Consider the following 144,179-nt stretch of genomic DNA (forward strand, 5'->3'; position numbering starts at 1 on the left):
ATCAAGTAAACTATGCCATTGCCTATGGTACTGCTGCTGGAGGAAAACCCAATGCAAACAAACATGGATGCTAAGAATGAGAAGACTCAACATCCCTACTAAGTTCTTATGTGTAAAAAAAAGCAGTGGTTTGAGGAAAACTCAGGGCTTAAAAAGACTTTTTCTTTATGTTAACAAAGATTTTAAAAAATGCCATGAAATCAAACATCTAACTCAGGAAAAAAAATTTTAAACTGAAAGAAAGAAGGAAAGAGATGTTGAAGAAAAATGCTAACGTGATTATTTAGAAAATAAGAAATGAGAAGGAAATAATTGTCATCAGTTATTTTCAGGAATGAAAATGGTATTGTGGTCACATGTTTAAAAAGTCTCCTGGAACTTTCTTACATGATGGATGGGAGGCTAACCTGGCCCAGCATTTTGGAAAAAAGTCAGGTAATCAGTTTCTTAGAAAGTTCAACATACCCTTATCCTAGGACCCATCAGTCCTACCCTCTGACATTTACCCAAGTGAAACACAGGAACCTGAATACAAATGTTTATAGTGGTTTCATTTGTAATGATCACAAACTGGAAACAACCTAGTCTTTTAGCTGGGGAGTGAAGAAACTGTGATAATATCCATCACAGTATTATACGTGCAGCAAAATACTGCACAACAAAAAGAAGGAGCAAACTATTATTGGGAAAATCACTTACTCCCCCTGGACCTCAGCTTCCTTGTCTATAAAATGGGACGTCACCTCCCCCCATCACCCCCTATAAGATTATCATGATGACTAAAGATAATGCATATAAAATGTATGGAGTAAAAAATGGCTGGTCACAATGATTAACATTATTATTTAACCTTTAATTTTTGTATACTCTATTGAAAGAATGTACCATCAGCCTCCAGAGCATGCACACTTTTTGATCAGTCTTTTATGTCTTGCTTGGGGAACTTGCGGTCGGCCATTTAATCAAAATTCTTATCTGTCTTGTCTTTTCTATGAGCCTTTAATTGTATGGAAGAAATCTTGTAATTGCAGGCTCTGCAATTTTGGAAGCTGCTTTCTGCAGAATTATTTCTTCTTCGCTCATTAAGAAGGGAGACAGGTTCCCCCCTCTCCCCCCTGAACATTTAAAGCATATTAGATAAGCTTGAGTAGTTTTGCAGCACGACTAATAGTAATTTGCTAACATATGTTCCGAGCACCAAATGGCTCCCCTCATGGGCAGTTGTCCTAAAATCTTCACCATTTGATACACTCATATGTCAGATGAAAAAATTAAGGGCATTTTTTCTCTCTCCAGGAAATCCTGAAACCTTAGCTCTCCAACCCCCTCCTTCTGAAGCCTCAGAGTGCATCTGTTTATTAATTGGCTGACATCTTGAGCTAGATATAGGCCAGCGGGTTTGCAATGGCAGGTGGTAAAATGATAATTTAAAGTTCTGCATGCATGTGAGGCTGCCCCGGGTTCTGAGAGCAGGCTTGTGGACTCCAGGGAGGGCAGGCTCAGAAGCAACAGGGGACCACTTTTAAGGGGACACACCAATGTCACACCTTCTCTACTTCTGGACCTAGTTTTGTTAAATATTTCAAACAGCATAAAAATATGCAGTGAAAATATGTTCACCTGCTGTCCCTTATCCATTTCTCTCTTTTCTTCCCCAGGGGTAAACACTGATATCAGCTCCTTGATTATTCTTACAGAGCTCTTCTTTGCACAGAAGCAGAAATGTGTACATGAATATACTACTCCTACTTAGTGCTTTACTAATGTTAACTAAATGAATCTTTGTAGGTGACTATGAGAGATTCTATTATTACCATCTCATTTTAAAATTAAAGATAATTAAAGATGAAGAATACAGAGATTTAGAAAGTTGCCCAAAGATAAACAGCTCATAAATAGTGGATCCAGGGGAGATATTATATATAATAATATGTAATATTATGTATTATTAGGTACTATATGCACACCCTATAATGTATTTTATTAATTATGAGTCATTTGAAGGGCATTTACATTTTTTGTAGTATTTTTATATTTCAAACATTATTGGAATGCATACCTTAAACACAAGGTCATCTGTGTAGGTTGGGTACTGCTCAATGCAAAAAGGTGCTATTCACATAGATTATCTTGAGGCATAATTCACATAGATTATAATGGCATCTTTGGAATTGCTCAACATGTCAGCATTGCTATTTCATATCGACCTAATCTTATATTGAATGTCTCATCCTCTGATCAGCTAGTATTTTCATTGGGTTATTTGTCATGTAGGATAAAAAAAGGTGCCCTTTACACAACGGTGCTAGAATGTTCAAATTTAAGACTTGAGAAATTGCCTTGGTTTTTAAGATTAGTAAGAAAAAACACGATGGACTATTTTTCTTCCCTCTTGCTTCCACCTTAATTAATTTTTCATAAAGGATTGAACGCACCTTTTCAACAATGGATTTTTACATTCTTTAAAGATAAGAATGACTATGAGCCCAGTCTAAAAGGATTAATTGGTAAAATGTATACTCGTGTCAACTGTTCTTGACTCCCAGATGTTTACAAGAGGTCATGCTGCCCAAATCTGTGTGCAGAGCACTAGCAGAGCTCTGGAAGCAGGAGTTGTTGTAGTTCTGCTCTTTCACGCTCTGGAAAGGTCTCAGGTGCACATGATCTGCAGCCAATGACACCTGGATGCCACTGGGCAGATTTTTCTAGAATGCCATAGCTTTGACTCTCAACCAAATAGACATCATATTTTCACCCAGAACGCGCCTGGAGTATAAATCACTGAGATGGCTGAAACTTCTTTCTTGATGGCATGATAGATCACTGGGCATTAGATCTTTGAAGAGATCCTATTTTCAGGAGTTGCCTTTAAAACATCACTCACTCTGTCACACAAATCCAAATTTTATAGCCCTGGAGCTAGAATAAATTGTTGAAGTCAACACTAAGTAAGATATCCACCATAAATGACTGAAATTGGCTTTCTTTAAAACAATGTGTTTGAAATTATTTCTGTAAATTACATTAAACTCATTTGAATTTATCACACAAGTGTTCACGTATAGTATTGTCTACCCTGTGCCCCAGAGTTTTTCTAATGATTCTTTAAGAAATACACTGAGTGGCCAGATTATTATGATCTCTGAACACAATAATCTGGCCACTCAGTGTATGTGTGTGTGTGTGTGTGTGTGTGTGTGTGTGTATATATATAATCTACACTAATAAAAAGGATGCAAATTGACTGTATCTTTGCAACGCCCACCAGCCAATCAGGAGTAAGCAAATTAACCTAACAAAGATGGTGGGTTAATTTGCATACACTGGTGCCCAGCAGTCGGGGGCAGGACACCATGGCGATGATGCAGGTGTCACTGCCCCAGCCTCTCCAGGCCATGGGTGGGGTCCGGCCAGCCTGGCCAGGGTGAGGGGACATGGGTGGTTGGCCGGCCTGCTTGCTGGTCAAACTCCTGGTAGAAGGGACAATTTGCATATTAGCCTTTTATTATATAGGATATTCAGTGTATTTTGTTTTGTTTTAGCCATGTAAACCCAGAACACATTTGTCCCTTCACATTTATATGTGACAGTGTTTATGTTGTTCCTCTTGGAACTGAGATAATCCTAGAAAAGAGATGGCATTTATCTTTGTGCATAACGTCAATCCTGTTCCTCAACATCATCAATCGATTTCTATGTTTGTCAGTTTGATTCTTTTCCAGCCACCACAATGGTCAATTACTAAGAATTGATCACCAAGTGGCCTGATGCTGTTACCTTAGCAACCCTGCACACATTATAGTTATTTTAATCATTTAAATGCTTAGATCAGATTATCCATTTGCCATTTGATCAGTAACACAGTGACCAACGTAAGACTGACTAATCTTTTTGTGCAGTTAGGCAAAGCCTTAGGGGGAAAATGGTTGTTTAACTAAAATAGAAAAATATTTCTCTGGGCAAAACAAAATATTTGCAGATCTAGTATCTAACACTGTAGTTATTTTATTATTTTATGAAGTGAGAAAAATGCTAGCATAGATAATTTATTTACTCAACGATCATTATTAAGAACCAAGTTGTTAGGTATTGGATGTTGTGAATATAGTGATGAGTAATTTATTGTCCCTACAGGCAATAAATCATAGGCTCCTAACAGAGATATACTGGTAAGGAAATAATTTCAGTACAACATGATAAGTGCAAACAGGATATGATAAGTGGGGGAAAACAGGAAGCTATCTGGAGAATTCAAGGAATATACATACAGAGGAGTAAAGCTTGAGTAGGTTCTTGAAAGTTCAGAAGGCATTCTCAAGGCACACCAAGAAGAGCATCATAGTACAGAGAAAGCTAGGAAGTTACAAATTTGAGAAGAGGATTTTTTTTTTTGAAAATTGTAGTAGGCAGAATCATGACTGCCCAAAGATAACTACATCGTAATTCCCGAAACCTGAGACTATGTTGTGTTAAGGGGAATTAAGGTTGCAGATCGGATTAAGGTTGTTAATAAACTAAACTTAATTAAGGATATTATCCTGGATCATCCAGGAAGGCCCAATGTAATCACACCCATCTCTTCAAAGAGCTAATGCTCAGTAATCTATCATATGCCATCAAGAAAAAAATTTCAGCCATCTCAATGATTTATATTCCAGGAGAGGTCTCTGTGAAAATCTTTATCTAAACAACAGAGAGGCAGAAGTATAAGAACTGGAGTGAGAAAGACTTAACCAGACATTGCTGGTTTTGGAGATATGAATGGGCCCACAAGACAAGGAACATGGGTATTGTTTAGAAGCTGGGAAATGCAAGAAAACTATTTTCCCCTAGAGCCTCCAGGAAAGAATGAAACTTGGATGACAGCTTGATTTTAGCCCAGTTACACTTATTTTGAACTTCTGACTTTAGAAATGTAAGATAAATGTGTGTGTTAAACCACTGAGTTTGTGGTAATTTGTAACAGTAACAATAGGAAACTAATGTAGACGTGTACTTGAAATTCAGTTAACTTGAAATTTAATTGAATTAAGATCTGGGGAACCAAGCACCAAACTGGAACCAGATTCTCCATCACTATCATTGTTTTTCTTCCTCTTTCTCCTTCTCCTCCTCTAATTCACTCTCTCTTCCTCTCTCAGCTCCATTCTTTCTTTGACAGCAGTTGTCACCAGCTACTCTGAGCTCATAAATTATGGAATTTCAAACAGAGAGAAAAATATTTCTATCTTGGTTCCATAGGGAAGAAAACATCTGATTGGCCTATTTTGAGTCAAATGTCCAACATTTGAACTAAGCTCTTTACATGCACAATATTAATCATCCCATCTTAGTTCATGTGCCCATCAATTTGGCAAATAGGGAGATATTTGTTACCAAAATAAAAGGGACAAGAAGGTAGGGCAAAATTGAATAGTAGCTTTACTACAGCATGTGCAAATGTACTAAAAGGGGCTTAGTATAGTGGGAGCTTAAAATCAGTTCAACTCAAATTCACATGAATAGCTAGATCACATAATTAAGTTCTAATTGTGGACTTTCAATTATTCACAGAACTCCAGCATTCCCAAATATATATTCAGAGGCTTGTATCAAAAAGGTGGAGTTCATGACAGATGGTGGACCAATGTAAGTTGAACTCATCTTGCTTTCAGCAGAGGAAATTCAGGAATTGGTCAATTATGAGGAAGGTCAGTGCCTATGCCTGGAAATAGATTCTTACCAAGAAATGCTATTGTTTGGGTCAAACTCAGCTGTAAGCAACCAAAGAGTTTATTTAGGAATCTCCAGTCTATTGGAAAGTGCCTTGAATTTTGGTCAGAAGGTCTGGCTACAAGCCTAAACCATCCTCTTTCTTAATTTTACTTATTTATTAGGCTGGCTCACTTAGCACTGTAAGTCTCATTTTCATCATCTGCAATATATATTTTGGTCATAAAATCTACTCCCTGTAAAAGCTGCCATTTACTGAGAGCTTATGTGTACCAGACACTCTATGAGGTTCCAGGAAACTTCAGTCATGACAGAGAAGTCACTGGCTTTGGAACACAGCAAAGGCATAAGCTAAGGGAAGAAGCAAGAGCTATGATGTAGTAATATAGTCATAAGTCAGACAGCACCAAGGGAGGTTAACTAGATACCATTTGAATTGAGGTTGTGGATGCAGACATGATGAGTTGCTGAGCCTGGGGGGAGCATGGAGGCACAAAGGTTATACTTGCAGTTCTGCCTCTACTGTTTCCTCTAGGTTTTCCAAGTATGCAAACCACTCTTAAACCTTAGGCAATTCCTTAAAGAAAATGATTCGAAATGATTCGAATTAACCTAAGAAAGGAAACTCCAACCAAGACTGTCTTTACAATAGCCCCAAATGGCAGCTGTTCACCGAATCTTGGAATTAGATCATTGCTGATTCTGACTGTTTAGGCCAGCTAGAGCCACACTCACTTAGTAGAGTGTCTCATCCAATAAAGGGCCATATTACTGTCAAGAGCTATTCTGGCCCATCTATGCTCATTTCCTGGGCTGCTGTAACAAAGTACCACACAATGGGTGGCTTAAAACAATGGAAATGTATCACAGTTCTGGAGACTAGAAGTTCCAAGTCAAGGTGTCAGCAGGGCACCTTCTGAAAATGTGGAAGATTCCTTCCTTGTCTCTCCCTAGTTCAGGGGTCGGCAACCTTTAAGACATAAAGAGCCACTTGGACCTGTTTTCGAAGGAAAAAAAAAACCTGGGAGCCGCAAAACCATTGCGACATTTAAAACAAATATAACACTGCATATATTGTTTCTTACCTTAATGCTATATACCGGATCGTGCAGTTAGCTGTCAATCTGAAGGATTTTTTCACTTAACAAAAAGAGCCGCATGCGGTTCCGGAGCTGCAGGTTGCCGACACCTGCCCTAGTTTCTGATGGTTTGGTGGCAATCTGTGGGGTTCTTTGGCTTACAGCTGCATGCCTCCAGTATCTGCCTTTAAGATCACAAGGTGTTCTTCCTGGGCGTCTCTGTCTTCACATGTCTGTCTTCCTGAAAGCCCATTAGTCTGATTGAATTAGGGTGCTCACCCTACCCCAGGAGGACCTCGTTTTAACTTCACTGATTATATCTGCAATGACTATCTCTAAATGAGGTCACAGTTTGAGATTCTGAAGGTTAGACTTCAGCATATGTTTTTGGGGTGATATTTTTGAGCAACTTCTGTTAAGATTCTATAGCCATCTGATTATTGGTTCCTGATTTCTGATCTTCTCTCCTATATCTGACCCAACTCTTATACTTTGGGTTAAGTGTTGGCCTACTACTGATACTGATACAAACATGAGAAAGAGACACGCAGCCTGATATCTGGGAGCTGACTGAATATTGTCACCCAGGCTGCATATTCTCTTGTTGAACATAAATAGGTCCACAGAACATCAACATCAGATAAAACTACTGGGAACATAATAATGAACACAAGAACAGGACCTCTCTGTAAGCATGTTCAAACACAGAGCAAAATACAAACATTGTCCAAATCACAAAATGACCAAATGTCCCTCTATCTTGGTTAATATGAGTAACTGCTGCTTCTTTCACAATCCAGCTTTGCCTTGGTCTAGTCTTCCTTCCTTCTAGATAAGATTAATTAAAGTAAATAATCAAAATTACCCTTACTTCTTGAGAGCATCTAATCCAGGACAAAGCATCAGTTCCTTAAAGGGTAAAGGAGTCAAAATATAACTCAAGTCTTAGTGTTGCTTCGGTCTCTCCCCAAACCTTGAGTTTGTCTGTAATAGCTCTTAATATCTTTTATAACGATGAATTGAATGAATTATAATTAAATTATAATTAAATCACATAATATCACCCCAAATCTTATATTAAAGACTAGAGGCCCAGTGTATGACATTTGTGTACTGGAGGGTGGGAGTCCCTCAGCCCGGCCTATGCCCTCTCACAGTCCAGGACCCCTGAGGTGTCCTTAGTGCTGCTGCAGAGGCAGCGCACCAACCATGAGCCGGCTGGTGAGCCCAGCTTCTGGCTGAGTGGAGCTCCCCCTGTGGGAGCACACTGACCACCAGGGGGCAGCTCCTGCACTGAGCGCCTGCCCCCTGGTGGTCAGTGCAAATGATAGCGACCGGTCATTCTGCTGTTCGATCGATTTGCATATTAGCCTTTTATTACATAGACTGTCCTTTCTGACACCCTCTTCCTGAGTCTCCCTGGTTCAATGATGCACAATCTCCCTCACTGTAAGAAACAATAAAATTGACTTGTTCAACTATGAATGTGTTCCTGATAGTATTTGCCCAGAGGGCACTGACAGACATTTTAATAATGCATATTAGCAGTAATGTAATCATTGAATTAGGAAATATGTTTTCATGTGGAATGTATCAATCTTTTGAGTGATTACTAAGGGGCTTATGCATCAGATAGAAAAATATAGGTATAAAAATGGGTGTACTTACAAAAGTATTCATTGCTGTACAAATCTGGCGCTCAAATATATTCATGTCACGCAACAACATAAAGCTGCTTTGTATTTGAATTTGAGTGGCTGCCCATTTAGAATTGTTTAATTTACATTGGACATTGGGTTCTGTGATGCCGTTTATTTTGATAATTTATAAAACCAGTACATTTTGCCAATCTATACCCTATCCCAGACTTTTAAAAAATGTTAATTAGGTTTGGTCTAGTCAAATTTCATCAACACATTATTTTTAGCTCGAAATAAGAACATGTCCTTATATTCTTAAAAACATCATTTAAAAAATCCCTCTAGGAAAGATCACATTATTATTGAAAGGTAAAATTTCCTTAGCTCCTAGCCCCCTTTCCCTAATGAGACAATTATTTTACAGTGAAAATTTTAATAATGTGATGCTATCTAGATTATATCTATCAATGACTATTATGTTATAGCAGAACAGACAACATTTTAGATCCTAATCAGGGCTAATTGACTATCTGGCTACCTCCTTCTTCTCTTTCCCTTATTACTCACCCAGTGGGGTACTTTATTCTCAGACACGGATTTTAGTATGAAACCATTGACCTGTGCACAATTCCTTTAAGGGAAATATTTTGAATAGGTCACCCATATACAAGTCATCATCACTTTCATCAGTTACAAAATAACTGAGATCTATTCTATAAGTTTTGCTGGTACTCTAAGAAAAAGAATATTATGCTATTATTACCTATGACATTCTTTGCGTAAAAGTGCTTCTTTTTTTAAAGTTTATTTTTTTATTATTGTGTCCTATCAGAGAGTGAATCTGAGAGGATGGGACTCAGAATAGGTAATTTATTTTGCTGGAAGCAGAAAGAAGTTGGCAACATAACACAATCCTCTGAAACATTGGCTTCTAGGGTGGCAGAGGGAAAGGGCAGAGTCAGTGTGATGGGGATATGGGTGAAGGGAAAAGGAGTCAAAATATAAGTCACGTCCTAGTGTTGTTTTGGTCTCTCCCCAAACCTTGAGTTTGTCTATAATAGCACTTAGTATCTTTTATAACAATGAATTAAATTAACTACAATAAGAAAGTGAATTGTGTCAGGTTTGCTTCTTTTTCTTTCAATGAACTTAGGTTGAATAGTATTCACTTTCCTCTCAACTCCTGTCACATTCTCCCGATTATTCCAGAGGTTTTGAGCTAAGTTAGATTTGTAGCATATATCTGCTACCTAGGAAGCCAGAACCATGTCTCTGTCATCACTGATACCGTCATTGTGGAATGTGATTTCAGACCTGGTGAAATCTAATTACAGTGTTTGGAAAACACATTTCCCTGGTGCTTTCAACTCACTCTCTCTTTGTGGACAGTATTTCTTTGTTTCTGTTCTCTTCCATCAGACCTTAAGTCAGAAGCTCCAGTGAAGCTGAGCCCAGACTCCTGACCTCACAGAATCTATGAAATGTTTAATGTTTATTCTTTAAGCTGCTACATTTTGAGGTAATTTGTGAGTGACAATAAATAACAAATACACCATCACAGGCATCATTAGCCAGACTTCAGGAAAAAACATTTTATTATTTTTAATAAAAATTATTTGGTATCCTATATAATAAGAGACTAATATGCAAATCGACCAAACGGTAGAATGGCTGGTTCCTATGATACGCACTGACCACCAAGGGGCAGACACTCAATGCAAGAGCTTCCCCCTGGTGGTCAGTGCGCTCCCACAGGGGAGCGCTGCTCAGCCAGAAGCTGGGCTCGGGCTCACGGGTGGCAAATGCAGCTGCGGTGGTGGGAGCCTCTCCTGCCTCTGCAGGAAGCACTAAGGACCCCTAAGGGGCAGGGGGAGAGCAATGTCCACCTGCTGGCTTAGGCCCACACCCTGCGGAGAGGGCCTAAGCCAGCAGGGGGACACCCCTTGTGGGGTGCTGGACTGCAAGAGGGCACATGCTGGGCTGAGGGACCCCCTCTTCCCAGTGCATGATTGTATTTATATAATTCACCTTAAAACTATATTTGGTGTGCACTTAGCTATGAGGTGGTAGAGGAGACAGTCTGAAGCAGTTTTAGGAGGTTCTGCCTATTTATCTGACTACACCTCAAAATGGAACCAAGGAACCCTAGGCATCTTTTTAAAGTGCTCCAACAGACGTGAGCTTTGTGTCTCTGGATCAGGTAAACACTAATACCTTCATTTACTCCTGGAGATTCACAATGAACATAGTCTGCTATAGGCTCTAGAAGTCAGCGAGATAGTACTAAGATTTCCAGTAGGTTGATGGTTCTAATAGATCAACACCCCACAAGTATACTTTCGGGAATCATGGTTACTTTGACCAATGCAATGCCGAAACTCTGCTCCTGACACTTTCCTTATGAACAGCTACCTTCTGTCTGCTTGAACTTGCCTCGGCCCCAGGCCTTAAGGGTTCAACCTTTCCCCAGAGCAAATGCTTTGTCATAAAATAACAAGAACTCAGTGTTATGATCGCCAGATGGTAATAGCTGAGCAAGTTCTAATCTGATGACATGAAGAAATTGTTCCCAGGCTCATTCTGTCAATTATCACTTGATAATTTTCCTCCTAAATGTTGAGTCAATTATTGCCTGATCCCAATAATTCACTCATTTTGCAGAAGAACTTGTTAACAAGGCCTTTCCCCTACTCCCGAAAATTTATGTGAAAATCCTTCCCATTTAAAATTTCTGCCTGTGTAGAGTTTTAGTTCTCCATGGAAAAACTCCTCTTCATTATGACTTGCAGCATTTCTGCTAAATATTGTGTGATGTTTTTGCAACATATTGAAAAATTCTTTGGGAATGTTTGCATATCTCTCTAGTACCATTTGCAGCAGTGTGTGGCAGTTGCTATGACAACTATCTTAAAAATTAAAAAGAAAAATTAAAAGTTTTGCATAATTGAAAGGACCTTCTGACACTAAGTCTAAAATGTTAGGATTTTAAGATAAGCTATATATTAGTGTGTAGGGTTGTTCTTATTAGGACAGGATTTTAGAGATCATTATAGGAAATTTATTCCACCAAATTTTCTTTCCATATCAGCTATCCTAATACCATTGTCAGAAAATGTTTACAAAAAACGTCTCTAGGTTTTAAATTTTATGGAATGTGCTTGATTAGCAAATTCTCCTCTGAATACTATTGTAGTAACAACCACAAAACCAAAGCAGTACTGATAATCACTGAGTTGCTGTGTGCTATGAATTATGTCAGGTTTTTTATATATGTATATTATATACAAGAGAATTTTGTAGGATTATCGTGAGAAGGAAATATAATTGTGCAATTTTATATACACTCAGTGGCCAGATTATTATCTCTGAATGCATAATAATTTGGCCTCTCAGTGTGTGTGTGTGAGGCCTGGTGCATGAATTTGTGCATGGGTGGGATCTGGTCAGCCTGGGGAGGGGAAGGGGACATGGGCAGTTGGCCGGTCTGCCTGCTATTCAAACTTCTGGTTGAGGGGACAATTTGCATATATTAGCCTTTTATTATATAGGGTATACACTTAATGGCCAGATTATGTGTCCAGAGATCATAATAATCTGGCCACTCAGTGCACAAAATTACGTACACAAATCTCTCACAAAAATTTTACAAAGTATCTATTATAATTCCCATTTTACCCATAAAGAAACTGTGGCTCAGAGAGACTAAAGAATTTGTTCAAGATCATAAAGCTAGTGGGTGGCAGAACCAGCATTCAAGTTCAGATTTGTTTACTCCAAAAGCTATGTTCTTAGTCCTTTCCTTGCTTTTCCAACATTTTTATATACCTTACTTTTTGTTGTTGTTGTTGTTATGGCAGCTTTGTTGTTGGGTGGAAAGTATTACATATGACCCCTTTGGCCTTCCATTGACCTCTTCTAGCCCACCCATCCCTGCCCCCAAGCCCTAGGCCTTCACCACCCTATTGTCAGTGTCCATGGGTTATGTTTAATTTGCTACTTCTTACAATTTACACACAAGGAGTTCTGACATAACAATAGAGTAGAAGTGATTAGGGAGTGGCTCTCTAAGGCAATGGGAAGACTCTTTTTCACTTCTGGCCTGACACAGGCCATCAGGAAAATGCCAATCAAAACCATAATAAAATACCACTTAACTTCACACTAGGCTCTCCATGACAAACAAGAGTAGAAAGTAGTAAGTACTGGTGAAGATGTGGAAGAATCAGAACCCATGTGCACTGCTGGTGGGAATGTAAATGGTGCAGATTCTGTGAAAACAGTTTGCTGGTTCTTCAGAAGCTCAATATAGAACTGCCATATGACCGAGTGGTTCCACCCCTAGGTATATATACAAAAGAATTTAAATCAGAACCTCAAACACATACCTGTACACAAATTTTCATTGCAGCACAATACAGTAACCCAAAGGTGGAAACAACGGAAATGTCAAACACCACATAAATGGATGAAAGAAAGTATGGAATATACATGCAATAGAATATTATTTAGCCATCGAAAGGAATGAAGTTCTTATCCTGGCCAGGTGGCTCAGGTGGTTGGAGTGTTACACCATACACCAAATGGGTGCAGATTCAATCCACAGTCAGGGCATGTACAGGAGGAAACTACTTGATGTCTCTTTCCCTCTCTCTACCTTCCTCTCTAAAAATCAATTAAAACATATCCTTAGGTGAGATTAAAAAAAAAAAAAAGCCATGAAGTTCTGACACATGCTTCAATATGGAAAATCCTAGAAAGTATTATGCTAAGTGAAAAAAAAGCCAGACACAAGATAAATATTTTATGATTCCACTCATATGAGATATCAAAAAGAGGCAAATCATAGAGACAGAAAGTAGATTAGCGGTTACCTGGAGCTGGTGATGGGATTGATGAGGAGGAGAAATGTGATTTACCACTTACTGGTCACAGACTTTCTGTTTAGGGTAATAAAATTTAATGATAGATAAGTGGTAATAGTTGCCCAGCATTGTGAGCGTAATTAATGCCATTGAATTGAACACCTAAAAATGGTTAAAATGGCAAATTTTATGACATAAATATAGCCATAATAAAAAGTGTCCCAGTGATCTGTGGATGACCTAAGGAACAAAGTCTCGGGTGGGAGACAGATACAGAGGAATGTGGAGTATTTGGCAGAGTGAAGTCAGGGTAACATAGCTGGTTAGAGGGAGAACCAGTTATGGTCTCTTGATGCCTATACCAACTCTATTTCTGTGCCACTTGGTAGAAAATATTGAATAATGCCCTAACTGGTTTGGCTCAGTGCATAGAGCATCAGCCTGTGTACCGAAAGGTCCCAGGTTCGATTTTGGTCAAAGGCATGTACCTTGGTTGCAGCCACATCCCAGTAGGGAGTGTGCAGGAGGCAGCTGATCGATGTTTTTCTCTCTCTATCCCTCTCCCTTCCTCTCTGTAAAAAAAAAAAAAAAAAAAAAAAAAAAAAAAAAAAAATCAATAAAACATATTAAGAAAAAAAGAATATTGAATAATATAAGCCCTCCTGTACCAATAACCTCTATTAATGGCTGGAAGTAGGCCCAAAAGGGCCACTGTGGTCACTAACATTACAGAGATTTTTGAAATTGCATGAATTAAAACTGCTTCAGAGCTTAGGTGGCTTACCTTGAACCTGGCTACGGTAGGACATGGGAAGTCTTTGGGAGGTTAGGTCAGGACCCAGGGTGCTCAGCACATGTAATGAACTCAGTGTTTGTCTTCCCGCAATTCATAGTGGAAGCCCTCACTCCCAGTGTGACAATATTTGGAGGTGGGATCTTTGGGAGGTTATTAGGTTTAGATGAGGTTATGATAATGGGGGCCCCAGGATGATATTAGAGACACTATAGGAAAAAGAAAATAGACCATGCTTTTTCTCTGTCACATGTGTCAGACACCATAAAAAGCAAACTTAGAAAAGGGACCTCACTATGAACTGAAACAATCCTTGACCTTGGACTTCCCAGCCTCAGAATTGTAAAAAACAAAACAAAAAAACAACAACTTGATGTGTAATAAGTCATCCAGGCCATGGTAGTTGCCATAGCAGACTGAGGTAAGAGCATACACATTAAATGGCAGGCAGACGAAGGTTTCTGGAGAGGTGGTGGGTCTGAGTTGTCTGTTCCGGGTTGATGTGGAGTGGGGGAGACTTACTAGAGTGACTCTCACCTTAAATGTCAGTGCATGAGGTCACAAGGCCAGATTCATGCCCTGTGGTGGGAAGGGCCAGAGCAAGATTGGGCCAGAGTATATATGCAGTGTAGATATTTAAGATAGACTGTGGTTTATAAGACAGAAATCAGGAATTTTAAGGTCCAAAGTAAAATAATAATAAAATAATAATAATAAATAAAAAAGGGAGAGAAAAGGAGGATAAAAACAAAACAAGATATACTAGTCATCAAAACAAGAAGCAAGAGACAAATTTTAGAGGTTGAACTTTTGCTGACACCTCCATAGGCTCAGCAGGGACCATTAAGGGGATTAAGATGTTAGATACACTGTTAGATAGCCATCTTCTCACCTTGATTTTACTCTCTCGGCTTTGCCTATAAACTTGTCTCCCTTTATCAGGGCCTTGCCACTCTGGGTTTTTTGTTTTTGTTTATTTTTTCAGACTGCTACAGTGGCCGCCAGTCTGCTTCCTCAGGAATCTCAGAGGAAGGTGGGGAACATCACAGGGACACTTAGCCATAACCCAGATTCTGAAGAAGGAAGAAACCAAAGATACACCCATGAGTCATCCTTACCATCTGCAAGCGGAATATGATTAGAATTACTTTGTTCTTCTTCCCTCAATGGTCTATCTAGCTTGGTAAAGGCCAGACGCCCGAGAAATATACACAAAGTTCCTCTAATTCATCCAACTGTATAATTGGAAACATTTGTATTATTCTGGAAACCTGTAGCCAGATCAAAGCTGCTTATCGTTTATTCATGAGCACCAACAGTCCTTTGAATGTCATTGAAATTGCTGAGTTTTAAAATTGACAAATGCTTGCAAGTTAAAATTGCAACCATACACACACACGGCTTGCAATTTCATGTTCTTTGCAAATTGTCATCCTGTGTATTTCTGGAAATCTGAAGGACCCCAGTTTAGCAGCTCATCTTTCTTTCTTTTACCCTCCTTAGTATTCCAACCTTGTTTCAAATCAGGCTCTATCTTCTAAAGAAAAGCTGCGGCAAAGTGATCACTCTGATTCAATTTCCTTCCCCCCCCCCCCCCCCCCCCCCGCCCTCCTCCATTTGGCTAATCCAGAGTATCAGAACTGTTTATATCGCATTGCAGGTAAGATATCGCTCTTTCCAGATTCTATAGTTTTGGTTGTAAAGAAATAAATAAAATGTCCCAATTGAGGAATTAAAGATAATGCATTGGAGCATTGCTCTCTGCCCGGCTGTGATGGGCCAGGTTTCCTTGAGTGAGGTGTGGTCAGCTGCTGCTGCTACTGCTGAGTCAGCTCTGACATCTGCCTTGAAACACAAACAGTGCCTCTCCCGTGGCTCCTTGGCAGTCAGCTCCCCATTTTCTCCTGGGACCTCCCCTCCCCCAACCTCACCTTCTTCCTCTCTTGTATGGTGAAATAAGGGAAATGGTCACTGTTCTCGAATTGAAACGTTCTCTCAGAATCAGCTGGATGAATTTGCGTTTCTAGAAACCAAAGCCTGGAAGCATCTCTCTCTCTTTTTTTAAAAAAAATATATTTTATTGATTTTTTTGTACAGAGAGGAAGGGAGAGGGATAGAGAGTTAGAAACATCGATGAGAGAGAGTCATCGATCAGCTGCCTCTTGCACACCCCCTTCTGGGGATATGCCTGCAACCAAGGTATTATACATGCCCTTGACCAGAATCGAACCCAGGACCCTTCAGTTCTCAAGCCGATGCTCTATCCATTGAGCCAAACCGGTCTCGGCTGGAAGCATCTCTTTCTTTCTGCTTCCTGATCAGTTTTATCTGTCACCAGATACACTGGTTATGAAGCTGACCATCTGTTTGCATGGGAGCGGGGCACAGAGAGAGAAAAGGAAGATGCTTAGAAATAGAAGGTTCAGGAAATCAAGAAACGCTTCTTGGCAGAAAGGTGTCAGGAGCTCAAGATAGAGTATCTAGATATTTACACCAAAAAAGTAACCAGTAGAGGGGATCGAAGTCAGAAGGTAACTTGATATTTATTTTGTTTTTGAGTCACCTGTTTTGTGCTTCCTGCTCAGGGAAAGAACTGATCCGAGTATGAGGCCCGAGTTAAAAAATGGACAAACATGACTGTAGTGGCAGAGAAGAGGAACAAGGAACAAAGGAGTTCTTGACAGTTTATGACATTTCTGTACACCCCAGCTGGTTGAGTATTCGAGTCATGCAATCTTAAAGCTCAAAGTCATCCTTAGAATCAAGAAATACTAGTGATGATTGAGCATGAAGGGTTAAGGCTGTGTGTTAAGTGCTTTTATAGACACATAATCCTAAAAACCAATCCATGAAATTGGCATTATGATGCCCATCTAATATCTCAAGAGAATTTACGTGTCCTGCCCAAAGCCATTCAGCTCAAAGGTATGCAGTAAATGCTTGAGGCAGAAATCAAAATTATATATGAAAGATGATAAAATCCCCAAAGCATGCACTCTTAATTTCTATCATATTGCTCCCTGATAGTCTCAGCATGAATTTTTTTGTCACAACCTAGAACCCACACTGCAAAAAACATTCTAGTGCGGTCTTACTGCTAAGATTATATGAAAAGTCACGTATAATCACACAGTTTTAATTTAACATTCAACACATTTCCGGATGACATGAATTGTTATTTCCTCTTAGAACTATGGGCAAATCTTTCGACACCAGTAAAATGTGTCTGTAATCTCCCCGGATTCTGCATATTTCTGGCCAGCAAGGCGCAGCCCAAATCACACTGCTTTGGTTTCTAATTTAATGGAACATTAAGCATCCATTTCTCGTATCTAAATTATACAGTCTCTGTTATTTATAGAGTTTACATGCAAAATGGAAATAAAAATAGGAAATGGATGGGTGCCTGCTATCGAGTCTCCTAAGTGATCCCATAATATTATTATGTCCACTAAGTAATGAGTGTTAAACAATTTACATTTTCAAATTTTTAAAATAAAGACTTAATTACTTCCTTCCGCTAACGAGCTTCCATTTTTTCCTTCTGTATTCCAAACATGAGCTTCTGGAAATAGTCAGATCAGCTGTACTCTATATAATAGCCATCTCTTGTTCGCAATGGTGGTGGAATAGCAACTCTTTCATCCCTCCCTCCCTCCAGCCCTCTTTCTCCCCCCTCCCTTCCTCTTTGCCTTTCTTCTTTCCTTCCAATAAATCAGTGCTGTGACTGAAAGACTGGACGCTGCTAACAGTGCACATGCTCAGCAGGGCAGCACTTTGAAAGCCTGTCAAATGCAGTTTCAGGATCCCACGGACAAAAATAAATATACACAGTCTGAATGCGGCCTTTTGCTAGGGACCTTCAAAATGGACAGTTGCTTATTTTTTATCGATTTATAATCATATGGAAAACAAAATCCCTCTTGACACATTCAGAAATGCAAGCAGATACTTGCTAAGGGTTTGAGTACCTAGGGCATGGATCTCCACATAGACAAAACAGTCTGACATCTGACCTCACTGATTGTTTATTCAAAAGCAATTGGGAGTCACAGACTCTTTCTCCCCTTCCATAACTCCTATCAGGTCAGACAAATTTCCATAAGGTCCCCATCCCCTCTTGCCATGTAGCTGCAGCCCTGTATCCCATGTAGGCATGTTCCTTTCTGTACCAGGTTATCGCACAGGTTACCACTCACATTCCTTTCAATTCCCAAAGTACAGCATGGCTTTTCCTGAGGTTTTGGGGCATCGGTTGATTTACATCAAAAAAGCCCAAGCCATTGGAAGATGATTAAACACTTAGAGTCCCTTCTCTGTCCCTTTCACTAAAGACCCTGTCCAGGCTGCCACTCCAAAGAAACCTTGGCTCATTGATACATTATTCTGCTTCTTCTCCCTGTACCTACACTTATCTCCCCATGTTATCGCCTCACACACGCAGGTTTTCTAAGGAAGCTTAGCATTCTTCCTACTATATTCTACAGAGCAATCTAATTCTCTCTGCCTCACTCTCTACCCAACTTGACCAGGTCAGGAGGGCTTTTGTCTTAGAACCGAAGGCTGTTATGCTAAACAAAAACATTTTTTGAATTTAGGAATTCTGCAGCTAGAATTAACTGTGTGTTACATTAGTCATTTTCCTCCTCCGGGTCTCACCTTCCTAACCCCATTAACATCACTATAAGTTATCCTTATGCTTTATCCCCATTGTATGGGCAAAAGACCTGAATCCCAGAGTTTCAGTGACTTGAAGTTGGAAAATTACAGGTCCAAACTAGAATGCAGACCCTCTGGTCCCAAGTCTTCTGCTTGGATCTTACACATGGTGGTCTACAGATGGTCACAGTTTTAGCAAATGCATGCAAGGAGTGTGACCAGTTGGATGCTATGAACAGTTGGGTGGTTAATTTTACATGCCAAGTTGACCAGGATACGGGAGCACCAGATGGCCAATAAAAAATTGTTTGGAAGGGTATCTGTGGTGGTGTCTCCCAAAGGGATGAACATTTGAATCAGACTGAATAAAGAAAATCAGTTTCACCAATGGGGTGGGTATTACCCAATCCATTGAGGACTAGAACAAAAATGTGGAAGAAAGTCAAATTCTGCCTCTTTGCTTGAGCTGAGACATCCATCTCCTTCCTGTCCTCAGTCATCAGTGTTACTGATTCTCAGGCCTTTGAACTTGAATTGAATGACACCATCAGCTTTCCTGGTTCTCTAGCTTGCAGATGGCAGATGGTAAGACTTCTAGCTCTCCATAACCATGTGAGCCAATTTCTATAATATCTATCTATCTATCTATCTATCTATAACCTATCTACCTGGTCTCCTATTGATTCTGATTCTATGGAGAACCCTGACTAATACAGATTTATTGGATCAAAGCATTGGGTTGAACATAAGATCTTAGATATGATGGGCTCATATCTAAGAAATGCAATGTATTGTCTAATAAAGGGTGGCATTAAACTCTTTTCAGAATTAGGAAAAATGTGTCTCCTAGGTAAGGAGAGGAGAAAGAAAGTTTCACCTCATTAATAAACTTATAGGTTTGGAATCAGAAGTCTAAACATCAGCTTAGCTCTACCACTAACCACTTAGCATCCAGACCTTGGAATAGTCTATCAGTCATGCCCTAGCAGGAGGCAGATGGTCAAAGGGATTGAGAGAATTTCAGAAAGAAATGTAATATAAATACCCTGAAATTAGCAATGGAGGGAAATTGCTGCAACTCCTAGAGCAATGGGTGGGGACCATTTACAAGAATTCCATGAGACCTGCCAAGAAAGTATCAGAAGAATAAAAGCTCTAAACCTCTCTTTCTTCCCACCCTCTGTCCTCCTGCCAGCGCCTCAGTCTGGCTGGCGCCAGAAGGAAGTCAGAAGACATAGGGGCCCATGGAGGTTGTCCACAGACATCAGCCTCCCAAGACACACAGCAGGATGAAGAAGGGTAGAGAGTAGATCTGGAAGGACAAACAACAAAATTCTACATAATCATTATTAATAACTATCTCCTTGTATGAAATACAGAACCAAAGTGCCTTTCTGGGAGTTTTCTGTTTTGTTTTGCTTTTGATAATTGAATGAGAGAAAATGACTGCATAGGGCCTAGGAAACCTCTCAATACACATTATGTGCAAAGTAGCTCTGCCAAGGGAGGAAACTGGCACCAATATGAAAATGTCTCGTATCCATCTGGTCCCATCACTCCTATAGTCCTTTCAGTCAGTTTGTCCATATTGCACAGTCTCTGTGGGCGAGGTTAGGGACTGGGGAGCCAGGCCACTGACAAGCCTGCAGAATGGTAGCAAGGCAGAGCCATCCTTTATTGCACTGATAGTTCTTAGTTCCTAGAAAATGATGAAATGCTGCTTTGGGAGCAATGACTACAGCGTACAGACGCACGTGTGAGGTTTGATGCCTTTGTCAGAGCTTCTAACATGACAAAGTAATTTTTTAATCACATCAAGAAAAAATGAGGCACTTGAGTCATATAGTATGTGGAAAGGCATATTCTTGTCCTATCCTTACCAGGCCGTGAGGACCAATAGCAAAAGGATTAATCAATATTTTGACAGCTGGAGGCACTGATTGCTTTTGGTTTCACCCATATGGGAACATATTTTCAGCTTGGAAGGGAGGAATTCTCCGAGGTTTTCAATTTCTTTCTCTCGGATTTGTTATGACAAAGCATTTGTGACATAATGTTATAACTGTAAGGTCTGTGGAACATTCAGCATAACTCATATAACTCCATCAGTTACATACCAGAGCCCTAAGATTACAAGATTGATGTGATCACTGTGCGCATTTAATAATAAAGGGGGAATTTAACAGAGGAGCGAAGAGAGAGTGTTGGGGAGTGCAGAAATGACACTAATACTTTAAATAAAAATTTAGGATTGATGCTTCCAAATGTAAAGGCTCCTGTTTAAAAAAAAAAAAAAAAAAAAAAGCATAAGGATTGAGGCCTGTCCAAGAAGTCGTCCAGCAAAATAATTCCTAGTCACTTACGCACTCAACAGATATTTATTGAGCAACTACTATCTGTCAGGAACTGTTTTAGGTGCCGAGGGTAAAGAATAAGACGGACAAGATAAATGCTCTCATGGAGTACAGGGAGCAGGTGACATTTGGCATTGGAAGAGGTAGGCAGGAGCCATGCTACAGAGGCCTTATAGATTTGGGTAAAAGTCTGTATTTTACCCTGTGTCTAGTAATGTAGCATCAAGAATGCATTCATGTACAAATGATAAGAGTAACTTAACTGACATTTAAAAAGGGGAAAGATTTATTATCTCAGGTAAATGCCACAAGTGGTTTACTTCGCGCTTCACTAATGTCCTCAGGTCTGTTTTGTCATCCCCTAGTTCACTGGTCAGCAAACTGCGGCTCATGAGCTGTGGTTTGCTGTTCTGTTGACTAATGAGTTTGTTGACCACTGCCCTATTGTGTTGCTTGTGCCTTTATGGTTACAAGATGGCTCCCTGCTTTGTGTTCTGCAATTTGCAGATAGGAAGAAGTCTATTGAAACAAGAATTTATTCATGAGGAGATTTTTATAGCAGTAACTGAAATAAGTCAAATAATAATGAATTAAAAAGACAGAAACTTATTTTGTGTAAGGCAATCTGGAGTTCAGGTTGATATGCTATCTCCATGGGATTGTCAGACTCAGGTTTCTTTCGGCTCTCTGCTGTCATCACCCTTAGGGTGAGATCCTGTCCTCAGAGATGAATATGGTTGCTGGGGCCTCAACTATTTTATCTAAATTCTCAGCAGTAAATGCAATGAGGGGGGAAGAAAATAGGTATACCCTCATCTTTATATATATATTATTGATTTTTTACAGAGAGGAAGGGAGAGGGATAGACAGAAACATCGATGAGAGAGAAACATCTATCAGTTGCCTCCTGCACACCCCCTACTGGGGATGTGCCTGCAACCAAAGTACATGCCCCCGACCGGAATAGAACCTGGGACCCCTGAGTCTGTAGTCCGAAGCTCCATCCACTGAGCCAAACTGGTTCTGGCTACCTTCATCTTTTAAGCAGAGTTTCTAGAGGGTACTCCAAACTTCTACTCACATCTCACTGGGTAGAACCCAATCATAATGCCACACTTAACAGCAAAGATATCTGTGAAATGTGATAATCTAGCAATCTGATAGCATGACAGAAATACTAAAAACGCTACATATTTCTTTATGAAAAATAAGAGGAAGGCCTGGAGAGGGGACAGGAGCAGGGCGGAGGGATCAATGGGGTAAAAAGGGAGACATCTGTAATACTTTAAACAATAAAGATAAATTTAAAAAATGAATGAGGGGAAATAAATATTAGGGAGAAACAGGAAGTCTCTGGCACAAAGAAGCATGTCTTTTCCATATGACTTGAGAGTAAGGAAGGCATCTTTATAGATAGTTTGGTTAGATAAGTTTTGAAGTTAGAGAACATTTTGGAATCAGAAAGTTGGTTTTTCATCCCAGGTTTGCTGTGTGTACACTTTGTAAATTTATGCAAGATGTCTTACTTCTCTGAGGTTCAATTTGCTAATATATAAAATGGAGATTCTAGGTTCATAAGGTTGTTGGGAGTATTAAATAAAATCAAGTATTATAATGAACGGTAATAATAATAATAATTACAAATGACTTCAAAGTGGGAGTGCATTTCACTGTGGGGATTATCCTAGTGGCTAACGGAGTCTGGCACTGATCTGACCTTTATTTGAAGAATCCATGGAAGGATTCTGTTACCAGGTGGTGGAGGGGGTCTTGCACTACCAGCTCCCTTGCAGGCCACATGCTTGAGCCTCAGAACCTGGGCCGTGCATAGAGCACAGGTCCTTTCCCCTGTCACAGTGACCAGTTTTATCAACTGCTACTTTCCATCAGGGAGGATTCAAGGACATTTAAAAATGGTCTTTGGTAGGGACTAAGCTGCAAAATAGAAATTTTCATAACATATGGTTTAGAGTACAATAATGGTCAAGTTCCCAAAAGGAAGATTAAAATCTTAAAGGACTACAAATGCTTTCTTTAAACAACCTTTTCCCAATACAGCTGTTTCTTTGTTAAACCAGCTGCTGGTAGCCAACACCCAAGGGTACTTCTGGCAAGGATGTGTTTTCTTTTCTATTTTTTATTTCATTTTTTTGGTTTAATGCTTATAGCTCAAACTGCATTGTGTTTGTAATGGTTTTCCATTTCTGCCTCTGAAAGACAAAGGAAGAAAAGAGGGCCAATGAAAGAAATAGGAGGTTGGTGGGAGATTTATAAAGAGTTGTGTGTGTCCTATTCAAAGTATGGTGGGAGGGATGGGGAGCTTGCAATATAACAAAGAAAATTAGGATGTGAAAAAAAATAGGTATTTCCTGATAAAGAATAGCTTCAGCTCTAGCAAATTGGAGCATGCTTAGCCTTCAGAATATTAAATAATGTATACACTATATTGGCCAAAATACAGGAAAGCAGTTGTGTGTGGTATTTAAGGTAGTATACAAAGTACAATGAATGGTGGGAACCTCATCTGGCTCCCCTCTTATCAGCAGTGGGACCTTAGTCTCAGGAAAGTTACTTAATGTCTTTGAACCTTGGTACCTTCATTACTAGAAGAGAAATAACAATAGAAATGGTTACCCCATGAGATGACTGTCAGGGTTAATAGCAGTGCGTATAACACATTTAAGACACTGCCAGGCACAAACAAGAGCACATGATACATTTCATGACTATTTAAACAATTTGCAATTTCTAAAAAAATTCATACTTGTCAAGAAAAAAAGCAATAGATATGAAATAGATAAAAAAAATAAAAATATTTTCTTTGAGATAGGCTCTGTGAGAGGAAAAAAAAAAAGTCTTGTAATTTTCCTCCTATCCTCAAATGGGTCAACCTTTCTGATAATCAGTACACATTGCCCAATATTATTCAGCTTTACAAAAGGACATTCCATCATACGCTGCAACATGGGTGAACTTTCAGGACATTATATCAAGTATACTAAGCCGATCACAAAAAGACAAAAGCTACATGGTTCTACTTATATAATCAAACTCAAGGAAACATAAAATAGAAGGATGTTTTCTAAGGGTCAGGGGGAGGGGGAAGAAGGAAATGAAGACTTGTTCTATGAGTGTAGACTTGCAAGATGAAAAGGTTCCAGGAATCTATTCAACACAGTGTGCATATAATTAAGGACACTATAATGTACATTAAAATTGTTAAGAAGACAATGTATGCTATATGCTTTTCACTGCAATTTTATAAAAAAGGAAATTCTAAACATATACTATTACAATTTTTATTAAAAAAAAGAAGAAAATGCTAAACATATCATACAATATGTGCCCCTTTGTAACACTCATTTCACTTAGCAAAGGACATTATGCTAAGTGAAATGAGTGTTACAAAGGGGCACATATTATATGATTCCATTTAGATGAGGTACCTAGAGTAGTTAAATTCATAAAGACAGAAAGAATGGCAGTTGCCAGCAGGTGGAGGGTAGGAGGAATGGAGAATTATTTTTTATCAAGTATGGAGCTTTAGTTTGGGGAGATGAAGAAGTTCTGGAGATAATAGTGGTGAAGGTTGTACAATGTGAATAAACTTAATGCCACTGAATTATGTACTTTAAAAAGGGTTAAAATGGTAAATTTCATATTACGTATTCTTTATCACAATAAACACGCACACACACACACACACGTACCACATGCAGAGTGCCTTTTCTAGAATGAGTTTATGAGCACACCTTCACAATTGAATTGATATGGCCAACTGAGTGCTCACAGATGCTGTATTCAAGGGCTCCAGAGAATGGGGCCTCCCTTGCCAATGCAATGCATGGCACTCTGTGCTGTGAGAAAAATGGGGTTTGGTTAGAGAAAACCTGCTAAGGAGAGCTCCTTGCCTGATCTGTCTTTTATAAGAACAAGAATCAGATAATTTTTCTTCTAAAAAAATACCTAATGTGAATTCTTAAACTCTGGACTTCAAGAAGATGGCAAAAAAAAGGAAAAAAAAAAGAAAGATCTTATCTAGACTTTATTCTTCTTTTTCCAGCCTGTGCCATATTGTTTTGTTCCGTGAAATCTGAATAGAGGGCAATTATTTATGAATTTTTGAACTTATGTAGGCATTTGATTAAAGTCAAGTCATTTTGTTCTGAGCCTTTATGAATTAATTAGAGGCCCAATGCATGAAATTCATGCAAGGGGCTTGGCCCTCGCACTTTGGCCCTCACAGCCACAGCTTCGTAAGGAATCTAGAAGGTCGTTCGGCTGTCTGGTCTAATTAGCATATTATGCTTTTATTATTATAGATTTCTAGAAAAGGCTTTGCTTTCTTCGAGATAAGCAATACTGTGCTGACTATCCAAATTCTTTGCACTCTTACTTTTCTTTTGTGATCACCAAATTCTTCACTATAAATGGAAGGTGAATTTTAAACTGATATTAGTGGAAAAGATCACTTGTTGCTTAGATCAGAAGCTAGAAATAAATACTCAGCATTGTAGAGACACTCCCTCTGCAAGACCTTCATGCATATCTTGACTCCCCCATAATCAATAGTTATAATTAGAACATTATACTTCAATCTCTCTATGTATAATATTTTGATTTCTATAAGGTGAAAATCTTTTGAAATAGAAGTTCATGAAAGGTAAAGAAGCTCTTCAAATGTTTGTTTATAAGAAAAGTTTTTTTTTTAAAAGTTTAAAAAACTACAAAGTACTCAGAATAATAAGTACAAAAGAGTATCTTTTAAAATCATAAGTAAGCTCACAAGAAAGTAAGGAAGATCCTCCAAGGGCCACAAAGTAAGAGAAAGAAGAGTGTTGGCATTTGCACCCTCCATAACAAGTGTCTGCGTTTCAGCAACCACACAAGTATATAAAATAAAGTATTGGGCTTGTGGAAAATAGGAAAATTGTTACTGAGACTCTTGAATAAAGCTGAGACTCTTGAAGGACTAAGCCCTTAGTGAAAAGGAGAATTTTAAAAAAAGAAAAAAAGAAAAAAGAAGAAAAAAAAAGAAATGACTTCCCTATGCATTGCAAGGGAGATAACAAAACTCTTCTATTTCACCACTGGATTTGATAGGAATTTTTTTCCTTATAACCATAGCTTATTCTTGTGTGGATCTATCTGATATTTTAGTACATACACACAAGTGCAAAATAGACACATTCTTTCCATGCATATGGTAATTTCAACAAGACTGGATGGGTCATTAAAAACCTCAATAATTTGTATTAAATGAGACCAATAATAATAAGATATCTAGAAACTTCAATAATTTTCTTGGCTTACTTCTGGTTACTAATTGGAATAATATGGAGATTATTAGTTATCTATTGCTGTATAACAAGTAACTACCATTAAAAAGTTAGTACCATTAAAAAGCAAACATTTGTTTTCTCATGTAATTTCTAAGGGGCTATGAGCAGTTTGGCTAGGTGATCCTGGTTCAGGGTCTCTCATGATGTTACAATCAAGATGTAGACCAGGAACGTAGTCCAAAGGATTGATTGGCCTGAAGAACTGGCTTGCAAAACCTCACATGGCCTCAGTTCCTTGCCGAATGGGCCTTTCCACTGGGCTGCTATTGGCATGTCAGTTGGTTTCACCAGAGTAAAAGATCTGAGAGATAGGACAGTTGAGTAGGAAACTATAGTGTCTTAGTAATGTAATCATATAATCACTTCTGCACTATCTTATTGGTCACATACAACAGTCCTGACACAATGTGAGAGTGGCGGTGCCATGTAAAGATACAAGGACCAGCCGAGACCGGTTTGGCTCAATGGATAGAGCGTCAGCTTGGGGACTGAAGGGTCCGGGTTTGATTCCGGTCAAGGGCATGTACCTTGGTTGCGGGCATATCCCCAGTAGGGGGTGTGCAAGAGGCAGCTGATCGATGACTCTCTCTCATCGATGTTTCTAACTCTCTATCTCTCTCCCTTCCTCTCTGTACAAAATCAATAAAATATATTTTTTTAAAAAAAAGATACAAGGACCAGTACATGGAGTTCATTGGGAGTTATCTTGGAGGCTGGCTACTATGGAGAGTTTGAAAAAAATACTCAAGCCACACCCTGACCTGGTGGCTCAGTTGGTTGAGAGCATCATCCCATTCACCAAAAAGTTGCAGGTTTGAGTCCTGATCGAGGTGGGTTTAATCCCCAGTCGGGGCATGTACTGGAGCAACCAATCGATGTTTCTCTCTCTCATAGCTCATTCTCTGTCCCCCTTCCTCTCTTTAAAATCAATAAAAACATATCTTCAGGTAATAATTTAAAAATACTCTAGTTCTGGTTCAACTTCAGAGAAATTAACTTAGAATCTCTGGAGATTAGGCACCAGATTTTTGTTTGTTTGTTTTAAACCCTCAAGCTCCCCAAATGATCCTCAGCGTTCAAGGTTGAAAATTTGTATAGTGGGGGAAATCCACTCTAAATCACCAAGAAACACATGAGTGTCAAGATCTGGGTAAAATAAATGAAACTCCAATCCAAAAAGGCAGAAAATGAGTCTTAAAAGGGACATTCTATCTAATAAAAAAATGGGATATGCAAATTGACCATAATGCCCAACAAAGATAGTGAAGCCCATAGCCAATAAGAAGGGAATATGCTAATTGACACAACAAGGTGAGAGGCAGAAGACAGCTCTGGCCAGAGCAAAGGTGGAAAAGCATCCAGGGGAAGGAAGGCCTATTCTTGCACAAATCTCTAGTATATTTATAAATTAATTAAACTTGAATTCAATCAACAGGTCAAGATTTTCAAAAACATATCCATAGAAATTTTCTTAACAGCACTGAATATGTGCAGCTTTTGTGGGCAGCCAGTACTTTTAAAGCTCCCCAGATTATTCTAATGAGCAGCCAAATTTGAGAACCAAATCTTTACATGATACTTGCCACTGGGGTCCCACTTTCTTTTCACCTAATGTGTTATTGAGGGAGTTGTCAGGCACACCCAGTCTTCCTGAAAAGATGGTTTCACTTAACTGGCCATTTGAAAAATATTAGCACTGTTGTTGGAAGAAGACTCCTTCAGCACTAGTGAGAAGAGGCTGTGATTCGCATGTCCCAGGGCAGCTTTTCAAAGCTGCATGCAAGGTTTCCATGACTCTCACACTCAAGGTAGATAAGAGGAGGCCTGTACTACTTCCTCTCAGTGTCTTGCTTGTCTTGGAAAATACTTCCATTAGGCCCAGTTCTCAAAAGCAGTAAGCAGATGGTTGGAGAGTATTCTCAATTGCAAGACCTTCCTTATATGGAAGAGTTCAGCCAGCCCCCATTTTAGGTGTCTCTGTATTTGGAAGGTACGTAGAATGTGAACATCATTTTCAGCAATAAATTATCAATTTTGTGAACAGGAAGATGTTTTAAGAAATGTCCCTTTGTTTTTCTTTCAGATGAACTAGAGAACACACACACACAAAAAAAAACCAAAACAAAACAAAACAAAAAAAAAAACAAACCCACAAAAAAAACAAACAAACAACACATTGGTGTGTGTCACCTTTCCTCTAATATTTGTGACTTACATTTGTAGTCATAGAAATAGACATAGATTACAGAGAATTATGTATTACAGAGGGGGGCAGAATTTTATATTAGGGAAAGCACAGGAAACCAAGGTTTGACCATGGCTTTTTGATAATTCCGTGTAAACACAAATGACACTTTATCTTCATCTCTCTGGAACTCCAATTTCCAGTGGCTAGGAAGAGTTGAACTTTCTCATTTTGAAAATCTTTTTTATCTCTAATATGTATAGCCTGTGATTGAAATGTGCTGCTCCTTGAAGCCTGGGGGCAATTTTACAGTGTGAGGTTCAGCGTAAGGAGAGAAACCTTCACCAATAAAACCAGAGACATAGGAAGCTCTTTTCTGGATGGAGCTTTGACCCAGCGCGCCTTTGTGGGCTGCAGATGGTGGAGTGGGTTTTCTGCAGTTTGAAAAGCACAGTTTTCTGTAAGATTTACTGGAACACAACTGCCTCCTAGAAGCTGGCTGAAATGTGACTGATAAGAAATTCAAGTGTTCTCTAAACAAACCCAGCGTATAAAATTTGAATTTATTTTTAAAGGATAAAGAAAAGAACAGGAGTGATGATTTGCATTCCAAAAGGATTGGATGTTCAAGTGAAAGAATTCTTTTTAGCAATGTTAATAACATTAAGTCACTTGCTTTTTAAAAATCTTATATATGGTTTTAAATAATTCTTAAATTATTACTTTTTTATGAGAAATGAGGTGTGTCTTTATTTCTAAGGTATTTATGAGTCTAACTGTGGATTTGTACCTTCTTTGAGGGTTTCAGAGTTCCTGGGAAGCCAGTACATTGTTATTTGGATATGGCTCTTTCTGCTCAGAAGACTAGGTTTGTCAAAGGGTTGGCTGACCTGACCTTCTAAAGAAAATTTCAGTTCCAGCCTACAGTTTAGATGCATCCCATACCTTTGTATGCTAATACAGTTAACCCTTTAACAACATAGGGGTTGGGGTGCTGACCCCTTACGCAGTTAAAAATCTGCAGATAACTTTTGACTCATCCAAAATCTAATTACTAACAGCCCTCTATTGACCAGAAACTTTACCAAAAATGAAAATAGTTGATGAATACATATTTTGGAAGTCATATGTATTATATACAGTATTCTTGAAGCATCCATCTTGTATGAAAACTGCTGTTTGAAATTTTAACCCTGCTAATTAATTGGCTTCTGTAAATTCTTGCTTGCTAAGTCTACTCCCACTTCAGCTAGGCTATTGAACTTCCTCAGACAAGGTCATCAGTGCTGGCTCGCCAGGCCAGGCCTCTATTTGAGGTCTCAAGGCCCCAGTACACACTGGCTCTTTAAGAACTTGCAAAACGGGGCTGGAAACACTCCATATTTGGGAGACAAAGAGGGTAGGATCATATAAATAGGGAGAATTCCTGCATGTTGGGGCCCAGAATTTGAGATACATTTTCCTCTGGACCCATGCGTAATAAATGTAACTCCATCTCTCTAAGTATTGCTTTGTTCTTCTTCAGTTTTCTGTAACATTCTCACCATTAAGTAAGCTAGAAAAGCTAAAATGCTATTAAGAAAATTATAAGAAAGAGGAAATACATTGACAGTACTCTATATATTTTCCAGGGGTGGGGGGTTGGGGGGGAAATCTATGTCTGAGCAGATCTCCATAGTTCAACCCATGTTGTTCAAGGGTCAGCTGTATTTACATATATTAACACTTTGATTCTCCAAACCGAGATGTCAGAGATCTGTTACTGAAAGGAAAATAAAATCGGGACCCAAGCTATTGGATGCACATTTTTACCAGTTTACAGGAGGCTCACAATAGATTTTATTTCTTCCCAGCTCCATGAATTAGAAAGAGATGGTTTAGCTGTCTGCCTGAATCACTTTGAAATGTCCAGAGACCGGTTAAAGCACAAATCCACACCCTGACTTCTTCCTTCATCGATGGAAGAAGTTTCATGATGTTTTCCTAAAGCTATTATCTTGTAATTTATAGCCTAAGCCCTGACGGAGTATGGACTATAGACATGTGACATGGGATTTTTAAGGTGACAAGAGATAATAAGCCCTTCTCCAAAATAAAAAGCCTGTATAAGGCCAATGGGAAAGTTGTCACTTTTGCTGGGAAATGAAAGAGACCAGGAGAAAGAATGTTCCAGATTACCTGAAGCTAACACCTTAAAGTGATAATTTCCCCTCTAAACCTTAACTCTCCCTTATAAGTTTCTTAAAATTATACATTTTTCTAACCTTTAAAAAAGAGAACAATTTAAACTTTTCTTATACCTCCAGGACTTCGATACATATGAAAATGAATTTTCTCTTCAATGATCACATTTCCCCGTTTCTCACTTTTCCCCATTCTCTTTATCCTTTAATTTCATGCTGGTATTTATGCTTCTCTCAGTTTATCCATCTCTAATTGTGTTCTCCACTATTTTTCTTTGTTTACTTTTTCTAGTATGATACTGAAAAATCAAACCAATTCAGGAAATATAACTTGGTGGGGAAAAGAGTAGGGCTATACTTTTATAAAAAAAATAAATAACCTACTGATGTGTATATTTCTATAGGGAAGAAAATACAGCTTACTGTTAGCAGTAGTCTTCTCTGGATTTTTAGAGTAATTTTATTTTCTTCCTTGTAATATTTTTCTCTCATTTCTGCAATGACCATGTGTTTATTTTATAATAAACACAGATACTTTTATTTATACATATTTGATAGGTTTTGAATCTACTGGTAAACTCTGCCAATCCAAAGTAGAAATCATCTTGGTTACTTCACCCACTAAGTGACCTGGGTTAAAATACTTCTCTGAGTATCAATTTCTTCATTTGTAAAATGCCTCCTTCATAAAACTGGGAGAATTAAATGAAAGCAACGAAGTGGAGTGCCTGGCACAAAGTGAGTAATTACAAAAATATCAGTCCTATTTTTAAGAGTTTTATGGTAATTGAGGTAAAAGATTTAAGAGACCAAAATACCCAGGTTTAAAATAAAAGACTGTGAAAATGACAATTATTTTGGTACTTGGACTTGATTTCTCCCAATGTTTGTGTTTTATACTGTGTCCCAGAAAGCTCAATTTATTGCTGCCAGAAGAATACATAGTGGGAATCCTCCATTGTTCATTCAAGTGGGGTGCCTGGGGTGCCACCGAAATAAGAATTTTCAGAAGCCCCCCTGAGAATGATGGGTAGCAGGAGATCTTATTGGTGTAGAGTTACATTCCTCAGTTTCCAATTCCCATTTCCCCCAAAGCCTGTCCTGAAAGAGGGGGCTCTGGGACTTCAGCAGAGCCAAAAACAAGGCCAGTGTCCAGAGCTTCTGTTTCATGTTGCAGCCAGGTGTGGTTCAGTATTTGGGCCAGATCTAAGTCCATTAGTCTATTGTGTAGAGTCCAATATGACCATACGTCACATGGGCACAGGGCTAACACAACCCCCTGCCTCAGGAGAGCCAGCAACCCAGAAGGAGAGAGAGAAGAGAGGAGAGGAGGCTTCGTTTGGAAGTTTAGATATTCAGGTTTCTGGAGCTTGCAGTGGCCATGCCCATCCTGGCCACTAATTTGTTCCCAGATATGACTGGCAGACCGGTAGGCACCTCTCCATGTCACTCAGACCTTACTAGCCGTACATCTAAACTGCCTTTGTCTCTAGACCCTTCCCTCAATGATCAGTGGGCAACAGACTTGGAGAATGTTAAATACAGCTTTTGGGCAAAGCTGTATAAATGGCATGCCTATATTTAATCTTCTCTTTCTTCCTTTCCTGTTAAAAAAATAACCGGATTATTAAAACGGCAGCCGAAGCCGGTTTGGCTCAGTGGTGGAGCATCAGTCTGCGGACTGAAAGGTCCCAGGTTCGATTCCGGTCAGGGGCATGTACCTTGGTTGCGGGCACATCCCCGGTAGGGGGTGTGCAGGAGGCAGCTGGTCGATGTTTCTCTCTCATCGACATTTCTAGCTCTCTATCCCTCTCCCTTTCTCTCTGTTAAAAATCAATAAAATATATTTTAAAAAAATAAAAATAAAACGGCATCATTATGAATAAGTGGGTATACTGTACCCCACTGAGTTGTAATATTTTAGAGTTGGGAGGGGACTTCAGAAACCACTGAGCCTAAGACTTTTGTTTCAAAGTTGAAAAGACTGGGGAGAGGATTTATGGAAGTCTTCATGTAACTGTCTCTGTAAGTGCTCTCCAAGAGGGGGTCATCTCTTAGCTGTGAGCAGTGGGCGTGGGGTTACTCACCTTACTAGGATTTCTGGGCCCCTGGGTCTCAGGCTAGTGGTTGGAATGGAGACAGTTGGGGAGAGAGAGGCCGGAAGAAAGGAGAGCAGTGCTCCGGAAAGGATTATGTGGAGGCATCCACCCAGCAGCAAGTCCACGGTGATAACGTTTATCTTTAACCCTGGCTAAAAGACACCCTTGCAGAGGTGAAAGCTCTTCCATGCAATTTTATAAACTGTGGGACTAGGCAGAGCAGTTATTTCCTCACTGGCTCCTTATTTCGGAATTCCACAGGCTGCATTTGGAAAAGGGGCAGGACGGTGGGAAGAGGGCGATTTAACAGGAACCTTTGCATTGTGTGCTTTTAAGGTCATGGGAAAAGCTGAGAGAGATATGCTGGTTAGAAGAATTTTTTTCTTTAACAAAAAAAAAAATCCTCTTGTTCTTAATTTGAGTAATAAAGCTCAAGGAAATACTTATATTTCTTAGGCTAATATTAGACTCCCCCACCCCCTGGCTAACCATTCTCATAAATATGCTAATTTGGTGGTAGGGGCCTGGGGAGTGAGAGAGTTAGGCTTAGGAAGAAGTGTTAATTATTCCTTCCACAAGACTCTAACTCTTGGGAAACAGCTCTCCCTTCGATCGAACTGTTTCTGGCTGCTGCTGTTATCTGAAAGCAGCCACCTGGTTTCAGGTCAGAGGAGGGGAAAGAGTTTAATTAAGTTTTCCTAATATTGATTTAATTTTGAAAGACTTAAAATACAAACACAGAGTTGTGTCTATGATCTACCAGTCTCACTCTCTCACATCCCACACCACCCACCCTCACTCTCCCCCATCCAGATATTTTTGCTAGGTTTTCACTTCCTGAATTTCAGGTTGACATTTTTCTCCACCTAAAATGGTCCTGCAGCAGGTGTATAAAAATGACGAAGGAAGATGCTGTTCCAGAGGCCTTGATCCAGAGGCTCAATGGGCACACATAAACCAGTGTGGAGAACACAGTATAACACTGACGTGGCTAATTAATTTAAAGACAAACCGTTACTGTGGTTCTGTTAGCTCAGGCAGCTAGTCAGTTACTAACAAAGGAAGGGAGCAAATGAAAGCAGACATTAAGCCTGACTGACTAGGAAGCTGCTTCACAGGCCCCCCAGGGGACACCCATGGCCTCCACACCAAAGGGACTTAGCCCCAGAATGCTGGCAGGAAGAACTGGTTTTTCACTCTCTTCTGAGACAGGGAGGCTACTGTCTGTTAGCCAGGATTACCGGGAGGAGGGAGGAACAGTAGGGAGGGAAATTTCTTTGCTGGACGCATGTGCACTAGGAGAAAAATGGCGACATAAAGGGGAGGGAATCTGAGGAAAGGATTGGAGAGAATGAGGGCCTGAAACCCTGGAGCATCCAGGAAAGAGATCGGATGGTAGGAAAGCCCAGCACAAATCCACAAAGAACAAGGAAGATTGGTTAGTTTGGGGGAAATCTTACTCCTTCCCAAACCCATGTTTAGCGACTCTACTCAATGTAGAAAGCACACCAGAGCCAATGATTCAGTGCAAACCACGCACTCTAGGGCCAAGGCTGGTCAGTTCATTAGGCCTCTTCACTGGAACTTGGAGCAGGGCTGCTCAGAGTAACAGAGCACATACATGTAAGGACCACGTGGCCTCAGCAGCACAAGTTGGCAGACTTGCACTCAGTTAACTGCCCTTCCGGTTGAGGTCACTGGCCACTCCTCTCAAAGGCTAGAATTTACTACTTTATTGCTTTCCTGCAGGGCCCTCTGCAGTGGAGAGTCCTATCCCATCGTCCCTCTTGCCTGTGTGTGACACTGAATTGGGAAATAAAATGAGATTCTGCTTTTGCTGCTAGACTCCAAGAACAGTTATCTGGGTAATACAGGAGTTGCAACTAATCATATCTTGACATTTTCCTCTCTACAAGTAAGTAGCAAAATAACATATTTTAATGCTACCTCATAATGGAAATAGGACTCGGAGAGATTTTCATAGAAGCAGTGACTTTATCCACAAGCAAAGCATCCCAAGTAGATGTGTCTGCCACACCAGCAGCACATGCACCCCGAAAGGGCTTTAGTGAGGTTCCACGTGTCGCTTTTCAGAATGGAAAGGCACTCATCTCTGGAAAGCCTTCTTGGGTAAATACAAAACTATATATGTTTTGAGTCTTTCTATTACATGGCTATGCACTTATTTATTATGCCCCTTCTCGTAAGTTATTATATTGTTTTCGTTTCATTTCCACTAGATTATCAGCTCATGGAGGCCTAGAGGTCTTAATCATCTTTGTTTAAGAAGATTGTCCAGAAGAAAACAGATGCTCAAATATGTGTGTTCAATAGTAAAGTAATACCCTGTTTCCCAGAAAATAAGACAGTGTCTTATATTATTTTTTCTCCCAAAGTTGCGCTAGATGTGCTAGGTCTTATTTTCGAAGGATATCTTATTTTCGGAGAAACATGGTATCAGCCAACATTTATTAAAATCTGATGGGGCCGATTAGTATGTCACATGAGAATAGTCTTCTAGTCACTACAAGGTAGGCGGTATTGCTGCATAAGTTGTACTGATGGAGGGAGACACTGGGGTTTGATGTGGTTACTGTGCCAGGTCACATGTTGGCATAAAGCAGGACAGGTAGCCCCCACCCAGGTGGGCTGACATGGGGACCTGCTTTTCTTGCTATGCTACGATGTCTTGTACTTACATAAGAGACAAAAGAAAACCCCCACTTTGTTCACGCCCTACTTTTTTTTTTTTTTTTTTAGGGTAACTTATTGCAATAGGAAGACTTCAGGCCTCAGAAGCCCCTAGGGAAGAGATTCTAGTTGAAGAGGCACCAGGAGCACGGAGTCAAACAATCCTGAGGTTGAACTCTAGCTCAGTCACTCACATGCTATAACATTTAGCTTCTCTGAACCTCCATTTGTTTATCTTTAAAGAGTATGATAATAAATATTTGGCAAGATTAAGAGGATTAAATGTCATTAATGTATGAAATTTTTGGCACAAAATAGGTGTTCAACCAATGTAGCAATCTTTTTCTTTTTAAATCATATATATATGTATATAATATTATACACACACACACACACACACACACACACACACACACACACACAAACACCCCGTATTTTCCGGCGTATAAGACGACCTTTGAAACGAAAAAAAGTCAACCGAAAATCGGGGGCAAAAGACCAAAATTGCACAAAAATTACCTGCAGATCTTGACAGCAAAGTAAGTCTTTTTTTAAAAGTGGGGGGTAGTCTTATACAGTGAATATAGGCCTAAACCTATGTTTTAACTGTAAAAATTAGGGGGTTGTCTTATATGCCGGAAAATACGGGATATATATATATATATATATACATATATATACGTATATATATGTATATATATGTATATATATATGATTGATTATAGAAAGGTAAAGAGAGGAAGAGAGAGGGAGAAAGGGAGGAAGGGAGAAAGAGAGAGAGAGAGAAACACCAATGATGAGAGAGAATCATTGATTGACTGCCTCCTGCATGCCCCACACTTTGGATCAAGCCCTAGGTTCTGTAATGGCAACACTCATGTTTTAGTTATTCTGGAAGTGGAAACATTTCTAAAATGAGGCTCCATGAGCAGGGAGTCAAATGAACTCCACACACTTTTGTCTTTTTAAATAGGCTATGGTCTAGACAATTTATTTTTTTCTCGAAGGAATCAGGATCAATATTTCTGGCAGCTTCAATGCAATGATGCCTTAGGTCCTAATTAAGTTTTTGAGTCTTTTGTCGCTCTACTCAATAACTCGAAATTGCTCTATTCTGAGGTTCTTGTGTTTGCTTTTTTTCTACCATTTTTAATGTAACTCTTATTCTCAGTTTATTACTTCTCTCTTTTTGTAGGCTATCTGCTGCGGGAAGTCCATGCACACTATTCAAATTTGTCATATGCTTTTATGTAGAATAACAAACTTTTAGAATTGTGTGTAATGCTGAGATGATAGACTTAAAGCTTTCTAAAAACTAAATAAATGTTTTAATATGTGAATTTTTAAAGCATCTATTTGGACTTCTATGAGGCTTTCCTCCTCCACCACTCTTCCCCCGAGTTCTTGCTGCATTCTCAAATACTTGCCTTTGTCGGATATGAGACAGGCCGTCTCCTTCTTTTCAAAGTTGATTCACAGTCTTCCGCCATTTGGATGCCCTGTGTATTCCTTCCATCTTGCATAGTTGACATTTTCAAACTGTTACTCACCCCGCCCCCCCCCGCCCCATTTCTATATTTTAAAAATCTAAATTCAGGAACCCTAATTATCATTCAACCAAACATTTCCTTACTATCGATACTTTCTTATCAGGAGTCAAAACAGCCGAATGCTAAACAATTGATCAGTTGCCCAAAACAGCATTAGAAATGGGGTAGGAGAAGTGATTAGACCAGCTCTGTGAATTATTCACTCTGAGAAATGATCTTGGAACCAGAAAATGATTGCATTCAAAGCAGTATATCACTGATGAGAGAGAATCATTGACTGGCTGCCTCCTGCACACCCCACACTGGGGATCAAGCCCACAACCTTGGCACATGCCCTGACCTGGAATTGAACTGTCACTTCCTGGTTCATAGGTTGATGCCCAATCACTGAGGCACCTGGCCAGGCTAGAGTAAGTGTTTTAGTGAGCCTTTGCCTCTGGGCTCTTCTCAGCAGACCTACCCCCTTAGGTTGGACTGAAGTTGGGCATTTCTCATTCATCCTGTTTCCATTTTATATGCATTTCAAATATATCATAAGTTGTCCTATTGTCCTGATACTGTCATTATCATTCCTGAGTTGTCTATTTATGCCTTCTCTCTTTGTTCTTTGTCAGCCTTTTTGTCAATTTTTGTTTCATAGATAATGAAACTATGTCATTACATGCAAAAATTTTGTTAACTGTTTTATCTTCCTGTTATATTGACATTTTTATTTATAATATTATTTATTGTTTTAAAATCTATATGTTATATCACTATAACAACAGTTACTTTTTATTTGTTATTTTTTCTAAGTGTTTCCATTATGTTGAATCCTTATGTAATCTTATATTTATATTATGTTTTTTTTTAAGTTAACTTGATAATTGTTATTTTTAAAATGGAGTATTTATCTAATATCTGTTGCGCTTGAGTTTAAATTTATCATCTTAATACTTATTTTCTACTTATGTCTATCTTATTATTTCTTTTCTTCTTCCTTATAGTGTTATTTTTGTACGTGTGTTTCTATTATGTTTCCTTTCTTAGTTTACTAGTTATGCATTCTGTTACTATATGTTTAGTGGCTACCATGGAGATTATGACATACAACCTCGATTTATTAAAATTTTATAAAAATAGCAATTTACCATCTTCCATAAAATACAAAGATAAAGAAAATAATTTCTTTCACCTAGCCATCCACCAGGTTTTGTGCTATTGTTGCATGAAATTTAATTTATATGTTAAATCCCACAAGATATTTTATTATTATAGCATTATGTAGTCAATATTCATTTTGTTTTGAATACACATCTACCCCTTTCTGTGTTCTCTATTCCTCCTTGCTGAACATTTTCTCATTGGGGATACTTTTTCTTATGTTTGAAGAATACACTTTAATATTTCATTTAATAGGAGTTTGATTATAAAAACTGAATTACTGCTTGTCTGAACATTTCTTTTTACTTTTATAGGTTATATTTGCTGATATGGAATTCTATGTTAGCAGGACTCATCGTTCTCTATGTTGAAGATATTATTCCATTGTCTTCTGGTGTCAATTATTTATGCTAAGAAATAACTATTAACTTTATTATTCCACCTCTTCAGGTAGTACTAGTATGTTCTTGTTTCCTGGCTGCTTTTGAAATATTTTATGTCTTTAATATTCAGCACTTTTCCTATGATGCACTTACATATGGTTTTTTTGTTGTTGTTGTTATTTTCCTGCTTGGACACCTACTTGGGGTTCATATCACTTATTAAATCTATAGATTGATATTTTTGTCAGTTTTGAAAAGTAATTTGTCAGTATTCCTTCAAAATATTTATTCTGTCTTATTCTGTCTCTATTATCTTTCCAGAGCACCACGACTCATTGTGGCAACTTTCCTCTGTGTATCATATAGTTATTAGACTGAAGTATTTTCCAGATTTGTCTCTTTATACTACAGGCTAGATTTCTGTCAGCCCTTTCTTCCAATTTATTAATTCTTTGTTTTTCTGAGTGTAATATGCTATAAACTCATTCTGTTATTTCTTGATTTCAGTTATTATATTTTTCTTAGTTATATGCTGTTTATTTATTATTTTAGTTTCCAGTTTTCTTTTTAAATTCTCCACTTGTAATTTAATTCCTTTAACATACTAAGCATTTCTAAAATAAGTATGTGTCTTGTAATTTCAATATCTCTATTTCTTCTCTTGAATTTACCTATTGATATACAAATAAAATGTGAACTCAAAAACTATACTTTTAACAAAATTAGTTTAATTCTCTTCAAGTTTAATGTACAGTTCATAAATACTTAAGCCAGGTATTCTGTGTTGGCATACTTTTCTTGGTGGGCTATTTGATGGAAAATATGGGGTGGGCCATAGAATGACATATGCAAAGAACAGGAATAACAGCATTTCTGACAGAGGGAACAGACAGTGCAAAATCCCTGAGTAACAGGTAGGTGAGAAACTTAAAAGACTTAACATTGAGGGGGAGTTCTGTATGAAGTAAAGTGGAAGAAGTAGCCATGGCCAGGTTATATAGGCCTTTCCAGGATAAAGAATTTGGGGTCTCTTAAAATTGTAATGGGGAGACATTGGAGGGTATTGACAGATGGGCGTGATATAATTTGAGTTTTGCAAAGATCACACTGATGGGAGTGAAGTGAATATATTATAGTAAAATTGTAATGGGGTAATTTGAAGACTATTTCATGGACTCAACTATCAAAGATATGCACATTCATAATGTTAATAAAAGCAAAATGGAACAATATATTTTTTAAATCCTCATTGTTTTAATTTTTCAAATGAAAATTATTTACATAATAATTTTGTAAATATTTAAATTTTTTAAAAAATCTAAAAGTAGGGCATGAACAAAGTGGGGGCTTTCTTTTGTCTTTTACGTAAATAATTTTATTCTGAAAATTAATAAATAAAAATCAAAGATCTAATATTCATCCAAGCTTCCCTGTATAAAGTAGCTTTCAGGATAACACAATAGATGTGAAGGGAAAGTACTTTATAGAGGAGTTTCAGTCAATATATGTAGGTGGAAAAACAGAATATTTAAAATCATGCTTTGAGAGTCATAGTTACATTGCCATAACAATTTAAAAATTAAATTGAGGAAGTAGGTGAATGTGTACCATCATCTATGGCAGGAAATAAATATATAAAGAATAAGACAACATCAAAAACATTTTTTCTTATGATAGATACTTAACTTCACTGAGTTTGTTGTAATACTTTTAGAATGAAAATAAAAAGTCCAACTTTAGGGATTTTCCTCAAGAAAATGATATCTATGATATGATTAATTTATTATCTGAAGTATTATAAAAATTCAAACTCATGGGCAAGAAGTTTTAACATACATTATGTGTAATGAGTCACGGAAACTTTGTTAGACAATTTTATTGAGCTGCATACAATAGAAATATACATTTAATGGCAATAGGAAACCACTTTCCTTGAGCTTATGGTTTCTGTCAAATGGGCTAAATGATGCTAGAAGATAATCAAATTTAATGTAGAAAGCTTCTCTTGCCTGGATTTTGCTTAACTGAGATATGGCTTGCAAATGGCACACTAAATGCTTACTGTAAGTTTTGTTTAATGCAAGTAGGATAGGTGGTCATGTTGATTTCCTATGTAACTCAACTCAAGGCATAGGAAAAATAATCTTTTTTTTCTTCCTTTTAACAAAATTCGATGTGTTCATCATTCCAACATGTTGAAGTATAAATGAACAACAACAACAAAAAGATAGAAAATTCATCTAGAAACAAAAGAGTGAAAGATTCTTTGAGGACCAGACTTCAGTCACAGTTTTGGATAATGAGGAATAGAAGCTGTCACATCTCTAATCAGAGCTTTTACCCCCAAAGAAATGAATTTTAGAAAGCACAGAAACAGATGGAGGTGAAGATTGGAGTTCAAGATCAGAGAGTCTGAAGGTTCTGTACCCAGAGGCTGCTCCTTCCCTCTATTTCCTTATCACATGCCCTGCTCCCAGGACACCCACTATCTCAATTGTGTGGGGAGTGAGGTTCAAAATAGCTATTTGCTGTTCTTGAAAATTACTGGTTTAACTCTACTGCCAAGCTGCTTTAGACCAATTCCCTGATCATCTTATTTTGCAGGCATAGCCAGCTTATGTGACTTGCAGAGCTCAATTTTGGGAACACCTAGATCACCTTCTCAGAACATAATTGTAGTTGTTATGTTCTGTCTTGAACCATGACCAGAAACATACCACAGAAATGCATGCCTTTTATAAATATTTTTGTTATGAACACTGATAAAATAATCCCCTAGACATTTTTTCTTTTAGCCAAAATAAAAGGTTATATATTCAACCGGGGGGGAAAAAATCAGCTTTCAAGGTCTTATTAGAGTGTAGAAAACATAAATCTGTGTCCTGAGGCATACAAGCTAACCACCCCTTTAAAGAAATCAATATTTGGGAAATGAGTGAAGCAAATGTCTTAGCACATCTGCTCAAACAGTTAAAATAAAAACTTTAAAAGATATACAATGAATTTTCTAGTGATTATAGTTCTTTCAAAGAGTGCCACTAGAGACCATTTATTGGGGGGAAAAAAGATCACATGTCATTCTTGAAATGTACTAAAACCTATTAAGGCTAGCTTTGTTCATTTTTCCTAAAATGGAATAATCAGCAACATAACATCTCAGTTCCCATAAGTGTAGATTATAATTGGAACATAAACTCTCCCAGTGTGATTTTTCTACAAATAAAAAGAGAATTTTTATTAGACTAAAGAGATGGTGGGGGAAAAAAAAGAAAAGAAAGAAAACAACTCAAACAGAATATTATTTAAAGCGTTTTGTGCTACTCTTAAGCCTTCACAGTAAATTTAAAAAGTGGCTCTTTGCAGCAATCCTCATCAAGAAATGGGGCTATTTCCCCACCCCTAGATTCTGGTTGGGCTCTGTTACTGCTCTGGTCAATAGAATGTGATGGAAATGATATCATGTGTATTCTGAGCCTTGGCTACAGGTAGCTTTGAAGCTTTCATTCTTGCCCTTTGGGAATGATGCTGTCATATGAGTGAGTCTGAGCCACCCTAATGAAGAGGTCACATGGAGGAGAACTGAGATGTCAGTCAAAAAAGCCCACAAACTGCAACCTTTCAGCTAAGACCATCCCAATTGCTGACCCACAGAATCATGAAAAAGTAAATTATTATTGCTTTACGCCACTATATTTTGGAGTGGTTTATTGTTCAGTACAATCACCCCAATGTTGCCTTGTGCTGTCAACCTCTTACTGATAGATGCCATCCTTAGCCAAATCAGAAGAAAATCTCTATTTCACATTTAAATTCTTTATGTAAATGCTAAAATTATATGATTTTTAACCACCATCAAGCATTAATAGTGGGCAGGCCTCAGTCTATAAGTAATCCATTACTCTTGTCCCTCTCATCAAACTTGATTCCTTTACACACATACACACACATGTGCATGTGTCTGCATTTTCACCCTCATTTTCATTGCTGCATGAGAATCATTGTTATTAACCTTGATGTGTTGAAGAATTCTGTGAGGCCAGAGTAAAAGCAGATTTGGGAATCTGATGGCCAGATAAAATCAAGCTTAATTTCTTCTATTCTTCCCTAAATCTCTGTCAAATCCTGATTTTATTTTTCTTTTTCTCTTTGAGTTAGTTTTCTCCCTAATCTTGGCTCCAGAGGTCTAGCTAAGATTCTACAAAAAAGACCAAGAACAAAAGACCATATATCAGACATTTTTCTAAAGAAGATGTACAAATAAATGGCCAACAGATGCATGAAAAGATGCTCAACTTCACTAATCACCAGGGAAATGCAAATCAAAACCACAATGAGATATCCTCCCATACCTATTAGACTATCACTAAAAAGACAAGAGATAACAAGTGATGGTGAGGATGTGGAGGAAAGGGAATCTTTGTGCACTGTTTGGAATGTAAATGTAAATTGGTTCGGCCACTAAGGAAAGGAAAATAAAGGTTCCTCAAACTATGAAAAATAGAATTACCATTTGATTCAGCAATTCCAGTTCTGGGTATATATCCAAAAGAAACAGAATATCAGCTACACCACCATGTTCATTGCAGCCTTATTCACAGTTACCAAGATGTGGAAACAATCTAGCTGATGAATGGATAAAGAAAATGTGACACACACACACACACACACACACACACAAACACACAAACACACCTAAAATAATAAAAGACTAGACGAGACCAGTTTGGCTCAGTGGATAGAGTGTTGGTCTGTGGACTAAAAGGTCCCAGGTTCTATTCCGGTCAAGGGCATGTACCTTGGTTGCGGGCACATCCCCAGTGAGGGGTGTGCAAGAGGCAGCTGATCGATGATTCTCTCTCATCGATGTTTCTAACTCTCTATCCTTCTCTCTTCCTCTCTGTAAAAAAATCAATAAAAATATATTTAAAATAAAATAAAATAAAAAGACTAATATGCTAATTAGACCAGACATCCTTTCAGATGTCCTCCCGGGTGACCTTCCAGATGAAGCAAGGCTGCAAGGGAGGACCCAGGTGCCAGAGGGAAGCTGGTGCCAGCAGCCGAGGGAAGGAAAGCCTACTCTTGCATGAATTTCATGCATCGGGCCTTTAATATATAATATATGCATAATATTTATTTTAACCAAAAAAAGAAGGAAATCCTGCCATTTGAGACAATATGGATGAACCTGGAGGACATTAACTAACTGATGTAAGCCAGACAGAGACACAAATATGGTATGATGTCATTTGTATATGGAATCTATAAAAAAACAAACTCACAGAATCAGAGAGTAGAGCAACAGTTATCGAGGTTTGGAGGGTGGGAATCTTGGGAAGGTGTTGATCAAAGGGTACAAATATATAGTTAGAAGATGCCTATGTTCTGGAGATCTAATGCACAGCAGAGAGATTATTGCTTAGAGAGTAGATTTTAAATATTCTCACCACAAAAGAGAAATGATAATTATGTGACACTATGGTGATAATCATATTGCAATATATTAATGTTTCAAATCAACACATTGTAGATGTTAAATTTACACACTATTCTATGTCAGTTATAGCTCAATAAATAATAAAATAAAAATTTAAGATGCTAAATTTTGTATATGTTAACAATATATCAGCTTCAGGTATTTTTTCAACAGACAACTCTTGCAATCAATTTAAAATATTCTGCAGAAACATATATATGCTAGTATTCATAAACAAGAAATGCCTTGTAACAGTCTCTCTGCCTTATAAAAAGAGAGTGACATAAAACATCTGGCCACGCATTAGGGACATAACTCAACCTCCACTGAGACCAAATCTGTGATAAGAACATGTGTTTTACTACTCATGCTTTTAAAACAACAAACAATCTTATGACAAGCATCTTTCAGAATTTCCACTTAGCAGAATGGTCACCATGGTAACAATGTGAACATGCTGATTTGTATGTGCTTTTTCATCTAAGGCTGAATGACCAAAGTAGGCCACTTGGCAGCTGTTTTCAGTTATAGCAACATATGTTCCCCCACAGAGTTCATAAAATTGCTCCTCAGCCCATTTGAATCAGTTGAGATGCTAGTCAAAATGTCTGGTTGACCTTTTCGAGGTCTGAGATGCTTCAGGCAGCTTATAGACCAGAATGGACCAATTTTACCACATGGTTTTCAAAGTGGCAGCACACTGTGTGTGCCCAGGGACCTTACATGGTAATTGGCAGTAAAATAGATAATTTCATAAAGTCATATAGATGATTAAACAGGCATCTGGGTAAAAACTAAAAACATTAAAATGTGGATAATGAATTAATGTTTTATTCATATATTAAATCTTATCTAGATACACAATCAATTTTTCTTTTTGATTTGGCAGTAGAATGATCATTGTTACTTTTCCTCTCTTCATATATCTTGGCTCTAAACTATGATCTCAGGAAGAGAGTAGAGACTTTATGAGTGAAATTGGCATATGGCTGATCAATAAATACTAGTTTAACAAAGGAATAAAAATTTAATGCTGGTCATTATTTCTAACAGGGAGTCCCTGTTTAAAAAATTGATTAAGAATATTAATGAAAATATGTTTATCACTACAACTTATAAAGTATAATCACAAGAATTCAATGTTTAATCTACTGAGAAAGTTTATAGCTATCCCAGTTTTATAGATGAATAATATGAAGTTAAAAATAATGCAACTAAATAAAAAAATATATAGCAGGTAAATGGCAGATTATAATTAAGTCTAAGGTTTTTCTAATGACATATATCATGTCCTTTAAAATTCAATATGGTGCCCACTATAGTAGATGAGTTCTAAATGGTGCTAAGGAAATCAATGTGGTAAGGTTTCATCCATTTTTTTCATTGCTGCTTCTGCAGAGTTTAAAAGAGTTTGTTGGATAAAAAAATGTTTAAAGTCCCAAATGTCAATTGAAATTGAGACTCAAAAGAACAGTTGGCCCAGAAACAAACTCACTACAGACTGATTCATTTGCCTCTCAGCATAACCATTATTGCTTGTCTCATTTTCGGTTCTTATAAGTATATTTCTAGTATCACATGATCTCACTCATCTAGGGGAAAAAATGAACAACAAAAACTGATGAACAAAAACAGACCAGGAGACAGGGAAGCATCGATCGGACTGTCAAACCTCAGAGGGAAGGTAGGGGAGGGTGGGGGCAAAGGGGAGAGATCAACCAAAGGACTTGTGTGCATGCATATAAGCCTAACCAGTGGTCATGGACAACAGGAGGGGTGGGGGCATACATGGGGGGGGGGGTTGGTATAAGAATGAGGGTTGAGGACAAATATGTGATACCTTAATCAATAAAAAAAAATTAAAAAAAAATAAAGTCCCAAATGTCAAAAACAAATTTTAACAATTTAAGAGAAAAATATAGGAAACAATTTTACACACAAATAGGAAAGAAGCCTCTAAATAAAACTCAAAAAAGGACAAATCATAAGGAATAGATCGGTAACTTTATTGCATTAAAATTAAAATTTCACTATTACCAAAAAGACTAAAAGAAATAATTTGCAATGTGTGCAACAACAAAAATTTGCTATTCTGAATTTTTTTAAAATATATTTTATTGATTTTTTACAGAGAGGAAGGGAGAGAGAGAGCGAGCTAGAAACGTCGATGAGAGAGAAACATCGACCAGCTGCCTCTTGCCTAACGGGGATGTGCCCGCAACCAATGTACATGCCCCCGACCGGAATCGAACCTGGGACTTTTCAGTCCGCAGACCGACGCTCTACTGCTGAGCCAAACCGGTTTCGGCTGTTATTCTGAATTTTTAGGGCAACTCTACAATTGACTAACCCAGGAGAAAGAAATGAAACAAAGGAACAAGAATGTGAAACTACGGTCAAATTTGCTGGGAATACAAATTAAACAACACTAGGAAATTCAATAAAATGCAATTTCACATAAGCTATTTTGGTAGAGTCAGCACCCTTGAGAGGAGCATTGATGAAGGCAGCCAGCTCAAGACATTTGAGAGACAGCCTAGGCTCTCTTTCATGCACTTCATTCTGATCTCCTGCTAGGGCTTGCTATTGGCTGAATCTAACTACAAACTAGAGGAATATGAATCTATTGCTATAGTCCAAACTAGAGACCTAGCACATGAAATTTGTGCACGGGGGAAGGGGAAGACCCTCAGCTCGATCTGCATCCTCTTACAATCCAGGACCCTTTGGGGGATGTAGGGCCTAAACCGGCAGTCAGACATCCCTCTTGTAATCCAGGACACTGCATGCATCAGTGACCATATTTTTCATACATGTGAAAGGCATCTTGCTATTGAATGGGCAGCTACATTTTTTTGCCCCGATTATAAAAAAATTAGTACATAACATGATCCTTCTGAGGTAGTAGTACCATTTCCCCCATCTCTAGGTGGAAAAACTGAAGTAGAGAAAAGTTAATTGGCTTTTTCACACAGTTATAAGTGTCAGAATCAGGACTGATCACAAAAATGTGCAAGCCAGAGTCCATGCTTGTCATCGCTGCATCATCCTGTTTTTTTTTTTTTTCAGTGTTAGTGTAGCCTTGCAAGGTTTTAATTTTTAAATCTAAGAGACTGTTCCCAATATACAGGGTAGGGTCCCTAGGCCTGGCCAGTTACCAGGGCCATCTGTGGGGCAATCAGGGGAGCCACCGCTGGCACCTGCCTTGGCCGGAGGCCTGACACCGTCTGTGGCTGGCCCCGCCCTCCTATTGCTGCTGCTTGTGACCTCCCTCTTGGTGGGCAGATCCCCACGCAGGAACTCAACCTCCTGCATTGAGTGTCTACCCATTGGTGGTCAGTGCCATCATAGCGGCCAGTCGTTCTGCCTCCACCATTTGGTCGATTTGCATATGAGGGTTTTATTATATAGGATGGCCAGACTGCCAGCACAGATAGCAGGTGAGGAGAGTAGAGCTTATATCTGAAGGGATGAACCAAAGATATTTGGTGCAGAGGTTCTGATGCTCAGTGGCCATAAAATTGACAAATGTCTACAATTAGTAAATCTTCATTAAATATTTCCAATACGCATACATGGGAAAACACACTATTGAAAATGGGAAATGGAAAACTTACTTTACACCGTTATAAAAAGTCCAATTTTAAACACTGTATAATCTCTCTTTTGATTCAAGTGCATAAATTATCTTTCTACTGGGAACATGCTTTACAAAACAACGTATTCTCAAAACTAGATTACAAAAATAGAACATTTTAGCAATACCAATTTCAAATAGCATTTCTGTTGCCTTAAAAAAGAGTCCTTAGGGAATCAGTATTTTAAAAATAATTTCATAGAAACAGTACAGAGTGGGAAGGTATATTTATTCTCACTATTCTGTTAAGATTCTTTTATAATTTGTTTTTATTTTACTGTTTGCTCTTGGCCTTTGCAAGTAATAATCTAAAATGTAAGAGCTTATTTTATTCACTTGACTGCTCTTTTAATTATACACTTATGATACTAAAGGAGCATCTACACATTCTAGTTATCTTTGTTTAGATGGAAATGCATAAATTGAAATTGGTAAAAATATTTCCAAAAGCTTTCAAATGAATTTGGAAATGGCTTTCTTTATTATACTAGTATGAATCAGGTAGTACCCATATTAGTTGAGATAACTTATGCTACTTAAACAAATAAATTGTTAGTTCTTAGTGGTTTAATGAAATTGAACAACTCACCCAACAACTATTTTCAGTGCCGTCTAACTATTCTAGATATTTGGGCTACATCAGTAAATTATAGAGAGATTCCTGTACTCCTGAAGCTCACATTTCAGCAGTGAAGACAAGCAATAAATAATAAATATAATATCTACATAAATTACATAGTACGTTAGAAATGGATATATGCCACAGATGAAGGAAAAAGTACAGCAGGAGATGAGAGATTGGGATGTGGGGCATGGAATAGGGTTAGAGGTAGCCCACTGAGACAGTAATATATGTACGAAGATTTGAATTAAGTGTGGGAAGTAGCCATGCCTATTGCTGGAGGAAGAGCCTTCCTTTGAGAAAAGCTTTCTCTCTGTAGAGAGGGCACTGAGTTTTAAATAGAAATAAGTGTGGACTCAATAATTACATCATCTTTCTTATTTAACCTTTTCTATATTACATTTAAAATACCACACTACTCACCAAGAATTCTAGTATTCAAGTATAGGAGAGATGATAGGATAAGAATAGTCTCATAATTATTTATTTATTTATTTTACCTCATATTACACATATAATAGCAGTAATAATACCACCAATTATGACTGCTGCAAAAAACTTTTTTTGTTCTTTCCATTTCCTCTAAATTTTTTTGTGGTTACATCATACCAGAGTCCCAGTGCACAAATTTGTGCACCAGTGGAGTCTCTCAGCCTGACCTGCAGGATTGGTCCAAAACCGGCTCTCCGACATCCCCGAAGGGGTCCTGGATTGCAAGAGAGCCAGGCTAATGGACCCAACCAGTGCATGATCAGGGCTGAGGAGGGACTTTGGAGGGCTGCCAAGAGCATCTCCTCCTGATGAAAAAGGCATTTACCCCCATTTAAGCAATCCTATCCTATATAATCTATCTATACTACTAAAATGGTAATATGCTAATTAGACTGGGTCTACTGGCCATATTTCAGATGTCTGACTTTCTTCTAAACAAAGCTATGGTGGTGGGGGCTGAGGCAGAGGCCATTGGGGGTAATTAGGTGGGCAGAGGCAGTTAGGGGCGAGATCAGGCTGGCAGGGGAGAGCAGTTAGGGGGATCAGGCAAGCAGGCAGGTGAGCAGTTAGGAGCCAGTGGTCCCAGATTGTGGGAGGGATGTCCAACTGGAGAGGGTGTAGGCTGGGCTAAGGGAACCCCTCCCCCGTGCATGAATTTTGTGCACCAGGCCACTAGTATCAAGATTAAAAACAGAGGAAAATAGAGCTAGAAAGAAACTTCAGAAAACAAATCACCATAACCTTGTACACTATGTGAAAATAACAAAGGGGATTCTGTTAAATTAGAAAAGCTGTCCTGCATTATATCTTCTAAAAGTCCAAGAAAATTAATTCTCACATAAAATGAGAGAGAGAGAGAGATAGAGAGAGAGAGAGAGAGAGAGAGAGAGAGAGAGAGAGAAGCCAAATATAATTCCTATAGGCAATAAAGCATACCAAATGGGCATACCCATAAAACTGTTTAAAACAATAATTTTCTATAGACAAACCTCACAAATATTACAGGTTTGGTTTCATACTATTGCAATAAATTAGTATCACAATAAAGCAAGCTGTAATCTTATTGGAATCAGAAAGTTACTTAAACAATACTTCCTCTACTGTCCCCATTTTCCTAGAATCTTCTTCATCTTGCCTTTTAAGATTGGAATACATCTGTTTAAATTTTCATTTTATGGAAGATTTGAAACCATTATTTTATTATCTCCAAGGACTCTTTGAGTCCATAAACTGCCATAACAATCCTCATGACAAATATCCAAAAACAGTCTATAATAAGATGATGAGCTGTCCTATTTAGAGAATCATTTTCAGTAAGTTTTCTTAGCTGAATTCTTGGTAAGACTCAGAACTTCTGCAAACTGTTTGAAATCTGAGAGATCAATGCAAACTATTCCTTTGGTAGGCAGTGACTTTTCCATCTTTCAATATAAAAACATGATCATTTTTTTTTTAATGATCTTTCTTTCAGTAGTTATTACTGATCCAATCTGGATCTGAATAAGCTAAAGATATTTTAGGAGTTGGCACTTTTCCATGTTTTCTAATGGGCCGTATACCAGGATTTTATTTTCAAGTTTCTCACAATCATATGAGAGATGAAAACATGTTATTATTAATATAGCTTCTTAAAGATAATTAACGAATCAGCATATTTAGTCAATTATTCATTTTTATATTACCCCTACAGGTTTTACTCATGAAGTTTTTATTTGGGGCCAGTCAGTCCCAATGATTGACAATCTTATTAAGAATATCTTGAAACAATAGATATCTAAATTTCCAATTCCAGAAGAAAAAAAAGATTAAGGGACATTCTAAAAATAGATATACTTTGCATTACAGCATCTAATCAAACAGATTTCTGTTAAGGGGGTAAAAATGTCAATAAATTGGATAAGGTGCTGCTGTGATTAGTCATCCAAGTAAACTGCCAAAGCTGAATGAAAGTCCATCAGCTTTCTAATGATGCAGCTACTCTAGATATTCCATGGCATGTTTGGCTAGTTAGAATTTGTCAGAGATTATCATCAGTGGTCCTCACAAGTGACGTGATGCAAATGAGGAGAAGCATGGCACTGTCACATGTTTGTTCATGTGGTATAAGTTATCACTCGTGTTCTGGAGGGTAGTTTGGAACTAAGTATCAAAAAAGTCTAAAAAGTATATTCTTTTTAATTCAGCAATCCCACTTTCAGGGATTACTGTATTCTAAAGAAATCATGAGAACTGTACACAAAGTTTTACATGAAAAGAATATTCATTGCTGCACTTTTATAATAGGGGGAGATTAGAAACAACCCTGTTCTATAAAGAAAATGTCAATCATTAGGAGAATTGGTGATAAAGTATGCCATTGCACATAGATGGTGATAAACAACATAGCCTGAATATCATGTTTCGGAATACTTGGAACTGGGAAATTATTGTATGTGAATTTCTATAAATCAAGTTTAAAATTGGTATGCAAATTATGAGTTTAAATCTATTTTATGCATATGGACACTATATTCATGGTTTTGTGTGTGTGTGTGTGTGTGTGTGTGTGTGTGTGTGTATAGAAAGAAAAAAAAACTGATAAAGACAGAGGGACAGAGAAACAGAGTGAATTTTAGATACCAATATATTCAGTCAGTAACATGCCTCACCATTTCTTTACTACCTATTCACATGGCCACATCCTAGATTTTTGTCATTACAAAAAGTGGCATCACCCTAAAAGGGCCATCTGTCACCTCATTGTTCAGCAGGATTGAGTCTGTTTCTCTGGCTGGAAAGATGTGTTTCCCTCCATCCTTCCTCACTCCAAGTGTGTTCCCCCAAATGTATAAAATGTATAGGGGATGACTTTCCTAGATGAAGGAAGGCTATTATCCCATCATTAATCTTGCTTCAGCAGGGTGCCATAGTAGGAAAAAAATATGTCAGATCAAGAAGTCAGTTCCTCTCACTACTATTTTTTTTTCTGTTTTGATTCTTTTAAAATGATCTCATAATAAGAAAATGCAGACTTTTGACTCTTACTTTCCACGACTCAACTTTTCCTTGGGGTTTATAACCAGCTCTTATGATTTGGACTATAAATTCAAAGAAAAGGTTTCAAGAACACAATAAGCTCTCTGATCACTGGTGTTTATAAGCAGTTCCCCAGAGATGTGGGTTGCATCTTTGTCAGATAAGTAGATCAAAAGCCTCTTATTTTAATCATAGTAGATCAAAGAAATACTTTCCTTTCTGAAGATGTGCTGATTGAGTTCTGTTCACTCAGAATAAGGCTTAATGACATGAGTCTTCCCATTTAAGTTTAATAGTCTATATTTCTCTATTCTTAATATGTTTCCTTTTATCAATTAAAATTTAAAATACATTAAAGAAATACCATGAGTCAAATCCAAATTTCTCTTTAGCCTAACACCAAGAATCAATAACATCTGTTGACAGGGACTTGTAAGGAATATGAAATATTTAAAAATTCCTTAGTTAAAAATGGCAATTGCAATCTTTTTTTGAGAATTATTTATTAATCACTTTATTAATATGTAAGGTTAAAATAAATATATTTTAAATTAGAATGAATTTTCTATGGGAAATTATCGCTATTCCTGGAGAATAAGAGAATAATCTTCAAAATGGTTAAGCCAATCCTTTGTCTAAGACCATAAAAGGGTTGAATGACAAATTTTAGGATAAAAAAAAAGCAATGCGCAATTCCAGGGCCGGTCCAGGATGCCACTCCAATTTACCTTTTCGTTTGCATCTAGGACAAACCATCTAACTTTTCCAATCTCTATAGAACGTTTTAGTGTCTGATCTACACAACCTATAAATCACTTCATTGTTTTATTTTGTTAAGTATCTTTTAATATGTATGTTTCATTTTCCCCTATATGAGAAGTATAGGGGAAAATTCTTGAGTACAAACACGATTTCTCTTTGTTTTTACATTTTTCTTTATCACTTAGCACTAGCCCTGGAATATGGTAACTGCTGAATTAATATAATAGCCAATGTTTCTAATGCAGATTTCAGTGCATTAGGTTAGTCATTCACAGACCTATATATGGTAGAATCACTTGGGTAATTTAAAAGAAGATCAGGCTTCTGATCTTGAAGTAACAGAACTAAGGAATCAGACACAGAAATAGCCTACACACTGCATTGAGCACAGCTCAGTGCTCTATTAGTCACTTTACTTATTTATTTATTTTTAATTTTAAAAAATTGATTTCAGAGAGGAAAGGAAAGTGATAGAGAGATAGAAAAATCAATGATGAGAGAGAACCATCGAATGACTGTCTCTTGCCCATCCCAGGCATGTACCCTGATCAGGAGTGGAACTGTGACCTCTGGTTCATAGATCAACACTCAACCACTGAGCCACACCAGCTGAGCAGTTATTTTACTTAAAAGGCCTTTAATACTCTCAACAACCCTATAAAGTAGATGTTAATAATTATATTATTCAAATAATAATGATAATATAATAAGTAGCATTTGCTATGTGCTTATTGTATACCAAAGTTCTAAGTACCTTTCACACATTAACTAATAAAGAGGATAAAAGGAATTACATGATTCTGAGATCTGGAAGTTAGCACACGGGAGAGGCTGGCTTTGAACTCATCTTTTCAGCTCTAAAGCTTTTTTTTTCACTGCATCATGTTATCTTCCAGCCAAAAAAAAAAAAAAAAAGTTATGTCCTGACTTACAGCAAAATTTAGTATTTTCATATTAGTTAAAAGCATTGAAATCAAACTCTTTCCTTCTGTCTAAAGCTTTTGTCTTTTGGGATTTCTATTTGGGGGATGCTGGTCTGCCCAAAGCCTCCTCAGCCAATCTTCAAGTTAACTTCAAAGCTAATATACAAAGCAGGAGAAGTTGCCGACTTTTCTTTTTACCATAACCATTGAGACTTATCACCTGGATTACTGGTACACACAAGCCACATGATGAGAAGATGCGAATAATCTCCCATGGAGACCAATAAATATTGATAAAGAACCAAGTCAGAAAATAATAACAATGTCATCTTCCCTTATGGAAACCACTGATCCTATTCTTACTACCTGCACTATTTTCTGTATTCTCCAGGATTAACCTTTGAGAAGTTCAGTACCTCATGATCTTTTCTACTTTCACATCAGTCCCATTTCAGTTGTGCCATGTAAACAAATTTAGGCTCTTTCTCATATCTGATGAAACTTCCATTTCACATTTTAAAACCATTAACTGGAATCATAATGACCATCCAACCTTCTCTGCCTGCTCCTCAAATCCCCTGCCACAAAACAAAATCCAGCAGTTCTCACTAAAGCTGGGTTCCTTTACATGCTAAAACTAATGTGTTTAAGCACTGTGGCCAAAATTAACACTTCGGTTAGTACCTCCCAGGATACCAACACACACACTGACGGGTCCAGATAAAGCATGTACTGAAAAAGACTGAGGAATCCGGAGTGGAAAGCTTTGGGTTGTGGAATACTTTTGACTTGCACCAATTTGTAAAGACACATCACCACGCTGAGCCTGTTGTCCCATTTGCAAAATGGAACTAGCAGCATGAACATGATAAGGTTGTTGTGAAGATGAATGAGGTAAGACATAACTCTCTCTCACAACAGCCCGCTGGCCTCAGGGGGCTACATTTCCTCGCTCTGTACCTTTCCTCTGTTGGGATGTGGGGGCAAACTCTGAAGCTGCACTTAACCTTGTGCCCTGCCTACCTCAGCATCGGACAGCCTCTGCCACTCACGCCCACTGACACGTGCTCCTTCGGGATCCCTATCAAGTTAACTCAGAGTTCTAAGACTTCAGACACAAACTGGAAACCCTGTAAAAACAATGTTGTAATGCAATGGTGGGGGAAAGAGAAAACATATGTGAGATTTATATAATAAATGTGTGTGGGTAGAGAGGGGAGGCAGGCGTCATCTTAAAGGAATACAGTCTTTAGAAGATGCCTTTTATGTCACTCTATATCCTTCAGTGATTGTCTATTTTTAAAAATAAATAAGAATGGCTGAAGCTGGTTTGGCTCAGTGGATAGAGGGTCGGCCTGCAGCCTGAAAGGTCCCAGGTTCGATTCCGGTGAAGGGCATGTGCATTGGTTGCGGGCACATCCCTGGTGGGGGGTGTGCAGGAGGCAGCTGGTTGATGTTTCTTACTCATCTATGTTTCTGGCTCTCTATCCCTCTCCTTTCCTCTCTGTAAAAAAATCATTAAAATATATTTTATTAAAAAATAATAAATAAATAAGAATGAGGAAAGTCCAATGTGTCCATGCAAACTATTTCAAGTATCCTATTTCCATTGAAATATTAGTTTTAGGACCCAGGCTGAAGAAGCAGCCCTGTCTCATTTGCATGGCTAAGATAAAGGGGCCATGGTAGAGCCACATATAGCTCTGAAAGCTTTAGTGGGACTTAGCATACAACTCTTGGCTCATATTTAATTGGCCAAACCAAGCGACACTCTCAAGCCTGTTTTTAGAAGTAAAGGGCATATAATCCTCTTAAAAGAAATAGGAAAAAAAACTGGGACCAAGAATATGTGCAGAGAGAAAGTATTAGAATGGGAATTAAAACTGAGTTTTTGTGATCCTTAAATGCAGTACTATTAGACCTAGCACACTCTAAGAGTGAATGAACACAGTAGGCCCTAAAAACTAATATAATGAGCAAGTGAGTAAATGAAAAAAAAAGGGGGGGGGGTGGGAGGAGAATGAATGAATGTTATCCATTCATTTCCTCCTTCCTTGAGATTCCTCCCAGACAATTATTGGGAGTTATGATTGCTAGACATCAACCATCCAGTATCTTAGTTGTCTACACATAGTTGATACTTTGCAGGACTGAGCCAAGGAGATTGGGACCAACATCAGAAATATACCAACACAATCTAAACAAAAAGCCATTAGCAGGAGACTATGTCTACAGGATAATGAAAACTGCTACTTTTCCAAGAACAGTCTTCAAATGAAGGCTAAAGATGCACACTTCTTACCAAAGGACATTGAGAATGATGGATATGAGGTTCATCTTATCTAAAGCTTCTGATTCTTTCAGGTGAATAAAGAGAAAGACTTAGTTTGTAAAATGGATTGTCAAGGAGGTGCACTCTGCAAACTGTGTAATGCATAGCTCATTATTTCAATTCATTTCTCCCAAGTAGACTGCCAACCACTTTGCTGGTAACTCAACAGTATTTATTGTGTACCCATTATATGCCAAGAACTATTTAAAGTGCAAGGGATATACATTTTAAAAGAAATGAAAGCTTCATGTTAACGCAGATCTTCTTTTCTAGTGCAATAAACATAATTATTTTTTCCATCGGCATATATAAGAAAAAATAGATGGAGAGTCAGATGCTACTACATTCTATAGAAAAAAAAATAAAGGGAATGAGAAATCCAAGGGGAAGAGGGTGGTAGTGGGAATTGCAATTTAATAGAATGGTCAGGGAAGAAGATGACTCTTGAACAATGACCAGATTATAGCGAGGAAGCAAACCATGAATTCTGGGTAAGAGTGCTCCAAGCAGAGGAAACAATACTAGTAAGTGCAGAGTCTTGAAGTGGGAGAGTACCAGCAAAATCTGAGAAAAGGTAAGCAGCCAGTGTGGCTGAAGCTAAATTAATAAGTAGGATAAAAGAAAGAAATTAGATCAGAATGATAAACAGAGGGAGGATAATTTAGAAATTAAATTGTATCATAAGTATATATTTACAATACATTGTAAATATTTTGACTTTTTCTTTAAGATAGGAGGTCACTGGCGGTTTCTGGCATAGGAATGACATCATCTAATGTTAAAGTTTAGAAGATCACTCTGGTTTTGTTTACAAAGGGAGAAACAGAAAGATCAATTGGAAAGATATTACAATAATTTATTAAGAGAAAATAATAGCTTGCAACAAGGTGGGAGTGGTGAAGACAGTGAAAAGTGGATCTTTCTCAGTGTATTTTGAAGGTAGACATAATTTGCTGAAGGATTGGACATTGGGTATAAGAGAAAGGGAGACATTAAGAAAGGCTCAAGTTTCAACTAGAACAACCAGAGAGATAGTGTTGTACTAGTATTTACAAAGATAAGAAAGACTATCAGAGGGAAAGATGGGAGAGAAAAATGAGGATTTATTTTAAGGAAAATTGATATTAAAATGAGTATCAGACATTAAAATGATAATTTCAAGTAGGAAATAAGATATAAGTTTTTAGTTCAGAGAGGAGGTGTAGCTGAAGATAAAAATCTGAGAGTCATTAGAATATAAATGCTTTAAAGCCATGAGACTAGATACAATCATCAGATGAGTAACAACAGAGGCAAAGAACAATGTTTACAGGCCAGGGAGATGAGAAGAAACCAGAAAAGGAGACTGGTAAAGACCAGTCATCAGAGCAAATGAAAAACCAAGAGTGTGGAAAGTCAAGGAGAAAAAAATATTGTAAGGAAGAGGGATAAACCAACTAATAAAATTAGATTAGAAATTAGATTTAGCTTAGCCATATGAGATCATTGTTGATCTAAAATCTAGACAAAAGCAATTTTGATTGAATGGTAGGATTATAATATTGATTAGAGTGAGATCAAGAGGAAATGGGATAAAACCCATTTCCAAGTGAACTAGTAGCCTGACAGGAGCATGGGTAGTTCAGTTACAAAAGGGAATGTGGGATTACAAGAGGCAGCACTGGTTTAGGCAGGATGACAAATATGATGGTGTAATCTTATACAAATAATCTGCAAGATACTCTTATTTTTTAAGCAAAATTGGAACCAATGCCAACAGCCAAAATCAAAGTTTAGGAATAGAGGTGAACATATTGTTAAAAACAAAACAGCAGACCCAAGATGGAGTCACTTATACTAAGACCCACATCTCCAAACTAAAATATAATTTAGCTATAATTTCAGCTCTTCCAGAAGCCAGTCAGTTAGGAGTCACCTGATCAGCAAAATTTAGGTAATCTGATAGTCCCCTGCCATCCCCTAAAGGAAAATCCCTTGCAATAACCAACTCACTTTTTCCCCCAGTATAACTTCTTGGTTTCCACTCCCTTCTGCCTATAAAAGTCTTTCAGCTTTTGTACAGTTTTACACAACTCCTTGGAGCTACTTTCTATCTGCCAGATTGGCTGCTGCCCTATTTAAATCAATTTTTGCTCAAACTCTTAAATTTTTAAATATGCCTCAGTTTATATTTTAACAGTTCAAAAATAGTTGCCTAGAATAGACTGGGAAAATAAATGAGTTTCTATGTGTACTGTAGCTGGGTACATATTGCTAAGTTGTGCTAAGGTACAGACATGAATATGGTTTTTATGAAATTAAGGTGACACAAGTCAGCAAGAATATGCACTTTTCCCCAGTCCATTCTAATGTGTGGGAGCAGAAAAGAGTAGATAGAAAATTAGATTTAACTAGAATTGGGAGTTTGCCAGATGCATGCGATAAAGGGAGATGGTGGCAAGGGAGTTAGAGGACAATACAGTAAGAGACTATGACACACTAGAAATTTTAATCTACATGAGAAGGGACATAGGAATGCAGAGGTAGCACTGGAAAGTGAAAATGTTTCAGAGAAACATCCAAAAAATGTTTCAGAGAAACATCCAAAAAAATGTGGACGTTTCAGTAGATCATAGACAAGGGGATGCTTGGAACTGAGATTATGTGGATGCACTGTAGCTTATGGTAGTAAATAAGTCAGAAGTATGACTTTGAGGTTCAATGGGTATATGAGAGTTGAGAAATAGATCATTGAAGCAGAATAGTGTCAAGGAAAAAAGAGACTAAGTTATTGAAAGGATCATCATGGATCTTAAAATCACCGAAAATGGTAGTAAGAATAGAATTAAAAAGAGTTAACTGAGCCAGGAGTTGAAAGTTTAAGGCAGTGAGGAGTGATCTGGGGTTTGTAGATGACCACAGCAAGGAGAGTGGATGGTAGAATCTGGTAACATCTGTTGTAATGCTGTGTGTGTATGGCAGGGAAGGGAGACTAGGGAAAAGATAAAGGAAAAGGTCTGAAGTGTCAACGAGGAGCAAGAAATACATCAACCTTTCCCAGAACCAATGGTAGAAGGCTTGGGAGAAAAAATATCCAGCACTTAGAGGTTCTGTAGGGGAAGCAGAGCATTTGGAGAGACCCACTTTTTAGTTAGAGAAAGACAGCAAAAAGAGCCTTTAGCGATGATATTGAAGATTCTGCATAGTTTGCTCATGACTGACCTTGAGTTTTAGAATGCACAATGGAAGAGTTTAAGGACCTGAGGTAGGGTGAGTGATGGGTTAGGAGGGGTCTGTATGGAGTGATATGGGGTTGAGACAGGATGGCTTTGGAGTCACAGACTGCTTTGGGTGATTGGAAGCAGAAATAAGTGGCATGATGAGCTAAGTCCTGATGGTGTTGAGGCAGGTAGTAGCCATGACTTTGTATCCATGAGGGGGGAAGGACAGGTGACTGGTGTGTTGATGTGGAGCGGAAAAGAAGGTGAGATCTTATCTGGACTTGCCAGGGCTCCCAGGTATCCTTCCTCACTCCTGTAGAAGTCACTGGGTATCATATTTGCATTATATCCCCAGTGGCCTCCCCTGCACAGAGATGGCACTAACTAAGGGTTTGTTGACTGAGATGAATTCCCGTATGATAAACCATCAATAAACTTTAGTTAGCTTTGAATACCAGAGTTACTATAGATGAAGCAATTTTGAACACCTTGGCATGTCTTGAGTTTTGAGGTGTTAGGATTCCATCCTGTGATACCAAATACTGCTGAGCTTCCCATGGCAGAATGATCTGAGGATGAATCATCACTGACTCATGGATCCAACCTGCTTCACCTGCAGTGCTCACTTTAAGTCACAATGACTTTCTTCTGACTACTTGTAATGACAGCACAGTGGGGACTACAGTTCCTGGATAGTGCATCATTAATAGTGGTTAGCTAGTATTGTTTCTTGTCCCATGGAGTGAAAGGGAAAGTAAAGCCACAGAACAGGCATTAAATACCACATTTTCTTCACCCAGTTGAGAAATAGATCTAAAAAACATTAGAAAATGTCCTATCTTTAAAAATAGTCTTTGCAAGGTGATTTTAGTCTTTTTCTTCAGGTAGTGAAGGACTTTTTAAGGACATTAAAGTATTTGCTACTTTTACTTGTGTAGAATAAAAGATAATAGAGAAACACAGGGATCAAGAGCATTCTTTAGAAACATTCAGGGAATGAGTTTTCATTTTTTAAGAGGGTGATCTTCCTTCCTGTTTAGTACAAAGTTTGTGTTAATCTATTGTAAGATTTGAAAGATTTAAACACTTTTTTCTTTATTGATTTCAGATAGGAAGGGAGAGAGAGATGGAGATAGAAACATCAATGTTGAGAGAGAATCATCAATCGGCTGCCTCCTGCATGCCCCACACTGGGGATCGAGCCCGCAACCCAGGCACGTGCCCTGACTGGTAATCGAACCGTGACCTCTGGTTCATAGGTCTACACTCAACCACTGAGCCTTGCTGGCCAAGCAACACAGACTGTCTTTGTTTATTGAAGTAGAAAATTGACCAAATGCTTTTATAGTGTTCCCAACTGCCATAAATTGAATCGGGTCCCCCAAATTCGTATATTGCTGCTCTAATCTTCAATGTGACTAGCTCTGGAGATAGGGTCTTTTGGGAGTAATTCGGTTAAATAAAGTCATGATGGTAGAGCTATAATCACATAGGACAATAAAGAGAAAGATCTCTCTCTCCCCCCCTCTGTCTCTCTCTCTCTCTCCCCCCCCCCCCCCCACACACACACACACCCACCCATGTGAGGACATAGAAGGTAACCATCTGTAAGCCAGGAGGAAATCACAGTACATTTCCTGACATCTAAATTGAGATATAAAAGATGAATAACTGCCAACCATCCAACTTTGCTGTCTTAGACCTCCAGTCTCCAGAACTGTGAGAAAGTAAATTTCTGCTGTTTAACCCACCAAGTCCATGGTCTTTGGTTACGGAAATCTGAGCAGATTAAGACACCAACCTGCCCACCTCTCTAGATGTGTTTGTTCCTAAAGAAACAATAGATTCATATATCATTTTCAGGCAAAAGATGAATTCTGAAAATGTATGCGACAGTAATATAGTTTTTATGAAAATGTTTACTTATTTTTAAAAATATTATGATATTTTAAGATCTCCCCTCAGGCTGTTAGAGTCTCATTGCAATGGTGCACACCAGCATGCTGCATGAATGAACAAATGCATGCAAAGAATCTGCTGAATGGCGAGAAACTGAAAAAAATAGTGAATAATATGTTGCCTTTCAGAACTCATATGAAATGAAAGCCTTAACTGTCTTTAGCACCCACCCAGGTGTGCTCATCTGTATCGGGATATCAAAAACTAGAGAACTCATTTGTGCTTTTTATTTTTTTGATTTAAAATTACTGGCTTGACACTGGCCAAGTCAGTCTCAAGTCTCTTTGTCTGAATCAATAAAAGCAATCACATTTTAATGCTACTGTAGACTTCTGTACCTGAGATTTAGCATTGCCCTCAAATGTCAACATATAAAAAAAGAGAAAAGAGTTTATTGCAAGAAAATTTAGGAACATAAAAAAATACCAATCCTTGCTTCTAGATATTTTTCAAGACACATCTATGTTACTTTCATATTCTTATTAATACAGGTCAGATTACCCAAGCTTTCATTTTCCTCTCAGTTAGTTGATCTTGCAAGAAAAGCCAGAAAGCATTACAACTCTTATTAACACACAGAGAAAAAAAATAATTGAAAATAACTTAGTTCTGTTCTCCAAGCAGTTGGCGAGACACCTGGCATGGAGGATGCGAAGGTCAGCTCTCAGGAAGAGCAGTCCATTGCCTGGGGTTCATCATTTGGGCAGCCATGGGAGTATGTATTTTTTTTCTTCTTTCTTTCTGTAAATCCAGCTGGTATGTTTTGCACTGTGCTGATCTAGAAAAGGAGACCTGGACTAATTGGTTCCCACAAATGTGTGAACTTTGCATTTAAAAAAACATTAGCATTGCCGAAACTGGTTTGGCTCAGTGGATAGAGCGTCGGTCTGCTAACTGAAAATGTCCCAGGTTCGATTCTGGTCAAGGACATGTACATTGGTTGCAGGCACATCCCCAATCGGGAGTGTTCAGGAGGCAGCTGGTCGATGTTTCTCTCATCGATGCTTCTAGCTCTATCCCTCTCCCTTCCTCTCTGTGAAAAATAAAATATATTTAAAAAAACAAACACATTAGCATTGAAAATATCAATTTGTGTGTCCTGGGTCATTCAACTAGAAATAATCTGTGACATTTGTATGAGGAGCGGCTGGCATCTGCCAACCACCCTTCTCTATTCCTTTCTTCTCTGACTCCTTACTACTGGATGCTCTTCAATCTATCACCTACTCAATACTGTTTCCTTGTCCCCTGGGAAGGCAAAGATGGAAAAACAGCAAAGTACTGTTTATCAAGTTTTAGAGTCAGAACTAGTTTAAGTCCCAGCTGATCCACTCAATACCTACATGATCTTGAACAAGTTATTTCATCTCCCTATGACTCAATGTCTAAGAAAGGAGCAGTGGCAGAACCTAATTATGGGTTGCTAGACAAAATTAAGTGAAACAAAATGGGTTATACTTGTTGCCTACAGTAAGAGGTCAAAATGTTAGCCATTATTACCTCATTATGGCTTGAGATCCTTGTAAAGTGAAGTTCTTCACTTACTATTTTTCTTGGTATTTTATCTTTTTCCTTTCTACTTCTAAGGATACCAGTGTGAGAAAAATTGGCCTGCTTCGCCTCTAGAAATTTGATGACATTGACAGCTGTCCTCTTGAGATAACTCTTTAAGCTATCGGTGCATCTCCTTATTCTTTGTTCCTCGTTTCCAATTCTCATTTTGCTGTTCTCCATCATTTCTTCCCAAAGCCAAGGGGCTTTTCATCTCTATTTCTATGGAAAGCCCCAACCTCCTCTATTCTGTTTTATTTCCATCTGAGCATCTTCTCTATGCTCATCTGGGCAGATGCTCTTAGCCTGGGCTGCTCTCTCTGCCTGTCTTCCTTGACCACGTGATGGGGCTGAGTGTGACTCCTTTGTTTTAGAATAAAGGATGTAGGGAAATATTCTTAACTTTGCCCCCTTTCCCCCACAATGTTACAAAGTTCATATTTATTGTTTGCTCTCTCTGTGGATACAAATACCCAGAGCCCTCCAGGAAGTTTAACCACTATGGTCTCACTCCTTCATACTTCCCATTATTATTATTTTTTAAATTATTCACCTGCTTGCTCATTCTCCTCTAACTCTGCTCTCAGGGTTATCTTTCAGTTTCCCTTAAACACTAGTTTATTTCTGGGCTCTGAGTCTTCCTGCATGCTCATCCTTTAGGCTGAAATTTCTTCCCCTTTCCTGTTTGCTTGATCAATTTTTATTCATCTTTTATATCTCAATTTAGATGTCAGGAAATGTACTGTGATTTCCCAGTTTATCACTGTATGTATTCAGTGTATTCTATGCTTTTTTTGAGACACATTTATTCAAATTAAATTACTTATATATATTTTTGTCAAGTGGCTGTCTCCTGCACCAGACCATGGGTTGGTGTTTTGTTCACTGATACAACTCCAGCACCTAACACAATGGCTGACAGATAGTGAATTCTCAGTAAATGCTTGTTGTGTGGAGAGAGGGAGGGAAGGAGGGAAGGAGAGAGGGAGGAAGGGACTTTACACCCTTTTTCCTTTACTTCTCATGGTACAATACAACTTCTCTCTGACTAGTTCCTCTACCAATGCTAACCATTCTATACTGTCATGAAATATTCCAGGCAGAGGGTTTTTGTTTTTTTCCCCCCTACATTCCAGAATTTTGTAGTTATACTTCTCAGTCCAAACTCCAACGAGCATATTTGCCGAGCCCTCTGAGACTCAAAGCATCGCTTTAATCAGTTTCCAGTATGTAGTTACGGTTCCTTCCACCTTAATTTGCTCAGCAGAACTATGTGGTCTCTATCCATAGGAGTCTCCCCAGCAACCTCTGTGGCTGAAGAGCTGCTCTCAGAGCCTGTGAAGCAGATGCTCAGGGCCCATCTCCACTTGAGGATGTTCTGTAAATAGCCTCTTCTCACTCTCACAGACTTTCTTCTTTTTCTTTCTTGCACTTTTTGTTGTTTTGACCCTTTCTGGAAATGGAGAGTCAGGTACAGGTCTCTTTCAGAACTACTATTGCTGCCTTTGTCCTGTCTCTTGCTAGCAGATATTTTGTGTTCGAAGCCCAGTATGTTGGCACTTCTGCCTGCCTGCTTCACATCCTTGGCATCAGTTTGTCCAATTGTAGCTCTTCACTCTCTCTCTTACTAATATCTTCTATGCTTTTTAAATTATTCTTATGGACAATGAAAAAAACACTTTGACTCTCATGATAAACTATAAAATTCTCCAAATGTTATTCTTTTTTTTTTAGTATATATTTTATTGATTTTTTTACAGAGAGGAAGGGAGAGAGATAGAGAGCTAGAAACGTATTTGAGAGAGAAACATCGACCAGCTGCCTCCTGCACCCCCCCCCGCCCCCCCACTGGGGATGTGCCCACAACCAATGTACATGCTCTTGACCAGAATTGAACCTGGGACCTTTCAGTCTGCAGACCGATGCTCTACCACTGAGCCAAACCGGTTTCTGCAAATGTTATTCTTTATAAAATAAAATTTGGAAATTTTATTCTCCAAAAATGATCCATATGAATTGCTCAGTTAGAGAGAGTAAAGGTTAAACTTCCTATGTTTAACTATAGTATGAACTATGGGTATTTGCATCCACAGTGAGAGAAAACTTGGTACCTGAAGTCACAGAGTCCTTCAGTTATCCATCTGTGTGGCCTGGTGTGACTATAGCAGGACCCAGAAGTCCTGGAGACCTGTTGCTGGGACCAACTGCTGGTACAATGGTATGAGTAAAGGGGAAGATGGACAGAAGGTGGAAGACAGGCTGAGGCAGTATGGACTAAGGTGAGAATAAAAGTAGCGGTATTTAGCAAAACGGAGTGAGAGCAGCTCTGTAGTGCCAAAGCTGGGGGAATTGGGGAAAGAGAAAAAGGAAAGCATTGCTGTAGATTACAAATTGTATTTTTAAGATATTTAACCAACATTGACTTCCTCTTTAATTACATTTGGTTGTTTGTTTGGTTGTTTATAAAGAATAACATTTGGAGAATTTTATAGCTTATCATGAGAGTCAAAGTGTTTCTTTCATTGTTGTTTGGACTGCAATGCTGTATAGAAACTGAGCCACGTGACTTAAATTTTTTTTTTATTGTTGTTTATTTTTGTTTTAGGATTGCATTTCTTATCCATGATTTTATACTTAGTTATCATTTGCAGCTACACTTCTGATGAAAAAAATCAAACAGATCTATGCTAAGGGTGCATTTAAACCATGACTGCCTGATCCCTGGATGCAGAGTGTAAGGGAGGAGGGCTTCATTAGATGTGAGTTGTTATAGTCTTGGAAAGTACAAAGTCATTGGGGAGAATGTACAGTTGAAGACAGGATGCGGCAGGCAGACAGATGCACACAGCATTATATGAAATTGCAAACTTGGGAGGATTGTAGTTTTGTGTTGTGTTTTTTTTTAAAGATATTTTTATTAATTTCAGAGAGGAAAGGCGAGGGATAAAGAGATAAAAACATCAATGATGAGAGATAATCAGCTGCCTCCTGCATACCCCATACTGGGATTGAGCCCACAACCAGGCCTGTGCCCTTGACTGGATTCAAACCCGGAATCCTTCAGTCCCCAGGCCAACGCTCTATTCATTGAGCCAAACCAGCCAGGGCAGAAGTCTAGTTTTTAAACTCTATGGATCCTCGGTTTCATAAGCTACCAGAGTCTATTGAGGGCAGCAAGAAGGTATCAACATGGGACCCCCTTGGAATGGCCACCAGTTACTGCAACGCTGCCCCAGTGGAGACAAGGTTCTCTATGGACTGACTGGGCTGTTCCTATGCAACTTCAGTGAAACAGGTTTTCAATCTATGGGTATGAACTTTATTCCTCCAGAAACAATACATTTTCAGGAAGAACAACACCAGAGAACAGAGAAAAGATCAGAGTCATGGTTTTTTTACACTAATAATATGTTGCCAGGATTCAAATCCTCAGAAGCTGAGAAATGTTCATGCCAAAGTGAGAGCCCACACACCTGCAAGGCAGTTCCCAGCCACAGAGTCAGCTGTCCCCACAGAAGACTGTGGCACATCATAGAACAAGGGTGCAGAAGGTAGACAGTGGCTGGGACTGATACGACTAACTTATGACCATGTCAGTGGCCAGGGGAAAACTGCTACAGTTGGTGGTGTTAAGAGCAGAGAACTCCTACAGTGATTCTCTATCAGAGCTATGAAATGAGGCTCTGAGTGTCCAAATCCAAATCCAAAATCCCCCAAAATGCTGGATCAAGTAGAGGGAGCACATTAGAGTCCAGATTCCAGCAATTTTGTAATTTATGGTAACCCAAAGGGGTTCCTGGAATTATCTGTAAGTGAAGCTACTCGGGGCTTAGGGATGGAAGGTGAGTTTCCTGTCAGTACTTTCAGAATGAGTCAGAATACTGGAGCTGTGCTCAGTGATGGCCAAGAGGACTCAGGCAGCCAGGATGCTGCAGGAAACCAGGTCTCTTGAAGTAATATCTTCCCTTCTCAAGCAAGGCCTAGGTAATTGTAGTAATAAAGCTGCTTTATCCCAATTCCCTGAGCTTCAGTTGGAGACTGAATTTCATGACTTGCTTTTAATATGGTTGTGTTGCTATAATCATTCACTTGTATCTCCTTTTTCATTGTGTGGTGGAACAGGGTAAGTAACCAGGCCTAGATTGTCTGCAATTTTAATGATTGGTGAGAGAGAGAGAGAGAGCTCTGCCTTCAGTTAGAACAGTGATAAACAACTCATATCCCTCTGTTCATGACAGGTAGAGGAAGTAGGAAATACATCCTATTTCTCCCCAGCTCAAGGTCACAGACCTTTGAGAGGGAAAAACTGAAACCTTTACTGCAGGAAACTCTCCACTCCCTAAATACAAAGATTGCAGGAAGGGGCCTAATGGAACATCAGAAAGTTGTTTTTCATGGGTTTCCATTCTCTTAGTCCTAGGAGTGGTGGTGGAAGATCTGGAAAGACAGAGTGACTATGTTCCCCTTGCCATACTCCCATGATAAACTTCAGCCCTCCAATGGCAGCAAAATCATGAAGGCCTGGCAGGGATGAGAACGTAAATATAAAAGTGTTTGTGGGAAGTTGGGGAGAGAAAAGGCACATGGGAGGGAATTTCAAACCACTGTAGGCTTCATGTAACATAAGCCTAGGACAAGGCTGAAACTTTCTCAAGTCTAAGGGTTGCACTCAAGATATCTAGGGCCAGCTTATGGAATTCCATGATCAGGAGCTTAAATTTTCCCTTATGTTGGTGCTTCCAAGATGTCATATTGTTTTGCAATGTATGTCATTAGGTAAATTGGGGGAAAAAGATATGGTCAAGTGAGTAGAAAACACTGGATTTCTGATAGCCTTTAATATATTAATATGAATTTTGAATTATCTATGAAGAGAAAGACTGCACTCTCTTGTAATTTTATCTTTAAAAATAACCGATGAAACCCTTAATCTGTTATAAAGTATATTCCTTAGTTACTTTTCTATAGAACACAGTTTGGAAAAAGCTACAAAAGATAGGAGAGCCATTGAGAGAAATTCATGCAAAACAGGTTCCTGATTTAGAGGAAAAACAAAACAAAACAAAACAAAAAAACACCTCGTGGTGTCAGGAAAGTGGATGGTTAGAGGAGAGAGAAGAGAAAGAGCAAAAGTGAGAGTAGAGGTTAGGCAGTAATTGTAAGAATTAGTCAAGTGATGCTGAGGTCTGAGCTGAACTAGTATTAGCAGTTTGGTGCAGGCACAAAAATAAGCACATGTTTCTTAGATAAACTATATGCACTTGGCTAAAAATAACAAAGTGAGGAAAAGGGCCATTTAGTTATTTCAGGCTATTGCGTCTGCCAGGGCATTCAATGATAGCAAACTCCAGACTGTGCATGAGACTGTTTCCTTGGAGTCTTAGTCATCAAGTACATCTTATTCATGACCAACTATCCCCACTGAGTATGCTTCTCATATTTAAGGGGATGTATTTTCCATAAAACATTTCCTTTAAACAAAAGTTAGCCACTTCATCTGGGACTCAATCTGTTCCATCGCTGCAGGGGAAACTAACCATGTTGGACATAACTGAGACATTATGCCAGGCTCTGGTGAGAATCCTAAGGTATTCTCAAGAATAATTTTGACTGTATGTGATCATTCTCCTTTGAAAATTATTTTAGTATTCAAGCCCAGTGTAGGCTACAACTGTATTCACAGGTAGCACTGAAGAGCGAATGTCAACTCATTCTCTCTAAATCTGGTCATGTGATCTACAGCCCCAACTACAACTAAGTAAGTAAATTTGTATCCTTTAAAGGGAGTGATCTCACTCATTTAGGGGAAATGATGAACAACAGATACTGATGAACAAGAACAGACCCAGGGACAAGGAGGCATGGATCAGACTGTCCAACTGCAGAGGGAGGGGAAGAGAGGGTGGGGATAAAGGGGAGAGATCAACCAAAGGACTTGTGGACTTGTGTGCATACATATGAGCCTAATCAGTGGTCAAGGACATGGTGGGGGGGGGCATGAGTGGGGAAGGGTGTGATATGGGAATGGGGGGATGAGGACAAATATGTGATACCTAGAAATTTAAACAAAAAAATAAAATTAAAATTAAATAAAAAGAAGATATATGAGAAATGTCTGCACATTGCTCTCGATTTTACTGTAAATCTAAATAAATAAATAAATAAATAAATAAATAAATAAATAAATAGAGTGAGAGTTTGAGTAATCCCTAGACAAAACTAGAAGCACTGAATATATTAAAAAGATTAAAAACATGAACACAGTGTTATTGAGGGTGCAGGAAAATTAACAGGCTCTGTGTTTTTTTTCTTTTACTGTTGGAAATGTAAATTAGGCAGCATAAATTGTAAAATCGACTGTATTTTTTGTTTTGTTTTGTTTTGATTGACTAATAAGAAACTTAGGAGCACGGACACAAGTTATCTCTAGTGGGATAATCACATGAGATTCTGTATTTTTTTAATTGGTTGATTTTTAAAAAAATAAAAAACATTTTTTTAAGAATAAAAGCCAAAAAGAAAAAAAGAAAGAAAGAAAGAAAGAAAGAAAGGAAGGAAGGAAGAAAGAAAGAAAGAAAGAAAGACACTGAAGGGGCTGAAATTAATTAAGTTTCCTCAAAAAAAATCTAAACTACTTGATTTTTAGAAAATGAAACTGAATTTAGAGTGATAAATTTACCAAGCTTTACCTAATACAGCAGAACCGAGAGGTAAACCCAAATATTTTTATCTTTTTAGACATTTTAATCTCTAGAGACTATGTATCTCTTAAAATATTCCATTAATTAAAAGTTTTATAAAAGAGCATACAAATATTGTTATTTTCTCTTAATTTAAAAAGTCATGCCAACTTTAGTCATGTGGTACAAAGGCATATCACTTTCATGTGTATTCCCTACACTTCTAAATACTTTATTTCTGTTTTCTACATAACAGAAAATATCTGTATTTTAAGAAGTTTTTTAATGACTTTATTTTTCTAGAAATTTATCAGAAGTATCAATTCTACCTCTAAATGGAAATAAGGGTGTTTCTGACTCCATAAACATATATACTTCCCACTTCATCACACTACACCAGAAGCCAAATCCTTAGCACAACAGTGCCTTTTTAGCCAACATCCAATCAGGACATTGAATTGTAGCTAAAGGTACTTGGTCTTTGTTTCGCTGGCTAGAATCATGGATATTTTTGAGTGTTAGCTAACAATATTAATCATCCACAGTGGGACTTCTTGGCTAAGCCTCAGAAGAAATACAGGATAGCATGAGCAGGCCATCAGCTGAAGAGGATGAGACCAGCTGAGTCCCGCATTGACAGTAGATCGGCTAGCAGTGGTCGGCAAACTCATCAGTCAATAGGGCCAAATATCAACAGCACAACGAATGAAATTTTTCTTGAGAGCCACATTTTTTAAACGTAAACTTCTTCTAACACCAGTTCTTCAAAATAGACTCGCCCAAGCCGTGTTATTTTGTGGAAGAGCCACACTCAAGGGGCCAAAGAGCCGTGTGTGTCTTGCGAGCCATAGTTTGCGGACCACGGGGCTAGACAGTCTAACATGTAGACTTTTTCTAGTACACCCCTTCTGAAAACAGGTGTCCATCAGAAGCAGAAGGTATTCTGGGAAGCTGAGGAACAACAGAGCATCAGCTGCTATGGTTAGTTTGGGAAAGACACAGTGTCCTTCAGAGAGTTTTGTGATGTTGGATGTGACTGATGGAGCGGGGTAGGATCAAATGGACTACAGCAGAGGACCCAAAAGGGGCAGAAAGCCAAACACTGCTGTTTATAAGGGGGTGATGGCACTGTGGTAGCACCAGGAATGCCCAGCATTTCACCTGTAGCAATGGTGAGGCCCACAATGGTGATCTGCAGAAAAAACAAGATTCCAAAGCCACAGTGTGGTAAGAATATGAAGAGAACAAAGTTAAGCAACCAAATTTCCTCATTATTAGAAGCTTCAGAGTACAGTGAAATCATACAAGGGTGGGGGGAGCAAAAAAGAGGTTATAGAACAACAGCGCATAATCCCATCTGGGTTTTAAAAACATGTATGCATGTGTTTATGTTTGCATGTATATGTATGAGAGAATCCATGTATGCACACAGGCACATTTAGATAGATATGTCTGTATGGGCATAGAGAAATGTCTGAAAGCAAACCAAATTGCCCAAATTGTCTCCTATACTTATCTCTGGTTATCAAATAAGACAGATGGAGGAGGACACTCTCTTTTCTTAATTATAAATTTTAAGTTTTGAAATTTTTGTTAATGGTGGCAGACTTTACTTTCTTTGAGTGTTTTTCTAAGTTTCCTTAACAATAGATATTTTTAAAAGTCAGACTTTATATTTTGAAGCCCCCATTTAGTTGTTGAAATTTGGAAGAGATCTTCCCATTTTCTTTATTTTCCAACTCTGTAAAATGGACATGCCCCTGTGACCAGACAGAGATGTGAAGCTGGAATAAACTGAGGGTTCCAACAGTGTCCTGTAAGTGAGAAAGTAATACAACGTACATATGACCTTGACCTTTTTCTATTAGGTCTGTTGAGAAACCAAGAGAGTATTTGAAATATCCTTATAGAATGTGGGGGAAAATTTTATTTTTTTTTTCCATCAATCTATGCTTTTTTTTTTTTTTTTTTTTTTTTTTTAACACTAGGTAATGAGGATACTAACGTGGTGCAGCTTCTGTCCTAAAGGAATTTATGCTATATCTTTTAGGAGCTGAGTTTAATTTTTTTTAAAAAAAACTTTTTACTGTGTTTTCATTTTATTCCAGACATCTGAGTTTTTGTGGTCCTTTCTCCATGTAGTTGTGACCAATCAATATTACTTTTAGTATCATCTGAGAACATAAGCCAAAAGGCTCAAACATTTTCATGTTTGGGGCTGAAACATGTCTAAATGGCATTGGAGAAGCCACAAAGTCTGCAGGTACCTTATGGTGCAGGATTTTTTTACTTGATGGGAAATAAGAGGATGGTAAGGAATATCTATACAATAGCAACACACCCTTTCGAGTTGGCAAAATATGTAAGTCCTCAATATGTCATTATTTTAAAACAGAATTTAAAAATTGTGTTTTGTTTTTTAATATATTTTTATTTATTTCAGAGAAGGAAGGAATAGGGAAAGGGAGGGAGGGAAGGATGGAGGGAGGGAGGGAGATTTTTTTTTTACTGATTTTTAGAGAAAGTGAAAGGGAGGGAAGGGGAGAGAAAGAGAGTAACATTGATGTGAGAGAGACACATCAACCTGAACACACCTGAACAAGGGTTTGGAAAGAACCTGCAACCCAGGTACATGCCCTTGATTGGGAACCAAACCCAAGACCCTTTGGCGAACGGGGCAATGCTCTACCACTGAGGCACACCAGCCAGGCTGGGCTATATTTTTATATTTATCATTTCTCTAGCTAATATTTTAATTGCCCCTTTGCCTATGGTTACACAAATGTGCTAACATTAACATTTTAAACTGTTTTCTAATAAAACAAAAAACATTTCAAAGGGATATTTTCAAAATCTTGGAGACAAGCATGTAATATATTAAAATACCTGTAAAATGGCCACTCTTTCTTTATTCATTTCATTGTTTACTAGAAATGATCTTGTCTGTAACTTAGCAATTTAGTTTTCTTTCTTGAATGTTGTAGTTACTTAACTCATCTTTTCAAAGATTATTTTTTGAATGCCAGATGAGTCTGCATTACAATCAGATTTCTTACCTGTCTGCTCAGATGCAATGTTTTCCTTTGCATTTGGAGAAAATGTTAATTAACACATTAGGAATGTATTTGGTACATTTAGTTGCAAATGCAAACAGTCTAATCTTCTATTCATTAGAGCCTTTTGTCTGAATCATTCAAGTGAGTAACAGGTTGCACTGAGACATCACTAAAAGGATTCAGTTATCCTAAAAGTACTTCTTTTGTTTTTTTCTGGGAGGAGTTATATATTATGAATTACTCAAATTGTATTTTCATTTCATCACCATGGCAACTACCGTTGCAACACTTGAAAGGATGGCCATGTTAATTACTTCACTGAACAAGAGATTCTGGTCACATTTTCTGTGCTGAACCTAGCCAAGAATGTTAACAGCATCCATAGAACATCAAAGATTTTGTAGTTAGGGCTTTATATTGATGTTGGAGGAATGCTGGTGTGAAGAAGTGAAGTACATTGAGATGGCTGGACTCAGTTTTCCCCTTGGGTTCTATTCCCTTTCTCCTCATCATTTATGTTTTTCCTTTCCTTTGAGCGAGCATAACTGGAGAACAGAAAGGGGAAGCCATTTATCAAGTACCTACTGTGTGCTAAGTGCTATAGCTCTGTGATCAATTTAATCTTCCCAACAGTTCTATTATTATTTTTTCTCTCTTGACAGACAAGAAAACTGAGGCTCAGACAAATGAGTTCATCCAGTCGTTAAAATAATAGTTATAGACTGATTTCTTTCAGTAGCATGGACTAAACCAATAGAATTAGTAAAGCTGAGATTGTAGACCAAGTCCATCTGACTCTAGAACCCATGCTTTTTATACTTTATGATTTTTCCCCCTAGGCAGCATTGAGTTGTAGTGTATCTTTCCCACTGATAGAGTTAGTTCTGGTTTGAGGAAAGCGGGCATATTTTTCCATATCCACAATCAAGAAGGGGTGTAGAACCTACTCTAGAACAAAGCAGAATACATGGTGGAATATTATCTACCATGGCAAAACCCTCTTCCAAAATAATATCTTTTCCTCCACCATTCATGAGGGAGAAAACCTTCTCAAATGCAATCAGATCCAAGGGTTAAACTACACATTTTAAACAAACAAAAATGCAACTTATCTTCTTTCTTCTTTTTTGCTTGCTCTGTATCCTCTGGTCATCTTTAATTTCTTTCCTGGAATACATCCTGTTTTCTCTTTCTTCCATCCTATCCCTATATCTGAAACACTCTTCTTCCTTCCTTCTCCCTGTTCTTTCTGTACCTGGATATCTTCTACTAATGCTCTGAGTCTCAGCTTTCTAACATCATCTTCTCTGTGTAAACCTGAGGTCCAAACACTAGGTCAGGGGTCACAGAATACCTATCACAGTAGGTCATAATTGCCAGTTCCACTTGCCTGAATCCCTCAGTGATTGTCATTTGCCTGAGGGCAGGAGCCATATCCTTCCTTATTTATCTTTGTAGCCCCAACCTTCGAGGAGTGCCAGGCTCATTGTGGTTACTCATGAAATGTTTGTTGAAAGAAAGGAAGAAAGGGAGGAAAGGATAAAGGGATGGAGAGAGGAAGGAAGAAAGGGAGGGAGGAAGAATAAAATCCTTAGGATGGCTCATTGTTCTTTTCATGTTTAAATGGCTTTGAAATGCTATGAGGGAATTTGTAATTCTGCCCAGAGCAAGGTGGTAGAGTTTAATGTCTGCAGCAAGAGTCATCTTCTATATGTGCACTATGACTATCCAACACAGTTGTCCCTAGCCACGTAGAGCATTTAAAATGGGCCCTTTAAATTTAAAATAAATTTATTTTAAATTTAAAATAAAAAATATTTTACTGTAAGTTTAAAATAAAATATTTTTTATTTTAAATTTAAATAGCCCACCTGGTTAGTGGCTACTATGTTGGGCAGGGCAGGCCTAGAGGAGCCCCTGACAGAGCCAACCTCAGTGCCCAGCCCCACAACTCTTCCCTCACAAGTTCTGCTGCCCAATATTGTGGATCAGATTCATTGCAATCTTCCTATCGTTTTTTAGGAATTTCTCTAAAATTCTTTGTTGCCACGAGGACAGCAGAAGTAAGACAAATGCCGCACATGGGAAGCCATTTGCTCTTCATATTCAACAGCCTTAATGAAGGTGATTTTGATCTGACACAGACGGCTTGAGTGGTTTCTATCCATATCCTCCAGAGCTGTGTTTCCCCCAAACACTCTCTGTAATAGTGAAATGGTGAAATAAATAGCTTCTCCAACTATGATGCCACATGCTCCAACAATCAGCTAAAAAATGTCACAAAGGTTTAATTTGAACACTGCTCTTCATTGCTTTGCCATGCAGAGAAAACAACAGGCTGCAGAACAGCAGAAGGCAGATGGGGAGAGAGGCCAGAGGAAGGCACGGGAATGAGTGCCTAACGTTTGCCTCCTTACACACAGTGAGCGATAACCACCCCACAACTATCATTGTTAGAGAGTCAGCAAGCAGGTAGGGGAGAGCACTGTGCTAGGAGTCAGGAGCTTCTTCTACACTGTACAGACCTGTTAGGGCAAGTTACACAATCTGTCAGAACCTCAGTATTTTTCTTTTCTAAATGGGGGTAGGGGATATGCCACTCTTCTTATGTGGTTAGGTTTATGCAAGTTTCAGAGGAAACATATATGACAAAAAGGTATGCAGCATAAGTTATTCTTACTATTACACAAGAGGAGGCAGCTTTAAAATCTTGCCACTCTATGGCTAATAAAAATGAGAGAGAGAGAGAGAGAGAGAGAGAGAGAGAGAGAGAGAGAGAGAGAGAGAGAGAGAGAGAAAAGGACAGGCCCTGGCCAGTGTTGCTCAGTGGTTGGAGCTGAAGATCACAGTTTCAATTCCTGGTTGGGGTGCATAAGGGAAGTAAGGGATTGATGTTTCTTTCTCACATGGATGTTTCTTTCTCTCTCTCTCTTTTTCATGAATGAAAAAACATTTTCTTGGGTGAGGATTAAAAAAAACACAAGAATATATCTACACTAATAAAAGAGTAACATGTTAATTGACTGTACCTTCATGATGCTCACCAGACAATCAGGAGTGAGTATGCAAACTAGCCCCAAAAAGATGGTAGGTTAATTTGCATATGCAGGTGCCGAGTGACCAGGGACAGGGCAGGACACTTTCATAGTTGCCATAGTGACAATGCAGGTGTTCCACACTACCCCAGCAGCTCTGGGCTTCTGGGCAGTGTGGGAAGGTGTAAAGGTGGCTCCGAGCTGGAGTGGAAAGTAGCTCCAGCCAGAGCGAAGGCAGTACTGATAGACCGGGAAGGAAGGCCCATTCTTGCACAAATCTTCATGCATCTGGCTTCCAGTTATTTATATTTCTTAATAGCAATACTTACCTACATTTAGCATTAAAATTTAACTGAAAATATATACATTCTAATCAATATTGTTGCTGGGCAGTATCTACTTCACAGTTGTCCTGGCATCTAGTACTGTATAATGTCATACTATGAACCAGATTAGGTCTTGGTTGGATGAGTATGAAGGGAAAGGGAGCTAGCTGCACAGCACTGGGAATCAAAATAGGGTAATGCCTATAAAGAGAGCATATCTTAGGATCTCTTCTATTTCACCCGTAAGTAGTATCTCCTTCAACTTCCATATTATGCTGACTTCCATCTCTGAGTAGGTGCCTACTTACTCTGAAATATTATGGTCCATTACTTGCACCAGGGGTTCTCTTTAGCTTTGAGAGCTGTATCTACCCAAGAAGTTCAATTAATCTTCCAGTACACATCCAGCAATCCACTGGGTGCTCCATAAAATGAAAGAAAAGCCCCCAAGAGGCTTATAGTCTGGATGTGGAGCTCATGTGCATGTAGATGACACAATGAGATAGCATACAGGGAAAAATAGGCTCTGTCCATGTGTAATTTTAAACTTGTAGACTCTCTAATAGCTCCCAAAATACTGTAATTAGAGCATCCATTTTCAATGGCATTCCTACTTGGAATAGAAAAAATATTGACATTCTGTGGGTGAAAATTCAGATTTACAAATTTTATTTTCAGAACAAAAAAAACCCCACCAGAAAATGACAGCCTACACACTAATTACACATGAAGGATTCTATTAGATCAAACTAAATGACTGTTATATTCAACATATATCTCTAAATTTATTTTAATAAAGTTTATTAATTCATAGCATGGTACATACTGTGTGGGAAGATTTCAGCTATTTTCTGGTATATTTCCATTAAATGAATACTACTCAGCCATAAGGAAAAGTGAAATACTGCCATGTGCGACAACATGGTTATATCTTGAGAATATCATGCTGAGCAAAATAAATCAGATGGGAAAAGTCAAGAACCATATGATTTCAGTCACACTTGTATATAAAACAGAAAACAACAAATGGACAAATAAGACAAACAAAAACTCATAGACACAGACAACATTATAGTGGTGGCCAGAGGAGAAGGGGTGTTGGGGTAGTTGTAAAAGATAAAGGGCTTCAAATATATGGTGATGAAAGGAGATTTGACTTTAGGTGGCAAATACACAATGCAATATATAGATGCTATATGATAGAATTATACACTTACAACCTATATAATCTTATTAATCAATGTGACTCCAATAAATTTAATTTAAAAACTTTAAAAAAAGAATACAGCTCTATTAAATAGATATAGTATTATTAAAATTCCTATGCACAAGCTATGACCTAAATGAAATGAAGTACTCCCAGTTTCTTTAGGTTTGTACTAAGACTATATCTACCTAATCAGCTATGACCTAGAGGTGTGTGTGTGTGTGTGTGTGTGTGTGTATACACAGTTGCTTCCTGTGTTCATTTACTCACTCTTTTATACATCCATACACTCATTTATCCATCATGGAAGAATCTTGATATAAAGAAAAAACAGGTAGCTAGAATTGGGCAGACCTGCGCTTGAATTAGAACTCTACTGTTTAATACTAATTATGTCTGTTGGCCTTAGTTTCTCATTATAAAATATAAATTAATATATATATATATCATCTTATTGATAAGTTATTATAGTATTATAGAATATACTATTTGATGTAGGGATAGATATTATTTTAATATATAGTTATCTAAGCTTGGTTTATATAAGAAAAAGTAAACCAGTTATTAACCTTATATTGAGGAATTCTTTCTGAAAAATAGTAATATAATCCCATATCCTTCATTAGAAGAAGAGAAATATAAGCCATGTTAATAGCCAGGACTCAGAGAATGAGTGTTTTGATTTTCCACATACTGTGGATGAGATAATTTTGGACTGGCCAGTATGGTCAGCACAGTCTTGCTTTAGACATTCTGAACTCTAGTATGCCAAATCATGTATTCCTAAGTAAATTAAAATAGTTGAAAGCAAAGTCTTTATTTTGTAAAATAATAAGTTTAGGGGTATCATTGAGAAGCTACCCTTGTTCTGGCAGAGCGGCCAGGGAGTAGTGCTAACTCAGTGCTTGTCTTTTTGTTTACCTGATATTTGACAATCTATTCAGACTTCTTTGTGAAGATGCAAAGTAAATAACTTAATAATTAGAAACATTAACAACAAATCCCATAAACATTCTTTTGCAAATAATAAAATAGTCTCTGGAAGAAGAGAAAATAGGGCACTTGTGGAGGCCTCTCCAGGAGCTAGTGTTCACTGAAGGCAAAGGAGAAATAAGAGTGAGAAGAGTGGGTGCAAAAGTGGCAGGAAGAGCATTTCAGGGAGAAGCAAGAGCATGAGCTAAGGCCCTGGGCTGGGGGGAAAGTTTGGCATGCTAAAGCTCTGAAAAGGCAGCCAGTGAGGATAGGAGTTTGTTAAGGAAAAGGCAACACGAATCCTCACTCAAAATTAATGTACATTCATTAAAAAATATTCTACATTCAGCTCAAGTGAGAGTAATACCAAGTTACTAAAATAAAATAATATGAATAGGGATGAGATGCATCCTCTCTCTCACCTTTGTCTATCCTCCCTCCCTTGCTTCGACCACTCTGCTCTTCCCTGAACTCTGCTGTTCCCTGAACTCACTTGGAAGGTGATGCCTTAAAGCCTTGCATCTGCTGGAATGTTCTTTGCCTAATAACCCCCTGCTCAGTCCCTCACCTTGTTCTAGTCCCTGCCTTCTCAGTGAGGCCTTCTCCATCCATCCCACCTAAATGATCCTATTCTGATCCTCCCCCAATCTACTTTATTCTTCTCCATTGCATTTATTCTCTTCTAAAGGGCTATAAAATGTCATAATTTATTCAACTTACTCTCTGTTCTCCAGTCTATAAGCTCTGTGAAGGCAGGTCACTGTTTTGTTCACTGCTGCATCCCCAACTTCTAGAATAGTACAATAATAGGCATTCAAAGATATTTGTTGGAAAATCTCATTTAATTCTCTCAATGAAGGATGCAATGATTAGCTAAATTTAATGGTGAATAAGTTCTCATAGAGTTACAAAATTCATTCCACTGGCAAATTAAAATCTTGTATTGATAAATACCCACATATCTTTCTGCTCATGAAAATCAATATAATTTATTGAAACTAGTAATTTTCTTACTAGTAGTCATATATTACTTGTATTGTGACAATGTCATATCCACTGATCAGGTTTCAATTTGAAATTCCAAAACAAAGTATTAAATTTAAAGTTTTGAGAATCCATTATCTCCTTAAAAATTGGTGTCTCTTGTCATCTGGTATTATGACACACAGAGTACATTTAAATGAATTTTATATTCAAAGTAAAGTGAGGAATTGGCCTGAATATTTTTTTTTGCTGTCATTTTAAATTAAAAAAAAAACAACAACAACCAAAATGTAAGCTGAGAGACTTTTTATTTTTGTCTGATTTTCTACTCTCTCTAAGAGATAAAGTGCAAAATAGAGCAAAACTGAAAGAAACCCAACTCTCCAGACAGATATGTCTCCTTGCTGAACTTTGGACATTTAAACTTCCCATTTGGGGTACTGATTTGAACTTGATGTCTTCAACCAGAAGCCCCCCCCCAACTGTGGCATAGATGAGAAAACTACACAATAGCACACCCCTATGCGGTCTCTTAATTAACTACTTGTGTTGGGTAATATGTCACTTTTTGTCAAAACTGGTTTGGCTCAGCAGTAGAGCGTCGGTCTGCAGACTGAAAGGTCCCAGGTTCGATTCTGGTCAAGGGCATGTACGTTGGTTGTGAGCACATCCCCGGTAGGGGGTGTGCAAGAGGCAGCTGGTCGATGTTTCTAGGTCTCTATCCTTCTCCCTTCCTCTCTGTAAAAAATCAATAAAATATATTTTTTTAAAAAAAATAAGGTGTCACTTTTGTTCTCCTGTTGAACTTTAAACTCCCTTCTCCACAAGAATGCTTTTCATCAACAGGACAGACACCCTCAGTTTGCTCTTGTTATGTCAAGTTAGGCCTCAGAAGCCCTCTTCTAGAATGTAACTGGAAGGGTCACGATGCCAATCCAAGCAAGTTAGCTAAGGCCAGGAGTGAACATAGGTGGGATGTTGGCTCTGGGGAGTGAAAAAGTGGACAATAGCAGCAGTTGGGGCAGAGTGAGTGAGGACCTTGCCTTTGTCCTTGACCTCTGAGGCATCCTGTTGTATGGGAGCACATAGGTACAGGATTTTCTGGAACCAACATCTACTACTGACATTTCCTTGGCTTACAAAAAAAAAAAAAAATTACAGTTGATAAAAAAAAAAAATAGGGTTTGATTTAAAGGCCCAGTAAACCCAAATTAGGGGAAAGCATCTTTCAGAACTATAGCATCTGTCCTTCCAGGAAAGTACTAGACTGTATCTAATGGCAGAAATTAATCTCTACAATTCCAATGCTGGCATTGCTTCACAACCTGGTAAAAACTCCAGCAACAGGATCCTTTCTGTGTGTTTGACAATCCCTTTCAGTGAAAGAAATATCCTCACCGCTCTGGTAGCTCTGTCTCCATGCAAACACTTCCCAGGTAATGCACAACTCAATACCTTCCACCCAGGAATCCCCTGAGACATGCCCATTGATCAATGCATACATGAGTGAATGGAGGAGCAACAAAGGAACCTCCCTTTCCTGGCAAATGTTAGCATTTCACTCTGAAAAGCAAATAATGAAGCTTTCCAAGAGAGCATTTTACAACTTGTGTTTTTTCTAAAGGATTTTGATACAAAGGTTCTTACAGAAGTTGAACAACATCTTTTAAAAATAAAACAGAACAATTTAACAATAATAAAATAATTTTCTGTGTCATATTACCCTCTAAATTCAGAGGCACAACTGCTATTGTGCTTGCCACATAACCACAGAGCTGACAAAAAGGATTTGTTTCAGAAAAACAAAACACAAAAAAACAACAACACAATTCTGAAAATCCCACCCAATCTGTCTACATAAACAAGGCTGAGGCTAGGCAGTGACCCCAAGCTGAGGTCATGCCATGGTAACTTTGGGGAAGCCACATGACAGCCTATCTATTATGCATGCACTGAATTGTATCCCCCAAAATTCATATGTTGAAATATCAAACCTCACTATGTCAGAGTGTTACTGTTTTTGGAGACAAGGCCTATAACGAGACAATTACATTGAAATTAGGTCATTCAGATGGACATCATCCAATATGACTGGTATCCTTATAAGAAGATATTAGGGCACAGACAAGTAGAGAGGCAAGACCACGTGAGGACTCAGGAAACAGATGGTTGTCTATAAGCAAGGAGAGAAGGTTCAGAAGAAACTAATCCTGCCACTACCTTGATCTTGGACTTCCAGCTTTAAGGACTACGAGAAAATAAATTTCTGCTGTCCAAATCCAGCCTGTGATGCTTTGTTATGTCTTCCCCTTTCTCTCCCCAAGGGAGAAGGAGATACACTGGATTTGGAACCCCTTAACTTCCCCCATGAGATAGGATCACTGGTAACAGACTTAAAGTTTCTTTCCGTCACTGAACCAGTAGGTTACCTGGTTATTTGAGCTGCCAGAGTAAGAAAGGGGTTAGGAGACAGGGTGAAGCTGAAAGAAAACCACCCATGACTTGAGATGGGAGCACAGGGGAGTCTCCTGCGGGCTGAATGAATGCTGCACATAGTCGCTGGCTATCCTAAGAAGATCTCCCACTAAAGCAAGGGAACCCCTTCATCGCCCATGCCAGGGAACAGTCCAGGAAAATGCTCTCCTCTGGAGAAGCCCTGAGTAAGTCACCACTGCAATATCCTCAGCAATCCCGCATCCAGGACATGGATGGCGTGAGGACCAATAAGCCAGTTAGGAAGAGACATAAAAGCCTCGGCAACCCACTGAGGCTTTACAGATGCCCCTCCTTTCTAGGTGCCAATTGCATGTCCAGGTTGTCATCTGTGCTTCTGACCAACCAGCTAAAGATGGGAGGCTCCCGTGACGCCCTCCATGGGTTGGATTAATTTGCCAGAATGGCTCGCAGAACTCAGAGGAACATTTACCTCACAATCAGATGGAAGAGGAACATAGGGCAAGATCTGAGGAATCTAAGGAAAGGATGTGGAACTTTCATGACCTCTGCACACACCACTATTCCCAAATCTCTACGTGTTCACTGACTTTGAAGTTCTCCAAAACCCACCCATTTGGGTGTTTATGGAGGTTTCATTACATAGACATGGATGATTAAATCAATGGTCGGTAGTGATTAAACTTAATCTCCATCCCCACTCACCTCCTAGGAGTTCTAAACCCTCTAATCACATAGTTAGTAGCCAGCCCATCCTTTGATTACATAGGGGCAATCCAGTCCAAAGGTCCTCACATTGACAAAACAGCAGACACCTCCACAGCTCTCATCACTGGTAATTCTAAGGGTCACAGCTCTCATCACTCTGGTAATTCTAAGGGTCACGGCTGTGATTGCAGGGGTCAGGAGACTCACACCTGAATGCACTCTTTCCCATCTCCCAACTCATCTCTTCAGCCTAATTTTAATGATGGAAGAAGAGAAAAGGGCTTTGCTGCTTTGTTTTCAACATAGGAACCAATTTTTACTTAGTCGATCACCCACTGTTAGCATAGAAGTATTTTAGCATTCAATTTACTAGTTCAGTATTGATGAAGCATTTCTTGAAATTGTGTCAGAGCCCACACTAGGGTATCCTTTTGCTTAAAATGGCTTATTAAGCATCCTCTGTAGTACTCGCAGTTCAAAGTCATCTTCCTAGTAGCTTTATGATGTGTTCTCTAGCTCCAAAAACCCATAGGTAAAACTCTGTGAGACTCATGCAGCAGATCTCTGACCCACAAATCTTCCATATCAAATCTGGGCACTTCCTTAAGAATTGTACTCTCCCTCCTCCAACCCAAGTAGCAGCATTAAAAGCTCTACATTTTTAAAAAACAAATGAAAAACAACTGCTTTAAAAATGAAATGTCATCTATAAAGAACATGTATTAGACTAGTCATAGGTTTTAAAATAGATATTTTAACATTCTGATTTTATTAATTTCTCATTCTCTGTATTACCCAGCATCCTCTTACTGAGCCTATGCAGCTAGAAAATAGAAACAAAACATTAAAATCTCTGGAGAAAGATCTTAGATCTGTGGCCATTGGGAAGAAAAATAAGTAAATGAGGCAGATGTCTGGCGATTGGCAGCTGGGAAGTTCTGTGTTTTCCTGGCACCTTGTACCAATCAAGGAAAAAGATTGTCTATACTTCCCTTCCCTGCAGAAAAGCATAGGAGAAAAGAAATCAAGTATGCGCCCAATCCTCTATTGACTTGCTGGCAAACTCTGATTATCTTGGAGAATTCCCATTGAAAATCCAATTTAAATGTGCTACTTCAATAAGTATGCTTATAAAAAAATAATCAATTTAATATATCCACAACAGTGCTTGTTAGGAATGCTATATCCCACAATAAACACTCAATATATTGATACTTCTTCCTTGAAACCTTTAAATTATATTTGCTTCTCTCTCAATATTGGAGGGTGCACTCTCTTTTGTCCCTGGAATACTCAGTGCTTGCCATCTACTGCCAAGCTTGGGTTTCCTAAGGGACAGATCATAGGAAACCCTCAAACATATTACAGCTATCTTTAAATATGCCTTTTCTCCCCCAAGTTCTAACTCTTTTCTACTTTGATGAGCTGGAAAGCTCAATGTTGAAGAGTGAAGATTTCTACCTGGCTCATGTACCACCATTTCTCATTAGTGAGTCCATGACAAATTTTAATAAAATTTTTTGACACATCATATATATAGACTAGAGCATATATAAATATAGGTTTACATAATAATATAAAATTATCACCAGTTTATGTTTTCCACCCAAGTTGAGAAGTAGAACATCAACAGTACCTTAGAGGGTCCTTCCTTATTGTTGTCATGTTTCCCTGCTCTCAGAGAAATCCACTGGTTGGTTTTTTTGTTTGTTTGTTTTGTGTGTTTTTTTTTTAATGTTAAGCATTTTATTTTATACCAGGTAAATCAAATAATTCAAACCTTTCCCTCCAGCCTGTACTCAATCTCCCTCTCCACTTTTCTTCCCCATGAATTGCTTTCATGCATTTTAGGGTTTGTCAAATGCTAAATTTTGGAGCCATTGCTTACATATGTTCTTGCAAACAGTTCAGAAACCACATCCCATTTCCAGAATTCTATTATTTGTTAGGTGTTCAATGTTTTCAGCATGACTATGCCCTTAACATTACTTTTTAATTCTCCTTTTTTTGTTTAGATTGCTCAAGTACATAATAAAATGCTGTCTTTGCAATGTACTTCAACTAAATCTTATCTGACAGAACTATAATCATGCCAACATTACTCCCAAGGATGACTTGTGCTACATGTTTTTTAGTGGTGACTGTGTGCTAACTGTTATGATAATCATTTTCTTCCTTCACCTTGCAGTTTTATATCTACATGCACATCTCCAAACAACCTAGTGCTTGGTGCCTGTTTGACTTTTACACAAATGAAAATGCATTGTACGTTGGTTTTGTTCTGTTTTGTTTACATTTGATTCACTTGTTCAATATAATTTTTGTGATTTTTTTTTTTTCAGTTAATGTATGAAGCTATGATTTATCTATGGACATAATATTTCACCATATAAACTACATTTATGTATCAATTCTGCTCTTGATGGACATTTAAGTTGTTCCATGCTTGATCTATTACAAACAATCCTGTTATAAGTCTTATTACATAAACCGTTCAGTGCCCATTGCAAGGGTTTTACTAGGGTAGATAGCTAAGGGTAGACTTCCCAGACCAGAAGAAAGACACTTTACTTTATGAGGTAAAGCCAAAGTGATTGTACCAATTGTACTTAGCTTTTCAGAGTCACAAGCAGCCCCTATGCAAGAGATTTACTCAATCTCCAAATATATATCCTTAGAAAAAACTACATAAAATGTTTTTAAAAACATTGAAAAAAAGTTGAAAGTATCCTTTCTATCTTCCAACCCAAATATTTTCTTATCTTATCACTTCTAATATGCCTCTTTATCTTTGCCCAAATATTACCAATGGAAGAGAGGGAAAAAGAAGATATGGAGATCAAGAAAAAAACTACATAAACATTTCCAGAACTTTACTTTTAGTACCAAAACATCTACAATTTTTCAGCCTTGCATGTCACAGAAGATATTGAGGACTTCCCTGCCTTATAAGGAAAAGGGGCTCTGAGGAGCAAATACAATGTGGAGGAATCAGGCTGGATTCTGTTAACATGTGCCAGGAAGGACAGTCTTTAAGTTGCTCAAATTCAGAACAATCTAATGACCAAAGCGAAGGAAGCAGCAGCTTGTTCCTCTTTTCCAGCAGAGTAGAAAGGAACTGTCCCTATAGTCCATAATATAACCTCTTGCATCTTTTAAAAAAATATATATTTTATTGATTTTTTTACAGAGAGAAAGGGAGAGAGATAGAGAGCCAGAAACATCGATCAGCTGCCTCCTGCACACACCCCAATGGGGATGTGCCCACAACCAACATACATGCCCTTGACTGGGATCGAACCTGGGACCCTTCAGTCCACAGGCCGAAACTCTATCTACTGAGCCAAGCCGGTTTCAGCCCTCTTGCATCTTTAAGATCAGTAAATGAATTGCCTAAACTGGAATCCAACCCCCTTAGTGATTGTTTGGAAGTGCCCAGTTATATTCTTCTTTGAACTCCATGTGTGGCTTGGGAAGCTGACTTTAACCACAATTGCCTCACTAGTTAATGGGGGCATAGAGCCAGATGATTTCTGAGGTTCCACTGTACTTCCATATTGTTTGATTTTGACTTTTCCTATCTCAGGCTTGAGTGCCACAAGTCAGATTGACTCCCTAATTTAAGGTATGATTTTTATGGAGGTCATTTATAATTATTCTCGAAAGCATTTGCTAGAGCTCAGCAACTGCCTCCTCAATCTAAGAAGCCAATGGCAGCCAAGCAGGTAGCTGAATAAAGCAAGATTACTGCTCATTTCTTTACTCTCGGCAGTCCCTGCACAGTGGCACTAAGATGGGAAAGGGTGTGGTAGTTACTGATTGGCTCCCAGCAGCCATTTTATTTTCTGGATTTTGACAGACCCCCATTTGGGACTTCTGTAATGTGTCGAGTTGAAATCATAGTAAAGTAATTTTCTTTCTTGATTCCATATAGAGTGAGCATGTGACTGCATCCTGACCAACACAGCATAAGGGGAAGACTGCTGTGTATTTTAGGATTTTCTTTTCTCTGTGATAAAAGGCAGAGGGATAAAAAGAGATGATGACCTGAACCTGCCACCTCTTCCTTCCTGATTTCATTTTTAAATATATTTTATTGATTTTTTGCAGAGAGGAAGGGAGAGGGATAGAGAGTTAGAAACATCGATGAGACAGAAACATTGATCAGCTGCCTTCTGCACACCCCCTAGTGGGGATGTGCCAGCAACCAAGGCACATGCCCTTGACTGGAATTGAACCTAGAATCCTTCAGTTCATAGGCTGATGCTCTATCCACTGAACAAAACCGGTCAGGGCTCTTCCTTCCTGATTTTAGATTTTGTCTTGTAAGGACATGACACTTAGAGCTGCTCTAGCCATTTGGCAATATGAGGAAAGGCATCATTGAAATGAGGAAAATACAGCTGAAAGAGGGAAATAGAATTCCATGATATTATTAAGCAGCTGAACTACCCCTGGAACCACCAACTTCCATGTAATTTTTAATGTAAGATTAATAAAGCTTTATTCTTTAGGAAACATTTATATAACTTAAGACACACTTCCTTATACAAGGGTTTAAGATGTCTAAATGGCATTGCTCTGAGGATACAGATGCCTCCAGGTCTAGCTTCATAGTTGATGAGATGACTAATTCCCTGAGATGGGAATGATTTGGTCATCTGCCTCCTCCTAGCACTGGTTTTAGGCAAATTGCTAAAATAGATGACTTATTTTATCAATCTTCCTTAATGCCCTTTCCTCAGCTGAGTTATCTAGTAGAACGGGCTTGGGGTACAAGCAAAGAAAATGCATAAAACATAAAAAGAAGTCTGGCTTTGATGAATACTCCAGAATTATACAATAAGAAAATCTAAAAATAACTTATAATATCACATAAATGTAAGTTTTATGGATTGCAATAAAATGCTCCTTTGAATTTGAGTAGCTGTGGTGGAGATTTCCAGTGCACATTCTCAATTAGTTTTGTTCTCCTTCCTTGGACAACTTACTGGAAGATGGTATTTTAAAGGCCATTGCAGGGAGTCAGGGTTAATAAAATGTTTATTGTACTTCCCTGTCCCTGTCACACTAATGTGGGAGGGCGAGAGGCTAGATAAACTTGACTCTTTAGTTCCTAGGCCACAAGGCCAAGGCATGCCACTTTGGACATGATGCAGGAGACTTTCCATGTCTCCCTATAGATCTTCTACTCTGAGAAGGATGTAGTGCCTGGATGGGACTGTAACTTGTCTTCCTAAGAACGTGATTGAGTATGTTTTTCATGTAGACAGAAGAATAAACCAATTATTTGGTGATCCAAAAGGCAGACCGAAATAGAGATTATTTGTGTTTAGCCATATCCTTTTTCTCCCCTCCTTCCTGGGAAGATTAAAATTCTCAGTCACTTTGCAGGTAGGGGGAGTCATATATTAGCTCTAGCCAGTGAAAGGAGAGGAATGAGATGACTCTCCTCTGGGCCAAAGTATGTTAAAGTGAGTGTCATCTTTATGGTCTTATCTCCCAGGGCAATAATAAAGGAAGAGGTCATATTGTATAGTGGCCTACAACACAGGGGAACCCTTCTAAGTAGATAGGAGTGTCCCCTACCCCGCATTAGACTTTACATGAGGTTGTGGTTCTAAACCACTGAGCCTTTGGAAGTTTATTTGTTATTATAGGAAAACTTACTATATTCTGAATAATATGAGAGCATAATCAGAAAGGAGGAGCCAACACCTTTTACAAACTTAGGGCACCGATGCCACCTTCCTAGACACAGTGCCTTTGGAATATCCAAGACAACACTTTCTGCAACCCACCAGACCCACTTCCTCTGACAATATGGCCATGCCCAGTACTGACGATCAAAACAAAACTTCTTCCTCCATCTTTGGTAACTACGGTCTTCCAACGTATGTGATGAAAATTCATCATAGTATTACCTGACAATAGCAATCTCAGACAGAATCTTTTAGAAAGGTGATGCTTTTTATTTTAATTTTGCTTACTAGAGCTCCTGTCATGAGTATTTATATGTAAATTGGTGCCTACAGAAATTATTTTGCTTGGAACTCTATCAAAGTGGCAATAGGATTTATGGAGAATAACTGGTTTGTAATAAAAACTATTTATAGTTTGGAAAATGTATGTATATCTAGAAAACTAAAGAATATCCAAGTGTATCTGATCTTAATCTTCATTTTTTATCTCTAACAAATTGGTGATCATGACACTCTCTATTGCCATGAACATGAGGTAAAAAAAAAAAAAAAAGAACACAATTATTTTACTCAAGAATGTTCTTGGCGAAGCAGTAAAAATTATTAATTTAATAAATCTTGACCTTTCAGTCCACATATTTTAATATTCTATGTAATAGAATTGAAAGTACACACATAAAATATTTCTGCTGCCCTGGCCTGTGTTGCTTAGTTGGTTGAACATTGTCCCAAGTACCAAGAGTCATCAGTTCAATTCCTAATCAGTGCACATGCCTGAGTTTCAGGCTCAATCCCCAGCAGGAGGCAGCCAATCCATGTTTCTCTCTCTCTCTCTCTCTCTCCCCCTCCCCCTCTCCCTCTCCCTCTCTCTCTCTCCCTCTCCCTCTCACTTCCTTTCTAAAACCAATAAAAACATTTAAAAATATTTCTGCTATATGCAAGTATAGAAGTTTCTCAAGAAAAAAACAAAACAAAACACCACACTATGTGTGCATTTGTTTGAATTGTAAGCTTAACTAGTCACTTTTTAATGGAAGAATAATTGTTTTTTATAACCACTAAAAAGAATAATAGACAACCTAAAGTTATTCAGACCTGGATATATGTAACAGAGATTTTCTCTGGGATGGAAAGAAAAAGACTGACTATAATTGTTGCCAATAAAAATGTTAAGCTTTTTGAGGAAAATTTGAATTCTGAAAAATTTATTTCTGCCACTATGAGCTTGACACTTTCCTCATACCTAAATACTCTTCTTATGAAACATTGGTGATATTACTGAATGCGATTTTTGTGATATTTTTTATATCAGCGTCTGAGGAAGACATGCGTAACTCTGTGAACCAATGTTCCTCTAATGACTAATTTATGAAGTTATGGAGTTGTACATGATTAAAAGTTCCATTTAATGTTTAAGATAGGCCAATGAATTTTAATGTGATAGATGAAATGTCCATTAATACGGTTTGCACCTAACCTTTGAGAAATGACCACTTATTATCCAAGCAGCATGGCTCAGTGGTTGAGGGTTGACCTATAAACAAGAAGGTCAAGGTTTGATTCCTAATCAGGGCATATGCCAAGGTTGTGAGCTCCCTCCATTTGGGGAAAGAGGGTGTGCAGAAGGCAGCCAATCAATGGTTTTCTCTCATCATTGATGTTTCTATCTCTCTCCCCCTCCCTTCCTTTCAGAAATCAATAAAAATATACTTTATTAAAAAAAATGACCACTTGTCAAGTTTTAGTGCAGTAGCAAAGAGGAATAGCCATAATTACCTAAAAATTTGTTTATTTAAATATTTCTCCCTTTTCCAACTACATATCTGTGAGAGGATAAATTTTCTTCATATACTTTAATAAAATAACATTGCAACAGAAGGAACACAGAAACTAATATGAAAAGCTATTGCACCAAATGTTAAAGACATTTGCAAAAATGAAAATCACTCCACTCTTACTCTCATTTTATTTGTTTGGAAGACTATAGTCATTTTTATTGAAACTTAACTCTTGTAAACATGTAGTAGGTTTATGCTTATTTAAAAATACATTTTGATATTCCTGGCACTATTTCTTCAATTTTCTTGTAGGTTTGAATTTTTTTTATAAAAAGTTGAAGAAAAAAATACATTATAAATAAATATTTTTAAATACTTCCAAACTTTAATTTATATATTTATTATACAAAACAGAAGCTCTTTAGGATCCTCTATTGGCTTCGAGCAGTGGTCGGAAAACTGCGGCTCGCAGGCCATATGCAGCTCTTTGGCCTCTTGAGTGGCTCTTCCACAAAATACCATGGCCTGGGAGAGTCTATTTTGAAGTGATGTTAGAAAAAGTTAAGTTTAAAAAATTTAGCTTTCAAAAGAAATTTCAATAGTTGTACTGTTGATATTTGGCTCTGTTGACTAATGAGTTTGCTGACCACACTGTTTTAGAGTGTAAAGAGTTTCTGAGACCAAAACAGAATTGCTAGCAAAGACTAATCAGGACCCAACCAATGAATCATGAGATTTACTGGAAGCACCTGGATTTCTGATATAGTAATAGATACATGGTTAAGTGTGGAATTCTGTTAGCAAAGAAAAAGGAGAATCGAATACAATTATAGGGGAAGCATTCCCTCCAATATGTTCTGTAACATGTTGGCTGCCATTTGAGTAATTAATAGGAATGGCTTTGTGACATGGCAGCTCTTGATTTCTCTGATTTTCTTGCTCTGCATCTGTATTTCCTGCCTCTGCCCTGGGACTGTGTTCCCTGCCATGATTAGTCCCTCTGTCTTACCTGAATCTGTAGACTGATTTGAGGAAACAAACTGAGTAACAGGGTTAGTTTCTCTTAACAGCACTAGCAAGTCTCAGCAGGCCATGACAACAGACGGTGATTCTTGGTCTCAGTGTAGCCAGAAGGGAGAAGTGTGGGAATAGGAAGTGAGAAATATTAAACAGTTACCTTCAGGCGGTGGTACTATAACTTGTCTCTGCAGCAGGAGCCTAGAAGCAGTGACCTGGTTGGAAAGGAGAGCCTATGGACTTGTTTTGCAACATTTGCTGAGCAAGCATGCACTTGTTTATATTACAGATAAATAAAATAGCAAAGCTGCTTTTATTCACACATTTAGATTTGGAAAATGACAGCTGTCCATCTCAAATAATAAGCCTCTTAGGAATGCCCTGAGAGTGGGGCAGTTGGTGGATATTTTAGAATTGGGAGGTTAAATGGGGACTCATCCTATTTTTAACACACTCTTGGCATCACCTTACTTTTATTGACGGAAGTAAGGAGGAAAAGCAAGGGATGCAGGGAAGAAGTCACAAAATTGACTTCTAAATCAGGGATGCTAAATAACAATAACACTCAGAGTACCGTCTGGTGGGTGAACATTTCCTGCTCCTGTCGGTGCTTAAGCAATAGATAAAGTGTGGCAGGAGCTAGGGGAAGAAGAATGAACTCTTGCTGCAGTCCTAGCTATAAGGAAATTCCTGCCTGCTTCAAAGATTCATCATATTTAATAGAGCCCTAGTAAATGTTGAGATGCTGATCACAAAAGCAACAGCAGCCATAAGATTGTGTGCTTGCTTGAGAAAAGGATTGAACAACAAGACAGAGGACAAGGAAAGACATCAAGATGCCCGAGTCTGCTCTGGACTTATCAGTAAACAAGTCTCCCCGCCCCCCCCCCCCCCCCCGCAATGTCTGACATATTTATTACATAATTTCATTAATTACCCGTCTAGTAGAACACTGTACAGAGAGCTCTTGTCTTAGGTTTCAGACATTCCCAAGAGTTCCCTGGGAAGCCACTGGAGAGTGGTATGTCACTCAGCAATATCCCGGAAAATTGATTATCTGTGGAAACTCATTATAAACCTCATGGATGGATTAACTACCACTTAGTCACATAACAACATTAACTTCTCGTGTTTGCGTGGCCTTTAACTCTTATCAAAGCAACCTAATTCTCTGTCACCCTCCTAGCATCTAGTCTGGCATCACCTAATGTTAGCCTAAACACAACGCGGAAAATATGCTTTATTTCCCTTTGACATACGGGAACATTGAAGCTTATACAGCTATAAACAATTGCCCCCAAATCCATGAGCAAATGGGAGCAGAAATATAATTGGAACCCAGGCATTCTGAATTCTAGCTTCCTGCTCTCCCATGATGTCAGCTGCCTGCTGCTTACAAACTGGCCCTGCTCCCTCCAGAAGTGTGAAAGTGGCTTCCAAAGTCATCTCACTTGCACACTTCATGACACTCATGTCTTCATATGAAGATGCTCCCTCCCTGCCACCTTCCTCTAGCACTTAGTTGGGCTCGTCTGGCAGCTTATCACTCAGTCTTGCAGAGGTAGAACTGAGTAACTTGCTTTCTCTCCCCTTTGAACTCCTTGGGGCAGGGTCGTGACTGGCCACATGTAGCTATGTCTTTTCCACAGAACCCAGCTCGGTGCCTGGCCATTGGTAGGAGGTTAGTATGTACTTGTCCCTGGTTAATACAATGCACAAATTACTGCTCTGAGTGTCAAATGGTTCCATTAAAACACACACACACTTCCCCTCATGAAAAATCAGTTATCCTGTGGAATTGCCTCATTTAACTAACTTGGGATTTGATCCCACAGCAGAAGCCTAGATTTTGCCAGGCCAACCAGCATTTCTGGCCCATTGGGATCATCGGGGCCATTTTAGGAAAGCAATGAGTTGCACTGCCCGCGTTATCTCAATCAAGAACTGGGCGTCCCAGCTACTGGCAGTGTCTTCAGACCATCCTTAGCTTCATCCTTTTTGGGGATGGCCTTGGCTGCCCTACCTCCAGGAAGATCTATGACTGATTTATGTGGGAATGGGTGTTATGAAGGCCTGGCCATCTCAGCTTAACCCAGGCCAATGCTGAAGGGCCACTCCAGCTCCAGAGCTCCCTGTGGGGTTGGGCAAGGCTGTCATTAGACCAGTATCATAGCTCAACCTTACCTCTACCCAATCGTGCCTCCTCCTCCCTTCCCCGGGTGTGGATCACAAGCACTTGCCCTAACAGCCGTGCTGCACATAAACTCCATCTCAGAGTCTGCTTCTTGAGTTGCCAACCTATGACACATCCCAAGATTTTCCAACACTTGAAACAAACTCAAAAAGATTTCCAAAGTTTCCTTCTTTCTTTCAGGAATCACCTTGTGGAATTACAGCCAGCCCGGGCATCGTTCCCTCTCCTGTTTTGTACAGTGAAAATAGCTCTTCCCCGATTATATAAACATGAAGGTACTTTAATGAAACATAAAACTAAACAGAAAAGTTATGTGAGTGTTATGATAATTGCCTTTATGCCTCCTTTCATGCATCTCTTTGTGTATATATACATACATCACTTTTATGAAAATTTGGAACACAACATAAATGCAGTTTCTTTGAAATCATAGACCCCACATATGCCAATGCACAGACCAACACCAACCTTATGCAATCTTTGGTTTTGCCCAATTTTTCATTCCCCTTTCTCCCTCCTTTTCTCTGCAACCCCTAGACACACCACAGATAAATAACATTACTCAGTGGGTCTCCTTATATGGACTTCTCCATGCTCATATAATAATTCACACATGCACATGGAATCCAGAGTTTTTGCCACTGCTTTTCAAAATTGGAATAATTTATTCTTCTGTATCTTGATATTTTCACTTAACGTATTATGGAAATCTCTTCAAGTAAAGTGGTACAGATTCATCTTGTTGCATTATATTCCACCAAATAACCAACTATCTGAACCATATTTTTAAATTAAAATTTTATTAATTTTTAATTAAACTTTTAATGTGTTTTATGGATATCTACGTTGTCTCTATGTTTTTAACACTCCAGGGTTGACATATCTCTTGCCACAGTATTCTCACATCCCATTTCTGGCAATCTATCTCTTAGAAATAGTAGCACTAATACCAGGATAGTTTTCATAACACGGGTAGTAAAACCTTGATATAACATAAATTACTACTAATATATATGAGATTTCCCCCCCCCCAAAAAAAAATGATGTAAAAATTCACTTCTTCCCAATTAACATTTTAGTGTGCCCTTTTTCTTACAAACCCATGAGTAGGGCCATTCTAGGAAAGCAATGAGTTGCACTGCCTGGGTTCTTTCAATAAAGAACTGGACATCCCAGCTGCTAGCAGTTTTTATATATACTTTTGCCAATCTGATGATCACAGTTTGCTATCTTACATCAATTTGCATTTCCCTGGCCATTAGAAAAATAGGGAGACTTCTCATATATTTATTGGCTGTTGGAGTTGCAGGTTTTGATCTTTTCCACATTTGCTATGTTTGACCTAGATTTCTACTCAGAAATTTTTCATTACTAGCCTTTTCAGCATTTAAACATTTAAGCCAGAGTTGAACAGGAATAGTATTAAGAACAGGGAGGTAGGAGTTGGGGATTTTTTTTAATTTTTAAATTTTTTTGGAGGGGGGCTAATTAGGAGGGCTGATTAGGGACAAATAGCAGAGAAAGAAAATACCACTGTTGAGCTACTGCTTTACCTGAGATGCTTTGCCTACACCAATTTCTCATTTTATTTCCTCAGCATCCCTGAGAAGTTGCTGTTAACCCCCACTTTTCACAGGAAGAAATGGGAGCACAGCAGCTTTTAGGAGCCTCTCAAAGTCACCCAGCTCCCGGATCGTAGTTAGAACTTGTGAACCAGAGCACCACGCCATGCTGCTTTTTTTTTTTTAATATATTTTATTGATTTTCCACAGAGAGGACAGAAGAGAGATAGAGAGCTAGAAACTTCGATGAGAGAGAAACATCAACCAGCTGCCTCCTGCACACCCCATACTGGGGATGTGCCTGCAACCAAGGAACATGCCCTTGACCTGAATCGAACCTGGGACCTTTCAGTCCGCAGGCCAACGCTCTATCCACTGAGCCAAACTGGTTTCGGCTCCATGTTGTTTTCCAGCTCACTGGCAGTTTTACAGGCAAGTGTTCGCACCCACTCTACATGAAGTCAGGTCCTGCAGGAGCTTCCCATGCTCTCCGGGCATGAAGGTGACAGAGTGAGAGAGACAGCCCACATTTCACAGGATTGGAGGGATATGGGAAATGACTTATTTGCTAAAAATATCTATTGCTTAAAGCTGCTACAATTTTAGAAATTCCATCATTGAATGGGACTTTCTCGGGAAACGTAGATATCCAGAATTTTTACATTGCATTGCCAACATTCTTCTCGAAAGAGCAAAAACACAGGTGTCGGTGTTTTAGGAATTGATTTTTTCCTAGTTGTGTTGTCTATCTGCGTTCTTTAGTAGCTCGCTGAGCTTAAATCATTATTTTGAATTCTTTGTCAGGCAATGTTCATTTTTTTAAGAGCCAGGACTGGAGCTTTATTTATTGCCTTTAAGAGTGCATGTTTGCCTGATTCTGTGTGATTTTATAGCCTTGCATTGCTGGGTAGGTATCCAAAGAAGCAAATACCTTTTCCTGTTGACCCAGATTGGTTTCAGTAGGTAAAGACTTTCTTTTGCCTGGTCTCCTAATGGATGGGCTTGACTAATCTCAGTCAGGGGAGGCTGGGTCCTGGTCACATGGCTACTGCCCATTCTCAGTTGGCTCCATTGTTGGCAGGCCTGTTACCAGGAACAGGGATGGGTGTGGCTCCTACAGGGTCCTTGGGCAGGCAGCACTGAGAGCAGGACGAGCTGAGTGACAGAGCTGCTTCAGGATCTGCAGTGGCCAGCAACACTCCTCAGATGGAGTGAACTGGTGTGTCTGCTGCTGGGTCTCTCCCTGTGAGGGCAGGATTGACTCTGGACTGGCAACAGGAAGGGGCTGGAGCTGGGCCACAGGGCCACTTCAGGTTCTGCAGATGCATCTATGGTTGGGAGGAGGGCTATTTACATGCAAAAGAATGAAATTGGACCCTTTTCTCATATCATACACAAAAATCAACTCGAAATGGATTAAAGACTGAAACGTTAAGACCTGAAAACATACAACTCCTAGAAGAAAACATGGGGAAGAAGCTCTTTGACATTGTTCTTAACAATGATATTTTGGATATAAACACAGGCAACAGAAGCAAAAATAACTAAGTAGGACTACATCAAACTAAAAAGTTTCTGCACTGCAGAGGAAACAATTTTAAAAACTGAGAAAGCAACCTACCAAATGGGAGAAAATATTTCCAAATAAGGAATTAATATTCAAAATATTTCCAAATCATCCTATATAATAAAAGGCTAATATGCAAATAGACCGAATGGTGGAACAACCAAACAATTGGTCGCTAATATATGCATCCACCAGGGGGCACACATGGAGCATGGCAGGTGTTGGCTGCAGTGGGATGGTGGAGGTGAGCAGGGATGCCAGACCAAGGTGGGGTGACAGTTGCTGCCATCGGGGCAAGCCTCTGATGGTTACTGAAAATTCTTTGCTCCCACACACCGTGGGCCCACAGGGCACTCGCACCTGCTGTTTGTGCTGGCCCTGCTAGCACATCTGTCTGTTGGTGCTTGGCACCGGCACTGATCACTCAGCGCCATCAGCAGATGTGAGCAGTTGCTGCCAGCCCCAATCGCCCCCCAGGGCTTCTCCACCTCCCCCTGCTCCTGAGGGACAATCAGGGGCTGGCAGCCGCCTCTCACATCTGCTGCCAGCAACGATTCTGCTTGCACCTGCTGCTGGCGCTGGAGCTGCCACTTGCACCCACTGCTGGTGCCAGTCCCACTAGCACCCACAGCCAGCACCAAGTGCCGTCAGCAGGTGCAAGCGGTGACTGCCAATCTCAATTGCCACTAAGGGCTTCCCCACCTCCAACTGCTCCTGAGCCACTCACACCCATTGATGGTTTGGGTCTTGCTTGCACCTGCTGCTGGCACCGGCACCAATCACTCCATGCTGTCAGCAGGTGCAAGTGGGGCTGGTGCCATCAGTGTGTGGGAACAGTAGGAGCGGGAGCTGTGGTGGAAGTGGCTGGGTGGTGTGGTGAATGGGCCAAGACCAGCCCCTGTGCCCATCACAGCTTCACAGCCCACAGTTCCTTTCAAGGTGCACAAATTCATGAACTGGACCACTAGTATATCTAATATTCAATGGAACTCATACAATTTAATTGTAAAAAAAATGACAATTCAATTAAAGATGGATAACATACCTGAATAGACATTTTTCCAGAGAAGAAATACAAATGGCCAATGAGTATATGAAAAGATGCCCAACATCACTAATCATCAGGGGAATGCAAATCAAAACCACAATGAGTATCATGTCCCACTTGTTAGTTAACTAACAAGTGGGACATGTAAAGTCAAAGATAGTACATGTTGGTGAGGATTTGAAGAAAAGAGAACCCTTGCATACTGTTGGTGGGAATGTAACTTGGTGTAGCTATGAAACAGAGTATGGCGGTTCCTCCAAAAATAAAAATAAAACTACCACATGACTCAGCAATCCCATTTCTGGGTAAATATACAAAGGAAACAAAAATCAGTATCTTGAAGAGATACCTGCAATTCTCACGTTCAGTGTAGCATTATTTACAATAGCCAAGATATACAAATAATCTATTTGTCCATTTACAGATTAATAGATAAAAAATGTGATTTCGTATATATGGATATTTAGCTATATTACTCAGCCATAAAAAAAAAGAGAAGGACATTCTGCCATTCACATGAACCTACAGGACATTGTGCAAAATAAAGTTAGCCGACAGAGAAAGACAAATACCATATAATCTCACTCGTATATGAAAAAAAATAATAATAACTGAACTAATGGAAACAGAGTGGAGGAGTGGTCACTGGGTCCTGAGGGGTGGAGGAAATGGAAAATGTTTGTCAAAGAATAAAAACATTCAGTTTTAAGATCAATAAGTTCTGAAGACCTGCTACACGGTATGGTGACTCTAGTTAATGTATTGAATTTATGAAATTTGCTAAGAGAGTTAATCTCGAGTGTTCTAACCACAAAAAAAAGGCAACTATATGGGGTGATAGCTATGTGTATTAACTTTATTGTGGTAATTATTTCATAACATATACTTATATCAAAACCGTGCATTGTATACTTTAAATATATATGATTTTTATATTCATACTTCAATGAAGATAAAAAATGAATTGATTTTTATAGGTCCAGCCTCTTTTAATCTTGGATGGGTCATCCCTACTCTTTCTTCTACTCATTGTGATCTCTTAGTCAACAAATCTGACAACAGTCATTGTGACTATAATAATAACAAATAATTATTAAATTATAATAGCAGTACTAACCCTAATTCTCTTCATAATCTGATTTTACTAGTAGCAACGGTCATTATAGCAGTGCTGCTGTGGGCCAGCCACTTTCTTATGTGCGTTTACAGGTGTTGCCTGACTTAAATGTAAGTGCAGATAAAGTCCCACGCGTTATTCAGACGAAACCCAAGGAAAAGGAGGGCATGCATTGTGCATTTAAACTATTTTCTGTGCTGTCCTCAGAGGCTTTAACCCCTCCATCTTCCCACCCACCTGTGGGTCACGGTGGGTCGCCTTACTAATGGCTGGCTCCAATTGCCAAGTAGAGAGGGGTGGTGACACTTGAGAAAAGCCTGCTGGTAAATAGGTTGCTTGCATACGTTATCTTGGAAAACCTCATGCTCTGTTCATTAATCTCTGCACCGTAGGGAGGGTAAGAAATGAAACGTGCTTGGCTCCAGCTCCCGGCACTCGCATTAGAAAATTATTGTCTGGTTGCTTAGAAGTCCATCTGCTCCTGCTGGGCGTTGCAGCACTTGGAGATCCAAGTCCCATAAGTCGTTGCCAAGGACCTAGATTCACTCTGGCAGAGGTGATTAGGCTTCCACAGGGGAAGCAGGCTGCAGGAAGAGATGACTTTCTGGAGCTCTGATTTTTTCCCCCCCCACACCGATGACCTGTGCACATTGAAGAGGAGCATGCACAATCTACAGAGAACTCCCTTTTCACAGCTCATGTATTTCCTCATGGCAGTGCAGTTGTAGAAATGCACTCTGCTCTCTGCATCAAAATGGGAAATCGGGGCTTCCAGTGGAATGGCTAGTGGAATGTCTCTCATTAAGATGTCTTCCTGAACTGGAAAGACGCAGGGCAGCATGCTGGGGCTTCTCTGTTAAGCTGGGCAGACTGGTTCCTCAGATGCTGGCCAAGGATGAACGGCTCATTTTGGGAGACAGTAGAAATCGGGGAAGAACTCTGGGCTGGAGATTCCTCTTCTGGCTTCTCCAGTGATTTACTGTCTGCTGTTCACTTAGTGGCTTAATTTTCTGGAAGTCCATAATCATAAATACACTGTAACTTGCGGTTGCCATTCCAAATCAACTGCTTAGATTTCCCCCCTTGTAGCGGCTCCATTTTGCCTGTCTTTACTCTTAGTCCTCCCCTGGTGGCTGATGATATCCCTCCCCAGTATCTTTGCACAAACATCCTCCCTTTCCCAGCTAGGAATTCACACTGTGTGCTGTTTCTTTGCTAGTATGTGGGGACTCAAGCTCTGCCCTCAGCACATGATAGTAGCAAATGGGAACAAAACTCACCCCCTCACCCCCATTTCCATGAGCTATCTTGTGATCCCCTTAGGCTCATGAGTGTCCAGAGTCTTTCAGTATTACATATAACATGGACTGGAAAATTAGCACCTGTGTGACCTAAGTGCAGAAATAGTCGAGCATCTCATAGCAGAGTGGCAGTCTTTCCAGACAAGTTGTGGCTGAAAAAGTGGTGCTGAGGCTGGTTCTCTGATCAGGACACTGAGTATCATTGTGCCAATGGCCATGTCAGGGGTCCATCCAGCTGTCCATTTCCTTATTCATGTAAAGGGATGAATATGCCTATATGCCCTTTACCCACTTAATGTTTGAGATACACACACACACACACACACACACACACACACACTAGTTTCTATTAATTCAACTTCTTAATAATATAACTTGGCTTGTAAGTAATGGTCTATTCTTTGCATTCTATTGTATTAAATTACATTATTTCTCATGCCTTGTGTCTCAGGGAAAAATAAAACCGTGGTGTGGTAATTTCTCTTGGGAAATGTTTCCACTTACATAGATCTCATAGTTCATGAGTCTATGAGATCTCTTGTATTTTCACTTTGGGAAAACTACTTGAATATACCTTCTGAATGTTGGGAGAAAAGACCTGCCTCACTAGACTGTGGCGAGGAGTAAAAGAAGATGCTAGAACTGTGAATTATAAGAATAAATTATAAATTCTTTACAAATTGTAAAATTGTAGCATCAACACTGTCATTGCCATTTTTAGTAATAATTATTTAATTTTTGTATAAATTGAAGCTTTTATGAGTTCCCCAATATAATTAATTTTAGAGCTATTGTTGAGTGATTCTTCTCAGCATTTCTGGGAATATCTGACATACAATACAAGAGTTCTCAGCCAAGTTATTAAAAAGTTGAATTAATAGAAACTAGTGTGTGTGTGTCAAACATTAAGTGGCATATAGGCATTAAATTCCTGGACAGTCAGTCTGAAATACTGAGAATGAAAAATAGTTTCCTCATACCAAATCCTTGTTAAAGTCATCTTTTCCTCAACTGTTCATGTAAGTTCTTGGAGGAGGGAGAGCAGTGGCTTTGCTTCCATTTTCAGTGAATGAACATTTTCCAGAACTATCAAAGCTGAGACATCATGAGACAGACTGAAATTAATTCCCTTTGAGCTGGGTCTCCTTTATTTTTTTGAACTCACTCCCATCCCTTTCTTGCACCAGTGACCTGTTTGGTTGGCAGTCTTTTTACTCCCTTCCTTCTATGGAAACATTGTCACCTGCCATTGCTCACCAAAGTTATCCTCTCCTCAAGACCTCTAAATTTGCCAGAGAAAGGAAATTTATTTCTTGTTGGAATTTTTGCAATTATCATTTTATGTTCTGCATACCACATATTCTGCCTTGATAGAGTCACTGTTCCTGACTTGTATTTTTTTTAAATGTTTTATTGATTTTTTACAGAGAGGAAGGGAGAGGGATAGAGAGTTAGAAACATCGATGGGAGAGAATCATTCATCAACTGCCTCCTGCATACCTCCTACTGGGGATGTGCCTGCAATTAAGGTACATGCCCTTGACTGGAAAATCTAACCTGGGACCTTTCTGTCCACAGGCTGACGCTCTATCCACTGAGCCAAACTGGTTAGGGCCTGACTTGGTTGTCAGTGATTCTCACTGACCACCAAATTCCCACAGTCCTTTGTTGTAATCATGTTACAGAAAAAAACAGCATGAGTGTGCCACGTTGAACCGATAGCTGGAAAAAGTCATTGCAACTTCTCAAAATACATGGGTTAGTCTCCAAAAGTTATATATTTGAAGAATCTAACTCATGAACTATGTGATCTATGTAAGTGGAAACATTTCCTATGAGAAATTACCACAACACGGTTTTATTTTTCCCTGAGACACAAGGCATGAGAAATAATGTAATTTAATACAATAGAATGCAAAGAATAGACCATTACTTACAAGAAACAGCACATTACTTAGCAGCTGACAAGAATTACTAGGAAACTTCCAGCAGCAGCAATCTACATGAGCAATAACTAAAGAATATAGCTCTTTCTCTTACCAGATGGCCAATATACACTACTGCAGTTACATGGGAGAATTCAGAATTATAGAAGAAGGGCATTTAATAAAACCCCTCATGAGTGTTTCTCAGATTTTATAAGTCTCACTGAATGAGCTTGTTAAAAATTCAGATCCCCACACCTCAGTCTCAAAGATGCTTGCCAGGTGGAAATTCATGCAGAGACCATGAAAATCTATGTTTTATGTACAACCCAGGGAATCCTGGTGTAAGAGAGCCATAGCTCACACTGGAAGCAGATGAAAAAATTCAAATTCAGAAATATAAATGAGTATGCCCCAAGGTCAAAGACCTCCTTACCAGTAGAGCCAGGACAAGGATTAACAATGTACACATCAACAATAATGCTAAAAATAATGTATTAAATGTTTAATGGAAGATTAGAGATAAATCTCCTGCCTTCCATGCAAGAGACAGTGCCACCATTTACCTTTTACTCCCTTATTTACCTTTCCTCATCCTACAGACATTTAAAAAATATTTATTGAGCACCTACTATTGTTAAGACATCAAGAGTAAAATGTTTAAAGACAGAGACCTGGTGGAGCTTATAGAATAGCCAGGTAAATATTTACAGAAATAAAGAAGCATGTAGAATAAAAACAACAAAAGAAATTTGGTTAAAGAGGTTCTTAGGAATCCACTTAACATTTAGGAAGCAATGTAACAAAAATGAGGAAAGGCATTTCAAATACTCACTTATCCATTTCTTCTTTTATTTTACAAATATTTACTGAGTGTTTATTATGTGCCAAGCACTCTGCAAGGCATCAGAGTTATAATAGAAACTACAAAAGACAAGGTCTCTTATTTCTTAAAGAGTAACCCCTAGTGGATTGGTAAACAGATGATTAACAAAAAGTTAACACATAACTAAGCAATGCAATTACATACTAATAACAATGCTCTGAAGGAAATAAGTAGGTCAGTGCAGTAAAATAAGAGGTCCAGAGAATATGGGTCACTTAGAAATAATCAGAACTAAGAATAATCAGATTTCTCACCTACAATAGTGGAAGCCAGAAAACAACCAAGTCATGCATTTAAACTTCTAGGAAAAATGATTTCAGTCTGGAATCACATACTCAGTGAAACCATACTTGATGTTTAAGGGTAGAATCAAGACAGGAAGCTATCACAATGTATTCCTTCACAGCAAGGGTTATTGCACCCAAAAACAAGGGAAAGGAAATAAAAAGAAAAAGAAGAGAGAATTGAAAGTTATTTCTAGAATAACAATATATGAAAAGCCTGGGATTAAAGCTGTGCAATGGGTCTAGAAACCAAATATTTCAGATCAGGCAGGAAAATAGATTGCTTCCAAATGGGGAGAAAATGTAACAAATGAAACTGCTCAAGGTCAGCTCGTGTGTTTGATCATCGTGAGACCAGGTGACCAACTTTGTCAGAGAATATGAGGTAGCAGTGATAAACACGTGGGGGGGAAATGCAATTATTAACTCTAGGAAGTAGGCAAGAAAGAAAAAGTGATCATAATATATTAGGTGACTCAGCTAGAAATAGTAATTTCAATAGCCATGAAGATGTAAACACTGAATATTGATTTAACAAAAAATTCTGATATATTTGTATTGAGTCAATGAAGGAGGGATTGAAAGTGGTTGTAAAAGGAGGGTTAAATATATGATTTTTCTCTATCAAGAAATAATCTAGAAAAAAATTATTTTTATTTATTTTCATTTAAAAAATATATTTTATTGATTTTTTACAGAGAAGAAAAGAGAGGGATAGAGAGTTGGAAACATCAATGTGAGAGGATCAGCTGCCTCCTGCACACCCCCTACTGGGGATGTGCCCGCAACCAAGGTGCATGCCCTTGACCAGAATTGAATCTGGGACCTTTCAGTCCATAGGCCGATGCTCTATCCACTGAGCCAAACCAGTTTTGGCTCTAGAAAAAAATTTTAAAACTAATAAATATCAGTATAAGCATATCAACTACATAAAGATAGCTTTAAAATTACTTGGGAAAAAAAAAAAGAGGTTGCTTCTGAAGAACGGAAAGAAGAGAAGAGGAATAACAAAAGAAATAACAAGCATGTTTTATTATTCTTGTCAAAAACATTTAAAGACACTCTTGATATATAAACTATTGAGACTATTCTTTTTCTACTCCCCCCGTATAAATAAGAGGGCTATAACATACACAACAATGTGTTTCACTGTATAGAGACTAGTATACTTTGCAAAATAATTTGTTACAGTAATTGAGAAAAATAATGATTTTGATGGTGTTTGGGCAGTTTTTATATAGGTTAGAGCCAAAAAGCCCTTTGGGGAAATATACATATTCTTTAATCAAAAACTCAAAAAAAAATTATGTTATTTATCTAGACCACAGTCTATGATTAGCCAAAATATGTTAATTTACTCAGTCATTCTTTTACTGAATGGTCACTAAGTATCAGACACACCAATTGATTCTAAGAACCTAAAACAGAATAGTGATGATTAGATTTGCATTTTAGAAGATTCTGGGGCTGTTGTGTGGACTGAATGGGACTACAATTAATAACACTGCATGGAATACTGGAAATTTTCTGAGAACATAGATTTCAGGTGTTTTCTCTCTCTCTCTCTCTCTCTCTCTCTCTCTCTCTCTCTCTCTCTCTCTCTCTCACACACACACACACACACACACACACACACACAAAGGTATCTATAGGAGGGAGATGTATTAATTAGCTTGAATGTAGTAATCATTTCACTATGTATGGGGATTGCTTAACTGGCCAGGGAATGAGTGAATTATTTTAATCATCATCAATTCCACTAATTCTTGTGAAGCAAATACTTCAAGGTAAAACAAATTTGAATCCAATTTCCAATCACAGACTCTATTGTGAAGGGAGAGGTGATCAAAATGGTGGCAAAGGAACAAGAGGGTTGGACAGGAGCAACATGGGAGGAGGAGGAAGCATTCTCTTTTGATCCAAACCAGCCAGCATTTGTGTCTGTCCAGGAGCCAAATGGATAAAAAAAAAAAAAAAAAAAAAAAAGGCAAGCAATTAAATATGTTATTCTTGTGCTTAAAAGCATCCAGTGCTTTGAAACTGTTAGAGGAAGCATATTTTACCTCTCCTTTTAGTAAAACAAAGAAAACCATCAGCTTCCTAAGGGATGAATAAGTTAATGTGTCAAGGCCAAGCCAGAGGCTACTCTCTCTACTACAAGTACTCATTTACCAAGTAGGTTCTTTTCGCTGGACAAAGCTAAAAAGATTATTATGTTTTCCTTCTCAACTTCATATAAGTAAGATTTTCCTTTAGGCTTATGTGCATGTTTTTATATGCATGTGTCCCAATGGGTTTGCAAGACAAAAAGCCTTTCAGGAATGTCCAAAGAGGTCAAGAAAAAATTGAATAGAGAAGTATTTCCCTCATGTGGAAAGGTTTCTGAGTTTGAATAAATGAGAGGATTTAAATAGAGAGAAATAAATGAATGTTCCAGTCATGGGCAGAGATCTCATATGGGGGTCCTTCACAAAATTCATATTGATATTCAACATAGTTTAATAATATAAGAAAGCAGAATATAAACACTACTGAAGTCTCACACAGTTTCTTATCATTTTCTAGATTGCTTTAAATATAAGAATATGTAAGCTTCTGTTAGAGTTGGTTCTTCAGGAACCATGAATAACTCAATAAGGAGCAAGTATAATCTTTCTGGGTTAAAGAAACACATACATTTATTTTTATCTATATAATACCCATGAAAATACACTAAGTATCTTATTAAGGTAATTTAGGTTCTAGTACAGTCTTCAAATTAGACATTAAAAATAGGCTAAGTATACTTCATCTACTATAACATTTTCTTAACATAGTTTATGTTTTATCTAGGTAGGCATAGCCTCAGAAATTCTCAGGCGTGTCTCCCAGAAAGCTCATTTTTATCTTAATTCCTAAGGAATTGCAAACAACTTTCTTTCAGACTTTCAAAAATATGGCATTTGGTTGTCCAAAGTATAGTCCCACCCATGAAAAGAATCATGTCTGAACTTTGATTTCTCTATGGAACGGGTCATACAAATCAGGAAGTTTCCTTCAATATAATTTTCTTTCTTAAGATTTATAACTCCTTTGGATCACAGGCCAATATTCATCAGAGAGTTATTGGAATCCCCCATGGATAAGGGAACATTTTCTCATTTTAACAGTGCTCCAGCACCTGTGTTGATGAGCATCGAGTTTGTAGGCCTTCTGGGAATACTTCAGTGATGATATCTGCAAGGAAGTAGTTTCTCAGAACCAGTCATCCTTCCAAGACACTTAAGAGCTGAAATGATGTGTTTTCTAGGCCACTATGTTTGTCCTCATAAGCTCTTAAGCTCTTAAGCCTCCCAGAAGTTGGGTCTGACATAAGACAAATTGTGCAATACGGAGCAATTTTCTTTCATTCTCCCTCCACTCTTTTTTATTGTCTATATCAATGAAATGTTCCGGGGCTTACTCTAGGAAACACCAGCATCCCTGGGCTGGTTTGGGCAGCCCAGAATCTTGCCTCAGATCTCTTCTTGAATCATATAATCAGTATACTTGAGGAGACTGAGCCAAATCAAGACCTATACAGATCAACCTGGCCAATTAATATGTCATAATGTTAAAGATTGATAGTAGACTAATAGATTGTACTAACACCAAAGCATTTCCCAGACTCCCAAATGAGTTCATTCTGTTGGCTACCATTCTGTTCATTATAATCAAAACCAACTAGAGAATGAATGTAAAAAAATAGCATATATATCACCATTCCTCCCATCCTGTGTCAGAGAAGACAATTATAATTGATGGACTAAATTTTCCTAAGGAGTAGACGAAGCCTCAAAATACTTTGTGGCACCCTACTCCCAATAGTCAATACTCATTTCTAATGATTATCTATTGCTGTGTTCAAATTACCCTAAAGTTTAGTAACCTACATCAACAAATATTTATTATCGTATAATTTCCTGTTTATGAATACAAGCATGGATTAGCTGGGGTGCCTTGGTTCCAGATCAAAGTTCAATTGGTAGAATCTGCTTCCAAGATAACTCCTATAGCTGCCAAGATTATATTACCTCTTTGTTGGCTAATGCTGGGAGACATGAAGGCTTTATCTCATGTCCTCTCCATAGGAGAGCTCACAACAGGGTTTTAAACCTCCTTTGGAGCTAGTCATGAGAGAGAGAGGGAAAGAAAAAAAAAGAGAGAGAGGAAACCACAGCCTCACTGTAACCAAATCTCAGAATTGATATGTCACTAACTGCTGTATTTTACTTGTTAGAGGTAAGTCATTAGGTCCAATCCTTATTCAAGGGTAGAAGATTATAAGTATAGTAGGACATAAAAACCAGGAGGTAGGCATAATTAGAGGTTGTCTTAGAGCTGGCCTACCACACTCCTATCTCTCTACCAGATTGAACATGCAATTATGGACCTCACTCTAAATTATTTAACTAAAATTATTTAAACCATTTCAACTAAAAATTTTTTAAAAACCTTGAATTTAGTAAATAATAAAAGTTTTAAATGAATGCATTTCTTTAGTTCTCTTGAAATTCAACTACCTAATTTTGGAAAAGAGTAATTTCCTTCAGAGTTCAAAACAAACAAACAAAAAAAATAGCAGGTCTATGATCTTATAGATAATATTTATACTTTTTATTTAAAATGTAATTGATAGCCATTGGTAAAGTGTGTAAAACCCAGGAGAGAAGTAAAATAAATTTAAGTATGATTTTACTATTCATAAATAACTACTTTTAACAGGTTAGCCTTTTTTATTTTTCAAAATTCCTATATACTAGTAGATGTACTTAATATTCTGCATTTTAAATTTTCACATTTGGTTGTGAACATTTTAGCAATTACTTAAGGGGAAGTAAAACAGGACATGTTGCTTTGAGAAGTGCATGCCAAGATGGTTTACTCCTCACTTGCAGACAGGTGGACATAAGACTTGAAGGGGGTCATTGTAAAAATCTCTTGGGTCATAGCATAGCATAGCAAAGTGGGCCTGTGGTGATTTGGTTATTCCTTGTAAAATTTCTGCCACTGCCACAGTAATGGTTTAATAATAAGTGAAACCCCAAGAAAGGAAGGCACAGTATATTTTCTCTGCTTAACTGGATGGAATAGTTATGACAGTCATTATGAGTGTTTTTAAAGGGAAAAGATACAATAAATCAACAATTTTTCTTCTGAGTTTAACCTTTTATTACTACCTTTGTTAGGTATATTCTGTTTATTGTGTTTCAGTAAGATCATCATTTTCAATGTTAATTCTGAACTGAGAGAATCTTCTTATCCCTTCACTGTGTTTTAGATTTGGGTTTATAAGCAAAGTCTAAGGATGCCATTTGGTCCATATAAGATATATTTAGAGCACATTTTAATGTTGAAGTTAAAATGTGTACCTCATTAGGTCTTTAGGAGGATGGAATGGGATAATATTAACAAAAAGCTGACACATAGCAGTCAATAATGGTAACAATTTGGACGGAAGAACCTAGGCCTATCAGTTTCTCTGAGCCAGACACTCTATAAATAAATGCGCATTAAAAAAAAATAATAAAAATAAATGCGCATAATGATGAGGAAGAGATGACTCTGCAAAAGCTTTAACTTCCAGAGAACTAACGAATGGGGAGTGGAAAGAAGATACATACTTTAAGCCAACACATAAACGGGGAAAGAATATTTTTTTGAATTCTTACATTTACTCATTAATGGTTCAAAATGCATTCTTAAAGATTTCAGAAATGGAATAAACCTTGTTGCAAATACCTGAACTCTGACCTCAGAAGTTTCTCCTTGTACATCTTCTCCACCTTGGTTCCCTCTCAGACACAGCCTTACTCAAACCTGTTCTTGTGGCAAAGATGGGTAACCATCAATCAAAGATTCATGCCTGCCTTCTGCATGAGGAGCTGTTGTTAAGAAAAAAACTATCCAGCCAGTGCTGAGGCTCCCTGCATGTAGGTAGAACCCTATAACTAGTTCCTTCCAGTGGAATGTAAGGAGGAGTTGTGTGTATCAAACTCAGGGTGGAACAGGTTTCTTTCCCTGTGTACTGGCTGAAAGAAAAGGGAAAAACAAAAGAGAGCACGGAGCCAGCCTGGGTTCTTGAGTGAGTGCCTAGAAGACCACCTGAGAAATAAACATTATATTGTGTTAAGTCAATTTTGGGAGCTTGTTAAGGCAGCTATCATTAACCTAAGTAGAAGTTACTGAGCTCCAGACTGACTAACTACCTTGGTACTGAACAGGGAACTCCACAAAACTCTATTCCAACCGATTCCCTTTCAACTGCACATATGCAATCTGTGGGTGCTTGAAACTGTACCAATTACCTAGCTAAGGTACTTACCTACCTAATAAACCCACCTCCTCTACATCCCACACACCCAGGAAGAGAGAAAAGGATAATGTGATTTCATATAGTCAGGCAATCTCTGAATCTCTGTGTCTCCTTGAGATTTTATTGTCTTATCCCCAAGTTCAATAAAGGAAACACTGTCATAAAATAACAACTCTCTAATGGATTTTGAAAAATGAATCTCAATTTAACTGGTACAAGATATAGTGAAGGTGTGTCCCAAGCATCTTCTAGAGAGAGTGAATTTCCCTCTATCCACGTAATTTGATTATCTCTGTTTAGAGTTTAACTATCCAGCAGCTCACCCCCAGTGCTGCTGAGATGTAATCTATTTGAATAACATGTATACAGCTGTGTTAACGTATATGATAGGGCACGGGGGTACCATAATTGACAATTGGCCCCAGACATTCTCCTAGTCACACAAAAGTTCTATGATCCCACATACAACTAAGTGAGATTTTTCTATCAAAATCCATCTAGCCTGGCCAGTGTGGCCAATGGTTGAGTGTCGACATAGAAACCAAGAGGTCATGATTTGACTCGGGGTCAGGGCATATGCCTGGGCTGTGGGCTCGATCCCCAGTTGGGGGCATGCAGGATGCAGCCAATCAATGATTCTCTCTCATCATTGATGTTTCTATTTCTCTCTCCCTCTTCTTTCCTCTCTAAAATCAATAAAAACATACTAAAAAACAAACAAACCCAACGATCTAAAAAGAAGTGTGTGTGTGCCAAAAACCAGACAAAATATATTTAACTCAGGACACAGAAGACATAAAGATAAATTGCAAAGTAAATTAGGTAGAGAATTTTAGGAAAGTTCTTACATCTATTTTTTTAACTTTATTTCTTAATTTCTATTGTCAAATATTAAAGCCTGTTGAGCTTTTGGCTGCATATCAGTTTGGAGAAATAATAAAGCACCCTTTTACTGGTTTCTTATAGCAAATGTAACTCAGGAGCATAAAGCAATATTTATCTAACCTGCAAGGGCACTAGCTCTTATTGTGCCACTTAAACTATTTTACTACTTCTATTCTAAGACCCAGGTCACTAAAGTATAGCTAAATTGTTTAGTTGCTGGTGAATCACTGTAGAAGCCACATACCCTCCATTAGAACAGCAATAGGGAAAGGTTGCTTTCAGAATTGAACCAGTGCCAGTAGAGATTGTTTTGACTCCCTCTCTCTCTCTCTCTCTCTCTCTCTCTCTCTCTCTCTCTCTCTCTCCTCTATCAGAAATAGCTCATAATAAATGGGAATTTTTACAGAGGATGAAAGTGGTAATTCTGGTGCTGATAATAAAAGTCATAAAGCCCATGTGTGTGACTCCTAAGTAAGCCACAAATAGTAAGCTCAAATTATATCTAATTACCAATTATTCAATCAAGTAAGCCATGATGACTACGTGTACCCCAATGAACATAAAAATATGATGAACAAAAATAGAACTGGAGATATAGAAGTATCAAACAGACTGTCCAACTGATGAGGGAAGGTGGGTGGTAAGGGGGTAAGAGATCAACCAAAAGACTTGTATGCATGCATATGAGCATAAACAATGGACACAGACAGTAGGGGAGTGAGGGTATGTGTTTGGAGGAAGGGGGCGGCAGGAAGCAGCCAGGGAGAGGTCAATGGGGGGAAAAGGAGACCCATGTAATACTTTAAACAATACAGAATTTAAATTAAAATAATAATAACTTAATTATTCTGAGACATCTATAGGGAAAAAATTCCCTTGAAATATTGAAGCAATAAACTGCATATTTGGTCCCGTTCAAGAACACTGTCTCAATTCTCCAGCTTAATTTACACATGTGAAATACTCCCCGAATTATCATTTGCAAGGAATGTGACTTGTACCATGGTACTTCACAACCAGACCCACCTGTTAGCTGACCTGAAAACTCTAAGCTTTGTCACATTAATAAAAAGAGCTTAACGGATGGACAGTCTATTTTATCCCAAGCTAGATAAATCCATTCTTTTCACCAACAACTATTTCACATATTTGCCATCTCCAATTATTGATGAATTTCTGTATTTTAAAATGTAAGTGAGTTAATTAAACAGCCCCAATAGATAGAAGGGAGAGGAAGTAAAGAAAAGAAGGCAATTAAAATGTTTTGAACATCTCTGTGCCAAATGTGGGAGAGGAACTTCACATCCAGAATTACATTTAATCCCTACAGTCCCGCAGTGAGTTGGGAGCTATAATTCTGGTTTTATAGGTGAAGGAACTAAGGTTTCAGGAGGCTAAATAATTTGCACCAAATACACAACTAATGAATGTCCATGCTGGAATTCTAATTATGTCTACGTGATTCTAAACCCCTTGGCCATAGTACTACTTCCTCCTACCTCTTTCTTCCTCTGTGTCACTCATTCTCCTTGTTGGTTAAATTGGAGACTTAAGCTTGTTAGTATCAAGAAATAAATTTGTTTCTACAAAGCATAGTGAAATCTAGGCACAAAGCTGGTGCAACTCAATCTCATTCACAACAAACTAACAAAAAAAGTCGTATATGAACTCATCATCATGATGTCAAATATCCCTTTTAGACCATCTGTCACACTGAATATAGCCCAGAAAATAGAGATGACAATAACACTTGGAAACTAATTATCCAAATATTGAATGGTTGTCTATAAATCAAAGAAATAAGATATAAAAAACATGTAACTTTCGTATGTTTTTGGTGTTTTCTAGAGGCTTCTAAGTATTGCTAAGATAGGATGACTGTTTATTGGTGAAGAGTTTAATTGAAGATCAGCTAACAGGCACTTGGCAAAGCAATAAGAAAATAATAGAGCCAAATTCATCCAAAAACTGTAGCTTTCAACCCTCATTAATCAGTAGACTGGACAGCCTTCAGTATAGTTGGCAAACTTCTCCTGTAAAGGGCCAGATAGTGAATATTTTCAGCTTTGCAAGACATATTGTCACAATGGAAACTGCCATTATAGCATGAGAGCAGACATAGACAATACAAAACAAATGGAGGTGGTTATTTATAATAATAAAAGCATAATATGCTAATTAGACCTGACGTCCTTCCAGAGGAAGCTGGGACTGCAAGGTAAGCCCGGGTCCCTGCTGGTGGCCAGAGGGAAGCCTGGGTTCTGGTGCTAGAGGGAAGCTGGTGCGGGCAGCTGGGGGAAGGAAGGTCTACCCTTGCACGAATTTCGGGCCTCTGGTGTTTCTGTGTATTAATATATTTTATTAATTTTTTTACAGAGAGAAAGAGAGAGGGATAGAGAGTTAGAAACATCAATGGGAGAGAAACATCAGCTGTCTCCTGAACACTCCCTACTGAGTATATGCCCGCAACCAAGGTACATGCCCTTGACCAGAATCAAACCTGGGACCCTTGAGTCTACAGGCCAACACTCTAGCCACTGAGCCAAATTGGTTAGGGCAAGGCCTCTAGTGTTTTAATAAAAGTTTATTTACAAAATATAAGTGGTGAGTCAGATTTAGCTTATAGTTATACTTTGTTAACCTGTGCCTTAAGCTATATTTTTTGCCTCATGTGTGAGCAAAAGAGGTTTAAGTTAATGTCAGTCACAAGACAATAGGTTCTTGGAGAAGAGAGAATAAAACCAAAGGGAAAAGGTAGGTCATAGCATTGTAGTGATGCTAAAGCCCATAGCAAGGTCCATTTCTTCAGAGATCCTAAATGGAAACTATATAAATTTTGCCTGAACTAGAGGGGAAGGAGATGACTCCATTTATTTCAGGAATTCTTTCTTCTTATTTGCAAGTGAAAGGCTGAAGTAAACCAAAAGATTTGAGAAAAGCTTTCTTCAAATGTGGAGCCCCATTATGTAAACCAAACTAATCCATGGACACTCTGATAAAAGCTAAAATGGGGGAGTCTCAGTTCACAAGATTAACCCCATATCTCTTCCCAAGAAATGCTCACATCTCTTCCCAAGAGATCAAAACTTCAAGGTAGGTTGAAAGCCTTTATGGTAGACAAATATAGAGGTTCTTAACCAAAATAATGTATATGCATATATACACGACACAGACAATAGTGTGGTGAAGGCCTGAGTGGGAGACAGGTGTAGATTACAAGGGGTAAATTGGGGGGGGGGGGGGGGCTGGGGAACAAATATCTGTAATTCAACAATAAAGATACATTTAAAAAATAAAACTTAAAAAAATTTTAAAAAACATTCTTTATAATTCCGAAATTCTATGATTGTGTGATTTAATTTATCCTTGTTCCTGCTCTTCAGGTTTATGTGCATGACACCACCATTACTCCCATTTTAAGATGTCATTACCTATTGAGGATCTTCAGAGTAAATGTATGTCAGCTGCTAGATTTCTGAGAGAATAAGACAATCGGTTTGATTTAACATAGTGTTGTTTCTCTCTGTACAACAAATTCATCGCTTGTATAATATTTGTTCACTTGTTTAACGATTTACCTTAAAACTTTAAATAACAATCCAATAGGCCTTGTCTTAATGTCTGAGTGAGCTAAAATTCAGGTTTGATCTGATTTGCAGCTTGTCTTCATCTGCTCAGGCTGTCAGAACAAAATAGCATAGATAGGGTGGCCTAAACAAGAGAAATATGTTTTCTCACAGTTCTGGAGGCTAGAAACCAGAGAGAGAGAGAGAGAGAGAGAGAGAGAGAGAGAGAGAGAGAGAGAGAGAGCGAGCGAGAGCGAGCGCACTAATCCCATCATGTGGGATTCACCTTAGTGACCTCATCTAAATTTAATCATCTACCAAAGGCCCTATCTCCTAATACCATCGCATTGGAGTTTAAGGTTTCAAAATATTAATTTGGGAGAACATAATTTTCTCCACAGCAGAGATCATAAGTTATAAAAGGAAAGACCTCAGGAAAAACAAACAAACAAAAAAAAACCCAGATAATTTCTAACAAGGTGTTGAAAAAGGCAATTTTTGTTTTCCAAGATATCATTAGAAACCAACCAACAAAATTTATCTTTTGCTTGTCCCTAGCTAGTTTACCTCATATTAAGAATAACAGAGATGTCAAAATCAATTTAACTTTTTTTTTTTAAATCAGAGTTCTTTCTAGTCAGTCTTTTATCACGAGCTCTTTTTAGATAGCAGTGTTTGGGGGCTAAAACAAAAATTAGATGAAAACATTGCTGCTGTGATTGGAATAGACACATTAATAGGAAGTATTCTACTTAATTTTTTTCTTTTGATTGATTAAATGTCAGGAGAACTGATAAAGCATTTTTCCTCCAAACACTACAGCTTTGAGTGCTGGCTCTAATGGTCTGCTTCAAGCAAAATATCTTGATTATTAAGATGTTCACAGAAGTTGCCCTTCTACAGTCGCGGGAAATTGAGTTACAACTGTGTGATTGGCAAACAGACTGACTGCAGGTTTTACATGAAGGAAACACTGCCCGGGTAGTAATTGAGCTTGGGTTTTCATCAGAGGTGGAAATTGTCCTGCTGATGAGTTTTCTTCTTTGGCAAATGTCTTGCTGCAGTTTCCAGCACAAAGCCGGGTACCAAAGCAGCATTCGGTGTGTGTTCTAGTTGTTTCACTGCCAGGAGGCATCCTTCGATCCGAGATTTAGGACCACTTGGGAAGATAATGCACACAAATATTGAAAGGGTTATTACAGCAATTATCTTTGGGGAACAGAATAAGTTTGCTCCTCCAAGGAGAGTTTTACCTAATTCCAGAAAGAAATGTCAGGCCCTTTTGAAGCACATTTTGTCACACAGAGCAGTGATACTTTATGCAGCCGTTCCTTTTAGTTTCCACTCCTTTAATACCAACAATAAAGAAATGTACTTCTTTTTTCCTCTTTTGTCACTTCACAATGCATAATGCATAGCCCTGGCAATTATTCCGGGAGGCAGCATGGTCTTGCATTTATACCATTTTGTCACCCTCCGGAGGGCACCATGCTTCCTATCAGTGCTGCTGAACTTGATGCCATTATGTGTAATTTCTTCCAGATGAGCTGCAGCACTTAACTTCCTACCAGCACTTCAAAACACGGAGTTATGTTTAAAGCAAAGCCAGCCTCCATAGAGTGATTTCCTGGAGCACAGAATTCAAGTCCAATTAAGCACATCGCTTCCCCTTCAAGATATTCTTTGTGACCAAATGGTTCTTTAAGCGGGTAGGCAGGTACAAAACCAAGCCTGGAAATAATTTTTAGGTTTTGGTTGGGCATTCATAAAGACAGCAGCTTCCTGAAGCATAGTGATAGTCATGAATGAACTAAAAATAATTTGTAGAATAATGATTATTTTTAAAGCCGCAATTTAGGTCTTTTGTCTCACTTTGCTTCATTGCACTCTCACAATCCTTTTTAGGTTTTTCCTCCTGTACTGAACACAGAAGTATAAATTTAAAAGAGACATTTTGGAATTAAGTGCCATAATTTACCAAGTGCCTACTGTGTACCGATGTCTTGAACAAGTTATATAGCTTATTTCTAATCCTCTCAACTTAAAGAAAAAGGTATTACAGATACACAATCACTCATCCAAAATCCTTATAGCTGTGTATATTCAAAATTCAGAACTGTTTTGATTTTAAGAAAAAATAAGGTGCATATATCACATGTTCTCAACCACCAGAGGTTTGGTACAGCATTTTAGAGGCAAATAAGGTAATATTTGCATGAAATATGTAAGTAATCATGCTAAGTGGGATTAAAAATAACACACTAAAGTTGGTTCATCAGAAGTCATCAATAATCTTGCCATTCATTTAAAAATGTATTTGTTCAGAGGTTTTCAGATTTTGTACTTGTGAATTAGTTATACTAGATGTTTAGGCAAGTTATTTAAAACAGGTTAAACAACTTCCTCCGAGTTATACAACTAGAATACAATTAGGTTGGTATTTGAACCCAGAACTGTGCCTCTAACATCTATGTTCTAATAGATGAAGAAAATGAGACAAATCAAAAATGATCTTGAGATATTATCTTGGGGAAGGGAAACCAGAACACAATAGAGGTCAGGCAGGAAAAAGAACATGGCAGATTTTTTTTTTAAAAGATAGTAAGTTGAGTAAAGAAAATAATAATCATAACATGAGCTGCCCAAAGGTAGGCAGAGTGACAATGAAAACAGTCATCAGAAAGAGAAAGGTGAGGGACTGAACAGAAAGAGGAAAATAGTGTGCCAATGGTCCATGTGTTTGTGCAGAAAAGATGGGACAGGATAGGTTTGGTACAGACTCTAGAATGAGGCTAATGGAATGACATAAACCTGCTAATTACACCAAAATTAGCTCTAATTACAATACAATAGCTCCTGGCTACTTATTAACATCTATTTAAACAATGCCTACTATGTGCTAAACACTAGGGATATATCTATATAAAAGTGGGTATGTCTTTGTACTTCTGGACACAATACTTATTAGCTGTGTAAACTTAGCAAAGTTACTTAACCATTCTAGACTACAATACATCTGTAAAATAAGGATAATTGTAAACAACCAGTTCATTTGTCAAATAAGGATAATTTACAATCTAGCTCTATAGATTTTAAATGGTGAAAATTAAATGATATAGCACATGTAAAGAACTGAACACAGTGTCTAGCATAAAACAAATAATGTATTATTAACCAGTATTATTATAGGAATTTTATCCTTTGAGACAGTTGGTTGCTTCAGCCAAAGGGAAACTGTCCATTTTCTGGGAGTATTTGCAGATAGCAAATCAGAGTACAAAGTACCAACTTCTGGTCAAATATAATTGCTGTTCAATTGGCATTCCTGGGGAGTTTGCTCTATTTTCAGTTCCAACCCCACTTTTGTGCTATCCTGAATGAGTCATTTAATAGCATCTGTTTCCCCCTCTGTGAATTCCCTTCTGCTCTTTAACTCAAGGGTATTGGAGAAAGCTTTGGGGATAAGTGAAGGAGAAATTATTGCTCCAGCTAAGATGCTACTCCAAAACATTGGATTTTAGAGAACTCGCTTGAACCTTGTTGTTTGGTAGATTATACCTTGTCTTCCAAACAACACCTCGTAGGAAAGAAAGCACCTCTTGTATGCTTCTACCCGAATTACTGGAATCTATAATTCGGGCGAGCCTGGTGCAGGCAGAGGAAGTCTGAATACACAATGTTTTTCTCAATTCTGCAGTGATAATCCCATTCAAAAGTATGGTGCTCATTTGAATACAACTGTTATTTTTCTCCCCAGTTAGAAAGCTGAGAATTTCTACGAGAATTTCTCTTTGTCAGCTGCTCTTAAGAGTACAAATTGATAATCCGAACGACAGTCATTTGTTTCTGGCTACTGTCAGCTGCTCTGGGAACATCCATATGTTCTGTGGGCAATTACATTCACTTAAGATCATTTGTGGTGCTCAGTCTACCTAGAAGATGGAGTCCTGCAGGAAATAGAGTCAAGACCTAGTGCAGTGGTCGGCAAACTCATTAGTCAACCAAGTCAAATATCAACAGTACAACGACTGAAATTACTTTTGAGAGAGAAATTTTTTAAACTTAAACATCTTCTAATGTCACTTCTTCAAAATAGGCTTGCCCAGGCCATGGTATTTTGTGGAAGAGCCACACTCAAGGGGCCAAAGAGCCGCAGTTTGCCAACTACGGACCTAGGGTATAACTAATGCCTTGGGTGCACAATTGGGTAAGCAGCTGCTGGAAGGTGATTAACTGAAAGTACAGTGTTTTATTACATTTTATATGAATAAAATGTGGACAATCTATATTTAAACCTCAGGTAGAAAGCTGCCCTCTTAAATATAAGAACTATATATGGAAAAGCTTGGATTATATGACTATGGTAACCTATTATCTATGGAATACAGTTCCTAAAATTTTAAGGCAGTAGCCAAGGGTCACAAACCTTTTGTCTGGGATGGAAAACTGAAGTCATGAGATAGTAGCTTAGAGAATATGTCTAATACCCCTCCTCCAAACACAGGCACACTCAGTCTGAAGTGCCTCATCCTCCAGTCACACCCAGCCACACTCAACCACATCTCCAACCCTGCTGTGAATTCTTTCTCAGTCTTTGTACATCTTGCTCCCTTTGCCTTGAATTCTTTATCTTGCTCCCTTTCCCTAATCTCCTTAACTCATACTTCATGTTTCATATTGTCACTCTGTTTAGGAAACCTTCCCTAACCTCCTAGGTCTTGGTTCTATGCCCCTCCCTTGTGCTCACATAGCACCGCTCCCTCTGATTTGGTAAAATTTTCTCTCCTCGTCTGGTTCTTCCACTTAACAACAAGCAAATTGAAGGCAAAGGCTTTACACAGTATACACTTGGAAAATATATGTGGAATGGTGACTGAATGAATGAGGCTACTTGTATGAAACTAATCAAAGGACTACTGATATTCTACTTCATTGCACCATTGCCTCTAGAAACACCACAACAAAAACTTATAAATGGATGCCTCAGAGGCATTTACAGACATTGGGATTTATGGCTGTAAAGTCTGGCATCTCTAGATCATCATGAGTTTCTATTTCTAGTTCAGAGTATAAGTAAAATTATGGTTATAACCTCAGTGACAGAAAAAAACATGCCTTGGCAACCCATTAGTAGTTTTGTTGACGTGAATGAACAGAGTGAGAAATGGAAATCTCATTAAACTTGAAAGTATTTTTATTTGGAGAACATTGGCATTATACTGTCAGGAAACCAAATGGAAGGGAATTATGATGCACAGTAAATATGTTAGTGAAAATGGTCAAGTGGGATCATGATTCAAAGAATTGCCTACTATTTCTACCAAATCACAGTCTGGTTGCCCAGCAACCACTCCCCATGGGAATTTCACAGCATTATGACATACTAGAGCCCAATCTCGGAAGTGAACTGACAATCTAAAATCATTAAGTCCTTCGGTCTGACTTGCATTAGTTCATCACCTTATTAAATTGTGAATGAGCCTCATTCTTTGCCTACACAAAAGTTGAGGTTTATCAAAAGGGCATACAAATACTGTGGGTTCCCTGAAATACAGTGGGCATCTTTAGGATAGCTGAATTCATTATATATACAGATTTGATTACCTGTGCTATCCCAAACTCTTTCCATTGCACTTGTTACTAGTGATGAAGGGTGATATCTAGTTTAGCCTTGGCTAACGATAAAGAAGACATTTATTTTTTGTGCCATTTTCCTTCTGATCTGTTACTGTTATCATGCACTCACCCAAAGAAGAAAAACAGCGAACTGTTAAGCTAATGCTTTTAACATTTGTATTAATCAATAGGAGAAAAGAACACTGTAATAAGAAACAGGACATCAATTAATCTATATACAAAATGAACAAACAAATGAATAAGTGAATAAAGTAAAATTAACATCTGTTAAGGATTCTATACATTCTTATATGTTATATGTGCCAAACATTCTTATATGTACTTAGGCTAATACACTGGTTACTCATATGACAATTTTTATGAAGGTGTTAATATCACCTTCATTTGTTAGGTGAGGAAACTATAGTATAGAAAGTTTAAACAACTTTATACAGGTCAAATATCTGCTGTCAGAACCTGCATTCAAATCAGACTGACTGCCTCCTAAGACCATACTCTCAATCACTAAACAATACTGTCTCTCAAGAAGAAATGAAAGCCCAAGCAACCGTCTGACCTTTCCATGGTTGGACTGTTCCACCAGTAGCTATGATGTGCACTGACTACCAGGGGGGCATATGCTCAATGCACAGGCATGGAAACATGGAACATACTGATGAATCTCACAGGGAAAGGAGTAGGGGGGAAGGTGGGAAGAGATTAACCAAAGATCTTATATGCACACTAGAGGCCCAGTGTATGGATTCGTGCACTGGTGGGGTCCCTTGGCCTGGCCTGTGGGGATCGGGCCAAAACCAGCAATCCAACATCCCCTGAGGGGTCCTGGATTGAGAGAAGGCAAAGGCCAGGCTGAGGGACCCCACCAGTGAACAAATCCATGCATCAGGACTCTAGTAAATCTATATAAAATGCTTGTATCTCTATTAATCAAAGAACTACAAACCAAATAAGACAAACAGCAACCTATTATGCACCAATTCAGCTATTATTTAACAATGATAAAATTCAATATAGATAGTTTTGTATAGCATTTACTGTGTGGAATTGCTATTTCATTTCTGTTTGTTTAGTTTTTGTTTCGTTGTTATCACAGTGGAATGACAAAATGTTGGGAGTGTAATAGGGATTGCCCATATTAATCACTTACATGCAGACTATCAGTGAATAATGGGCAGCTTTTATAACTATTTCCTTATAGCATATGTTGTTTGTTCTGTTTATATTTATTGGAATGTAATTTTATATTAATTTAATCTATTTTAAAATTTAGGCTTGTAAGAAATACAATGTAGATGAGGATAAAGTGATTCTGATACTTCCAGAAATTGCTGGTGAAAATTCTAATTAATATAAACCTTATAGAGTAAAACTAGGCATTATGCATCAGGAGCCTTTCAAAAGCTTATACTGTATGTTTTGACCAATTCCAAGAAATTATTTTCCTAAAAAAATAATCAAAATTATAGGTAATCACAAAAATCAAAAGTATTTGCTAAGACATGCTTTAGGATTGTAAAAAATTAAAATGACCTAATGTCCAAAATTAGGGAACTTTTACGTAGCTATTAAAGGATATGTAAAGAACTAATCACAGCATAGAACAGTTAAATGGCACAAAGTGAAACTAGCAGAATATAAAGCTCTGTGTATTGAATGACCACAATATTACTCCTACAAACACTCTCAGGCACAACTACTTTCCAGAGAGAGGAAAGGAAAAGGGGTGGGGGGGTGGGGGGGAAGGCTTCTGTGAAATATACAATTGATTAGCAGTACTTATTTTTGGATGACAAATAGCAGTTTATTTTTTATTTCATTTTATTTCTAGAATTTTTCATGAGTCTTTATTCTTCCTAATGCAAAACTATTAAAAAATAATAACTAAAACCTGTGCTGTGCCCTAATATTTCTCTTTGAGCTTGAATTAGGTGACCAGAAAGCTATTCTAGTGATGAATTGTACTCAATTGTTAATGTTCTCCAGTGTCTCAATGTTTACCACTCCCATTTACCATTTTAATCTAAATAAATGTCTTCAGTGCCTTAAACCAAGGAATATGAAATTTTCAGTTAAAAAAAAAATCCTTAGAGCAACACAATGCTTTCTAGTTTACAAAGTCCTTTTCCAGAGTCTATAGGCTAGTTTGACCCTGAAACAACCTTTGAGTGGGCAAGTCCTAATATTAAAACTTAAGAAAAGGAACAGGCTTCATTGTTAGATGCATGGAGGCAGCATGACATCTGACCTCACCTTCTCTACACCCAGCACTGAACTAAGCAGATGAGAAGTTCTACCTGGACAAGTTCATATGGTTGGTCAGTAGTGGGGTCAAGGCCCAGACTTAGAACCAAGTTCAATGTTTTCCATTAAACTATCAGGATAATATATAATAATATGGTCATTCAGTGAGGGACAGGCAGATGTCAAAAAGCATCATGGGAGCATATAGGCTTCTGAGTAGACTAAATCTGGAGCTAAATCCGTAGCTATGTGTTTGCTACATGATCTTTGCAAGTCACTTAACTTTTCTAAGCCTCAGTCCTTTCCTTTGTAAACCAAGAGTAGTAAAGCCCCATTTGTAAGGCTGCTATGAAGGTTAAATAGGACAAGATATGCAACATCTGCTTGGTGCCACCTGACTTTGGGAGTGACAGCTATTGCTCGCTCCTACAAACCTTCCACGCCCCCCACCCCACTGCTCAGCCCCATTGATACCCAGAGACAGACTTGGTTAAGCATCGCCAGCTTCCTTTGGAAAACACTGAGTTAAGCATCATCGTGCAAAAAAGAGTAATATGGAATACAACGGGTTTACATCTTTAAAATGCCCACATTCCTAGGTATTTTCTTATAACTCTGTGTATTTTCTTAAAAGCATGTTCAAGCTAATGTCAACCATCAAATCTCTTCTGTGCTATAAATAACAAGCTACTTAGATAATGCACATTAAGTCATATATCCACTTTAGAGAATATTAATTTAGTAAAATGCAATTTTTGACTGCATGTGACCAGGGCCTTCATTTCTATTATTTTCTTTTTAAACACGGAAAATCTGGATTGAAGATATGCAATGGGAAAATGCACATACATTTTATCTTGCCACTCAGAGGGCTTTGTACTAAGCCTAAAAGCTTTTGGCTAAAGTGCAAAAGCACCAGAGGCCCATTTTGAATAGCAAGAGAAATTGAAAGGATTTCAACTCATCTGCAGTTCCAGTGGCTGGCAGGAGGTGCCTGTTTTAAATTGATTTTTCAAATGTATATAAGTCATCAAGCTTGCAGATTTTAACCTTTCCAACAGAATATCAACAAACCTTGTCAAAGAATGAGACTTTTGAAAACATTTTGAAATGGGAGCCTGAAGACACTGATAGAAATTCTAAGAAAATGTTTCTAATAGTTTCCCAATGAATTTTGAATATAAGACCAAGTCTTCACTGCTTGTATGAATATAGGAGAGAGGACAATGGATGCCTCGTTTGAGCAGCCCCTGCCACAAAATTCTGGCCAGCAAATTTCAAAATTGGGCATTTTGGATATCTCTTCTTTGCCCATATCTGCTAGCCTATGTAGTGAAAATGTTTGAATAAAATATCCAATAACTACAAGGAGAGACAAGGAAGTCATCCATACCTCAAATAAACCAATGTTTTAAAAACCAGATGGACACTCTACCTCTCAGGGTACCACTAGGTAGCATGGCTGGGCGAATGAAGCCTTTTTGTGTCCCCACCATTGGTCATACAAAGCAAAAAGATTCTAAATTATACGATTAAATGTGATGAGATCCAACAAAGCTTTCAGTTGATCCATCATGATTGTTTTTCCTTTCATTGAGATATCTAATATTAAATTATGAAAAGATAATGTTTCTCATTCATTTTGTTTGCCCTTGCTTTGCTGGTTCCTTGAATATAAACTTTGTCTACAAGTTAGGTCTTTAAACACTGAATAAAACAATTATTTTCCCAAAAATCCAGTGGTGCTAAACCATTTGTGTTTTAGGTTTAATATATATATAAATTATATATATTAAACCTAAAACACAAATGGTTTAATATATATATTATCTCAAAAAGAGATAATATATATATTAATTGTTTATAAGCCATATATATATATATATATATATATATATATATATATGGCTTATAAACAATTAATTGGGGTTATTTTGCTCCTCTATAATTTTTGTTCACATCTCAGAGCTCTAAATAGTATGACTGTAAGATTACATTAAATATTTTAAGCATGGTTTTTATAATATAGTTTGTGAAGCTATCAATAAGAGCTAAATAATACTGTACATTTTAAAACTAACAATTGTGAACTACGTCACAGTGCCAGAGGTGTTTAAGAAATCAGTGGTGTTGGATGAGTTGGAGATTTGGATGTCCTAAGACCTGAGTTTGAGACTCAGATCTTCCACTTCCTTGTTCAGCCAAGGTCTCTTAATTTCTCCGGGTCTCAGTTTCTCTGTCAAACAATCAGATACTATAATAATTTATCTTCATATAAAGAATTAAGTATTTATAAAATATTAATGCCCTGGTGCACAGATTTGTGCACATTGAAATGAAATTAATTAGAAGGTGGCCAGCAGGGTGGGACTGGGTGAGACGGGCTGGACACGCCTGGAGCCAACCTCCTGTGGTCCCTCCCCAGCCAGCTGCACCTGGGGCGGTGTCATGATTTTAAGGGTATCTGTGGAATGAGTGGGCTGTGGTTCAAAGGGCATCTGCAGGGTCCCTCTGGCAGGTGGGGTCCCTCAGTCTGTCCTGCAGGGTTCTGGCAGAAACTGGCTCTCCAGCATCATCCAAAGGGTCCTGGATTGTGAGAGGGCAGTTCTCAGATGACACAGATGGAATTGGGATCCCTCCTCTCTGGTTCCCAGGTGGGTCACCTAAGAACCACCACTGCCAAGTCACTGCAGCTCAGCAGCTCCTGCATTGAGCATCTCTCCCCTGATGGTCAGTGCACATCGTAGCTACCAGTTGGAGTGTCTGCCCCTGGTGGTCATTTCACATCATAGCTACTCATTGGACGGTCAGATGGTCGCTTAGCCTTTTATATATATAGATTGCATTCATGCATGTATAGCCATAATTAATGCCCTTCAATACACCCGTATATGTTATGATAACTTATGTAATCAACTGTCTCATCTACCTACATATTAGACCAGTTCTGTTCACTTTTCCCTGCCTTGGGAAGAGTAACTGCACTAACACAAACTAGGACCAAAACATATTAGTGACAAAAGCAGCCACACCTCTAGATATAATGTCAGATACTATCACTGGCCCCTGGACCCTGGGAGATACTAGCCATTTCTCTACATAATAAAGAATATCAGACTAAAGATTCCAGGGGAGTGATACGAATAAGATAAGCACTTTGTGAACCTTATTTTTAAAATGTTACACTTAACCCATAGTTTATGAGTGCCAAGAAGTTCTCAGAAGTCACAGAGAAGGTAGAGCAACATGACCCCCTATTTTATTTCTGTCCCACTCTAAATGGACAATTTTCACACAAGAGAAAGATTTGAAATTATTTAAAGGTGGGACCTCTCTTGTACCTTCCCACTAAATTAAACTTTGGCTTTAAAAAGACTCTAAAATCCCAAATGCATAAAATAGGAGTTTTGATTCTTTTTATTGTCAAATAGTGGATGTGATGGTAGAGCCACTTACCCCTCCTCAACTTTATTGGGGTATCATTAAATATGCACATGTGATTATATACACACAGACACACAGACACACAGACACACACACACACACACACACACACACACTGTGAAATGATTAACACATCAAGCTAATTAAAACCTTTATCACCTTATATAGTTACCATTTGTGTGTGTGAGTGTGTGTGTGTGTGTGTGCTCGTAACACTTAAGACCTACTTAGCAAATTTTAAGTATATAGTATAGTATTGTTAACTATAATCACCATACTGGACATTAGATTCCCAGAATTTATTCATCTGATAATTGAAAGTTTATACTCTTGAATGGAGGCACTGCCAGATGGCAATAATACTTTAAAGGATTGACAATGACAATAATACTTGAATTTTAAAGAGAAAAAAAGGGCAAAATTCTGCAAATTACAGCTTTTGTGAGCTTATAATTAAACCACAGCTGAATCATGAAACTGCTATGTGTTAGGTGATTTATGAGCCGTTAGAACACAATCTTATGACCATTGGCTTACTAAAAGGAAGACATACTGTGAATGTGGAAGAGCTTGTAGACCTGTTGTATGTAAGTCTGTTAGAATGAGAAGTGTGCTTTCTATGTATTTAACAATTGCTGATTTTTAAGCATGTTCACAGTATTTTTTCAAATTTCATAATAGCCCCATAGACTAGAAATGGTTTTGTTCCAATTTAATACAGGAGGAAACAGACAAAAATGGATGAAGGGCTGCAAAGAAGCAGAGCTAGTGAATGGAAGAGTCAGAATGCTAATCTGAATGTGTGCTGAACAAGTGCTCTGACCACTACAATTGCAAATGTAAAGATATTAGGGGAAACTTTTATTTTGTAATATTTTTAACTGCTTCATAACGGAATGATTTGTTTTACAAATATAATTATTAGTAACTGCTTAAGTCTCTGAATCTCAAATCCTAAATTAGAAATTTCTATAATGCTTCAATCAGTAAAAAAGATTACATTTTCCCCGGACATTTTCTACATACTACAAATTGCTTAATTTTTGAACCATTGTTAAATGAATTGGCATTGAAATGACTTCAACCTAAGTAATCACCCACAATTTCTATATAAGTATTCAATCTTTATGATTTTTTTGGCTTAATTGCTTCTTTTCTATTTTTTTTTTTATCATGTTAGAGGTTATAATTTTGAAGATTGGCCATTATATAGCTGCCTATTTTTATGCAACTAATTATGGTGCAAAGATAGGCTGTGATCTGCTTACAAAGTCTTTGTATATTTGACTATTATGTCATCTTATAATTAAACAAATCCTAGACTTAAAATTGTTACTTTTTTATAATTGATATGACCCTACTTTCTAAATACAAGTAACCAACCAGTAAGAACTTAAAAATCTCTCTTATTTATAATCCTGCTGGATAGACTGGTTGAAATTAAAGTTCCCCCAATAAAATTGTTTCACTCAGTCTTGTATATCCTCTACCACCACTGCCCTCTTCCCTAACACACATGTGCATATGAATGTACCTATATGTTGTAATACCTACATACACATATACACAGTCACACAGTTACATTTGGAGAAGTTTGAAGTTTTCTCCAGGAGCGCATTTAAAGTCATATAGAATTTAGATCTGAGCCTTTAAATTTTTCAACAGTTAGTGAAAAAGTATTAGTCCTCTCAACTCCAGTCCTGTGAATTTTCTTGGCCTTTCCCCTTTGTTTTTTCCTTCTCTCTCAATTCCAATGTAAAACTGGCTCTGAGTGTTCTTGGCTTTGTTCCTCTCGCGATAAGTGGTCCACTTTTCTATTTCTGAGTTTCAGTGCTTCCCAGGACATTGTTGTTTATCCTCCAGTCTTTCCACTCCGTCACCACCCAACTCTGCTTTCCCAAGTCTACCACGGTGTCAGAGCCTTGCTTGGTTCATTCCTTTGAAGAAAGAAGAGCATCAAGGAAAGAAGACAACAGTGCCTCCAAACAAAACTTTATAAAGCATAATAGTTTATCAAATCTTTTTTTTAATTAAATGTATTGGAGTAACATATGAACAATAAAAAATCAGAATAGAGAGACATGTATAGAACTAATCAAAGTAAGCTTCCTGAAAAGGGGGAATAGAAAAGGGGGGAAGATGGCCAATGCAAACCATCCTAGGCAAAAGGAACACTTGGTACTAATTCTTCAAAATAACAACAGAGCATTAACTGTGGAAGAGGAGAAGACAGTTTTATAGACTTTCTTGACTTGGGAACAAAACAAAAATGTAAGAAGGGTCTGGTTCATGCATTTATTTATTCCTTCAACAAATATTTCTTAGCATCTACTATCTGGTATTTGCAGTGTTGAGTCTTAGAAATATGATCAACAAGAAAGACAATGACCTTAGTCCTTCAGGAGCATATGACCCATTAAAGGAAACAGATCTTTAGCCTAGCAATAGCTAAATTGCAAGATTATTTTAGAGAAAGTAGAGGTATAGGGAGAAACTTAGTTGTTAAGGAGATTAGTCAAGTAGACGAGTTAAGAGTTAGCCATGAAAAGGAGGAGGAAAATAATTTCAGATAAGGAAATTTTTCTCCGTTTCCAACTCTCTTGACTTCTCTGGAAACTCAACAAAATGGGTACATCCTCTTGCTTGGATTTCATTATATCACCTGCAATCATTTTTAAATCTTCTATGTGGGCTTAGCCTCTATTTAACATCTCAATGTTGCTCAGCCCCACGGTCTCCTCTACCTACTTTCTCACATTTGGTAATTTTATACAGATCAGGAGCCTTATCGCCAGGCCTGATCTCACTATTTAGCTAAAACCAGTGTGTCCAACCACATATTTTAAAACCCTGCCTGTTGTTTATTAGACATTCCACAAATAATGTAGCTTGCCTGGGGTAGCACTCCACCTCCCTTCCATCTTCTCCGTTGAGTATACCAGCTTTCTTGGAAAATACTAATGCTAGCAAGAGGAGCCAGATTTTTAAGGAGAAAAATGGAGTAATTAACTAAGACACACTTAATTTAAATAAGTAGTATTTAGCTCTGCATAGAAAGAAAAAATAAACAATATTCCAAGTCAGTGATGATCCCTATTATTTAGTCTCTAAACAATAATTATACTGCTAAGGCATAGGTGATTTTTATTTATTCTTTTATATGTAGCCCCACATTTTTACAAAAATGAACTATACCCATACTCAGAAATAATCTTTAAAAATAAACATATGTGAACCTGGGTCATTGGGAGAACAGTCAATAGTACCAGCGAAGGCTCCAGGAATAGCATTAGTTTTAGAGACTGGACTTGGTCTTATGTGGCTTGTCTTTTCCATCCATCTGGACACATACAGCCAATGAAATCTTGCAGACATTTGAATGAGTCAACATTCAAACAAAGAAAGCAAGCGACAACAACATGGTTTGCTAACTTTTTTTTGAGGGCCTCGGTAAATGTCCTTGCCCTTCAGTGAAAGAATTCCTTTTTTTTTTTTTTTTTTTTTTAACCTCAACACATCCTTCACTGACAGCTCTGTTGCAAATACAAAAATACAATAATGTGAAGAGTGAATAGTTCAACTCTCAGATTGATTCATAATGACAGTTTTCTGATACAGGGAAATGAGGAATTTAGCAGATTCTATGAAGTGAAAATTCCCAATTATAGTGTTCCCTGGTATTAATTAAACAGATGCTAGGCAGTTTTCAGAATAGCACCTCTGAGACCTCTGTGGTGCAGAATTACTTGCATTGTTAAATGTTATGCTCTTCTCAATGAAAACACTAACACAAATCCTGATTGAGCATCTATGAGGTACAAAGTACAACTCCATGTGGACTCCCTTGAGGAATCACTGACTAATCCTGAGGCACCTCTTCTACTTCAACAAATTTTTGTTTGTTAAGAAAAATACTCTGCTTTGCAGGACTTTCAATATTTATCAAGCATGCTGTTGACAAAATTACTTTATTAAAAAAAAATCTTAGCCCATTTCACCACTACTGCCCTATTCTATCACTCCCAAAAGACTTTCACTGGGCCTCATGTACATAAAGTAAATGGTCCATGTTTTTAGCCTATTATTTAAGGTCTTCCAGGAATTAGACCATTTTATCCATGTCCATGGCTAACACTAATCTGTCTGTGACTTCAAAACAAACTACAGCTTTTGACAAATTTTTCTTCTCAGCCCCAGAATATAAGAAACTAATCAATTAATTTTTTCAGTTATCCTGCAGATGCCTCAAAATCAACATGTCTGAAATAGACATGCCATCTTCAATAAAATCATTTTTCTATTTATACTGTCTGCTTCTTTGAATGGGCATCCAGTATGTCAAACCAGATGCCAAGAGATTCTCCTAGTCTTTCTTTTTCCCTGCCTACTGTGTTTCTCCGAAAATAAAACATCCTCAGAAAATAAGACCTAGCGCAACTTTGGGAGAAAAAATTAATATAAGACACCGTCTTATTTTCGGGGAAACAGGGTAGTCTTATCAAGTTCTTTAATTTTTCCACCTAAATTTGTCTAGAACCCTTCTTGCTTCTTCATTGCCAACTCTGCTGCCCCAGTTAGGTCCTCATCATATCTCATCTGAACAATTTATAATAGTTTCTCTAAATGCTGCTTTTTCTCTAGCCCATCCAGACAGTCATAATGGCCTGGGAGCCTGTGTGCTGTGCTGTCATGGAATTTATCTTTCTAATTCATAAATCTGATGATATCACTACCATTTCAAAGTTCTTTAGTGGCTCCTTATCATTATAAATATAATCTAAACTTATTGGCCGGGTTTACAAAACCCCTTTTAATCTAGCTTCCTGCCTCTTTTCCCATCTGTCTTAACCTTTTGCCTAAATGCCCCTGAACATTTTATTTTTTAGTTCTCAGAAGACACCTTCCTTCACTCATATCTCCAGGCCAGTGCACACCTGGGTTGTTGGTTTGTTTTTGTTTTTTTGTTTGTTTGTTTGTTTTTGTAGAATCTTGACCCCTTCTTGTTCCATCCATCAAGCTCTCACTTACTCCAGTCTAAACTCAGATCATATATGCTGTATAAACTTTCCTTAGTTCTTAGAATCTCCTTTTCTTCTATGCATTGAATATATTTAATATCTTTACTATACTTGTCTTTTGGTAATATTTTTATACATCTGTCTCCTTCCAAGGTTATGTATTCTTTGAAGTTAGGATCTTTGTTCATATATCTTAGCATATTTGTCATTTAGGACAGTGCCTGACACATTGGGGCAGAAGTATTTTTAATAAATTGGCTTGAATGAGTAAATGTATATATGAAAATATAAGTAAGGTTGACTTGAATAAATAAGGGATTATTTTTACTTCAACACCTTTCCTGCACTACCACCTGCTATCCCAATCATCTGAGTTGCCTTAGAAATTTGATGTCTGAATCCTGACTCTCAGTTAAGTTCCTTAAAGGCTGTTTTCTGAGATTTTCTTCAGTGGGGGCAGGAGTAAAATAGAAGAACAGAGGGAAATGCAATGGTGGGTTTTGCCTTAATCACCTCCAAAGACCTTTTTAGTTCTGTTGTATGTGCCTTTTCCCAGGGCCAAGGCAAATGTGTGTTATTATTGATGAGTTATTTCAGGTCACTTATCAGCCACACCAGTTGACTAGATTTCATAAACACAAAGAGGCGAGTAAGAACCGAGTGAGGAAAATGACATTAAGCAAATCTGCATCCTCCTGTGAAGGTAAGAACCAACTCGGGCTTTGCACTGGATCAGTTTATAAAATGCAAATGCTCTCTTATTTTTTTGTTCTGTCTTTATACTGGCGACTGGCCCACCACAGGGCCTAGTTCAGCACTGGAAAACAGGATGGTGCCAAAGGCCTGGGAATAGGGAATGTGTCCAGCATACTGAGGCTCCCGAAGTCACAGGAATAATAGAAAAAAAAATGGAAATAGGACATTAAATAAAAGAGAAAATGACCCATCCCTTCATTTTACCAGTCCATAGAGTCCATGTAACTTGATTTATATTTTTTGTTGATATATTTACACAACTTTCTAAAATTTTCTCTAGGGTATCATGTGTAGAATCAGATACTATTAGTCTTTGACACCATGTGGTTGGTTGCTTTTCTGATAGTGTACCCTGGTGCCCTTGAATTCTGATGCAATATCTTGGGGACCAATCTTGAAAGAGTAAAATCTAGCTTCCCCCCTTGCTTTAACTCAAACAGCAGTCCCTTTAGGTCTTCCATTTGTTTGTTTAATAATGGAGTTCCATGAATGATTTTATTTGGTGGGGGGGAAATTTCTGTTTAAACTCTCTTGATTTATAGGTGAGAGATCTGAGGCTCAGAAAGGTTGTGATTCTCAAGTAGGAGGCAAATGACCAGAACCTTCCCAGGTCTTCTAATGTCCATTAAAATGAAGGTGGTAGACCTGGGCATGAGTTTTAGAGCCCAACCACCTGAATTCAAATCCTACCACTTTTACCTGACTTTTGGCCATTTTTTTATTTTTTCTTGTCAACAGTCAATCTCCACCTGAAAAGTGGGACTCAGATTGGTACATGCCTCATAGAATTATGTTGAGGAGTAAATGAGTTAACATGTAGAAAGTGTCTGGTACATAGCAACATGCAAATATATAACTTAGTGCTAATATCACATGGCTATAATTCTTTCTCAGTTTTACCAAACTAAAAAACTTCAGGGTTAGGCAATGTGTTAGTTTCCTGTGATATCTATAACAGGGTATCACAAATGAAGGGCTTAAAACAACATAAATCTATTATGTTAACGTTTTCAGGATCAGAAGTCCAAAATGGGACTCAAAATCAATGTGTCAGCAAGGTCCATGTCCTCTTAGAGATTTTAGGGGAGGATCTTTTTCCTTGAATTTTCCAGATTCGGGGGGTTTCTTGGACTCCTTGACATGTGTTTCCTTCCCCCATCTGCAAAGCCAGCCATATAGCATTACCCAATGATGCTACAGAGAGTCACATCTCTCTGATTCTGGCTCTAGCCTCCCTCTCTCATCTCTTTCACTTTTGAGTACATTGGGCTCACTCAGGTAATCTCCCAATGGCAATATCCTTATGTTAATCACACTTGCAAAGGTAAGGTGATATATTCACAGGTTTTGGGGTTTTGAACATGGAATTTTTTGTATCATGGGCAAATAATAAAACTATGCAAAACAGCTTAGAGGAATGGTATGCACTGCATCTGCCTTACCTAAAAGCAACCACACTTAAAAAAAAAAAAAAAAGTTAGACTAGCCCAACTAATACTTTCTAAAACTGACTTGGCCCTGCTTTGGGATCCCTTGGGATCCATTGATTGGTCAGACCAGGTCAACATGACATAAAGCAAAGAGGAAGGTGGCAAGCGCTTGAGTCTGTGCTATGTAAGATCCTTGATGATTGAAGATATTTTTCATAATAAAGTGAAATGATAAATTTCTATCCAGATGTAGCAGTCTGCTTCCTACATGCTTTAAATAACTGGCTGTGGGAAATGACCCAGTTTTTATCTCCCTCTGTTGTTATTTCAGGTCAAACTCTTTAACAGCCCACAACGGAAGTCACACCAACAGGTGCTTCATCCTCCACTCCCATTTTACTTCTCTTTCTTAGTCATCATCCTTGATTGACTTGAAGATCCTTCAAGGATGGCATCTGCTATCATGGTCTCCCTTGAAATCCACGGTTGTTGAGCTGCAAATGTTGATGAACACCCAAACTGTACTTGTCTCTGCTGGCTCATGGCTTTGCTGCCATATGTCAAATTAAATTACATTTTACAGTGTGCAACCGAAAGAAATAAATAGTCAATGCATAGACATTTTCCTTGGCACCACTGGGAAAGTAAATTATCCAACCTGCCTGCCTATCTGCTTTATTTAGACTTACCATGTCATTGCTAAATGGAAAGTGGCACTAAAGGTTCCTTCTCCTGAGCCCACACCTCAGTCACTAAAATGTAATCTGTCTTCATAAGCAGGACTGAGTTTGAAGTGTCCTTGAAACACTGATTATTGAAGGAGGGATGAACAAGAAATAATAGGTAGGGAGAGGAGATATGGAAAATACAGGATGAAATGATCATCTGTCCATATGTAGGACATGGAGAAATAACTAGGGAGTGAGCATCAGAAGTCTTATAACAAGAAAGAAAAAGATGTGCCTTAGCTCATTTCTGGAGCTAAGCGCTGGAGTGGAAGAGTCCTAATCATAAAGGAGTCTAACGTCTGTGGAGCCCTTATTTTATTGAACTTTAATGAGTCATGATTTATGCAGTAGACGGGAGAGAGAAATTATTGCCATATGCTGTAGTTTTAGAAAATGAGCAAATTCCTAACCATTGAATCTCACTACACAGAGTCAGTTCTTTTGTCTCTAGGGCTACATCGAAATGGCCACTAAGACCAAACAGAGATGCTGGTATCAACGAGGATTAGAAGGTTGTTTTTAACTCTGCGATAGTATATACATTTCCTATTGCTGTTGTAACAAATTACCACCAACCTAGTGGCTTAAAACAACACACATTTGTTACCACATAGTTCTAGAGGCCTGAAATGAGTCTTCTGAGGCTCATGCTAAGTCTCCTCCTGGAGACTCCAGGGGAGAGTCTGCTTCCTTGTCTTTTCCAGCTTCTAGGAACCACCTGCATTCCCTGACTTGTGGCTCCATTTCTGTCTTTAAAATGCATCACTCCAGCCTCTGTTTCTGTTGTCACATCTCCTTTATATCCTTTTCCTATCTTAGACCTTGTTTCCCTCTCTGAGGACCCTTGCGATTACCTTGGGCCCACCCAGATAACCCAGTATAATCTTCCATCTCAGGATCCTTCATTTAATCACACCTGCAAAGTCCCTTCTGCCAGGTACAATGACATGTTCACAGGTTCTGAGGATTAGCATGTGGGCATCTTTTTTGGGGTGGGGGCATTAAGCTGTCTTGCATGGACAGATTTGCCAATGGAGACTTTATTTCAGAAGCTATAAACTCACATGTCCCCGCAAGATAAGCAGGTAATATAAATGAATAAAACAGGAAAGGGATGTGAACTGAAGAGTGAATAACACCGTAAGGCATTCAAAAAATTTAAAAACTACATGTAATTACTGTGTGGGAGAAATAAAAGATGTCTCTGATTCATGCCCATTTGCAACCTTTGCTTCAAACCAAATATTTGCTCTGTTCTCAAAGAGCCTCTTTTGCCATAACAAAGGGAGATGCTTGCTGTTAAAATGGCCACGTACACTCTGCAGCCAATTAGACATTGACACCAATCTATAAAAGGACAAAATACAAGAGTATGCTAAAAAGAAGGTTTGGAGGCCTGTGTTAGCTGAGAGACCCACCGAGGACTAATTGGAAGAAATACATTAGGAAGGAAGCTGACATGGCACAAAAAAATAAATACATAAATAAATAGAAAGATGGTGACCCTGTTCGCAGCAGGCTCAGAAGTGTTCTCTGGCTTGAAAGCACACAAAAGCCAGCTAAGTAATCTGCAAGGATTGAGGGCCCATACATTTGTGAAAGACACAGCCGTGACATTCTAGCACAAATTCCGAGGACATGGGCAAAGACAGTGGCAATGTCATGTTTCTGCTGAACTTTGTCTGAGAGGGTTTCTTCCAACTTTGGAGACTTAGTTTGTGTTATAAGGGAAAGGGGCGTCCTTTATGAAAAGGTGTTGAGTGTTTGGCCATGGTGAATGCTGAATTCGCATCATGTATAGAATTCCAGGTTAGCAGACAGCCTGAGGCCTGTACCACAATCTAATACACATCAAAGTTTTATGGAGGTTTAGGTCAAGGATCATGGAGACATGTTCCCAGGAGATCCAGTGCCCATGTTCACATATGTAGTATTTAGTGGATGGGTAGCAGGAAGGAACAAAACGATGTATAGTCAGTCGGCAGAGAAAGACATCTGTCGCAGTTCATGCATGAATTCAATTAAAATTCCTATGGGAAGAGGGACATGCCCTTTTATTTAAAAATCAAAATAAACAAGTACATGGACTTTTGGTTACCAAAGGGAAGACTCTATGCTTGTCTATCAGGCAGAAGTTGAGACAAAGAAAGATACCTTTATTTGCACACACAAAACATAACAGAACTATGTGTGTGTGTGTGTGTGTGTGTGTGTGTGTGTGTGTGTGTGTGTGAGAGAGAGAGAGAGAGAGAGAGAGAGAGAGAGAGAGAGAGAGAGAGGTTATTTGTACTCAGTAGGAGTGAAATTATATATTAGCTTTTTCTGTTCTATGCTACTGCTTTCCAACAACTTTTGTCAATCACTGTCTTGCCTCTGCATGAAATCTCAAACACATAAAATAGCTTTTCCTGTCACTGTCACATATCAGTGAAGAGTCTCTTTTAATATAAAATGCCGACTTCAGTCCAGCCTGTTATGAAAGCTCTATTCTCTGGTAGAAGTTAAACATTCTTCCCTTGCATCTTCATCTGGCATCTTGGGCTGATTTAGGCTAGTAGGTGCATAGTTCATGCTTGGATTATTCCAGATATCTAAGACCTTGAAGTGTTTCTGTGTTGCCATATTTTTTATTATTTAATAATTTCAGAAGATTTTGCAGTTTAAGCAAAAGGGGAAGCAGTGGACAAGGGGTTTGGGAGTGAAGTTTAGGGAGGTCATTCCAAGTAGAAGGAACAAAGGCATAAAACAGAGATTACCTTGGGCCCACCCAAATAATCCAGTATAATCTCCCTGATTATGAGTGGAAATGAGAGACTGAATTCTCAAATCAAAATGGAGTATTATTAAGATTAAAAGTTTGAATTGCATTCAGTGGCCAATAGGTATAGAACTTAAGCAATGTAATATCATGAACATATTTATGTTTTTAAAAGATAGACTTAATGGTACTATGATTTGTGGAAGTTATTTTGTTTTATAACTGCTAAGTAAAATTAATATATGAGTGATATTTGCTTTAGGGATATATATTATTCTATCTCAATGCATTAAAATATTATTTTTATAATATTGTAAATAGTTATTTTGCAATACATTTACTTCCCTTACTTTAGGTTTTCCTGATGTGAGCTCTGAGTACCAAGAAGGGCTCTTCGTGGCTAACTGGGCTTAATAAAAAGGAGCCTAGCAGCCATTTCTTCCACACAAGCCACACTTTGCAGAGAAGCTCTGTGCTAACCTGCCTGCCTGCGTGGTGCTTCTGCCATCTTAGCCAGCCTTTATAAAGGAGTTCCTGGAGTCCTATTTCAACCAATAGGACTGAGGTTTCCCCATCCAATCAGAGTTGTGCATCTCTGACCAATCAAGTGGCTCTATATTGACTAATCAGGGCAGTGCCTTTGGACCAATCAAACTGTGAGATCCTCATTTGCATAAAGACAGACCAATTGGGGACCAGGGACAGGGACTTCTATCTCTATAAGCCAGCCCCTCTGTGGCTCAGGGAGTGCACTTTCCACAGAAGAAGAAAGACTGAAGATTGATGTTGTGGATTCCCCATGTGGAGCAGAGCTGCCAAACTGAAGGGGGCCTGGCCTCACAGCCATGAACTTGGGGGCAGCCTCATGGCCATGCTGTTTTCATAGCTGTGGTCTAACACCATTGAGCTGTTCCAGAGCGGTGATGTTCACACCCACGCTGTATTCCCCTTGAGCTGTTTGCACTAAAGTATTCTTCACCCTACCCCAAACTGGGGATTCCTGTTGGTGTTGAGTTATGTTAATTACCCATTTCATAAGAAAAAAAAATATTCACAGCTTAGTTTCTTGGGATATTAACAACAGGAGATTCAGCAGTAAGTTGACTCATACTGGTACATTCCTTCCTTTGTTGTGGCCTGAGAGATGCTTTTTATCCTGTTGAAGTATCAGTATGAAAGGGTTGTCAGGTTGAGAACTGAAGTTTGTTCAACAATCAAGTTTTCTGTGAATAACATGGTCCAGAACCAAGTTGTTTGAGATGGGAAATGTTGGCGAACCCAGGTTTGACTATTTTTAAGCCTTCCTTTTATTTATGTAGGCTTAGGAAGATAAGTGTCTATTAATCTTATATTTGAACTATAGGCCTGGTGCATGAAAATTCATGCACTGGATTCGGGGGGGGGGGGTGTCTCAGCCTGGTCTGCCCCCTCTCACAGTCCGGGAGCCCTCAGGGGCAGGAGGTGACCTGGTGATCAGGGAAAGGCGACGTCCCCATCACATCTCTGCTGCTGCCACTGCCAGCAGCACAAGCCTCGGCCAGAGTCTCGGGTGACCCTGAACAGCTGGGCAGCCACCATCCAAGGCTTGCCTGTGCCTTGGGCCAGCCCTGGGTGGCTGGGGGGATGAAAGGACTGAGGGATTCTGGAGTCAGGTGTCTGGCAAGGCCCTGGCAGGGCTGTGAGGACTGAGCACCACCATCTTGTGGCTGTGGGCTCTACCATCTTTGAGGGTGGGGCAGTCAATTAGCATATTCTCTCTATTAGATAGGATGTTTTAGGTTTGTATATTCTTGCATATTTCTGCTTGTGATCACTCATGGGGTTTTATTTTTTTACTTTTTTTTTCTGTTTGGTTATCTATGACTATTACTACTTAATGGCCTTGAGAAAATATTTATAACAATAACTGGGAGCCTAGAATGAAGGTGTACTACTCCAGTATTGTAGTTTTGTCTAAATCTAGAAACACTATGTTTTCTATGACCACAGTAAACTGGCCTGATGATATATGCAAGGGCAGGTCAATTGGCCACAAGTTTACAGGAGTTTTTCCCTCTGCTCTGCTCAATTATAAGGCCAGCCCTAGGATATGGAGGTTGATGAAAGCCAGGCTTACTTCCAGGTCACTCTTATTCTGTATGCATAGCTAATTGGGCCCAGGTTTACGTAGGGAGAGTCTTCTATTAAATTCTGTATCTGGCTCCTAGAATTTGATATTATTTTCTCTTTCCTGTTTGGTTCATCAAAATTCAAATAGTCAATTTCCCTCTGGGCAAGAAAAGCTTTAGGTAAGTTTATCTTTCTGGGTTTTCACTGTTCCTTTCAAGAATCAGGTAATTCTTTGCTATTTCATCAATCCTTTGATGACATATTATATTGCCAAAAAATATTTTTCTCAGCAATTTTTCTGGTGAATATGTGACATAAGGGTATGGCAGTAGAGGGAAGGGGACTAGGCTGAAAACCTGGCTCCTCGGTATAGGAAATTTAAACCTGAAATTGTCTGAATACTTTAAAAATATAACACACACACACACACACACACACACAATTTATGTTGATTGGATTATCTTGGGCATAGCTCAAATCATCTGTGTGATGTATCTGATTTATCACAAAGATTCTTATAAATACTAGAATAACCATTTTCAATCTTTTTTGTTGTTGCTGTTAAACATATAACATTCAACTATTTACAAACAGAGTGAAACAGCACATACACACACAAAATCCAAAGCAAATTAATTTTCTTTTTCAAATTAATCCTGTCCCCATAGCAATACAAGTACATCTCTAGATTTTTTTTTTCCTTTACACTTCATATTTTGCCCAGTCATGAATTTTCAAAGCAATACCACAGGCATTTATTTTGCAATTAAATCTATTGCTTCATTGTTAATCCAACTTTCAATTTCTGTCCTTTCAGGAAAATTTTAAAGCACACTGATGAATTGAAAAATAAAACACTGTTGCAGACTGGGTATTTACAAGAAAATAAAATAGACTGCTTCTGAAATGCTTTTAGAGAATGATGGCAAGTCATTACTAATAGTAACAACAATGAGATTTTAAAAATTTATTCTTCCTGAATCAAAGGAAAGACATGAACTTGAAACTAAATCAGTCCCATCTGGTTAATATTCAGCTTATATAACAAATATGGAAATGACAACAATTGAGTGAAAATAAAAAAATAAAAGTCTCATAGACACAGATAAACAGTATGGTGATTACCAGAGGGAAAAGGTAGAAGAAAATATAGGAGGATAAATGGTGATGGAAGGAGACTCAACCGGGATGGCGAATACACGATATAATATACAGATGATGTAGAAAGGTACACCTCAATCCTATATAACTTTATTAACCAGCTAGTAGCCTATCATGTGATATGACACACAGTAGGCTGCCCGCTGCTTCCACGGGAGCTGTGAGGCTTCCACAGGAGGCAGGAGAGACTGCATTCATTCCACAGGAGGTGGGAGGAACCCGTGCTGCTTCTGTGGGAGGTAGGCCTGCCATCTCCTCTCTGGGCCTGCACTCAGCCAAGGAGGCTGCAGGCTTGCCCCCCCCCCTCCCCCACCCCGTCCCTGTTTGTGTTCGTTCCGGAATGGGAGGGGAGAGGGGGGCAAAGAAGGGGATGGCCTGAGCGGGGCACAGTGATAGGTTCCTCCAGGCCACTTACGCTGCCTGCTCTCAGCACCCCCCAACCCCCGCTCCCCTGGGACTGGGGGACTCTGACAGGGCTGAGAGGACTGGGCACCGCCATCTTATGCTATGGATGCCGTCATCTTTGTGACAGAGTGGTGGTTAATTTGCATATTACCCTTTTATTAGATAGGATGTCACCTCAATAAATTCAATAAAAATATTTTAATGCTCATATATACATACAAATATAGGGATGGTTAGCTATAACTAGGTCAGGAAGTCACAGCATCTCAAATCACAATAAATCTCTTGTTTCTACTAGCCTCTCTCTTTAGTCCATGACTACTATATGAAAAATAATAAATAAAGGATTAAGTCAAATCTCCAAATAATTCTCTTCCTTATTCGCTTGTGGTTATATATTTTAATTTACCCCAAACTCCTTCAAATGGATCTAAGAAAGTTCAAAGTGCTTTAAAGTCTTATTCAAATCTAGGGGCCCAGTGCACGAATTCGTGCACCCTAAAAGGAACTGTGGGCTATAGTGGGCACAGGGGCAGGTCTCTGCCCAATATCTGCACCCCTGCCCAGCCCCTCCAGCCACAGACCCTGGTCTCCTGTGTGCTGGCAGCCCCACTCCCACTGCTGCCCCTGTGCCTGCTTGCACCTGACAGCATGGAGCGATGGGGGCTGGTGCCAGCAGCAGTTGTGAGAAGAGGCTGCTGGCCCCTATCACCCTCAAGAGCAGGGAGAGGTAGAGAAACCCTGAAGGGTAATCGGGGCCAGCAGCTGCCACTCGCACCTGCTGACGGCACCGAGCAATCAGAGCTGGCACTGGGCTGCTAGTGTGAGTGGGGCCACACTAGCAGCAGTTGAGAGTGCCCAGTGAGACTGTGGCATGTAGAAACAAAGAATTTTCAGTAATCACCAGAGGCTTGCCCTGATGACAGTGACCGGCAACCCTCCTAGGTCTAAAGCCCCCTCTCACCTGCTCTACCATGTTTCTCACTCTGCCACCTGCTGCCAACACCCACCATGCTCCGTGCATACCCCCTAGTCATGTCAGGTCATGTCACAGCTACCGGCTATTTGGTTGTTCGGTCTACTTGCATATTAGGGTTTTATATATATAGATATACATATAATCTTATTCCTCTATAAAACTCTAAATATATTATTCGCCATTGAGAGATGTAGAGCACTTCAGAAGAGATTGAGAAAAAGACCAAGAACTTACCAAAATACACATTGTGTAAAGCTGGACAGATCTGGGTTTAAATCTTAGTCACCCATGTGACCTTGGACAAGTTATAGAAACTCCATGCATCAGTCAGAGTTCAGTCAAGAAAGCAGAAATTGCTTGAGGCATTACAACTAAAAAGAGACATAATCAGAGATTAAGGAGTTACAAATCCATTGAGATGACTGGTAAAGTAAGGGTCAGGGAAGTTATTGCCACTGTTCAGAAAGTCAGGAAGAATAGGAATCACTGCAAACTGCCACTGCTGACTCACAGACTGACACAAGCAATTCAACCTCACATATGTCACCTCTGCAGTCCATGTGTCTGTGCCACGGCATTACGAGCAAGGTGGTCTCTTTCCTTCTTGTAAGGGATTTATAGATGCTGTAGATAGGACCAGATATAGATGATCTTAACAGATGCTGATGTAGATGTTATGGATAAAGTACAACAGAGCAGGAACACAGAAATGGTGAAGAGCCGAGACCAGTTTGGCTCAATGGATAGAGCGTCGGCTTAGGGACTGAAGGGTCCTGGGTTTGATTCTGGTCAGAGGCATGTACCTTGGTTGCGGGCATATCCCCGGTGGGGGGTGTGCAGGAGGCAGCTGATCGATGACTCTCTCTCATCAATGTTTCTAACTCTCTATCTCTCTCCCTTCCTCTCTGTACAAAATCAATAAAATATATTAAAAAGAAAGAAAGAAAGAAATGGTGAAGAATCCTTGAAAGATAGAAAGCATATGGGAGTGATAACAGCTGTGACAAACACAGCCCAAACACATTCAGGACAGTATCACTGTGAAGACTAAAAGCAGAATCTAAATTTGATTGAAAAAGAAAAAAAGTAGGAGCATGTTCCAGAAAATCAGTAGGATAAATTAATTAAAAAGCAGGATTTGGGAAAATAAGGCCAGGCCTCTTCACCCTTGCAATGTGCAACAGACCCAAGTTTTTGTCATGTTTTATTCATTTTCATTAATGATAGGGGGTTGGTATTTCATTATCGCTTTTAAAATAATTTGTGTACTCTAATTAATGTTGATATTACATATTTCTTGCTTTGCTATCCAAGTTCTTTAGCTCAATAGCTAGTAATTTTATTGCTTTAAGGGGAGTTGGGGAAGTGGGTGAAAAGGGTGAAGGGATTAAGTACAAAATGGCAGTCACAAAATAGTCACGAGTATAGAAAGTACAACCTAGGGAATGTAGCCAATAATATCATAATAACAATGTATGGTGCCAGGTGAGGACTGGAAATATTGGAGGAGCACTTTGTAAAGTATATGATTATCTAACCACTATGCTGTACACCTGAAAAAATAATATTAAATGTAAGTAAGATTTAGCCCTACATTGTGGCTAAGTTGGCTAGAGCGTCATCCCCTGCAACGAAAGGTGGTGGTTTCAATTCCCAGAGAGGGCACATATCCAGGTTTCAGGTAATTATTTTTAAATAAATGTCTAAAAATTGCTAATGGATCACAAATGATTTAAAAATCATTTTAACTGGCCGGAATGATTAATTTCAATTAACGAAGGAAAAGCCCTCAACTCTTTTACAAAAATTATGTTTTCTAAACATAAGGAAAGTCAGACCTAAAAAGAATTCTTGTGTAAAAGACCTGGTGGTTTTGATGAACACAGGTTTATTATGAGTAATTACAGAATTGACGGGAATTTTAATGCAATGTTGTGTGAAAGGAGGATTAAGAAACTTCAGATCAATTCCATGGGGCTTGGCACAGATTAAATAACACCTGGAGTGTTGAACAGTATTAGAGAGACATTGGCAAATGATGACCAGGTGATAAAGTATCTCAAAACTAGGTTATAAAAACAATTTAGAATCATGTGGATATAAAAAATAGCACCAGGAATATAGTCAATAATATTGTAATAAGTACGTATGGTGCCAGATGGGTACTAGACTTACCAGAGTGATCACTTCATAAGTTATGATGTCTAATCACTATGTTGTATACCTGAAAATAACATAACATGGTGTGTCAACTGTACTTGAAAAGTAAAAATTTAAAAAAATAGAAACAATTTAAGAATACTGTGGATATAAAGTCTAGGGAGGATTTAAGGAAGATTTGACATGGCAAACATCTGCAATTTTGTGGAGGGTTAGACTGGTTCCATGTGGCTCCAGACGGCAAACCTAAGAGCAATAGGAGTAAATGAAAGGCAAAAACATTTGGACTCAACATAAAAAACTTAAGGAAATTGGGCTTGTGTGGCTCAGTGTTTGAGCGTCGACTCACGAACCAGGAGGTCACGGTTCCTGGTCAGGACACATGCCCGGATTTTGGGCTGCATTCCTTCTCTCTCATCATTGATGTTTCTCTCTCTCCCTTCTCCTTTCCTCTCTCTGAAGTAAATAAAAATATATTTATTTAAAAAAAAATAATTAAGGGAAACTAAATTTGTTCACGGGTAGAAAGGCTTGTGTCTTGGAGTAAAAGGCTGAAGAGGAAAATGGAATTCAATGATGTGGAGAGATTTCTGCAGTGAAGACATGGTTGGATTGAATGATGTCTGAGGTTCTGTGATCTGTGATATGATGGCAAAAGAGCGTTTCAAAATTGATGTTAATGGAAATGGTTAGTATTGAGGTAAAAAATGGTACAGAGATTACTAACTATGAGTGTATCAGTTGGCCCATGAAAAGAGAAAGAAATGAGAAAAGAGTGAAAAAGGCCAGCGAGAGTGAACAAAAGAAAATGTTTTATGAAGAACATGGAACGTGCTAAGAGGAAAATATATGTTGTACTTTTTGGAGGTTATTTTTTTAAAGGTGGACTCAAAATGATTACTTATAGCATTTACTTAATTTATTACTTATGCTTTATACTTTCTGATATCAGATAAACTCCATAGAGAATGAGATGCTTTTCCTACATTTTTGATGCCCACCTACTTGAAAATATTCAGAAGTAGAAATAAAGCAGGAATAAATGCTTTGGCAGTGACTCGGAAAGATTCATAATTACACATGAAAACTGTCAACGGCCTCACTGAGGAAGTTAGAAGCTCTGATTTTAAGCAGACCATTTTGGTTGTTTAGTATCTTTATCTTCCTAAATGTGTAACAGTGATTCCAGGTAAAATTTACTAAATAAATGAAACCTTGCTCTTCCTTAGCATGTTTTTGGTACCACTTTACATTACAAATTCAGAAGTTGTTGACCAACGGTGAATTATTTTGTTATACCTATGATGACCAGTATTGATTTAGAATCAAATACCAATTTAGCTTGTAAGAAAAATAACAACATAGAATTTGATTAAAATTCGGTCCTAAAGTAGACATTTTAAAACATGTTTTTATTTATTTTAATTTTATTTTTTGTATTTTAAATCTTCATTGTTGAAAATATTACATATGTCCCCCTTTTCCCCCACTGATCCCTTCTAACCTGCCCTCACCCCCCTGTCCTAGGCATTCACCACTCTACTGTCTGTGTTCATGGGTGATGCTTATGTGCATACAAGTTTTTTGGTTGATCTCTTCCCACCCAGCCCCTCTCCACCTTCCCTCTGAGATTCGTTACCCTGTTCCATGCTTCCATGTCTCTGGATCTATTTTGTTCAACAGTTTGTTTTGTTCATTAGATTCCACATATGACTGAGATCATGTGATACTTGTCTTTCTCTGACTGGCTTATTTTGTTTAGCTTACAAAATAATGGGTTTAAAGCTGGTTATTTATTGTGCTTTCATCTTCAAGGACATGACCTTGAAGAAGCCTCTTTCCTTCTCTGCAACCAAAAAGTTCAATTGAAAATAGCTATTTCTTCTCACATTGAGGGAATCCAGTTAGCCAAGCCTTCTCCACCCCACCCCTCCACCTCTCACCTCCTCCCCCCTTCCAAAAAAACCACAACCTTCTAGAACTAAAGACAATAGCTGAGGCCAGTAAGATCAAGCAACTTGAAGGAAATCCTATCTAATAAAGAGCTAATATGCTAATTAGAACAAACAGCAAAATTGCGGACCATCCAGAAGGCGAATTTCGTGCATCGGGCCTCCGGTA

Source organism: Pipistrellus hanaki, assembly GCF_964339955.1.
Source record: "Pipistrellus hanaki genome assembly, chromosome: 14".
NCBI lineage: Eukaryota > Metazoa > Chordata > Mammalia > Chiroptera > Vespertilionidae > Pipistrellus > Pipistrellus hanaki.